Genomic DNA, 144,179 nt, shown 5'->3' with positions numbered 1-144,179 from the left:
AGCTGCATCAATATCTGGTATGGGAATTGCAAGGCACTAAACTGCAAACGATTGGATGGCAAGGACTGCAGAGAGGATGATCAGGGTCTTTCATCCACCCATCAGAGACATTTATCAGGAGCGCTGCATATGCATTGTCAATAATCCCTCCCATCCATCCAACAATCTCTTTAACCCCCTACCATGAGGCAGGTGGTACCGTAGCATTAGGACAAGGAGGGAAAGCAAATCCATCCCCCAGACCGTGAAGCTACTGAACTCCCTGCCACCAACCACGTCTTATCATATCTGAAGCACCATTAGCGTTATACTGTTCCCTATTTAACTTGTGTTGTATATGCACCTTATTATTTGTTCATTTTTTTGTGGTAATATAGTAATATGTGTTCTGTTTGTGAATCATATTTACTGTGCTGTGCACCTTGGTCCAGAGGAATGTTGTTTCGTTTGGCGCTATGTATGTGGGTGGTTGAATGACAATAACCTGAACTTGAACGTCAGCAATCAGGGCAGTGAGTACTGGAGTTGGGACATTATGTTGCAGCTGTACAAGTCGATGATGAGTCCACAATCAGAGTACTATGCACAATTTTGGTCACCCTGTTTTAGGGAAAATGTGGTTAAACTGGAAAGAGTGTAAAAAAGATTTACAAAGATCTTGCCAGGACCAGAGCGCCTGAGTTATACGGAGAGGTTGGCTAGGCTAGACCTTTATTCCTTGGAACATAGGGGAATGTGGGACAACCTAATAGAAATGTTTAAGATTAAGAGAGGCATAGATAAAGTGGATGGTAATAGTCTTTTCCACAAGGTAGAGGAGACCAAAACTATGGGGCATAGATTAAATATGAGACGGGAAAGATTCAAAGGAGACCTGAGGGACAACTTTTTCACAAAGGAATTGAGAGAAGGAAATTGGTTCAAAAAAAAATCTTCCGAACTTTATCCTTCTTTGTGCCATTTCAAAATACGTACCTGTAGTCTGACCTCTACAATGAGAAAAACAACACATTAAACAGTTCATTCTTTTCCCTCTTTATGACATCCAAATATGCAATTGTGTAAGTTTTTTTTAAGAACTTGTTCCTCTTTCCAAACAAATACTCTTCCTTTCCCTCTTTGGCTATGCACTCACTGTGCCTTCTAAAGATTGTAAAGATTAGCCTTATGTGTCTCATGTACATCAAAACATAGTGAAGTGCAGCATTTGCATCAATGACAAACACAGTCTCAACATACGTATGCTGGGGGCAGCCGGCAAGAGTAACCATGATTCCAGCACCAACAAACATGCCCACAATTTACTAACCCTTGTTAATCTATACATCTTCGGAACGTGGGAGGAAACCCATGCGGTCATAGGGAGAATGTGCAAACACCTTACAGACAGCAGCAGGAAATGAACGCCCATTACCGGTGATGTAAAACACTATGCTAACCCCTACTCTACAGTGCTAGCCTTAGAAGGATGGGAGGATGAATTCTGTGAGTGAATGAATGATTTTGCATCATTATTGATGACAATGCACTGAAACTAATCAATGAATGATGTAGAAATGAAGTTTGTTGTTAATTTCTGTGTTTAAAAAATGGTTGCATTCTATTTCATTCATTTACACTGCAATATGTCTGTTATCTTCATCACTGCAGCATAATCTATGAACATAAACATTTTTTTCCAGCAGCCCAATCAAATTGGGAGCAAAAGAGGCAACTTACAGGTCTGTAAAATTTTAAAAAAGAGCCTTTATGGGTTTTTGGCTTTTTCCAGCAGGCCAGTCAAATAGCAATTCATTAGCAAAGGTAAATAAAAATAAGGACAGCGGCCATTGTGTGAGTGGACCAGTGTTTGAATGGGGAGGCTTTGGCTCAACAGGCTTAAGCAAGATAAATATCTGGTAAGTTTCTTCTTCTTCAATCTTCATTTTTTGTCTGCTAGTACATAGTTAGAGCAGTGAGAATTGCTCCAGGGACAGTGCTGTGCTCTTTGTCTGAGATGTGGGAATTCTGGGACACCAGTCTCCCAGGTAACCACATCTGCATCAGGCACACTGAGCTGCAGCTCCACAGAGAACCTGTCAAGAAACTAGACCTGCGGATCAATTACCTTCAACTCATACGGGAAATTGAGTAGAAGCTACAGAGAAGTAGTCACCCCTAGGTTGCAGGAGGCAGGTACATGGGTGACTGTCAGGAGATTGAAAGGAAATGGGGAGCCAGTGCAGAGTACCCCCTGTAGCCATTCCCCTGCTTTAGATACCGTTGGGGACAACGACCTACCGAGGGAGCCATAGCGACTGGATCTCTGGTACTGAGTCTGGTGCTGTTGCTCAGAAGGGAAGGGGAGAAGAGGACAGCCGTGGTGATAGGAGATTCCATAGTTAGAGGAGTAGAAATTAGTGGATGCAATAGAGACACGCGGATGGTATGTTGCCTCCCAGATGCCAGGTTCAGGAACATCTTGGGTCAGGTCCATGGCATTCTAAAGGGGGAGGGTGAGCAGCCAGAAGTCTCAGTACATACTGGCACCAAAGCCACAGGGAGGAAAATGGAAGAGGTCCTGTAGAGAGAATTTAGGGAGTGAAGTAGAAAGCTGAAAAGCAAGACATCCAGTATAGTAATCTCTGGATTGCTGCCTGTGCCATGTGCCAGTGAGGGTTAGAATGGGGTGAATTGCCAGATTAATGTCTGGCCGAGGAACCGGGGCAGGGTTTCAGATTTCGGGATCATTGGGCTCTCTTCTGGGGAAGTTATGAACTGTACAAAAGGGAGGGGTTACATCTGAATGGAGGAGGACCAACATCCTTGAGGACGTGTTTCCTGGAACTGTTCAGGAGAGTTTAAACTAATTCGGCAGGGGGATGGAAAACTGAGCGATAGGACTGAGAATGGGGCAGCTACTGTACAAGCAGAGGCAGTGTGTAGTGACACTTTCAGGAAGGACAGGCAGATGGTCAGGCAAAATTGCAGTCAGTGGGATGGGTTGCATTGTAACGGGGGACAAGATCAAAAAGGGTGACAGATACAAAGCTTGTATGTGCCTGTCAGAATAAAAGGTAAAGATAACAAGTGTAGGGAACCTTGGTTTTCAAGCAAGTGCATAGTAGGTATAGGCAAGTAGGAACAAATGAGGTTCTTATGGAGTGTAAGAAATGCAAGAGGAATGTAAGAAAGAAATCAAGAAAGATAAAAGAAGGCATTAAGTTGCTCTTGCAGACAAGGTGAAGGAGAATCCTAAGGGATTGTACGGATATTTTAAGAGCAAAAGGATTGTAAGGGACAAAATAGGTCCTCTGGAAGATCAGAATGGTAATCTATGTGTGGAACCAAAACAGATGGGAGAGATCCTAAATTAATTCTTTTTATATGTATTTACTCAGAAGATGGACACAGAGTGAGGCAAAGTGGCATTAACTTCATGAACCCTGTACAGATTACAGAGGAGGAGGTGTTTACTACCTGGAAGCAAATTAGGGTGGATAAATCCCCAGGGCCTAACAAGTGTTCCCTCAGACCATACAGGAGGCAAGTGAAGAAATTGCCAAGGCCCTAGCAGAGATATTTAAATATTCCTTAATGACAAGGGAGGTACAGAGGACTGGAGGATAGCCAGTGTTGTTCCACTGTTTAAAAGAGAACAGGACAGAGCTAAACAGAAACCAGGAAATTATAGGCCAGTTAGTCTGACATCAGTTGTGGGAAACATATTGGAAGGTATTCTAAGAGACCGGATATATAAGCATTTAGATAGACAAAGATATTCAGTATGGCTTTGTTCGCGTTAGATCATGTCTAACCAATCTTAGACAGTTTTTTCAGGAAGTTACAAGGAAAGTGCATGAGGACAAGGCAAAGGATGTTGCCTACGTGGACATTAGCAAGGCATGTGACAAGGTCCTGCATGGGAGGTTGTTCAAGAGGTTTCAGTCACTCGGCTTTCAGGATGAGATAGTAAATTGGATTGGACATCAGCTTTGTGGGGGAAGCCAGACAGTGGTAGTAGATGGTTGCCTCTCTGACTGGAGGCCTGAGACCAGTGGAGTGCCGCAGGGATCGGTGCTGGGTCCATTGTTGTTTGTCATTTATATCAGTGATCTGGATGATAACGCGGTTAATTGGATCAGCAAATTTGTGGATGACAGCAAGATTGTGGGTGTAGTGGACAGCAAGGAAGGTTATCATGGCTTGCATCAGCTGGAAAATGGGCTGAAAAATGGCAGATGGAATTTAATGCAGAGAAGTGTGAGGTTTTGCATTTCAGTCGGACCAACCAGGTGCTACCTGGTTGTGGTAGAGTGTGGTAGAACAGAAGGATCTGAGAATACAGGTGCATCATTCATTAAAAGTTGCATCATAGGTAGATAGGGTCATAAAGAAAGTTTTTGGCACATGGACCTTCATAAATCAATGTATTGAGTACAGGAGATGGGATGTTATGCTGAAGTTGTAAAAGACGTTGGTGAAGCCTAATTTGGAGTACTGTGTGCAGTTCTAGTCACAGGAAAGATGTAATGAAGGTTGAAAGAGTACAGAGAAAATTTACAAGGATCTTGCCGCGTCTGGAGGACCGGAGTTATAAGGACTTTAGTCTTTAGAACGCAGACGATTGAGAGATTTGATAGAGGTATACAAAATTATGAGGGGTATAGATAGGGTAAATGTAAGCAGGCTTTTTCCACTGAGGTTGGATGGAAGTACAACCAGAGGTCATGGGTTAAGAGTGAAAGGTGAGAAATTTAAGGGGAACATGAGGAGAAACGTCTTTACTCAGAGGATCGTGAGAGTGTGGAATGAACTGCCAGCACAAGTTCATTGTGAGCTCAATTTCAATGTTTAAAAGAAGTTTGGATAGGTACATGGATAGCAGAGGAATGGAGGCTATGGGTCTGGTGCAGGTTGATGGGAATAGGCAGTTTAAATTTTTGTGGCATGGACTAGATGGGCTGAAGGGCCTGTTTCTTGGCTGTACCTCTATGAATGTACAGGAATGAAATTTTTATATTCGAAAGCACACAGTATACAGAATAAGATAGATGATCTTGTGCAGTTAGAAACAGGCAGGTATGAAATTGTGGACATCATAAAGTCAGGGCAAAAAGAGGATTGTGGTTGGGAGTTTAACATCCAGGAATACACTTGTATTGAAATGAAACGTATGTAGGCAGAGGGGGTGGTGAGGTTCTGTTGGTAAAAAAAAAATGAAATCAAATCCTTAGAAAGAGGTGGCATAGGATGGGAAGATATAGAATCGTTGGGGGTAGAGTTAAAGAACTGCAAGTGCAAAAAGATCCCAATGGGAGTAATATACAGGTCTTCAAAACAGTAATTAGGATGTGGACTACAAATTACCAGAAGAGATAGAAAATGCATGTTAAAAGGGAAAAGTTACAATAGTCATGGGGGGTTTCAATTTGCAGGTAGATTGGGAAAATCAGGTTGGTGTGGAATTGGATCCTGAGAGAGAGAATTTGCAGAGTGCCTATGGGATGGCTTTTTGGAGCAGCTTGTGCTTGGTCCCACTAGGGAATCAACAGTTATGGATTGGGTGTTGTGCAATGAACCAGACTTGATTAGGGAGCTTAAAGTAAAGGAACCCTTAGAAGGCAGTGATCATAATATGATAGAATTTTCCCTGCAACTTAAGAGGGAGAAGTAAAGTCCAATGTATCAGTACTACAGTGGCGTAAAGGGAATTATAGAAGGATGAGAGAAGAGCTGCTAGGGATGATAGCAGAGCAGCAATAGCTGGAATTTCTGGGAGCAATTCACAAGGTACAGGATAGATACATCCCAAAGAAGAAGTATTCTATAGGCAGAATGACACAACCATGGCTGACAAGAGAAGTCAAAGCCAACATAAAAGCCAACGATTAGTGGGAAGTTAAGAGCATTGGGAAGCTTTTAAAAACCAACAGAAGGCAACTAAAAAGTCATTAAGAAAGAAAAGATGGAATATGAAGGCAAGTGAGCTAATACGAATAATATTAAAGAGAATATCAGAAGTTTCTTCAGATACATGAAGTGTAAACGAGAGGCAAGAGGAGATATTAGCTCACTAAAAAATGACGCTGGAGAGATAGTAATGGGGGACAAGGAAATGGCAGATGAATTTACATCAGTATTCACTGTGGAAGACACTAGCGGTATGCTGGAAATTCAGAAGTGCCAGGGGGCAGAAGTGTGTGAAGTTGTCATTGCTAGGGAGAAGGTTCTTGGGAAGCTGGAAGGTCTGAAGGTCTAAGTCACCTGGACCAGATGGTGTACATCCCAAGGTTCTGAAAGAGGTGGCTGAAGAGATTGTGGTGGTATTAGAAATAGTCTTTTACGAATCAAAAGATTCTGGCACGGTTCCAGAGAAATGGAAAATTGCAAATGTCATTCTGCTCTTCAAGAAGAGCAAGAAGCAGAAGAAAGAAAATTATAAGCCAGTTAGTCTGACCTCAGTGGTTGGGAAGGTGCTGTAGTTGACTGTTAAGGGTGTGATTTTGGGGTACTTGAAGCACATGATAAAATAGGCTGTGGTCAGCATGGTTTCCTTAAGGGAAAATCTTGCCTGACAAAACTGTAGGAATTCTTTGAAGAAATAACAATCAGGATAGACCAAGTTTTGCAGATGATACAAAGACAGGTGGAGGGGCAGGTAGTATTGAGGAAGTAGGGAGTCTGCAGAAAGATGTGGACCGATTGGAAGAATGAGCAAAGAAGTGGCAAATGGAATATAGTGCAGAGAAGTGTATTGAGTGAACCCAATCAAATGTTGAAAGGCCTAGATAGAGTGGATGTGGAGAGGATGTTTCCTATAGCGGCTGAGTCTACGATCAGTCATCACAGCCCCAGGACGTCCACTTAAAATAGAGATTAGAAGGAATTTCTCTAGCCAGCTGGTGATGAATCTATGGAATTCATTGCTACAGGTGGCTGTGGAGGCTGGGTCTTTTGGGTGTATTTAAGGCAGAGGTTGATAGATTCTTGATAAGTCAGGGCATGAAAGGTTACAGGGAGAAGGCAGAGGAATGGGCTTGAGAGGGAAGTGGATCGGCCAGGATCAGATGGCGGAGTAGGCTCGATAGGCTGAATGGCCTTATTCTGCTTCTATGTCTTAGGGTCTTATGGTATTATAAACCATCATTGAAGTGCCATACTACTGCATCTCGTAATGAGTTTCAGCATAGTGATGCACTTCACTGGTATTTTTTGACACTTTAATAGTACTGTACTGTTATTTATTAATATTATAATGTGAGTATTGACTGGCAAGGCCAGTGTTTATTGTTCACCCCTCGTCAACATTAAGAAGTGAATCAGATCCTTGAACCATTGCAATTCTTACAGAACATAGAAACTCCTAAAACGTCGTTAGGTGGGGGTTCAGCAATAATTAAGGAAGATCAGTTATATTTCCATATCAAGATGGTGTGGAGCCAACAAACTCACCAAAGAATATAGCTAATCTGGAGCCTGTGCTACTAACCTTGCAGTGAACCCAATCTGACAGTGAGATGTGCGGAGGGACTCTGAATCGCTCTGTTTTCCAGCTGCACTGCAGACTTCACAATGTCTGGAGGTAAATTGTCTATTACATCTGTGAAGGAAAACAGTTGTGTAAATTATAAGAATTTGTTGGATTGGAGATCGTCAATGCACATGGATGTGAAACAACTCACCTTTAATTATATGTTGCTTGCTAACTTCTTCTGATACCTGTAGTAATTTTATTGAAGAAAATGGTGAGACTTGGTCAATGCAAGGTAGATTTAATGTAAAACTGTATATTATGTCCATATATATGTCAAAACTTCTCCCCACCCCATCCCCACTTAATACAACAACACAACAAACAATGTGCATCATTTTTCTAATAAACGATTGAATTGTTCACTGGGCAGTGTGATTTTTGTATCAGTAAGACAACCTCCAAATAATGAACCACCAGTGAACATACTAAGATCAAAATTTACATTTTCTGGTGGTCTGATGCTTTGCCATCAAACAGTACCCATGGCCAACGTGCAAACAGGTAATTGGATATGTAGAAGATCTGGCAAGTTTCAGGTGATTATTCGTCTATCCCCCCTGTTGTAATAGATTATCCCATTCTGAATTTGTTTCCTCTTCAAAATCTTTGAGTGTGTTTCTATTTCCAAAAACTCCACTTTCCTGTTCGAATCACTCCAGTTAGGTTTCCACAAGGCCACGATTCAGCCATATACCAGCATTAGGTTCCTGAATTTTGCACAGGTACTCTTAAATGCTTCAGTCCTGCAGATAAGGTCCTTAGTTCACTCTGCTGCTGAACTCTACATGGGAGTTTAACAGTGAAAGCCAGTCGTGCTGAGACTTTCCAATATTAACAATTAGGATATAGCCTACTGGATTCATGTTAGGAAGAAAGACGTTCAGTTAACACCATGCTGCTGGAGCCATGGGTGCTTACGGCCAGTAAGACTGGCCTACTACACTTCGATCAGATAAGTCCGGGTATGGGGTATCATAGGTGGTGATTTCAGGCACGAAAGATGTTGGGAAGAGATGGATAAGGACACGAAACACTAAATTTATCTAAAGAGATTCATCCCTCTGACGTTAGGGAAGGGCAGCCTATTGCATTCCAGTTTTGTACCTCCTTGAACTTTGAGGAAGTTAAGTCAACACAAAAATTGCAGCTGGAACATGACATCGCAGAAATCAGGGAGAAAAGAGATAATTTAATTACCTTGTTTGCAAGTAATCTAATTTTGTTAGCCAGTATCCAACAGGGATCTTTCCTGATCTGGTTGTCTATGTCTTCAGTCTCTTCAGTGATTAGCTGTTGAAGTTTCTCAGGATTATATAAACACCACAGCTCCCGGGAAGCTGTCTGATTTTTACTCTAAACACAAGAGGCAATGGCTTTGTAAGGCAAGATGTACAAAAGATGAGTAAGAATCTGTAACAATTTTAAGCACTTAGATGTAGAGTCACACAAACACCATTATATTATTGCCCCTCTGAAAATTTTCAAGATTCCTACAAAATTATTAATAAAATTCAGTAATTATCATGTATATCAAGTCCTCACAAATAACAATGGCCATGTCCCAGTAAAATCCTGGCCATTCTGACATTGATTTGGTGCTCTGCCACGAGCATTAATCGATCAGGTGTATAAATAGACAATGGAAATTCATTTACAAATGTTCTGAATCTATCAGAAATGTACCCCTTGACCCAGAGTAATTCTACTGACTGTAAAATGTTGGTTCAAAGTAAATTTATTATTAATACATACCTGTCACTATATACAACCCTCATTCTGTTTATACACTATATACAACCCTGATATTTAAACTAATGTGGCAGGGGGATGGGAACAAGTGCAGAGAGACAGAGGGGTGTAAAATGAGGGTAGAAGCAAAAAGTAGTAAGGTGAAAAGTAAAAGTGGCAGGCAGGCAAATCCATGGCAAAAATCAAAAAGGGCCACTTTTCAACATAAGGGCTTAAGAGTGTTGTAAAAACAAGCCTGAAGGCTTTGTGTGTCAATGCAATGAGCATTGGTAACAAGGTGGATGAATTGAATGTGCAGATAGTTATTAATGAATATGATATAGTTGGGATCACAGAGACATGGCTCCAGGGTGACCAAAGATGGGAGCTCAACATTCAGGGATATTCAATATTCAGGAGGGATAGACATGAAACAAAAGGAGTTGGTGTAGCATTGCTGGTTAGAGAGGAGATTAACGCAATAGAAAGGAAGGACATTAGCCTGGAGGATGTGGAATCGATATGGGTAGAGCTGCATAACACTGACGGGCAGGAAACGCTGGTGGGAGTTGTGTACCTAACAGTAGTAGTGAGGGTGGGGATGGCATTAAACAGGAAATTAGAAATGTGTGCAATAAAGGAACAGCAGTTATAATGGGAGACTTCAATCTACATATAGATTGGGTGAACCAAATTGGTAAAGGTGCTGAGGAAGAGGATTTCTTGGAATGTATGCTGGATGGTTTTTTGAACCAACATGTCGAGGAACCAACTAGAGAGCAGGCCATTCTAGACTGGGTATTGAGCAATGAGGAAGGGTCAATTAGCAATCTTGTTGTGCGAGGCCCCTTGGGTAAGAGTGACCATAATATGGTGGAATTCTTCATTAAAATGGACAGTGACATAGTTAATTCAGAAACAAAGGTTCTGAACTTAAAGAAGGGTAACTTTGAAGGTATGAGACGTGAATTAGCTAAGATAGACTGGCAAATGACACTTAAAGGGTTGACGGTGGATATGCAATGGCAAGCATTTAAAGGTCACATGGATGAACTACAACAATTGTTCATCCCAGTTTGGCAAAAGAATAAACCAGGGAAGGTAGTGCACCCGTGGCTGACAAGGGAAATTAGGGATAGTATCAATTCCAAAGAAGAAACATACAAATTAGCCAGAAAAAGCAGCACACCTGAGGACTGGGAGAAATTCAGAGTCCAGCAGAGGAGGACACAAGGCTTAATTAGGAAAGGGAAAAAAGATTATGAGAGAAAGCCAGCAAGGAACATAAAAACTGACCGTAAAAGCTTTTATAGACATGTGAAAAGAAAAAAATTGGTTAAGACAAATGTAGGTCCCTTACAGTCAGAAACAGGTGAATTGATCATGGGGAACAAGGACATGGCAGACCAATTGAATAACTACTTTGGTTCTGTCTTCAGTAAGGAGTATATAAATAATCTTCCGGAAATAGTAGGGGATCGAGGGTCTAGTGAGATGGAGGAACTGAGGGAAATACATGTTAGTAGGGAAGTGGTGTTAGGTAAATTGAAGGGATTAAAGACAGATAAATCCCCAGGGCCAGATGGTCTGCATCCCAGAGTGCTTAAGGAAGTAGCCCAAGAAATAGTGGATGCATTAGTGATAATTTTTCAAAACTATTTAGATTCTGGATTAGTTCCTGAGGATTGGAGGGTGGCTAATGTAACCCCGCTTTTTAAAAAAGGAGTGAGAGAGAAACCGGGGAATTATAGACCGGTTAGCCTAACATCGGTGGTGGGGAAAATGCTAGAGTCAGTTATCAAAGATGTGATAACAGCACATTTGGAAAGCGGTGAAATCATCGGACAAAGTCAGCATGGATTTGTGAAAGGAAAATCATGTCTGACAAATCTCATAGAATTTTTTGAGGATGTAACTAGTAGAGTGGATAGGGGAGAACCAGTGGATGTGGAATATTTGGATTTTCAAAAGGCTTTTGACAAGGTCCCACACAGGAGATTAGTGTGCAAACTTAAAGAACACAGTATTGGGGGTAAGGTATTGATGTGGATACAGAATTGGTTGGCAGACAGGAAGCAAAGAGTGGGAATAAACAGAGTCTTTTCAGAATGGCAGGCAGTGACTAGTGGAGTACCGCAAGGCTCAGTGCTGGGACCCCAGTTGTTTACAATATATATTAATGACTTAGATGAGGGAATTAAATGCAGCATCTCCAAGTTTGTGGATGACACGAAGCTGGGCGGCAGTGTTAGCTGTGAGGAGGATGCTAAGAGGATGCAGGGTGCCTTGGATAGGTTAGGTGAGTGGGCAAATTCATGGCAGATGCAATTTAATGTGGATAAATGTGAGGTTATTCACTTTGGTGGCAGGAACAGGAAAACAGATTATTATCTGCATGGTTGCCGATTAGGATAAGGGGAGGTGCAACGAGACCTAGGTGTCATTGTACACCAGTCATTGAAAGTGGGCATGCGGGTACAGCAGGCGGTGAAAAAGGCAAATGGTATGCTGGCATTCATAGCAAGAGGATTCAAGTACAGGAGCAGGGAGGTTCTACTGCAGTTGTACAAGGTCTTGGTGAGACCACACCTGGAGTATTGTGTGCAGTTTTGGTCCCCTAATCTGTGGAAAGACATTCTTGCAATAGAGGGAGTACAAAGAAGTTCACCAGATTGATTCCTGGGATGGCAGGACTTTCATATGATGAAAGACTGGATCGGCTAGGCTTATACTTGCTGGAATTTAGAAGATTGAGGTGGGATCTTTTGAAACGTATAATATTCTAAAGGGATTGGACAGGCTCGATGCAGGAAGATTGTGCCCCATGTTGGGGAAGTCCAGAACGAGGGGTCATAGTTTAAGGATAAAGGGGAAGCCTTTTAGGACCGAGATAAGGAAAAACTTCTTCACACAGAGAGTGGTGAATCTGTGGAATTCTCTGCCACAGGAAACAGTTGAGGCCAGTTCATTGGCTATATTTAAGAGGAAGCTAGACATGGCCCTTGTGGCTAAAGGGATCGGGGGTATGGAGAGAAGGCAGGTACAGGGTTCTGAGTTGGATGATCAGCCATGATCATACTGAATGTTAGTGCAGGCTCGAAGGGTCGAATGGCCTACTCCTGCACCTATTTTCTATGTTTTCTTGCAGGCATACAGAGTAAATCCAAGAAACACAATGGTATCAGTGAAAGACCACACCCAACAGGGCAGACGAACATGCAGTGTGCAAAAGACAAGAAGCTGTGCAAATACAAGAGCAAGAAAAAATGCAATAACTATCATGAACATGAGATGAAAAGTTCTTCAGAGTGCATCCATAGGTTGTGGGAATAGCTCAGTGATGGGATGGGTGAAATTATCCACTTTGGCACAAAATTCTGATGGTTGAAAGGTAATAACTGTTCCTGATCATGGTGGTATGGGTCCTGAGGCTCCTGTACTTTCCTCCTGATGGCAGCAGCATTAAGAGAGCATGGCCTGGGTGTTGAGGTTTCTTGATGTTCAATGCTGCAGAGGCTCAATGGTGGAAAGAGCTTTAGCCATAATGGACTGAGCCATATCTACTACTTTTTGTAAGATGTTCCATTCTAGGGCATCGGTGTTTCCATACCAGGCAGTAATGCAGCCATACATGCAGGCGCACATCTACAGAAGTTTGTCAAAGTTTTCAATATCATGCTAAGTCTTCACAAACTTCTGAGGAAGTAGAGGCACTGCCGTGCTTTCTTCATATTTGCACTTACACGCAGGGCCCAGGGAAGATCCCCTGAAATGATAACACTGAGAAATTTAAAGTTGCTGACTCTCTCAACCTCTGATTCCCCAGTGAGGACTGGGTCAAGGACCTTTAGTTTCCTCCTGCTGAAGTCAATAATCAGCTCGTTGGTTTTGCTGACATTGAGTGAGAGGTTGTTGTTGTGTGACCACTCAGCCAGATTTTCAATCTCCCTCCTATATGCTGATTTGTCACCACGTTTGATTCAACCAACAACAGCAGTGTAATCAGCAAACTTAAATATGGCTTTGGAGCTGAGACAAGATTCAGTATGACAGGAAAGGAAAATGAGATTAAATTGCAAGGATCACTGCAGATTATAACTGTGCCTCTCTGCAGATGGCTACAAGGCTGTAAACTCAGCTTCTACCCTATAAGCTGTGCAGTGTTTCTCCTATTTAAAAATCAATTTTGCATATTGAATTGTACACCAACTAGTAGTTACTGTTTCATATTAACATAAAACATTTGTTTCAAAGTGGATATTTAATGAAGATGGTGGAGCTAGTTATAACTATAGAAGATGAGGGTGGTTCGATATCCTTGCTTTGATCTGATGTCACCAGAGACCAAAGGTTGAGAAAAGAGAGGATAAAATGTCTCTCAGCTGGAGGTCACATCCACCCAGTTTTGTGTACTTTAGTACAGAATGATTACTGGCAATGACGACAGAATTGATAGAGTTAAAGTTGTTTGGGAAACAAAATGTGATGGATGCCACCACTGGCAAGCTCCAGTGATAGAACAATCTGGATCAGCGGAACAAATAGTTCAAAAGATGTATAGAATCATTGACTTTATAAATAAAGGTATACAATCCAGGCTCAAGAAATTATGCTTAGTTTTTACATCCAGAAACTTCATTAGGTCTCAGCTAAATTAGGATGCCCAACTTTGGCAAACCAATTTGTGGGAAGCTGTCAAAGTTTCAGAGGGTGCACGGAGGGTTAGGGCAGGCAGGGGGCCGAAGTGGTGGGTGGTGACGATTCCAACAATGGTGGCAAAAATAGTTATTTGCACATGGAGTGAAAGTTGTGGAAAAATACTAACACCACTCATGTTTCTCTCAAGTCCCCAAAACCACTTTAACAATCAAGCAAAGAGTTCTGAAGTGCAGACAAAAATGTAAAGTTGGAAACACAACAACTAAACTGCTCCCCAAACATTCATGTGATGATAAGCAGATGATCTTCTCTGGCCTGTTTAATAAGAGATAAATACCAGGCAGGTCACTGGACTAGCTCTCCAATGCTTCATTGAACAGTAGCATGAAACCCTTTGCATTTTCCTGCTAAGTGACTGGGCTCACAATAATATCTCATTTGAAAGACAGGTCCCCTGAGTACTCTGCAACAGGACATAAACACATATGCTTCCAGCTCAGGAAAAAAAAAAACAAACTTTTCTCCTTAGCAAAGAAATGATAAAGGGCAGATCTGAAGATGTTTAAGACCATTAATGTTTTTAACAGACTAAGTACAGTTTCCAGTGAAGAAAAGAGATTTAAAATTGTTAGCCAAAGAAGCAGGGTGCAGTGAAGAAGCATTTTCTAAACAGTATGTTAAGATATAGAAAGCTCTGCCTGAAAGAACATTGGAAGCAGGTGTAATAATATTAGTAAAGAGCACAGAGAGGGGATGCTTGGAGGTTTGGGGAAAGAATTTAACATGTTGAATAAAATGTAAAAATGCTGGCAGGGCTTGGTGGGTCAGACGGCAGATGTAGAGAAAAACAACAAAGTCAATGCAGTTTTGGGGTCATTTTTGTTCCTCACTATATAACTGCATCCTGTCTTGGTGAGTATTTACAGCATCAGCAGGCAGTCTGAATCATCTTGCCAAGGTCAGCTTTTTGCTTTCTAATTGGATATTGCTACCACAAACCCATCATCAAATGGCCTATTTCTGAAAAAAGCACTACAATAGTAGTGTAGATCTATACTAGGGTAACACCACAGTGTAAACATTCCACTAACATCTTGTAGTGACGGGAAAAATTGATGGAAAAAAGCCACGGTCCACAGCGCATGGCACTCATGAGTTACATCAAGGGATGGACAGGCAAAAGTACTGAAGAGCTTATTAGAACTTCTCAGAGTAAAGACCAGGATTGCCCACGGCATACAGCATGACACACAATGATGATGATGAATACCTAAATGCTAATTTCATCTGTTCAGCACAAATTTGGTTTTACAGCGGGTATTACCTACTTAATGAGAACCTCAGTTGATTGATGTGAAGATAGTTAATGCTTATTTTTTTTAAAGCCGATGTCCAAATCTACACAGAGATTTTATTTCAATAAAATGCTATATATTTATTAACAAAGCATGCTTCTGCTTTATCTTGATTTAATTATTGTTACTTGCGGCTGAGCAAGTGACCCTCCAACTTTGAAAAAGTAGTTTCCAGTTTCATGTCAGGGACAACTCACAATTTGGTGTTATGTGTGCATTAGCAGCAAAAACGTGTTGTGCTGCTCAAGTAAGGCATCTCCAATGGAAATATAATTTAAGTGGCAGTATTTTAAAGTGCATGGAACTTAATCCCACTATCCCTCTGTCAACGGTATTAAGTCAGATAATCTTATCGTTACATTCTCCTTCTGAAGCTGTGTGCAAACTAGTTGCAATGTTTTTTCCAAGGGGTGCACTTCAGGAGTACTTAACCGGTTGTAAGGCTTTTTGGAATGTTTGAATGGAATACTAATGGCACTTTATAAATGCAAGTCCAACATATTAAAAAAAAACAAAATGTGCTTTAAATCAGTTTGTAATTTATTGCTTACAAAATAAAGCCAGAAAGGACTGATCAAGAAATCCACCATAAACGATTGATGTAGCAATACAAATTAGAACTTTTCAGTTTGCTAGCTATTTTATGATGTGCTAACAAATATCATAGGTAACAGTATGGCCATTATAGATGAATGTTAAGGCCCTCCATTGGTCAAGGGCGACCATGGATGAGATGTCCTAGCTGTCTGCGTTGAGGTGGATATGCAAGCAGCTCTCCCTCCCCATGCAGCTGATGAATCCAAAGGAATGGCAGTGACCAATACACCGGTGGCATCGCAGGAATTTCCGATCAGCATTGAACTCAGTGTAGGACTGCCCTCGGGACTCCAGCTCCAGATTTTTCCTTGGGGTTTTCTCCTGAAGCCTCAAGGCAGCAGAGGGTTGAGATCAGATGGCTGTATTATTATCTTTAAGTAACAATCAACCCAATGCAATCCTATTCCCCTCTCAATGATTTCAGACACCTCTCTCTCCCCAACCAACATCCCAGTAAAAATCCCTGAATTGGAACCTGAGACAGTATCATTGATCTGTTCTTAATATGGAAATAGATTGATATTCTGCACAGGGAGCTGCCACGTGGTTGGTGCCAGTCCCTAGGAAATGCCAAAGTTTGAGGCAAATTAATAAATAAAATATTCTTTCAACCACTCTCTTTCCACACTGTTGTAACATGGCACCTTGATTATATTCCTGCATTAATGTAATCTGGGGTAGTACATTAACACTTGAACTTCAAGACATAATGTCAAATCATGAGCCATCAGGGGAAAGGAATATTATGATATCATTGATAATTAAATAACAAACTGCAACAAGTTATCTTTTTCTATTTTGTATCTCTTGATCCGTGGCCAGTGACATTCAGGGTATCTTCAAACAACCAATGTGTACTCAGTCCATACATGCAATTTTCAAGTGCTGCTGGGCCATTTTCATACCATATGGCCCGCACTTTATCCTAACAGTAATTATATTTCTCCACCATTTGCTTTCAGGAGTCACCAGATAACAATCAAAAGTCACATTTCTGTTGAATTTCCTTATTTCTGGGCTAACCATTCAATGCCATCAACAGAGCTGCTATTGCTTATTAACTCAGTACAGACAGTGCTTTGTTGAAGAATTTTTGGATGATACAAAGATAGGTGGAGGGGCTGGTAGTATGGAGGGAGTAGGGAGTCTGCAGAATGACAGACATTAGGAGAAAAGGCAAAGAAGTAGCAAGTGGAATATGGTATAGAGAAGTATATGGTCATGCACTTTGGTAGAAGGAATAAAGATGTAAACTATTTTCTAAATGGAGAGAAAATTCAAGAATCAGAGGTACAAAGGGCCTTGGGAGTCCTCGTGCAGGATTCCCTAAAGATTAACTTGCGGGTGAGTCAGTGGTAAGGAAGGCAAATGCATTGTTGACATTAATTTCCAAAGGACTAGAATATAAAAGCAAGGACGAGACTTGATAAGTCATTTGTCAGACCACACTTGGGAGCATTGTGAGCTCTTTTGGACCCCTTATCTAAGAAAGTATGTGCTGCATTGGAGAAGGTCCAGCGGAGATTCATGAGAAAGGGTTAACATATGAGGAGCATTTGATGGCTCTGGGCCTGTACTAGCTGGAGTTCAGCAGAATATGGGGGGGATCTCCTTGAAATCTATCGAACATTGAAAGGCCTAGATAGAGTGGACTTGGAGAGGTAGCTGCTATAGTTGGGGAGTCTCAGACCAGAGGGCAAAGAATAGATAGTCCCTTTAGAACACAGATGAGGAGGAATTTCTTTAGCCAGAGGGTGGTGAAAGTGCTGGAAAACATCAGCAGGTCAAACAACATTGATTACAGAAAGTGCTGGAAAACATCAGCAGGTCAAACAACATTGATGAAAAGAGAAACTATTGAACATTTTCATATCAAGGTCCCTTCATCGGAATTGAGATAAAGATAAATAAATTCATTTATAGACAATAGATGCAGGAGTAAGCCATTTGGCCCTTCGAGCCAGCACTGCCATTCACTGTGATCATGGCTGATAATCCACTATCAGTATCCAATTAATTAGTAACAAAGACAGGAACAAGCAATGGGTAAGGAAAGTGAATTTCTATGCAAGGGTGAAATAATGAAAAAGTTAAGATAGGATCAAGATTCTTTGTGCAATGTTTTATACCTGACTACATAAAAAAGCAAAATAAAGAATGACAGGCAAAATGGCCAGTTCTAATGCAAACAGAAAGAGCAAATTCACTAAAGATGGAGAATTCAGGAGGGAGTCCTACATGCCCAGACTCAAGACCAGGTGATGGTTCCTCATGATCCCTGAGGCATGCTGTAACAGTGCAGGAAGGCACAGGCAGGCCGGAGCAGGAGACAGCCAGCTAAGAGACAGCCTTGCAGACCTAGCGCTTGGCACTGCCCAACCATTCCCATTTTACCTCCCTCCACATTCACTATTACCCAGAATCACTCATCATTCTTTTACTCATTTATGACCAAGTATCTCAGTCCAGAAACCCTGTTTCTCCTTCTCCAGATGCTGCCTAAGCTGCTGGAGCTTTCCGGCAACTTGTTTTCATTTCTGATTTATTTTGATTTTCAGTGCATTTATCTACTCCGATCTAGTTTAAAGCAAGTGACAAAAATGCTTGTGCTCATTCATTTTACTGTCCCAACACTATCAGAGTTTCTCTGTGGGTGTATTTCTGCCAGGAATCATTATTTAAAAAAAATGACACACCTTTCTCGCGCGGGCTGTTTCTGCCCTCCGGCTTTCCAATAAATAGGGCAAATCCATGGCGAACAAACTAAGTCGAATGAAGTCCAAACGGAAGTCCTTTTGCTCGTATACTATGGGTGCGGCTTTAGTAATTTAAGCCATGCACCTCTCAAGAACAACATTTAAACTGTTTTGTTTACAAACACTGCTTAATGCATTCAATCAAATCACTGCACCTCTAAAGTGCCAATGGTGTCATTTTACTCCTCCTTTGCAGATTGAAATGTTGCAAAACGTTTTTTGTCTATTTCCCCCTGAGGATTTCTTGTAACCTTAAAAGGAAGCATTTCTTCATGCTTTAAAAAGTGAATGCATATGTTTGAAGTTCTGAGGGGGAAAAAAAGAACAAACCGGTGGTCCATGGCCTCCGCTACTGCCACAATGAAGCCTCTCTCAGGTTAGAGGAGCAACACCTCCTGTTCTATTCGGGTAGTCTCCAACCTGACGGCATAAACATCCATTTCTCCCCGCGTCCTCACTGTTGCTCCCGTCCGCATTCTTGGCCCTCCTGCCCCTTCTCCTCAGCTGCTTATTATCTACCTCTGGCGCCGCTCCTCCTCCCCTCTCTCCCAGAGTCCACTGTCCTCTGCTATCAGATTCCTTCCTCCTCAGCCCTTTATCTTTTCCACCTACTGCCTCCCAGCTTCAGTTCCCCCTCACTCACCTACCTTCCCCTTCAACTGGTATCACCTGCCAGTACCCGCCCCTCCCCCACTCTTCTTTCTCCTTCCTGTCCAGTCTCCATGAAGTGTCCTGGCTCGAAAATTTTGACTGTTTATTCCCTTCGATAGATGCTGCCCGACCTGCTCAGTTCCTCCAGCATTTTGTGCGTCTTAACTGGAATTTAAGTTCCTCTTAAAGCTGGTAAATGTATTCAAGCAAGTGCTCCCGCATATTACCAGCGGGATTTCGCCCTCTTTCCGCGCAATACTTCTGCAAACTTCGTACACTGTCGAGTGTTTCGTTTTCGGTTTCTCTGCAGATTTATGCTTCATCGTTTACTTGAATTCGCACTGGGACAAGAAGTTATAACTTCCTTTGCAAACAGTCGCTGATTATTTATATAAAAATAGCTTGTAACCTAGCCGGTAAACAAGCACCGCAGCAGTAATGCAATTTCCTACTATACATCTCGAAGGGAGAATATTTTCCTCAATCACTTCCCAAATCTCTTAAACCAGACTTTCAACAGAGTTAAATACTTAACATAAAACCGATTCGTTCTGCAGTTGATTTACCCAGGTAGCAGAGTTTACCTTCGAGATTTCCCTTGTGAAATATAGAGACAATCCCGCAATCGCAGCTGCTTGCAATAAAAACAAAAATAAGCCGCCGACCAGCGCTGCCAGAAACAGCTTGGAATTTACGGAGGTTTGAGGGCTCGGCGAAATCATTGCAGCCGCCGATTCCGAACTGCAAGATCGGGAGTATTGTCCAGCCATCGCATCCCATGGATTAATAAATTCTGGTTATCTGCTTTACTGGAAGGAAATAAGCTTAACAAAAATTCCGCGATCTGTTGTGGGTGTGTCTAAATAGGAGGAGACACCCGGCTGCTGAAAATCACTGACTGCAAAATTGAGCGGATACCAGTCGGCATGATGATTTTCATAAGGATCTCAACACCCGATCCGCCCTTTAATAGGTTTGCATTATCCTAATATCTTAAATTTAAGCATGGAAATTTACTTGGAATATAAACTGATCGGCGAACGACAAATAATTTACCCAAGACTGCAATCTTTCAGACAGTTGAAGAAGGATCTCAGTCTTATTTCAATTGCATTTCATTACGTCTTATATATTTGCAGCAAGTTATTACAATTGTATGGCTTTTCAGAAAATTTCAGAACGCCAAAGTTGATTAGAACTCCACCTTGAACGATTCCAAGCCCGGCTGCGAAAGGGAAGGGGGGGGGGGCTTGGGCATGGATCTAGTAAACCTGTCGCGTAAAAACGCAGAGCGATAGAAACGCTACCGGTAGCTCCAAAGACCTCGTCCCTGGGAGAGAGAGGATTTTCGAAGACGGCCACACCTGGGGACAACTTGAAAGACTGGCCAAGGAAAGAGAACTTTGGCGAGCTTCTGTCGACGGCCTACGCTATGATGGGCTGTAGAAGGACTCCATAAGACTTGTATCTGAAATACATCTTATGGAAATGTTTGTTTGATGATGAACTTCAATAAAAAATAAATAGCAAAAAAAAAGAAAAATACAACGCAGAAACAGGCTCTTTGGCCCATCTAGTCCATACTAAACCATTTAAACTACCTACTTCTATCGACACGCACCGGGATCAAAGTCCTCAATATCCCTACCATCCATGTACCTATCCAAATTTACTTAAGTCCAAACATCCTTAAAGGCACCAACACAGGCTAAAATGGTTAAAGCAGTAGATAGAAACCCTTTCTTTATCAGACGAGACACAGAATTAAAATACTCGATAGACGACTATGGCAAACAATATTGGTCGCCACGTTACAGGGAAGGTGCGATTGCTTGGAGATGGCACAGGGTGGATTTGGCACAGGGTGGTTACCTAAATTGGAATCTTATAGCCATTCCCCTTAGAAGAGGGATTGAAATCTAGAGGACATATATTTAAAGTAATCAGTAAATAAAATGGATTAGAAGGGACTTGAAAAATTGTTTTCCTTAACAGGGTGGTAAACATCTGAAACTTACTGTCTGATGGAGTGGTTGAGGCAGATTTCTCTTCACATTTAGATTGTTCTTGCCTGTATACTGGACCCATGTCCAACCCTCCTCCGGGGCTTGGGACCCTTTGCTGTCTCAAAGAGAGGTGGAGGTTCTTGCCTGTGTTCTGGAAGAGTTGTGACCAGTCCAGCGAGGATCTACTGTTGGAAGCTGATATTACACTGAGTCCCTCTGTCTTCACTGGCAGGGAAGTAATGGGCCAAATGTCCTCTTTCTGTGTCACTAATTTAAGAGATAAATTTAGAAAGTAAAAATAACCTTTTTTCCATTAAAGATATTTAGTTCACATGACAGTATCTACGTTATTTTTGTTTCCAGATCTCTTAAAATTGAATTTGATTTCTCAAATATAGCTGGAATTTTAACTTGTACTTCCTGGATTTGAATGCTAGTTCAGTTATATTACCTCTACACAGACCCAGGTATTGTTCACTTTTCCTCTGTAGATTTTGTAATTGTTTTTATTTATTCATTGATGAGACAAAGATGAGGAGGAAATTTTTTAGCCAGAGGGCTGTGGAGTCCAGGTCACTGGGTTATTTAAGGCAGAGGTTGCTGGGCTCTTGATTAGTCAGGGTGTGAAAGGTTATGGGGAGAAGGCAGGGGAATAGGGTTGAGTGGGAAAATGGATCAGCCACGATGAAATGGCGGAGCAGACCCAATGGGCTAAGTGACCTAACTCTGCTCCTATGTCTTATGCTGTTATGATAGTGAATCTGTGGAATTCATTGCCACAGACAGCTGTGGAGGCCAATTCATTGGACATATTTAAAGCAGATGTTAATAGGTTCTTGATTAATCAGAGCAGCAACAGTTACAGGAAGAAGGCAGGAGAATGGGATTGAGAGGGATAATAAATTAGCCAGGATGAAATGGCAGAGCATATTTGATGGGCCGAATGGCCTAATTCTGCTCCTGCGTCTTATGGTCTTATTGCTGTTAATACAGGCACTTACTACTAAACGTTAATTGACCTGACAAGAGAAAATCTGCAGATGCTGGAAATCCGAGCAACAGACACAAAATGCTGGAGGAACTCAGCAGGCCAGGCAGCATCTATGGAGAAAAGTACAGTCAACATTTTGGGCCAAAGCCCTTCGGCAGGACTGGAGGAAAAAAAAACCGAGGAGTAGATTTGAAGGGAAAGAGAGAAATGCTAGGTGATAGGTGAAACTTGGAGGGGAAGGAATGAAGCAAAGAGATGGGAAGTTGATTGGTGACAGAGACAGAAGGCCACAGAAGAAAGCAGAAAGGGGGATGAGGAGCATCAGAGGGAGGTGATAGGCAGGCAAGGAGATAACATGACAGGGGGACAAGGGGATGGGAAATGGTGAAGGTGGGGAGGAGATGGTGGCATTACTGGAAGCTTGAGAAATCAATGTTCATGCCATCAGGTTGGAGGCTACTCAAACAGAATATAAGGTATTGTTCCTCCAACTTAAGTGTGACCTTATCCCGACAGTGGAGGAGATCATGGATGGACATATCGGAATGGAAATGGAAAGTGGAATTCAAATGGGTGGCCACTGGGAGATCCCACTTGTTCTGACAGACAGAGCGTAGATGCTTGGTGAAGCGGTCTCCCAATCTGCGTCAGGTCTCACTGATATGCAAGAGGCCACACCGGGAGCACCGAACACAGTATATGACCCTAACAGCCTCACAGGTGAAGTGTTGCCTTACTTGGAAGGACTGTTTGGGGCCCTGAATGGTAGTGAGGGAGGAGGTGTAGGGCCAGGTGAAGCACTTGTTCTGATTGCAAGGATAAAATGCCAGGAGGGAGATCAGTGGGGAGGAATGTATGGATAAGGGAGTGCATAAAGCAGAAAGTGGGGGAAAGGGAAAGATGTGTTTGGTGTTTAATTGCCCTGATCTGAGGAGGCAATTCCATTGGGTCATTATGACTGGCAAATATGGATATTATTAACAATCTAGTCATTTCCATGGTACTGTTACTGAAACTATAAGTTTTTAAACAGCTGTTTTAATTACTGGAACTTCAAATTCCCTGACTGCCATTCTTGGAATTGAACTTGAACAAACAGCCTTTCACTCCACAATGTTGTGCCAGCCTTTTAATCTTCTCCGAGATCATTCTAACCCTTCCCTCCTACAGAGCCCTTAGTTTTTTCTATCATCCATACGCGTATTTAAGAGTTTCTTAAGTGTCCCTAATATGATTGCCTCTACCACCACCCCTGACAGGGCATTCCATGTAGCCACCACTCTGTATTAGAAAATACTTATCTCTGACATCCCCCTATATTTCCCTCCAGTCATCTTAAAATTATCCCTCTTCCTATTAGTTTGAGTTCCCTGATCAATGATCAGTCCAGCAAACCATTGTGTAATTGAACTATTGTCATCCACTTTTGACTAATAAACAATTTCTCAAATGATAGCCTTTTTTGTAGATCTCTTAATAATTACAATGATATTCTTATTTATATAAAATAGGCTGTTACATTGTATTAGCATAAAAGACTGCTTCACATTTGGTTGTAGATGGGATGGACCAAAGGGCCTATTTCTGTGCTCTGTGACTCATGACTCCGTAAACACCTTTGACTTGGTAAATACTCCTTCATCAACATCAGACAAAATTGACAGCAAGATCTTAGGATGATCAATAGCTGACTTGATCAAAGCCTTAAAGAATAAGAGGTAGACGGTGAAGAAGTAATGGTGATGGTTCCAGGTGTCAGCCCTTTATTGCTGATTTTTTTTTAAAATTGAGGGGTTTAGAGGGAGATATGTAATGTGAGAAAACCCATAACAGTATTTACACAACCTTTAAGTTAGTGTCGATAGGACCAATGAAAATCACCTCCCATCTGATTATTCCTTTCTGACAGATGAAGGTTTACCATGAACTTTAAATAACAAACATTGCTGCCTCATAGATAAGTTACTCTTTCTTTCAGATAGATGGGACCTTCCAAAAGAACAACCTTTTGTGCCATACTTCCAAAATGCAGAGTGGTGGATTAGGCTGAAGATGTACAGGGATATTTGAGATAAGATTAGAGGGGTGTCACAATGGCGGGGGCACTGGGAGCAAGGGTGGACCCAAATGCAAGACACAACTTGTGAGGTTAATTAAATTTAGCTTATTGTTCGATATCAGGAGAGCTAGGCAGGAGCAGGAGTAGCGAACTAGACAAGGACTGAGGACTACGACTAGGCTGGGACCAAGGGTCTGGGCTTGGACTTGGAATCGGCTCCCAGAAGTAGAGGAGACATGAAGAGGCTAGGGTATGGACTCTGAGCCCGAGACTGGGCAAGGATCCAGTACCTGGGTCTTTCCTCGGGCTCAGACCCCAGAGCCAGGCATGGACATGACATGGGCTAGGGAGAGGAGGAACATGGAAAACAGAGCCTCGGTCTCGGGAGAGCAGGTACATGGAACCATAGACACATACACAGAACACAGAGTCGGGACCCCGCCTTGGGTACAGGACATAAGGCCGGGACTAGCACACAGAACAGAGAGCCGGCACCCCTCCTTGGGTACAGGACATAGGGCCGGGACTCATGACCCTCCGCGGGGCAACAGCAAGACGGCCTGACTTACCCCACGGATGCGAGGACAAGACATGACAAGACGTGACCCCCCACAGGGCAACGGCAAGACGGCCAGACTTACCCCCACGGAGGCGAGGACAAGACAAGACAAAATATGACCCCCCCGTGGAGCAACGGCAAGACGGCCTGACTTACCCCACGAAGGCAAGGACAAGACAAGACAAGATCAACACAAATGAACACCAGACAGTACCTATCTAGCCCCGGTGATGGAACTAGACCGAAGTGCAGGCGGGGGCTGCAGACGAGGACTAGAGGTGAGAGGGGCAGAGAAGGGATTCAGACAAGGGGGTAGGACAGGAATCATAGACCACCAGGGCCAGGACTTGATTCAGAACTGGGAAGCCGCCAGGGACAGGACTTGACTTACTGCTTGAATGCCGCCAGGGTAAGGACTTGGTGCTTGAATGCCGCCAGGGCCAGGACTTGATTTGGTGCTTGAATGCCGCCAGGGACAGGATTTGACTTGGTGCTAGAATGCCGCCATGGCCAGGACTTGACTTGGTGCTGGAATGCTGCCATGACCAGGACTTGACTTGGTGCTAGAATGCTGCCAGGGCCAGGACTTGACTTGGTGCTAGAATGCCGCCAGGGCCAGGACTTGACTTGGTACTTGAATGCCCCCAGAGCCAGGACCTGACTTGGAGCTTCCGGGTAGTGGTAAGCTCTCGACTCGGCCCGGGAACAGTAGACAGCGGTTGTTGATTCCCTCCGGCGGGTTAACTGACGGACCCACCTTGGTGAGGAAACTTTGCAGGCTCGCTTTGGCAAGGTAACTTGACAAGGTTGCTCCGGTGAGGAAAGGCGAGTTACCGGCACATGCTTCGGCAGAGACTAGCTTGCTCCGGCCAGATGACATTGGCACACTGTGACTTTGCAGACGCTCCCGCCCCCAATGGCTGAAAGCTGGAGACTATAAACTACCAGTTCAGCCGAGCGTTAATTGCCTCTAATCACCAAAGTCGAGGGACATGGGAAAACAGGGAATCAACAGTCTGGATTGTAACATAAACAAGGTAAATTTAAAGGGATCCCAATCCGGACCATGACAAGGGGAAGGGGTATCTTTACCATACGTAAATGTAAGGGCAGATAGAGCAGACAGGATGTGGAACTACAGAGATTATGAATTTTGTATCTCATGGAAGAATCCATCTTCCTGTGCAAAGAGAAATTTAATGGTGCTGTTTATCAACCAGAGAGTGGAGAAGATTTCCCGCTTTGGCTGCAAAACTCAGTCCATTCCAAATTGTAATGAACAGCACAGTTCATTCCACTGGGGCTATCTCAACAGATGTTTTCAATTTACTTTATGAAAATTATTCAGCTGAAAAAATATTGAGTTTCTACCTCCAGCTGTGAATCATTTGGAATTTAATTGTTTCAATTCAGGAAGTTGGAAGAGAAAAGAAGACAGTGCAGTTACTTCAGATGGAGTACAGTAACATAGTTGCTGATTGAAAGAATATGACTCCAGGTAGCCAGAATGAGCAATGGATAAAAAGAGGAGGTGGGGGGGGGGGGTTATGGATGATTATTGTAAGTTTGAGAAATCAACGCCCATGCCATCAGGTTGGAGGCTACCCAGACAAAATACTAGGCAGTGTTTCCCTCTCTCTCTTTTTCTATTCCCAATTCTGGCTAGCCTCTCACTACTTCCCTTTTTCTCACCTCTACCCATCATCTCCTTCTGGTTCCCTTCTTCCTTCCCTTTCTCCCATTGTCCACTGTCCTCTCCAATCGGATACCTTCTGCTTCAGCCCTTTACCTCTTCCACCTAGCCCCTTCCGGCTTCTGACTTCATCTCCCCTCCCCCACCCACCTTCCCCCTCAACTGGTCTCACCTATTACCTCCCAGCTTGCACTCCTTCCCTCACACCCTCCCACACCTTTGTATTCTGGCTTCTGCCTTCTTCCTTTTCTCGTTGTGATGAAGGGTTTCAGCCCAAAATGCCAACTGTTTACTCCCCTCCATAGATGCTACCTGACTTGCTGAGTTCCTACAGCATTGTGTGTGTGTTATATAAAGGTGAAGATCTTTTAAGTCAAATAGTCAATAAGATCTCACATGGTTGCTAAATAAGATAGAGTTAGATATGTTACAAGGAGCCAATGAGCAAAGTTCAGAAATATACTTCTAAAGTTGAGGAAGTAGTTAGAAATTAATAATGTGCAACCTCATTATTGATTATTAAAAGAAGACATCCTCTTTCCTAAGGGTCTAATAACAGTCTTATGTTTTTGTTCATTCACCTGTCTATCTCCTGTTTCAAATATCCTCATTCTAACATGCCCACCTACCTATTTTAGTGTCATTGGCAAACTCTGATATATTAATCTCTGTTCCCTCTTCATGTATACAGATATTAAATGATTAAGGTTAAAAAAAATCCTAGGGACACCCAATCCTTCCACCTTGAAAAAGACTGAGAAGATCTAACTAGCAAAGTAGTTTCTTCCTTATCTAAAAGTGATTGCTCTGTTGCTGGAAGTGGTGGATTCACCAACCAAGGGCCCAAACTCTGAAGTTTCAACTTGAGATATCTACATCTCTCTTTACTCCTTGAAGATGCATCTTAAAATTAATCTTGTTTCATTGGGATCAGCTTATTTTTATTTGGTTCAGCATTAATTTTCACTTCTGTGACATGCTTGCGAGGCCTTGCTGCAGTAAATATATCATAAATAAAAATTATTGTTGTTATTTGAAAGTTGGACCACCTAATGTCCAAATCGGCTGAGCAGAGTGTTTGTCCTTTTATAGGGCTCTCTGAAAATGGCATCTGGTGGGCTTTGGGTGCTGCCGACATAGTGCTGCCGGCTGAATTGCATTCATTTTTCGGGCATCCAAAAGACAACTAACTAATGACAAACTATTTCCATATCTGTTCCTACACAGGCATGATTAAAGGACTCATACAGTGCATGGGTATGCTGTGGGTCCTCCTTCCGAGGATTCCTTATTGTGGATCAAAACAAATAGATTTAAATAATGAAGACTGAGACCATGACTCTCAATGTAGAGCCTCTTCCTCCACCTGTCAAGGCATATGGCATCAACTTACCCAGCAGCTGCAGATTCACCTACCTGGACAGCATCATTCCGCAGGATGGTTGGACCAAGAACGACATCCAGTGCCAACTCAGCAAAGCTAGAAACGGCTTCAGATCAATGAGCAATATGAAGATCAACTGTGTACAGCACCTAACCAAAGTGAAGCTGTACCACAGCTGTGTTCTGTCCACACTCTTGTACGGGTCGGGATACTGGCGTATGACAGAGAGCGACCTTGCTAGCTGTCGTCATTCCACACCATGAGCCTCCAGAAGATCGTCCATATTTTCTGGCCAAGAAAGACCTCCAACAATGCCCTACTCCTTCAGTGTCATGAAGAGGACATGGCCAGGGTCATCATGAGGAAACGTTGGAGATGGATTGGGCACGTGATGAGAAGAGAGGCCAACTCAAGACAACACTTCATCAGACCCCAGAAGGGTGGAGGAAATGCTGGAGACTAAATTCAACTTGATGGCATACCATAGAGACAGAAATGAGGACCCTGAACCATACCCGAGGCCAAGGACAGACAAAGATGGAGGACCTTCATTGCTGCCCTAAGCACCAGCTGTGTAACAGGCAGTAAGTAAAGTAATGAAGAATGAAAATGCAGAATATATTTTCTAACTTCACAGGTGTGAGGGGTGTAATATGCTGCATTGGTTCTCTAGCACAATGGCCTAAATTTTTCATGCTGGAAGCCTTCAGCAGATCAGTTAATAATTGTGGAAAGAGAAATTGAGCAATGTTTCAGGGCAGAGACCCTTCATTAGAATTGAAAAGAGAGAAATTATATTTACAGATGGATAGGACAAAGGGAATTTCTCTGATCAGATGAGACCAATTGGGTTTATGCAGCAGTTAGAGACAGAATATGCTTCTTTGTGTTATATGTTGGTAATTGCAGAACTGTGGAACATGCCTAGCAGATAAAGCCAAAGTGAATGAGAGAAAATCTGAGCCAAAAATCAGATGGATCACTGGCAGAGGTGGCACATTATGCTAAAACAGAAAAAAAAAAGAGCGCATTACCTGAAGTTGGCATTTCAAAAAAGTCTAGAGGACTGTGATGAGCCAAGGGAGCTATTCTTCAAGCTTTTTACAGTGCAGGATGCAGACAGAAAGATCGGAACAGAAGCAGGATCATCTCAACCTTCCAGACAAGATGGCACCAGGCTGCAGTCTCCATTCAGTACATGGCTCAGATTGAGTTGTTATTTTTTAAGCTTGTAGGAATGGGTTTGGGGAGAGAGAGCGGAGTTAGGACTCAGATTGGGGTTTAGGGACAGGGTGGTGGAGGAGTTAAAGGTCAGAATAGGACTTAGAGACAGGAATGTGGAGGAGTTAAAGGTTAGATCAGAGTCTGGTCCAGCTTGGACATTATTGCTCCGCTCTTGAGGGCCAGCAATGTGGGTATGAAGTAAAGGACATCCAGAATCCAGGCAACTGCTCCATGCTCAAAGGCCAATGATATGGATGGGTGACAAAGGACATCGGAATACAGGCCACTACTTCATGCTCGAAGGCCAGTAATGCAGATGGGTGATAGAGGACGGTCAGTCTAGACCTCTGCTCTGTGCTTGAGGGCCAGCACCATGGACATACGACAAAGGGCATCTGTGGATGTTGGGTTGTCCCAGGACCGAGCGTCCATACCAGCAGGAGACATGAGGGCTGGTTGGCTCACAGGTCTGGAATTCAGAGTTCTGTCATCAGTTAGTCTGGGGTTAGATACCAAACATTGAAGCTCAAGAATCAATGGGAAGTCCAGAAATCAAGGCTCAATGGCCAAAAGCTGGAGACTGGAGGCCTGGAGGCCCAGAGGCCAAGGGTTGGAGGACTCTCCATGTGTGGGGAGGAAGACAGGGGCTTGTTTGTGCAGTTGTTGTTTGGTTGCATGTTGTGTTCGGTGTTGATCTGCCGAGCATTTTGGGCATGCTATGCTGGCCCCAGAATGTGCTGCGACGTTTGTGGGCTGCCCCCAGCCCATCCTTGGATGTGTTGGTTGTTAACAAAAATGATGCATTTCACTGTATGTTTTAGGGTAATTGTGATATAAATAAATGAATCTGAATCTGAGGATGGTGATTTTTGGCGGAAGGCAATTGAAGCGCAATGTCATGGCTGAATACTGAACACAACTGTGCTCCACAAAGCAGCAAACCAATTGGGTTCCAGGATTTTCTGTTTATATTTCAGATTTCCTACATGTGCAGGTTTTTAAAATTTATTTTGTAATATGTGGGTAGAAGGCAAAAGTAAGGTGGGGGAGGGGAACAGTGGGCACATTGGTCTGAGTGTGCAGTTCACATAGAATATACACAAATACACTTTTTTTTTTGAAAAACTGCAGATGCTAGAAACCTGAACAATCTGACCTGAATTTTTCTAGTATTTTCGGTCCAATACACACAGATGGATGAAATGGTCAGTTTCTATACTTATGTAAATATAAATTAGGGTTCCATATACAAAGCAAATTGCAGAAAATTTACTTTATTTAAAAAAATGTAGGGCATAATTTCTAAACTTTTAGCACATTTTATTTTGCAAAATATTTTGTATCCGAAGATAAAAGTAGAAAAAATACTGCTCTGTTTTACAATCCTTGTGAAATCAGCTCCAACCTGGATCAAGATAGAGCACCATCTTTTTCTAAGACACAGTGCACATTCTCATACAGAAGGAAAATGACTGGATTATGTTCATTCACCTACTGTTTTTAATGTAACAGCTGAAATGCACATGCAATACTTAAACTAAAACAGATAATAATTAAGGAGTGGAAATATGCATAACAAACCTAGTAAATCCAAAATAAACAAACCCTTCTGAAAGTTGTAGAAGAACCAGCTCCCAACCACGTGTTAAAATCCAGTTGGAAAAATCCATGCAACACACACAAAATGCTGGAGAAACTCAGCAGGCTAGGCAGCATCTAGAAAAAAAAGTACAGTCGATATTTTGGGCTGAGAATCTGCAGATTCTCTGTTGTTTGGAAAAATCCATGCTTGTCTGACAGGATTCTAATTGTCTGGCCTGTGATGAAACAAGCAGTGGAGCAGATCTGTCCTGCCTTTACGCTGAAAGGCTTATGACTTTTAATGTTGGAAAGATTCGTCTGAAAAGGAGGAAGCTGCATGGAACAGATTTATATATAGTTAAAAGCATTCATTAAGACCTCTGGTCTAAATTTCCTCATCTTCTGCATACTTCAGTGCTTACAATGTTAAATGAATATTTCTCAAAAGTTTTCTTGTATGGTATTTGGCCACCACTGAAGAAGTCCTATCCTTCAGCAGAGGATTTTCATCATCATCCAAATTCATGTGGAAGCGTTTTATTCTTCTACTAATCTTTGCAGGTTTACAAAATATCCAGAGAATATTTCTTGTACAGTAATCTCAATTATAAAATGCCTCCATGAGATAAACTGATTTTCCTATTTATAAACATAATACTGATAAACATTGGCCTCTCTGCTGAAATTGACATTAAGCAAGGCACATTTCCAAGAGTATTAACAACATTTGTGGGTAAAAGCATGAAAAGGCACTTAAGATCTTTGTTGAGAAGTTCATCCTCAGGAACGCACAAGAGATGCATTTTTGTAGCTCTGACACATGATATTTTGTCTTTGAGGTTCATTAACAGCACAATACAAAGTTCAGCTCATTAGTGCTACAAACCAAGAGTAAACATTAGTCTTTACTCAGGGTTCATGAGACTACACTTTTCAGAGACCCATAGATAGTTAGGAACTCTGATTTTTGCATAATCTGAGAATAGTGGGGCTAATATAACGTCCTATTTCCACTAACAAGGCAAACTAATTCAGTACAGTTTGGGGTTTGAAGGGCTTAGTTTAACAGTCCATTAGGCATTCGAGGGAGCTTTGTTGACTAACATAATGATGCGTTTCCAAATCAAATGGTGTGAAGGCAAAAGGCTTATACATTCACCAGTCATTTGGACAAGATTACTTTGAGGTAAATCTCAAGGCACAACCATTATATTCAGCTTGTAGAAGATGGTATCTTGCACTTATATTGTGCCAGATCTGGGAATGACTCAAAATAAATCTACAGCTATCAGAAAATTTGTTTATTAATTGACAACTGGAACAAAATGACTAAGGGTTAAATGTAATAGACTACTAATTCATTGTGTTTAATGTGTTTCTCTAGGAGTCAGGACCAGGCTCTCTCTTTCCCTGAGACATTAGTGACATAAATTTACATGTGCAAAGTAAATATATCAAATTTAAAGCCAATTCTAATCTTAGAAGAGTGGTAAACAGTAAGGAGAGCTGTAATATCTGGAAGAAAAAAAGAGGAACAAGTAAATGGCCAAACATGAACCGGATGGAAATCATTTCAGAGAGGGATGAAATTACATAAATAAAAAAGAGAAACTATATAGATAAAAAAGGATAAAACTTAAAACTTTAAAATTCTAAAGTGTGTGCAGGAAGTGTGTATAAATATTCATAAATCCTTTATATAATACCGTAAGATATAGGAGCAGAAGTAGGCCATTTGGCCCATTGAGTCTGCTTCACCATTCGATCATGGGCTGATCCAATTCTTCTAGTCATCCCCACTTCCTTGCCTTCTCCCCATACCTTTTGATGCCCTGGCATCCATATAGATGCAGTGACTATTCAAGTACATTGGATCCTAGGCTTCATAATTAAAGGCACAAAGTGCATACGCAGAAAAGTAACTGAACCTGCATGTTAGTCTACAAATGGGGCAGTGTGTTCAATTCTGTTCCCACATTTTGGAAAGGATGTGGAAGTCCCAGAGTGGGTGCAGAACATACAAGAATAGATCCAAGGGTGAGGATTAAAGATTAGGAATGGAAAATGGTTACAATGGAGAAATTGTAGTTGTTTTTCTTTTGAGTACAGTAGGATGAGAGGAAATATGACACAGGCGCACAGTAACATGACTGGCTTAGACCTGGAAGTGAAGCTGTCATCCAAATTATAAGACAAACATTTAAAATTGAACAAAAAAAAATACCAGAAGGATATAAAGATTTTTTTTTCACCACTCAGAAAGGGGCTGGGATCCAGAACTCACTGTGTTCTAAATTTATCAGTGTCTTTAAAAGGGAACTGGATAAGCATATCGGAGATAATAGTTGCAGGGCTGGGGGAAAAGAGCAGAGGAATAGAACTAAGGGTTGTCCCTTTAGGAGATAGTGCGGACACGATTGACTGAATAGTCTCTTTCAGTGCTGTATTCAATATAACAGCAACACCAACGGTAGGAATAAAAAAACTATTTGGGAAATATGGTTATTCCCATTTCAGTTACCGTTGTCCTTTCAATATAATGAATGGAGTTGAGAGAAAATGTGTAGCTAACAGTTTGAAGGAGAGTTGGTCATGGTAGTGGTGGAAAGAGAAGATCATGGGATGGAATTAATCTTTTATTGTGGGAGGAAGTGAGGAGATGATGAGGTGGCAAGTTTCATGAAATGATTTGATTCAGAGACATAGTATGTAGGTGCAGGCAATGCTGCTGCATCTCCTCATTCCTCGCTACAGACTAGCATTTGGTAGAGTTGATCTGGAGCCGGATCTCATGCATAAAATTAAACTGATTCCACCATAGTAATTTAAACTTTTATAAAAACATTGTATTTTCCTTCAGTATAATGTGTTAATCACGATAGTCAGAGGACTGGAGGGGGTGGCAAGGAAATGAAAGGTACAGATTATTTCCTTTCCATGCCTTCCAAATGCGAATTCATCCTCAGGAACATTGAATTTACTAGAAACACCATGAAAGGTGATTGTGCATAATTTTCTCACTAAAACCAAGCCCTAGCTGGAGGTACTGTGTGGTTTACTGCAAGCCTCAATGCCATGCAATGGTTCAAGGAGGTAGTCGAAGAGTGTTGTATTGGCTGCTTTCTGGTTACTTTCACAGAAGGCTAGCACAGCACAGAGGAGGTCTCCCACAGTCCATTCTTCCTCTTCAGCTAATGTCAACAGAGTGGGGAACTGGAACAGACAAGAAAATTACTGACATTAGTAATGGATAAGTAGTTTTCCAATTAAGTGCCTAAAGACAACCTTGTTTCAATACTAGTGATTACTCTCATATCAAAGCAACATCTCCAAGCATAATTGATTAAAAGTGCAGATACTTTCTAAAAGCTTTATGGATGTAATGGGTAAACTAGATAATGGACAGAATCAGTGCAGTAGGTGAACAGTTTCCATAGCAACAATCTGCTGGAGGAATTTAGCAGGTTGAGCAGCATCAGGGAAGCAATTGTCAATGTTTTGGGTTGAAATCCTCATCAGGTCAGTTTCTATTTCTGGTCTGAGTACATATCTAGTGTCAAGCTTCTGTAGGAGAAACAGTTAAAACAATGCAAAAATATTGCAACAACTTCAGCAACTGTTCAGATAAATTCAGATACTCTGCCTGTGTCCACAATCGGATATGGTCTCAAAGATGAAATATTGGTGTTTTACTGGAGTGATAAACTGCAGATACTGTAAATCTGATCAAAAACAGAAAATGCTGGACCCACTCAGATGAGTAGGGAGAGAAACAAGTGTAAGCGTTTTCAGTCAAGGGTCCTTTGTCATTACTGGAAAAGTGATAAGACAGGCATGTTTAAGGGAGGGGGAGAAGACAACAGAACAATTGTCTGTTATATGTCACAGCTCAAAATTATCACGGTAATGACCAGCATTTGGAGACAGAAAAGGAAAGGGAGACAAATTGAAATGAGAAGATAGCTACATCTATTACAGAAAACAGTCATGCAGAATTATTAAAGGAAGTCCCAAGGGCTGTAACATACCTAGTTAGGAGAAGGATGAACAAAACTGGAGGAGAAAACATGAGAGAGAAAGTGTGCAAGTGCAAGAAATTAACTTCTAGTGGCTAATGGTAAAAGTACTGAGTAGACATTTCTGCTTCCTAACATAGGAACAGCTGCAGGGGATTAGAAGGGAAAGGAAAATATTAAATGTTAACATCACCCCAAAAATACACCCTGGATTGGAAAGCATGAAACAACCTTTAAATTCTAAATGACCTTGTGATATTTGTTCATCACCTGTTGGTAATAACATCTAATGTTTTTAGAGCACATATTCAGTTGGAAATAATCACATTTCATGTTGACTATTTTTTCCAGCATCTCTGATTGAAGTGATACCACTCCATTACTTCTGGTGTTCACAGTGTGGTTTCCAATAAAAGGGCAAAGCAAATTAATGCTTTAAAGCTATTCAGTTGTGTTCATATGTATTGCCTATGCCTTTTATTATACTGCGGTAGGATCTGTGTGATTGTGGAGTGTTCTTCATAGTTCATATATTCAGCATCTGCAGCATTTTGCCTCTAGATTTTTCTTGAATGCATTATTTTTAGCTTTGATCAATCATTGTGTTAGAATCAGATAATTAATCCACACTTACTCAAATTAGGTTACAGAATTTGCAGAGTCCAGGGAATGAATTTTAAGTCCCCAGTTTGCAGAGCTTACCTGTACAAAGTCCTCACTTGAATTCTTTATATGAATCTTGGAGACATTGAGCTGGGAAGCTGTTGCCCATTGCAGCATTGCTTGTACCTGAACATCAACAGTTGTAGATGCAGAGTTGAAGTTTATCAACAAAAGTTCAATTGGCTTTGTAGATAAGAAGCTACAATGTTCCATTTCTTCATAGCCTTCCTGGTCTTCACTACACTGTTTTAAAGCAGCCGTTGATTGATTTGAATTTTCCTGCAGCTGTTTTGTTGATGAATCACCGGTATATTCAATTACATTGAGTCCTTGAAATTTAGTGTTCAGAATTAAGGGAACGTGCTCTTCTTTGTCCTTGAAGAATTCTTCTGTCTGTGCTTTCTGCTGGTCCTCTAGACTCTCTTCTGAGCTTCGGGAAACAGAAAGAGCATTTCTGTACAAGTCATTTGTCCTTTGAGAATGTGTTGGTTCCTCTAGTCTAGAGCTACAATGCCTACAAACATCAGCCAAGGAAGAATTCAGTATAGTTTGCGCTAAGCTTTCAGCATAAGTTTTGTTTAACTGTTTGTGTTCTGGCCCCTTCATCATTGGCTCTGTTAATTCCAAGGTGGAGGATTTTTCTTCATAGTTACTAATGGGCTTGGAGTTGAAGTCAAGCAATGCATCCTGATCTTTATGTGGACATGATCTTTCCTTCATTTGTTCATATAAACTTATTTTCATTTTTACCTGACCGAAACCACTCAAATTCTCTTCAGCGAGTTCTTCACTCTCCATTTTCACAAGTGGTTGCTTATATGGGCACTGGCTGCTGGAAGATCTTACACTGCTGCCATTCTTATAACTTGTTACATCAAGCGGGCGTGCAGTGCCAATTCCACAAGCTGTCCCTTGACTTCCTGCCACTTGCTCCTCCCAGGTAAATACAGGATCACTGTCCAGAGCTGCAGCGTGACTGTTTGCCTCAGATGTGATTGTCTCTGGTGACGGTTTGATAAACTGCTGCTCTTCATCGTCAGTGAGAAAAGGATTCTCCTCAATGCCCCTGACTGTAGGATCAATGTTCTGAAATACTTCAGCAAAGGGCACAGGATCCACATCACCTTCAGATAAGCTGGCAGTGCTGGCATATTGGGCTGGCTGCAACTGATACTGAGCTTTAAACAAGTGGAGGGCAGACTTTACCACTCTTTGCACTAAGCCTTCAGACATGGAGCTTAGCTGCTTAATATAACGTGAATGCTTACAATCTTTGTGTCCATCCCCTTTCCTCTCCACCTTGTGCTCCCCACATTCAAGTAATTCAATTTGATTCAGGAAGTTGATGACAGAATTAACTATTTCCTGTGTTAGTCTGTCAGTATATTCCCACAATTTGTTTTCTGTTACAAGTGGAAAACTGGCTCGGTTTTTATCCCCATTGTTTTCACTTGCAATCCTTTGAGATTCCAGGACGGCTACATCCGAAGGACGCGGGTTCAGTTTTTCCACAGAGTGGCTCTTCAGCTGGCAATCATCGCCAAATGTAACACTGGAACGGTTCTGCTCATTAGGATTTTTAGGATCAAAGCTCTCTCCTACAAGACCACAAATAACTTGAGCAGATGAAAAGACAATGCCAGATACTAAATTACTGAAGTAGTCTTGCATCTTATTCTCACCAGTGCACAACCCCTCTGTTGGTTCACTTCCTGAAGCTGGACATCCCTGCAGCACATTTTGCAGCCTCTCGTCATCTGGCACCTCAGAAGTCCCTGTACTGTCTTTTCCACTAAACTCTTGAGACAGCGATCGTATCAGCTTTCTCATAAATTCAGCCTTTTCCTCTCTCCCATCTTTAGGCAGGCAAAAATTGACAATTTCCTTTGGAGTTGGTGGAGGGGGTGAGGGAAGGAATTCTTTAGCCAAACCTCCCTTGAGCTTCCTAGTAAAACTCTTCTGACTGCCTGTGAGCTGTGGCTTCAGTGGTGTTGGTGGTGGTGCATCAGGATAGTCCAATGATGCCTTCTTGGTGAGCCCAAGTTTGTCACACATGAGTTTCTCATAGTCTTGATTATCTGCTCTTTCTTTGTCAAATGCTGATAAATGTCTTTCCCCCTCCACAGGTGAATCAAAAGACTGTTGTGTTGAAGTTGCAGCCTGTTCACTAGCTATTAATGGGCTTACTCCAATACATAATGACTTTGGCATGGTTCTTCCAAGATGATTAAGTTCGTGTGCATCAATGTCAGATTGTGACAACTGCATCTCTGAAAGGTCCAAAGAATTTCCTTCATGTGATTCCAAGTGACCAAGATGTGAATTCTTACTTTCCTTTTCAAATGGCTCTTTGTTGTGACTTATCACCTTTCCCTCCAAGTTTGCTCTCCTGGTGCCTTCAGAAATTACTTCCTGGGTCAGCCTCAGTGCATAATTCTCCAAAATCGGAAGCACTATTGTACATGGTTTCCCTGAAGAACTGGCATGTATTGTCCTGGAAACATCGTCATTAAGAGGATTTTCCCTTTCAATCCCAATCTCTTGAAGAGATTTCTGAATAATATTGGAAGCCTCTCTGCTTGCCAGGAAGCCTATGCCACATGGGATGGTATCTCTACTCTCACATTCCAGAACGGTAGGGTTCCTCTCTGACTCTATTGACTTTAAATAATTGTGTGATGATTTAAGAGACACTTCAACATCTGGAAACGTTTGATTCAGATGAGAACTTGGCATAACATCACAAGAAGACATCTCTAAAGAAAATTCACTTCTAGTGGATGTCCAGACCTCAGACTGTTTCACCTCCATATAATCAGGCTTAGTTCCCTGAGGAACATTGTCCTTGTTCACTGAACTAAGTACCTCATTGGACATCCGCCCGGCGAAAGTGGATAGCTTTTCCAAAAATTGTGATCCAGAGGGAGGCAGAGGACTGGAAGGCGTTCCAAGATCCACATCAGTTGCCACACATGATGTCTGAACGCTCTCTGGTGGATAACATACCACAGGATGTACAGGACCAGATAAACTTTGAACTAAATTCTGCTGACGCAACTGCTCTGATGTTGGAAGGGGTGGAATATCAGCTGGAGGAACTGTAGCATCAGGAAAACAAGCTTCAACATCTGGAGCAGAAAGGTTTGTTTCCTGAGCAGTGATGGCATCAGAAGGAGAAAACTCAGCAGTGGGAATGCACTCTGGTTCCTCGGTACACCGAATGTCGATGTTAGCAAAATGCTGCGTGATGGCATGGATGGCATGCTGGAATCCCAAAGCATACTTCTTGAGGCTGGACATCACAGAGCCAGTGCTGTGGCTGGGAGAGGGTGAGAGGCACATCACTCCTTCCGATGAACTCTGTTTTCAAAACATACAACAGCAATCAATTTAACAAGGAAAAAGTGAATATACATTCTGATCAAATTTAAAACACCAGCAGGAGAGGCTCCAGCTCTGCTGCCATAACCTCTCTGCAATTCTGCAAAAACCTAATTGATATGCACAAATTGCCTGGGGCAGTAAAGCCTTTAGGTGAATAATCAATGGCCCAGATGTTGGGTTAAAAATAATGAGTGCCGTTATTAGGCATAAACTTCCAGAGTCTGATCCTGTGGAGGTAAGATGTGGAAATCCCAAAGCTCTTTTTAGGTGCCCCAAACTATTTGCTACTTGCAAATTCATCATAAAAACCCATGAAAAGTGGCTGTATTAACTTACTTGCTGACCATCAAAAATGCCAGAAAAGTGTAAAGGTAGTTGTAATGTGAGTAAGTTCATACCACTATGAAAAGTGCAATATCTACCAAACATTCTTGTCCTAAAACAATGCCTTTGCAAACAAGAGATCTTATTCTTTGAGAATTATTATTAGAGCTTCTATTGTTTTATTGCTTTCTCTTTCCCCTAAAAGCCCACCTTCATTTCCCTCATTTTGCATGGGAAACTGCAGAGGTGATCGATAGGAGTTACAGGGAGGTAGTCACCCCTAGGTTGCAGGAGGCAGGTGAATGGGTGACTGTCAGGAGAGGGAAGGGAAATAGGCAGCCATTGCAGAGTAACCCTATGGCTCTTTCCCTCAATAACAAGTTTACTGTTTTGGATACTATTATGGGGAGGAGGGGGGGGAAATGACCTACCGGGGGAGCCTCAACAACCAAGTCTCTGGCACCGAGTCTGGCACTGAGGCTCAGAAGGGAAAGGGGAAGAGGAGGAATGCAGTGGTGATAGGAGATTCCATAGTCAGAACAGTGGATAGAAGAGTCTGAGGATGCAATAGAGAAACACAGGTGCTATGTTGTCTTCCAGGTGCTAGAGTCAGGGATGTCTCAGACTGTGCCCACGAGATTCTAAAGGGGGAGGGTGAGCATCAGTTGTCCTGGTGCATATTGGTACCAATGACATAGGAAGGAAAAGAGTGGAGGTCCTAAAGAGAGAATTTAGAGAGCTAGGTAGAAACTGAAAAGCAAGACCTCCAGGGTAATGAACTGTATTTCTTCCTGTTCCATGCCCCAATAAGGGCAAAATAGGATGATTTGACAGATGAATGCTTGGCTGAGGATCTGATCCAGGGTTTCATATTCATGGATCATTGGGATCTCGTGGGAAGGTATGACCTGTACAAAAGGGACGGGCTACACCTGAACCTGAGTGGGACAAATATCCTTGTGGACAGGTTTGCCAGAGCTTTTGAGGAGGGTTTAAACTAATTTGGCAGAGGGATGGGAACTGGAGTGATAGGGCTGAGGATAGGGATGTTGGTTTACAAGCAGAGGTAGTCTGTAGTGAAACTGTGAGGAAGGACAGCCAGATGATAGGGCAAAATTGCAGTCAGTGGGATGGATTGCAGTGTAAAAGGGGGACAAAATTGAAAAGGGTGACAAATACAGGACTGAAGGTGTTATATTTGAATGTATGCACTTTACAAAATAAGGTAGATGATCTGGTAGCACAGCAGGAGATTAGCAGGTATGGCGTTGTGAGTATCACAGAGTCATGGCTGAAAGACAATTTTAGTTAGGAGCTTAATATTCAAGGATACACAATCTATTGAAAGGATATGCAGGTAGGCAAAGGAGGAGGAGTGGATCCACTGGTAAAAAAAATGAAATCACATAGTTAGAAAGAAGTGACATAGGATCAGAAGATGTAGAATCCTTGTGGGTAGAGTTAAGAAACCGATGGGAGATATTTACAAGCCTCTGAACAATAGCCAGGATGTGGTCTACAAATTATAGCGGGAGATAGAAAAAGCACGTCAAAAAGGCAATGTAATGTTAGTCATAGGGCATTCCAAAATGCAGACAGATTGTGAAAAGTCAGGTTGATGCTGGATCCCAAGTGACAGAATATGTGGAATGCCTTTGAGATGGCATTTTGGAGCATCTTGTGGTTGTGCCCAATAGCGGATCAGCATTTATGGATTGGGTGTTGTGTAATGAACTGGATATGATTAAGGCGCTTAATGTAAAGGAAATAGTGATCATAATATGATAGACTACAGCCTGCAATTTGAGAGGGAGAAGCTATAGTCAGATGTGTTAGTATTATAGTGGAGTAAATGGAATTACGGAGACATGAGAGAGGAGCTAGCCAAAGTTGATTGGAAGGGGACACTAACAGGGATTGAGTCTGTGATGGGGAAGGTAAGTGTGATGTTAGCATTCATTTCATGGGGACTAGAATATAAAAGCAAAGATGTAATGTTCAGGTTTTATAAACCACTGGTGAGGCTTCACTTACAGTGTTGTGAGCAGTTTTGGGCCCCTTATCTAAGAAAGGACATGCTGAAACTGGAGAGGGTTCAAAGGAGGTTCACAAAAATTACTCCAGGATTGAGTGGCTTGACACAGGAAGAGCATTTGATGGCTCTGAGCCTGAATTCACTGGAATTCAGACGAATGAGGGGTGACCTCATTGAAACCTATCAAATAGTGAATGACCTTGATAAACTGGATGTGAAGAGGACATTTCCTATGGTGGGAGAGTGTAAGACCAGAAGATACAGCCTCAAGATAGAGGGGTGTCCTTTTGGAACGGAGATGAGGGGTTTCTTTAGCTAGTGAGTAGTGAATCTGTGGAATTCTTTGCCACAGGCAGCTGTGGAGGCAAAGTTTTTATGTATATTTAAGGCAGAGGTTGATAGATTCTTAATTGGTCAGGGCATGAAGGGATACAGGGAGAGGCTATGAGATTAGGGCTGAGGAAAACTGCATCAGCCATAATGAAATGGCAGAGCAGACTCGGTGGGCCAAATGGCCTAATTCTGCTCCTATAACTTATGGATGATGGCAGAGCAGCAATGGCTGGAGTTTCTGGGAGCAATTCGGAAAGCGCAGGATAGATACATCCCAAAGAAGAGGGAGTATCCTAAAGGCAGGATGATGCAATCGTTTCTTACAAATAAAGTCAATGACAACATAAAATCAAAAGAGAAGGCATATAATAGAGCAAAAATTAGTGAGAAGTTAGAGGATTAGGAATTTTTTAAAACCAGGAGAAAGCAACTAATAAAAACATTACATATGAAGGTAAGCTAATCAATAATATCAAAAATGATACTATAAGTTTTTTCAGATAGCTAAAGAGTAAAAGAGAGGCAAAAGCAGATATTGGACCACTGGAAAATGATGCTGGAGAGATAGTAATGGGGGACAAGGAAACAGTGGATGAACTGAATAAGTATTTTGCATCAGTGTTCACTGTGGAAGACACTAGTGAGTGCAGTTGCTATGACAAGGGAGAAAGTGCTTGGGGAAACTGTAGGGTCTGACAGTAGGTAAGTCACCAGTATCTGGTGGACTACACTCCAGGTTTCTAAAAGAGGTAGCTATAAGAGATTGTGGAGGCATTATTAATGATCTTTCAAGAATCAATAGACTCTGGCATGGTTAGATGAATGGAAAATTGCAAATATCACTCCACTTTTCAAGAAGGGAGAGAGGCAGAAGGAAGGAAATTGAAGGCCAGGTAGCCTGATTTCAGTGGTTGGGAAGATGTTGCAGTCTATTGTTAAGGATATGATTTTGGGGTACTTGGAGGCACATGTCAAAATAGGCCATTGTCAGTATGGTTTCCTTAAGGGAAAATCTTACCTAGAATTTTTTGGAAGAAATAACAAGCAGGATAGACAAAGGAGAATTGGTGAATGTTGTGTACTTGGATTTTCAGAAGGCCTTTGAGGGACCTTAACAACATAGGAGCTCAGGATATTACAGGAAAGATACTAGCATGGATGGAGCACTGGCTGATTGGCAGGAGGTAAAATGCGGGAATAAAGGAATCCTTTTCGGATTGGCTGTTTGTGACTAGTGGTGTACCACGAAGATCTGCTTCTTTTTACGTTGTATGTCCATGATCTGGATGATGAAATCAATGTCTTTGTGGCCAAGTTTGTGGACGATAGGAAGAGAGATGGAGGGGAAGGTAGTGTTGAGGAAGCAGGGAGGCTGCAAAAGGACTTATTCAGATGAGGAGAATGGGCAAAGTGGTGGCTGATGAAATACAGTGTCAGGAAGTGTACGGTCATACACTTTGGGAGAAAGAATAAAATCATAGACTAGTTTCTAAATGGGGGAAAAAATTCAGAAGTCTGAGGTGCAAAGGGATTTGGGAGTCCTTCTGCATCATTCCTTAAAGGTTAATTTGCAGGATGAATTTGCAGTGAAGGTGGTGAGTACAATATTAGCATTCATTTCAAGAGTAACAGAATATAAAAGCAAGGATGTAATACTGAAGCTGTATAATGCACTGGTGAGTTCTGTGAGCAGTTTTGGCTCCCTTATTTAAGGAAGGATGTGAGGGTTCAGAGGAGGTTCAAGAGAATGATTCTGGGAATGAAAGGTTATCCTATGAGCAGCGATTGAAGGCTCGGGGGTGTACTAAATGGAACGCAGAATTGGAGGGGGTGTGGAATCTCAGTAAAGCTTATTGAATGTTGAAAGGCCTAGAGACAGTGGATGCGAGGAGGATGTTTCCCTTGGTGGGGGAGTCTAGGACCAGAGGCGCAGCCTCAAAATAGAGGGATGCCCATTTAGACCAGAGATGAGGAGGAATTTCTTTAGCCAGAGGGTGATGGATCAGTGGAATTCGTTGCCTCAGGTGGCTGTGGAGGCCAGCTCACTGGGTACACTTAAAGCGGAGGTTGATAGATTTTTGATTAGTCAAGGCATGAAAGGTTATGGGGAGAAGGCAGGAGAATGCGGTTGAGAGGGAAATGGCTCAGTCATGATGAAATGGCAGAGCATACTCAATGGGCCGAATGGCCCGATTCTGCTCCTATGTCTTACAAATTACTATTTCCCTTTCATTTATGTAAATTTCTATTGATAAATAATAAACTAAATATTTTAACATTTACTTCCTAGTTTAGACCACTAGTGTCAGTGAGCTTTCAGAATAGGATTATTTAGAAAGATACATTGCTGCCTGCCCTGTTTACACATATCACACTTTCCCTGAAGAGGGTGCCATACTAGAAATGATCAAAGAAACAGAGGCTCAACGTTACTAGGCAGCTGAAGAATTAATAAACAGTGCATGTACACCTTTCTCCAGTCAAATGCAAATTGCTGACCATTATATACTGTTTATTTTGAAACAGTCAATTGTTAAATAGACAGAGTTACTACTGAAATTAGAAACCATCAAAAAAATTCTCAACCGTGTTGCATTCCTTTCATTTAAAGCAACAGTAATTTCATCAACTAATCCACACATATACAAAATGCTGGAGGAACTCAACCAGCCAGGCAGCATCTGCAGAAAAGAGTAAACAGTTGACGTTTTGGGCCGAGACCCTTCGTCAGGCCCAAAATTTCAACGGTTTACTCGTTTCCATAGATGCTGCATGGGCCGCTGAGTTCCTCCAGCATTTTGTATATGCTGCTTGGATTTCCAGCATCTGCAGATTTTTTTCATCTTCGTGCTACCACACAGAGTTCAGATGACCTTGCATTATTTAAATACCTTTATTAGATTTCAACCTTCCAAACTATCTCAACCCTATCTAGTTCTGCGCTACAATCTAAAATTTTTCATTGTGAAGGGCTAAGGGTGAAACAAAGCTTTTCCAGTCACTGCTTAAGCTTTCCGAAACATTATGGAAGCGTTTAGACTTAACTATCGTCCTGTTTTTGAATACAGATTGAATTGAAGAGCATGTGAAGCAGTCAGTGGCACTCATTTGGGAATAACACACACAAAATGTTGGAGGAACTCAAATCTGTGGAGGGGAGCAAACAATTGAAGTTCAGGCCAAGACCTTTCATCAGGACTGGAAAGGAAGGGGCAGTAGCCAGAATAAGGTAGGGATACAAGCTGGCTGGTGATAGATGAGACCAGGTGAGGGAGAAGGTCAATGAAGTAATAAGCGTGAAGGATGGGTGAAGAGGTAAAGGGCTGAAGAAGGAGGCATCTAAAAGGAGGACAATGGAATGAAGGGAAGGAAGAAAACCAGAGATAGACGATGGACTGGTGAGCAGAAGAGAAGGAGTGAGAGGGTAACAGAATAGGTAACGGAAAAGGAGAAAATGGGGAGGTGGGAAGTAATTACCAGAAGTTAGAGAATTTAATGTTCATGCCATCATGTTGGAGGCTACCCAGATGAAATATGTTTCTCTTCCAAACTGAGCTTGGCTTCCTTTTGGCGGTAGATGATGCTATGACAGACATGTCAGAATGGGAATGGGAAGTAGAAATGAAATGGGAAGACACTGGGAGTTCCTGCCTTTTGCGGTAAACACAATGAAGGCGCTTGACAAAGCAGTCTCCCAATCTACCCCGGGTGTCACTGATGTAGAGAAGACTGTACCAGGAGCACTAGATAAGATAGATGACTCTAACAGACTTGCAGGTGAAGTGTTGCCTCACCTAGAAGAACTGTTTGAGGTTCTGAACAGTGGAGAGGAATAGGTATGACAGCTGGTGTAGCACTTGTTACTTTTGCAGTGATAAGTCACAGTGGGGAGATCAGTGGACAAGAGAGTCACATAGAATCACCCACCCACCTTCGCATTTACCTGGTCTCACCTATCAATTGCCAGATTATTCCTTCCCTTCCCCCCACCTTCTTATTCTGCCTTTTACCCCCCTTCTTTTTGAGTCCTGATGAAAGGCCTCAGCCCAAAAGTTGACTGTTTATTCCCCTCTATTGATGTTATCTCACTTGCTCAGTTCCTCCACCATTTTGTGTGTGTTCCTTAAGATTTACAACATCTGCAGAATCCCTTGTGTTTATGAGTTGCATTCATTCAACCACTGGTAACCCTCGGTCAGTTTAAAGAGGCTAATTCAGCTGAACCATTCTAGCTGCTTTCTTTTTAACATTTCCAAAAGCAATCAGGTACCGGATCTAATTGGAGTTGCATCTCCAATGGCCCTACAAAGACTTAAAACAAAACAAAAATTTGTAATAGAATTTAAATAACCAGTGAAATCATTTGACTTGACTACAATGGTAATAATTATTTTTCACATTTAAGTGCTGCAACAATAAAGACTGATTAAAATACTCCAAATTTATGATTGTAATTTTCTTTTTTTTTTAAACATCCATTGGATGTGGACCTTACTAGTAATACTAGTATTTACTGCTTATCCCCAAGTGCCTTCAAGAACAATATGGTTGGTCATTTTCTTGAACTGCTGCAATCCTCGTGGTGAATACTTTTTCTTTTTTTTTAATTTAGTCTCCCATGCATTAGATCCATCAACAGTAAGTGGAAGGTAGTGTATTTCCAATTGCAGAGTAAAGGGTGGTGCAGCTCTCAAAGGCAATTAGGGATGGGTAATTAATCCTGGGTTGTCAGCAATGGCCACATCCCATAAATGAAAATGCTCTGGTCAAGGTTGGTGGTTTGAGAAGGGGTTTTCTGAAGATATCTATAATTTAGAATAGTGGATTAGGTGTCAAATAAGTAAAATCTTGTGTCCTGGATTCTGTTGAATTTTTGAAGTGTTGCTGGTGTAACATTCCCCTAAGCAAATGGAGAGTTTTCTATCACAGACTTGATACGGTTTAGACTGCACCGAGTCTGCACCTTTCTCTCTAGATTCTCCCTGTTTGTGGCTTGCTGGAGAATACAGACCTTGAACTTCAGCAATTATGTCTTTCAGAGCACGAGTGAAAAAAAAGGCAGTATTATATATTGTCCTGCATCTCCACGCTTATTCCTTCCTTCAAGAAGTTGAAGGTTGATCTTTTATTTTAGTGTCTTTTATCCTCTGAATCCCTTAAGATCTAATCATCTCAGACTGGAATATACTCAATAACTGAGACCTTTAGGGAGAGAATACCAAGTATTCAAGGAGGGAGGCTTTACATTGGCTCCGGGCTTTACCTGCAACTCATCTGCTGCTGTCTCAGAATGCTGCCGTTGTAGGCCTTTGATTAAAATGACATCATCTTCCTTTAGGTGCTGCATTTCAATAGATTCCATCAGATCATTGAGTTCAGGATAACTGGCAGCCACTTCCTATTATGAGAAAGTACAAAGCAAGGTAACCAGTCTGTGCGTCAAGAAAGTGACAGTAACAGTTATCAAATTATAGTCGTAGGTCAGGATTCAATAGAAAGGCAGGGATAGAAATTTAGTGTTCAATTTCATTGTGACATACATTTCCTGCTTTATACTCAAAATGTTGAATCAATATACTGTAGGAACAGTCAGTCCCATGAACAGCTGTCCAGCTGCCCAGTACACTAGCAAATAAAACCTGCTTGCAGAGATGATTGTTTCATGATAAACCAAAGACCACAAGACATAGCATCAGAATTAGGCCATTTGGCCCATCGAGTCCACCCTGCCATTCAATCATAGCTGGTACCTTTTTTTCCCTCCTCAGCCCCACTCCCCGGAACCTTTGATGCCGTGCCCAGTCAAGAACCTCTCAATCTCTGTCCTAAATACACTGAACAACCTGGCCTTCACAGCTGGCTGTGGTAATAAATTCCACAAATTCACCACCCTCTGGCTAAACATCTCTGTTTTAAATAGACAGACCTCTATCCTGAGGTTGTGCCCTCTCGTACTAGACTCCCCCACCATGGGAAACATCCTTCCCACATCTACTCTGTCTAGGCCTTTCAATGATATCCCCCCTCATCCTTCTGAATTCCGGCAAGTACAGGCCCAGAGCCATCCAACATTCCTCATATGATAACCCTTTCATCCCCAGAATCATCCTCTGAACCATTTCCAATGCCAGCACATCTTTTCTTAGATAAGGAGACAAAAACTGTTCATAATACTCAAGGTGAGTCCTCAGTAGTGCCTTTTAAAGCCTCAGCATCACATTCCTGCTCTTACATTCTAGATGCTCCTGAAATAAAGGCTAACAGTGCACTTGCCTTCCTCACCACCGATTCAACCTGCAAGTTAACCTTTAGGGTGTTCTGCACAAGGTCTCCCAAGTCCATTCGCATCTCAGATTGTTGGATTTTCTCCCCATTTAGAAAATAGTCTGCACATTTATTCCTTCTACCAAAGTGCGTGACCATGCATTTTCCAACATCGTATTTCATTTGCCACTTTCTTGCTCATTCTCCTAATCTGTGTAAGTCCTTCTGCAGCTTTCCTGTTTCCTCACACAACCTGCCCCCTCCATCAATCTTCGTATCATCTGCAAACTTGGCAACAAAGCCATCTATTTCATCATCTAAATCATTTATATACAGCATAAAAAGAAACGGTCCCAACACCGACCCCTGTGGAACACCACTAGTCACTGGCAGCCAACCAGAAAAGGATCCTTTTATTCCCACTCGCTGCCTCCTACCAATCAGCCAATGCTCTAACCATGCTAGTAACTTTCCTGCAATACCATGGCTCTTAACTTGGTAAGCAGCCTCATATGTGGCGCCTCGTCAAAGGTCTTCTGGAAGTCCAAATATACTACGTCCACTGCATCCCCTTTGTCTATCCTACGTGTAATCTCCACAAAGAATTCCAACAGACCTATCAGGCAAAATTTTCCCTTAAGGAAACCATGCTGACTTTGGCCTATCTTGTCCTGTGTCACCAAGTACTCCATAACTCAGCCTTTACAATTGACTCCAACAACTTCCCAACCACTGAGGTCAGACTAACTGGTCTATAATTTCCTTTCCGTTGCTTCCCTCCTTTCTTAAAGTGTGGACTGACATTTGCAATTTTCCAGTTCTCAGAGTACAATGATTCTTGAAAGATCATTACTATTACCTCCGCAATCTCTACTGCTACCTCCTTCAGAATCCTAGGATGCAGTTCACCTGGTCCAGATGACTTATGTACCTTTAGGTCTTTCAGCTTTTTGAGCACCTTCTCCCTTGTAATAGTAACTGCACCCACTTCTCTTCCCTCACACCCTTCAACGTCTGTTAGTGTCTTCCATAGTGAAGACTGATGCAAAATACTCATTTAGTTCATCTGCCATCTCCTTGTCCCCCATTATAATTTCTCCAGCCTCATTTTCTAGGGGTCCTATATCCACTTTCATCTCTTTTTTTAAAAAAATTTATATACTTGAAAAAGCTTTTTCTATCTACCTTGATATTGTTTGCTAGCTTGCTTTCATATTTCAACTTTTCCCTCCTAATAATTCTTTTCATAGCTTTCCGATGGTTTTTAAAAGCTTCCCAATCCTCTGTCTTCCCACTAATTTTTGATTTGTTGTATGCTCTCTCTTTTGCTTTTACCTTAGCTTTCACTTCCCTTGTCAGCCACGGTGTACTATTTCGCCATTTGAGTATTTCTTTCCTTTTGAATACAGCTATCCTACCCCTTCCTTATTTTTCCCAGAAACTCAAGTCATTGCTGCTCTGCTATCATCCCTGCCAACATCTCCTTCCAAATTACTTTGGCCAGCTCCTTTCTCATACCACAGTAATTTCCTTTACTCCTCTGAAATACTGTTCTGTCAGACTTTACTTTCTCCCTATCAAATTTCAGATTGAACTCAATCATATTGTGATCACTGCCTCCTAAGGGTTCCTTTATCTTACATTCCCTAACCTCCTCCGGTTCATTACATAACACCCAATCCAGTATAGCTGATCCCCCAGTAGGCTCAGCGACAAACTGCTCTAAAAAGCCATCTTGTAGTCATTCAACAAATTCACTCTCTTGAGATCCATTACCAAACTGATTTTTCCCAATCTATCTCAGTGTTAAAATCTCCCATGACTATCATAACATTGCCCTTTTGACACACCTTTTCTATTTCCCATTGTAATCTGTAGCCCACATCCCAGCTATTGTTTGGAGGCCTGTATATAACTACCATCATGGTCCTTTTACCTTTGCAGTTTTTCAACTCAGCCCACAATGATACAACATCTTGCGATCCCATGTCACATCTTTCCAATGATTTGATGCCATTCTTTAGCAGCAGAGCCACACCACCCACTCTGCCAACCTTCCTATCCCTCCGATACAACGTGTAACTTTGGACATTCAGCTCCCAACTACAACCATCCTTCAACCACGATTCAATGATGGCCACAATACCATACCTGACAATCTGTAAAAGTACAATATCATCCACCTTATTTCTTATTATATTGAGTAGAACAGTTGTTTACCTCACGCTAACCTCTTCAGATAATGCCACAGTTTAATATCTGAGAAGCTATCTTTCACAGTACTGCACTCTTCCCAATAATCTATTGAACGTTGCACTTTAAAACACAGTTTTTAAGACTTAGGGGTGTATCAAATCTAGGTTTATCTTGGCATATAAAATGCTCAAAATGCATTTCTCTGTATACGTTTTACTTTTGTTATTTAATCAAAGGAATAACTGGATTTAATACATAATTATATTCTTCAGACAGTCCCTCTTAATCAAGAATGGTTTGTTTTCTTTTCAGTTTTGTAAGTTTTGAGTGGCTAATGAGGTCACGGTGGGCAGGAGACGGACAGCGGTGGATAATTTCTGAGGTGGTGCACTCCATCTGCCTCTTAAGCAGAGCATCTGCATGTTCCTAATGCTTAAACCTAATTTTCTCAGTAGCTTCCTGACTGTTTCTTCCTCACTTTGAATAGTTATGGGCAGGGATTCCCAGGAGTCAGAGGGGCTGCCATTATTTTTCCCCAAGGAAGATTTGAGCACATCTCAATCTTTTTCGCTGTCAGCTGGTATTCTTTTCACAAGATGGAGCTCATCAGCTGCACCAAGGTCACCTGTGCAGAGTGAAACTCAGATTCTTGAACTGAAATGCAAGTATGACACAGAAGCAGACTGCTCACAAACAGCAAGTGAAGTGTGAGTACTCTCGTGAAGTTTTAAAGATGTACTGGTGTCAGGGGAATAGAGTGTTGGGTGGGGGTGGGTGATTGTGTGCAGGCTTGAGAAGTGTATTCATGTTTAGAAATGACTGGTTCTGTTTGCATTACAGAGCAGTGTCTTTCCCACAGTACTTCTCATTTCCTCATAACAATCAGAGGCCATTTGGCCCATCAAAACAATGTAACCCCTCACAGCAAACAGATCAATTCCTTTCCTCACTTATTCCCCTGTGACCTATACCATTAACTACACCCAATTCCCTCACAAGTCATCTACACTAATCTAGAAAAGTCAATTAACCCATGAACCCACATGGCTTTGAGATATTAGAGATGTGAGATATCTGCACTCCCTGCATCACTGCAGGAGGAGTCACCCCTGGCCTGGCAGTGATTATGCAGCACGTTTCCACAGGCTTTCTTCAGCCTGCTGGATGTAGTAATGAAGAGTCTAAGTCACTTACTTCCTTGACTGGCACTGGAACTTGTTGCTCGTGGTTATCAATCACAACCTGGCATAGTTTCTTGGTGCTTTGCAGCCAGTTAATTGGATCTGACATCTGGGGGGCAAGGGTACATGTAAAGATTATCAGTTATGCAGAAAAAGAACCTCGAAGTTAAATGTTATTTCTTTCGGAGACATGGCAATGCCAGCATTTTATTGCCCATCCCCAATTGCCCTGAAGTGCAAAAGCAGTTGAGAGTCATTCACATCATACATCAAGTCGAGCAAGGACTGAAAACTTCTTTCACAAAAGGTATTAGTGAACCAATTGAATTTTTACAGTGGTTTGGTTGTCATCTTTGCTGACACTAGCTTTCACTTAAAAAAAATTCTAGACTTTACTTAAATTAGTGTAATTTAAGCTCCGCAGCTGCCATAGTAAAAATATGAACTCTGAACCTTTTGTTCAGAGTTTTGGTTGCTGGTAACTTAACCACCATTACAAAGTGGTGTATGGTATCACAGTGTAAGGGGAAGGGCTGGAAGACAGTGGTGAATAATTATCAAGACAGATTGTACACTTGACCATGGGGCATTAGTTACTGGCATCTCACTAAACTGGCTAATTATTGGAGTTAAATCAACTGAAAAAAAAGCGAAGCTTTTCAACATCAGCTTAATTTGCTGCATGTACCAGTCAATTAGGTTGTTAGTCAATGGTAGAAGATCCATGTCATTCAGGAAATGATCATTGGTCCAGGCACCTCCAGCATTTTAACGGTCATTCACATTAGATTCTTTATTCAAACCCTTGTAGTGTTGATTTTCGGCAACTAACAACAACCATTTCACCAAGCACTCAGGACTTCCTTTTTATTTCAACATATTATGCAACATCCTTTGCTGAAAGATAGTGGAAATAATGACTTTTATCTTCAGGTTATGTGTGACATTATTATACATTTCTCTTTTCGTTGGTTTTGTTTTTTAATCTAACCAAAACAAAAATATTGAAGGCTTGTATTTTACAATGATTTTTTATTATTATTTATAATGCCCAGTAAGGGCTGGGGTGTGTGTGTGTGTGTGTGTGTGTGTGTGTGTGTGTGTGTGTGTGTGTGTGTGTGTGTGTGTGTGTGTGTGTGTGTGTGTGGTGTACACAAACACATAATTCCACCTGGCAATTTCTAACAATTCTCTTGGGTAAGCAGAGCTGTACACAGCAGGAAGATCAAAGCTTCCATCTCTAGACTTCTGTCATTTAGTATTGTACAATCACCATTGCTCACTTCCCCAGCCCCACACAAGAAAGGAAAATTTTGGCAGATTTCCCATTTCTGATTATTGCGTATGTAATATTTCAGTAATATTGTAAATATATGTTTGTTTAGATATACATACAACACAGAACAGGCCCTTCCAGCCCAATGAGCCCCACCACCCAACAACCCACCCATTTAACTCCAGCCTAATCACAGGGCAATTTACATTGACAAATTAACCTACGAACCGGTTTGTCTTTGGACTGTGGGAGGAACCTGAAGAAACCCCACAAACTCACAGGGAGAACGTGCAGACTCCATTACAGATGGCGGCAGAATTGAACTCTGAACTCCAAAAAGCCCCACTGTGCCAACTGCTATGCTACCGTGGCACCCAACCTGTTTGCATTTGAAAAGGCAAGGAGTGATCAGCAATAGTCAGCAAGGCTTTGTGTGTGGAAATAAAAGTCCCGCATATTTGATTGTTTTTTTCCCCTGGAGCAACCAAGAGGAGTAACAAGGGCAGGGCTATAGTCATTGAATACATGGATTTTAGCAAGACTTTTGACAAGTTCCTTCACATGAAGCTGTCAAGGCAAGGTCACATGGTTCCAGGATGATCCAGCCAATTGGAAACAAAATTTGCCTAGTGGAAGGTATAAGAGAGACATAGAGGAGGGTTGCTTCTTATTTCGGAGGCCTGTGAGCAATGGTGTACTGCAAGGATTGCTGCTTGGTCCACTATTTGTCACTTTGATGAGAATGTAGGAGACAAGTTTGCAAATCACCACAAAATTGACGGTGTACTGGACTGTGAAGATTGTCTAAATGTGCAACAAAATATAGATCAACTGGGAAGTGAATCCAAGAATAAAGGAGGGACGAAATTTAATCAAGACAAGTGCAGCGGTGCATTTGTTAAAGCAAAGTCAGGGCATAACATGAATAGTAGGGTCTGGTGTGGTATTGTAGTACAGAGACACCTAGAGGTACAAGAACAAAATTCCTTGGAAGAGACTACACAGGTAGATAAGGTAGTTGTGTATGGAATACCTGCATTGGGGCAGCATGTTATAACTGTTCAAGAGATTGGTGAGACTACATATAGAATGCAATGCACAGTTTTGTTACCAGACCATAGGATGACTGTGCAGATAAGTTGCACAAGGATATTGCTGGGACAGGAGGGCTTGAATTACAAGAAAATGGATAAAGTTGGAAACCTTTTATCTGGAATAAAGGAAGCTAAGGGGAAGCCTTATAGAATCATGAGGGGCACAACAGAGTCATAGAACATTACAGTACAGAAACAGGCCCTTTGGCCCATCTGATCTGTGCAAAACTATTCATCTGCCTAGTCCCATCGACCTGCAACCAGATGTAGACCATTGTTTTGATTAAGCATTCTTGTTCATTTCAATAATTTATTACAGTTTATGTATAAAGATACGGGGGTTGCATACTTCATCATGCCACCATGTCATACCCTTGTGCTTCGCCTAAAGAAAATGGATTAATTCACAGGTTTATAAACAATGAATACCAGGTGGTACTAATTATAAATTTTAAAAAGAACAGAAATGGCTGACTACATCGGAAAGATAGACACATTTGATTGCACAAAAGATAATTGGTTGATATATACTGAACGAATTGAGCAGTATTTTGAAGCAAATGAAATAGCCAGTGAAAAGTGAGTGCCAATTTTGCAGAGTGCATTGGATTTCAGTTTGCTTATAAGTACAACTGCTCTAATCAAACCAGCAGAAATAAGCTTTGCTGATTTTGTAAAAGTAATGCAGAAACATTTTGAACTGAAATCATTGTTGATTGCAGAACACTTTAGATTTCATAAGTGGAATCCAAAGGGGATTCCATTTCAGCGTACATGGCTGAATTGATTGTCTGAGCATTGTTAGTTCAGTTATAGGCTTAGTAATGAAAGACTGTTTCATTTGTGCAATCTTACAAGAGACCATTCAAAAATGGCTCCTAACTGAACCACAGCTAACATTTAAAAGAGTAGTTGAAATAGTTGTATCAATAGGAACAGCAGTCAGAGACATAATTGAGCTAGAGTCAGGAATGAAAGTGAGCACGAATAAAATTGGAACATCTATACAAAGACTGATCTATCAAACAAATTGTGTTACCATTGTGGCAGGGGCTAACACACACCAGACCAAAGCAGATGTAAAGGTGAAACTTGTAGAAAATGCAACAAAGTAGGACACATACAAAGAGCATGTTGAGCAGACAAAAATATATGGAATGCAAAGAAGGTAAAAAGATAAAGAGTCAAATTGCAGTTTCAGAAAGAGCACTAATCTGCATGCTTTTGAAGAAAAAAGATTGATAATGATGAGAGTGACACAGGACCGTGTAGCCTGCGGATTTACAATGTGAAAACTAACCGGAGACAAGCAACATGGGTTACACCAGAAGTGAACAGTAAATTAATTAAAATGGAATTGGACACTGGCTCAGCTGTTTCAGTCATTCCACAAAATGTGTTTGAACGGCATTTCAAAGATACTGAACTGAAGCCTACAGATGTCCAACTAAGAATTTAGACTGGAGAAATATAATTCCTGTGGGAATGACATTCGTAACAGTGAAACATATAAACCAACAAGCCACATTGAGATTATATGTGGTAAAAGGGCCAGCATTGCGAGGTTGTGATTAGCTGAGATAACCACAACTTGATTGGACATCCAGCTACAATTTGCATGCCACATCCCTTCCGAAAGAGTCAACTGAAAGCACATTAAGAACGGTACTGGATGATGCCATAGTAGTGTTCGAGGATGGCACTGGAAAACTCAAACATATCAGGGGTAAAATAGTGTTCAATGAAAAGGCCCCACCCAAGTTTTACAAAGCCTATCCAGTTCCTTATACTATCCATGATAAAGTAGTCAGTGACAACAAGAGAAGATGGCGACGCGACGCAGTACACAGCGGCCACTCTGGAATGAATATCGGTTATCTGTCATGTAGGATGCCATGCACAATCCTGATTTGATGGAGGCAGACATGAGAATCACAGAGGAACATCTGGTGAAACTTCTGAAATGCCTGTTTTGCTGCCACTGTGCGATCCAGAATCTCCGGAGGGGAAGGCCCCGAATCCTTGGCTTTGCCTGTTGTTTGGTGGCCGGGTCTGGGGTCGATGCGCTCGGCAGAGATGGTGCTCGGTGCTCGGTGTTCGGTGTCGGAGGCTCAAAGTTTTCGGACGGACTCAAGAGTCGGCTGTGGTCGGGTGCTTCCAGGGTGCTGCATCGGCAAGTTTGTAGCGCTGGAGGTTCATGGCAGGGAGGGTTTTTCTTCCTTCTATCGTCTGCGTGAGATGATGGAGCTATCGGGACTTTGAGACTTTTTTTACTGTGCCCATGGTCTGCTCTTTATCAAATTACAGTATTGCTTTGCACTGTTATAACTATATGTTATAATATGTGGTTTTTGTCAGTTTTAGTCTTGGTCTGTCTTGTGTTTCTGTGATATCATACTGGAGGAACATTGTATCATTTCTTAATGCGTGCAATACTAAATGACAATAAACGAGTGTCCTCATAATCTAAAAAAAATCTGTGGTGATTTTAAGGTCACCATCAACCTTGGACTGAAAGGATAGGGGATATCTTTGCAAACCTTTCTGGAGGAAAACACTTCAGCAAAGTGGACTCAGCTGAGGCCTACATACTACAGATGGAGATAGAAGAAGAATCCAAAATGTTCCTCACCATAAACTCATACAGAGGGCTTTATCGCTAAAATAGACTTATTTTTGGAGTATCATCTGCACCTGCACTTTGGGAGAAAGGTATGGATGAGGTGCTGAAAGGCTGTCCAAGCTCTCAGAGTTACCTGGATGACATCGTTGTTACCGGTAAGGGTGACAAGAAACATCTCCAAAATCTCAAGACAGTGTTAAAAAGATTAGGCGATTATGGGCTCAGAGCAAGTGTGAATTACTTAAACCAAGCATCACTTACTGTGGTCACACCATTGACGTGCAGGATTGCACAAGTGTGCTGAAAAAATTCAAGCAGTGGTGAATGCCCCAAACAAGATTTTCACAGACAAGAGAAAATCTGCTGATGCTGGAAATCTGAGCAACACACACAAAATCCTGGAGGAACTCAGCAGGCCAGGCAGCATTGATAGAAAAAAGCACAGTCGATGTTTTGGCAGGACTGGAAAAAGAAAAGCTGAGGAGTAGATTTTAAAGGTGGCGGGGGGGGTGGAGGGAGAGAGAAGCACCAGGTGATAGGTGAAACTTGGAGGGGGAGGGTGAAACAAAGAGCTGGGAAGTTGATTGGTAAAAGAGACATAAAGCCATGGAAGAAAGAAAAAGGGGGGAAGGAGCACCAGAGGGAGGTAATGGGTGAGGCAATGGGAGATGAGGTGAAAGTGGGAAAAGAGGATGGGAAATGGAGAAGAGGGAGGGGGTGGCTGGGAGGTATTACTGGAAGTTTGAGAAATCGATGTTCATACCAAATCGGAGTATAAGGTGTTGCTCCTCCAACCTAAGTGTGGCCTTATCACAACAGTGGAGGAGGCCATGGATGGATATACTGGAATGGGAATGGGAAGTGAATTAAAATGGGTGACCACTGGGAGATCCCTCTTGTTCTGGTGGATGGGGCATAATTGCTCGGCGAAGTGGTCTCCCAATCTCTGTCAGGTCTCACCGATGTACAGAAGGCCACACCAGGAGCAACAAACACAGTAAATGACCCCAACAGACTCACAGCTAAAGTGTCGCCATACCTGGAAGGACTGTTTAGGGCCCTGACTGTTAGAGAGGGAGGAGGTGTAGGTGGGGCCCCTCAAATAGGACCCCACTAAAGATCACCAGGCCGTTGTCTCCCACACCATCACCAACTGTACTGACTCTGGGGACCTCCCATCCATTGCCACCAACCTCATAATTCCCGTACCCCATACCTCCCATTTCTACCTCATACCCAAAATCCACAAACCTGCTTGCCCAGGTAGACCCATGGTTTCAGCTTGTTCTTGCCCCACAGAACTCATATCTGCATGCCTTGACTCTGTTTTATCCCCCCTAGTTCAGTCCCTTCCTACTTACATCCATGACACCTCACACGCACTTCATTTTTCCAAGGATTTCAAGTTCCCTGGCCCCCATCATCTTACTTTTACTATGGATGTTCAGTCCTTATCACCTCCATCCCCCACCAGGAAGGGATCAAAGTTCTCTGTTTTTTTTCTGGACAGCAGACCAAACCAGTTCCCCTCCACCACCACTCTCCTCCACCTAGAGGAATTTGTCCTCACTCTCAATTTCTACCATTCAGGGCCCCAAACAGTCCTTCTAGGTGAGGTGACACTTCACCTGTGAGTCCGTTGGGGTCATATACAGTGTTTGCTGGTTCTGGTGTGGCCTCCTGTATATCAGTGAGACCCGATGTAGATTGGGAGACCGCTTCGCCGAGCATCTATGCTCTATCCTCCAGAACAAGCGGGATCTCCCAGTGGCCACCCATTTTAATTCCACTTCCCATTCCGATTCCAATATGTCCATCCATGGCCTCCTCCACTGTCATGATGAGGCCATACTTAGGTTGGAGGAACAACACCTTATATTCTGTTTGGGTAACCTCCAACCTGATGGCATGAACATCGATTTCTCAAACTTGCTCCTCTTCCTCCTTCACCATTTCCCATCCCCTCCGCCCCCCCCCATGTTAACTCCTTGCCCACTCGTCACCTCCCTCTGGTGCTCCTCCCCCGACTTTTTTTCCTTTCTTCCATGGTCTTCTGTCTCTTTCACCAATCAACTTCCCAGCTCTTTGCTTCATCCCTCCCCGTCCAAGTTTCACCTATTGCCTGGTGTTTCTCTCTCCCCTCCTCTCCACCTTTCAAATCTACTCCTCAGTATTTTTTCTCCAGTCCTGCTGAAGGGTTTCGGCCCAAAACGTCGACTGAGTTGTTTTCCCATAGATGCTGCCTGGTCTGCTGAGTTCCTCAAGCATTTTGTGTGTGTTGCTCGGACATATCAATGAGTTATGATCCTTTTTAGAATTTGTCAGTTACTATAACAGGTTCCTGTCAAACCTGGCTACTGTGCTCTACCCCTTGAACTCATTACTACAGATCAGGAAGAAATGGCAACAAACAAAACAGTGTGAGGTGGCTTTCCAAAGGGTAAAGGAAGTGATGTCAGACACTGTACTCACACATTATGATCCATATCATCCAGTGAAGTTTGCCTGCACCTTTTGGGATGCAACATGCCCAGAAGAAAGGTATCCAGAGAGCTCAGAACCACTTCCTGCAGTCTCAGAGTCCACACCTACAGCCACCATGGAGGATGCCCCAGAACCTGCATTCTTTCACAGCCACACGTCTCTTCCACCAAGCAGAGTGAACCCTCTTGTCAGGAGAGATGTTATCGCACAAGATCCTCCACAGCTATTAAATCTTTAGGCCTGAATGAGACAATTTAAAATTCACCATGCTGTGGATGTCTATACAGAAGTTGTATTCAATAGGTTGCTGCACTGTGTAATACACACATGGTCCAGTGAGGGCAGCACCTCTGGTGAAGGGGCTTGTTGTCTCCATTCCAGCACAGCTCACTCACACTTGATCCCCAACACTCAGCTCTCACCTGTGGTCCCAAGTTGCTGTTTGTATGTGACAGCAGCCACACCCAAGTATAGCACTTCAACAGGAGGACCAAACCAGATGAGGTTAGCTGACGGCTTCGCACCCTGGTGAGACAGGAACATGCCTGCCCTGACGGCCTCGCACCCTGGTGAGACAGGAACATGCCTGCCCTAGCACGCGAAGTCAGCTCAAGCGGACTGGGCAGGTGAGATTTACAGTGAGATCCAATGGCCAGGAAGGCGGTACTGCAGTGCTCCATGGAGAGCGAAGGGCGTGACAAGGCGCAGAAAACACCAGGGTCATCCATTACAACCAAGGAAGACCCCAGTGTGTGACACTTGTTTATACCGCTGGAGCCAGACTTCTGAGGCCGGGAGAGTGAAACTGCTCCATTGCGACAGCTTCTCCACTCTTCCACTTCAAAAACTCTCCTGCACAGGTTTCCTGTCATCATTGAACAACTATATACAGGGGTGTATGGGGTGTCAGGGAGGGGTAGCACCTCTGGTGGGGGAACATGTTGTGTCCTTTTCAGGGCACTTTGTCCACCTTTGGTCCCCGCCTGGAACTCAGCTCTCACCTGTGGCACCTCATAGCTGTTAGCATGCGACAGCGGCCACACCCCGGGCAATGGCTTCGACAAGCCGGCTAAACCAGGTGAGGGTAGCCGACGGGTCTCAAACCCTCGGTGAGATAGGGAGTTGTCTATCCCAGCATGTGAAGACAGACTCCGGCGGATTGAGCGGACGAGACCAATGGAAGGTCCAACGGTCAAGAAGGCGGTCTCTGCAAGCGTCATGGAAGGTGTAGAGCAGGACAAGACACAGAAGATGTCCTGGTCATCCACTGCACCTAGTCCCATCTCCAGCCATCTCGACTCTTGTCTTGCCACTGGATCCAGATGGGAATCGGGAAAAGAGAGTGAGGCTGACGCTGCGCAACTCTCCCTCACTTAAATCCAAATCAAGTGCTAGTCTCGACACCATCATGAAGCCGGCTGGTAGCGCAGTGACATCAGCGCCGGACTCCGGAGCGAAGGTTCCCGAGTCTGAATCCAGTCAGGCCACTGCCAGGCACGCTTTCCATCCGTGCTGGGTTAAGTGTCGAGCTTGCAACTCGACCTCGTAAAAAGTACTAATGGTGTCGAGGTCTTCATTGATGACGATGGCCGAACTCATATATATATATATATATATATATATATATATATATAACACCACTATGTCATACATGTATGCCTCACTTAAAGTAAAAAGAAGACTAAGACATGCAATCCCAGCTTTGTGTTTTTGCTTTCAATTAATTTGATGTTTTGGAGTTACAAACATAAGGCTGATCACCGTGGATAGAATTCTGCTTGAATCAAGTGTAGTAAGCAAAGGTAAATTTGGGCTGAGCTGTGAACCCTCTCTCATCCCAGATGAATCCACTGCACAACAAGGTTGGGCCAGTGGATCCGATGCAAGACTGGTGAAGAATCCACACTGTACTATCAGCTGACACAAAAGTGAAAAAAGGAGAAACTAGGAACAAAACAATGACTAGGTTTTCTACATGCGGCTTCATTACTTCAGGAAATCCACTCCCGTCACCAGTTGAACAAAAATAAGGCTGATGAGCACAAGTATATAGAGCCCAGTCTTTCAGTGAACAGAAATAATTAACATCTAATTCACTTAAAAGGGGTGAGGGTAAGAAATCGAGATCCGTCTACCCCATCTTAAAAGCTTATTTGAAAAGTGGAACTGTTTCTCTGTAGTGTGCGACTATCATGACAAACATCAGCAGTAACATTTGCTGACGGTCTTGTGGTCTGAAAGTTAGATTTCAATCTGTGAGGTGCATGGTGGCCTATAACAGGAAAAGAGACATTTTTATACTGCTGCTGCATCATAAACCTTCTTGCAGACAGGAAATACTACAGTAAATCAAGGGAATTTCTGATAAACCTGCTTATTAAAAACAGGTTTACCTAGTTTTTAGTCATTCAGATAGGAAAAGTATGGTAAAATCTTTACCCACTTATTTCCCTTTTCACTTTGAAAGAGATAGATTTTTGATATTTCACTCCCTGACCATGTTTCATGAACAAACAGCAAAAAATATAAAATGCAGAAGATCACAAAACAGAATTTCAGTTATTCTCTTTTTGGGAGACTAAAGTCACAGAAAAAGGATTTTCTCTGCTATTAAAAACAACTGTTTGATCTGAATTGGACCTAACCTCATTAACTATTTGCATATATGACAATAAATTATTCTCTTTTTCTGGATCACTTTCCCAAACTTCAACATTACTAATGAAGCTGCAAATAACTACAGGTCACGGATAATAACCCATTTTGATCACAACAAGAATTATTATTAAAATAGAGTTCAATTCCACCTGAAAAAAATGCAGTCTCGGCCTGAAACATTGACTACACTTTTTTCCATAGATGCTGCCTGGTCTATTGAGTTCCTCCAGCATTTTGTGAGTGTTGCTTGGATTTCCAGCATCTGCAGATTTTCTCTTTCTTCCTTGTTAGTTTCTCTCACGTTATTTCAGAAGCATCAAATCTTTTGGTAGCAGTTATTTGAAAGCCTCTATCTGCGGCTTCTTCTACAAAGCTGCAAACTCACCAGGCAGCCTTTAAAAGCAGCCCTGCATAACACCAACCTTCTGCCACACACTGGGCTGTTGCTTGTATTCAAGAGCGTGAAGCATGATCCCTGGTTCACTGACCAGGAACCAGAGGCAGTAGACCATGTTACCTACAGGAGAAACAAACGCTGTGCAAGGCGGTCACAGAAACACTCCAGGGCTCTATATCAGTCTCACTCGCAGCTATACAGAGGAGGTACCAGATGGGGCATCCTGTACGAGCAGCTTTCCTCAGACCACTGAATGATATCACAAGAAATATCTCAAATAAAAGAACGATCAAGACAAATCCTCATCTTCTTTTCTTGTCTTCACTTCCATTCACATAGCACATCTTCCTTCCAATACTCACAGAAACACCCGTTCCTGCCACCATTCAGTTTTCTTCCAACACTCCTCCTTGCCACATCTCTGCATCTCTCTTTATGAATCCATCACCGCCCCAGCTCTCATATTGTAACATGAAGGGTTAGCTTACTAGCTGGTCGAAAGCCACTTCCACCGTGCCAGTCATTGTTTGGCCCGTTTGAAGGATGTAGCAGTTCTTTCCCAATGGCTGGCTTCCCGGCCACGGCACTGGCTTCCGGTTCAGGATGCTTTAGGGTTAAAGAATAACCCCGACTACTTGTAAATCAATGTCTTCTGTCCCACTTACTGAACCTGCAAACCTGCTTCCCCATAACATTCAACATCGGAAGCAGGGTTCAATGATTGAACAGGAGATGAAGATCTTTAGAAGGTTATACAAGAGCGAGAACCCAATGTATGAGTAGTGCTGAGTTCCGGGGTGGGCTGACTACAGTGTGGGATTTGGGAGTCTCACAAATCCTGCACAAAGGATTTGTATGATCCATACACGGGTCAGACAAATTGGAGCCCTGCGAAGTTAAAATCAGATACAACATCATGTCCATACTTAATAAGGCAGGGTTCCTTACAAGGAATGGGAGCTAGACGATGCTTCCTGGCTGAATTCTACAGGGAAGCAGGTTTGCAGGTTTAGTAAGTGGGACAGAAGACACTGTTTATAAGAAAGTACGTTAACCATACAGGTAAACATCAAAACACTTGACCAAACATCTAAGACAAACTAATACTCATCTAAGCCACCCTAAATTACAAAATCTACAACACTAAGCATTAAGAAACACTTCAAACTCAAATTAGAATGTCTCCTCAAGTTACACAACTAAACATTCAACAAACAAGTACTTGGCTCAGTGTGTGCGTGGGCCCTCCTATATCTGCTGTGCAACTTCCCAAAGGTTCTTCAGCACTGGTCATAACCTCAGTCTGGAGATAAGCCCCTAACAAAGGGACAGAGTCTTTCGCACATGCTATTCCTGGAAGCCAACCAACGGGAAAGAATGTTACATCCATTGAACGGGCCAATCAATGACCAGCAGAGTGGAAGCACCTTTCAAACAACAAGCAAGCTAATCCTTCACATTAAACATGTACTGACTCACCTCTTCATCCCTCTCTCTATTAATTACCCCATACATTCCACATCATTAAGATCCATGGTAATTCCACAAAATCATCTGAGATGGGCACATCCCGTTTACAAACCACTTTTTACATTTATAGGCAAAATAACCTGTAACCAGAATTCAGCCCGACAAACTGTACGGGATCATTATAATACTGTGCTTCTCTCCTCTGAAGGAGAGAGTGTTTGAACCCATGGCTGGTGCATTGTGTGACCACCAGGCACCAGGAGAATTTCAGCTTTTTTTTGCACTGTACTCATTCAACTTTTGTACAGACATGCTCATTCATACAGGTACCTTTTACACCAGGAATGGCATTACAAAAAAAAACAGGAAGGATGGTTTATGAGATTTAATAATAGTATTTCATCTGGTTGCAGGACCAATCAGCAAGCATTCATTTTTCTCCAAGGAAGAGCGTTGCTGCTAGTCAGGCCAATGCCACACAGCTCCAGACTTGGTTCAATCCCAACATCTGATGCTGCCTAGGTGGAATTTGCAGATCCCTTAAGGGTTCCACTTTCCCTCAACATCACATCCCAAAGATGTGCGAGTTGGTACATTAATTGGCCACAGTAAGTTGCCCAGGGGTGGCTGGTGTTGGGTTGATGGTAACATGGGGAGAGTAGGTTACAACGAAAGTTAGTGGAGGAATGACATTGTGTCTAAATGAAATATGGGAAATAGCCCTGACTACAATTCCTACCTGAAAAGTGCTGCTTAAAATCAGCCGAGGAAGAAAAAGATCACTTCAGGAATAGATTAGATGGGAGGGGCACTTTGCTTGAGGGAGACACTTTGTATTAATGGCCTGCAGTCTTGGTTTATGAAGGTTAAGCCCAGTCAGTAATGTTGATTTGAAGGAAGTCGGATGAACTTTATGATATGGAAGCATTCAAGAGAGAAAAAAATACTCTAGATCCTTCGATTTTTGAAGCAGAACCAAAAGTAAATGCTAGGAAGAAAATCAGCAAGCCATAGGGCATCTGTGGTACCTCCTCTGCAACATCTATGAGGAAGAATTTGAGAGCGAAGTGCCTGCTTGTCATATGGACCACTGAGGAATTTATGTCCATTTTCTCTCAGAGCCAGTGGCAGACCAAAAGAACTTCACTCTCACTCTGAAAATGACTCATTCTAGGCAATGGTACCCAGATGAAACAGAGGTAATCAAGGAAAATGTATGGTTCTGCTTTTTGAGGCTCAGTTCCCAACTTCCAAAGCTCTGCCAACTGTAGAAGAGAACGATGTTTGGAAGTGTCTATGTCAGGTCTGGCATTGGTCAGGAGAACACAGCCATAGTTTTGCAACTTAAAAACTATGCACACCATTGTGTGTCTCAAGACAACAATCCTGTTCTCTCCCAGATTTTTTTTTCTGTCGCCATTAGCTTTTATTCGTGTCAGTGCACCCAGCTCTACTTCCTCCAAATGCAGATAAACGAATTAGTATTTCACAGTTTAGGGCCTGCCATTAGGTTTATGGGTTCATTTTAGCCATCCCGACCAGATGTCTGAATCTTAGAGCCAAAAGAGAAGGCCTTCCAGTGGTTAGCCTAAGGGAAAGCACCCGAGTACAGTGGTTGCATTTCTAAACCTATGCTCTGAAATTAGGGCATAACAGTAGTTCGCTAGATTAAAATTGATTCATACTGCAAGCAAACTTTCCTTTACGTGTGATTTTTATTTTCTGTTAAGGTTATCCTTAGTCAATTTCTGCACCTCATAAGAAATTGGAGTAGCAATTCACCCTTGGGTACTTCAAGTCTGCTCCACTATTGGCCAAGGTATTTTACCTCTGTGCCTTTCCCTACATGATCTCCATAGTTTTCTTAATATCCAGAAATCTGTCTATATCGAGTTTAAGTGAATTCAGTGACTGAGCCTCCATGGTGGTGAATTCCAAAGCTTCACCACCTTCTCATCTGAGTTCTTGTTTGGAGACTGGCACTCCAGATTCTGTACTCCTCAGCCAGGGAAATATTTCCCTTGCATCCAGCCTATCAAACTCCAGGAATTTTGTAAGTTTCAATGATATCTCTTTTAAACACAATAGAATATAGCTGTGTCCATAGCTCCTCATGTTGCAAATACCTTATCCTTGGCACTTGTTTGGTGACTGTTTGCTGCACTCCCTCTATGAGAAGCAAGAAGACCAGCACTGTACATAATATGCCAGGTGGGTCTCAACATTGTGCTTGACTTCCTAAATTGCTTGCTGCAGCTGCTGTTGGCTTTCTGCAGAATGTGAACAAAGCCATCTTCAAACATCAATGCTACTCAGTCTCTCACCATTTAAAAATACTCTGCTTTTCTGTATACAGATGAGTCTACATCAGTTCACAATATATTCCATCTGCCTTGACCTTGTTCTTTCACTCAGCCTCTCTATAACACTGTGAAGCCTCTTTATATTCTTCCCTGCATATACAATACCGCCTAGTATCTTTAAGTCAGACGCAGAAGTGTAACGTTTAGTTCCCTTACCCAAATTATCAATATAGGTTATGAACAATTCAGGCCCAAGCACCAATCCTTGCTGCATTTTAGAGTCATAGCCAACTACAGCATCAAAACAGGTCATTTGGCCCATCTAGTCCATGCCAAACTGTAATTCCGCCTAGACCCATCAACCTGCACATGGTACATAGCCCTCCACACCACTCCCATCCATGTAGTTATCCAAATTTCTCTTAAATATTGAAATCAGATCTGCATCCACCACTTCTACTGGCAGCTTGCTCCACACTCTCAGCACCCTCTGAATGTGGTTCCCCCTTAGGTTCTCCTTAAATATTTCACCTTCCGCTCTTAACCAATGACCTTTAGTTACAGTCTCCCCCAACCTCAGTGGAAAAAGCCTGCCTGCAATTACCTAATGTATACCCCTCAATTTTGTATACATCTATCAACTCTCCCCTCATTCTTCTATGTAACGTTTCCTTTACCTTTTTAAAAACCTTTATTTACACAGCTACACGGCCCAACCATTGCTCTAAGCAGGATTTTTTAAAAACTTGGTCTGAAAACTGCACAGCCACTTTGTGTTTTTTTAAATAATATGCATACTGTAACTATTTAGAATGAAAACTGAAAAACACATTTTTGGATTTTATTTATCATTTGAAGGGTATAATGAAATACAGGACAAAGGAAATCTTTCACGCTTAGTAAACTTTTTCTAGCTGTACGCCAAAAAAGACTATGTGCCTGGATGCATTTCAGTTATTGTACAGTCTCACACCCAAGTGGCTGGGAGGCAACAGTGCTTCTACACTCTGGGAAATAAAGCCTTAAAGTATTTAACCTTTCCCTAAAACTCAGGTTCTCAACTCCCATCAACATCCTTGTAATTTTTCTCTGTACTCTTTCCATCTTATTAATTGTCCACTGGTCACAGTTACCCAGTCTGAGGAGGATCTGATAATTACCACTTTTTGCTTTCTATTTCATAACTGTACATTATTCCAACTCTGCAAGTCTAAGGCATTTCGTTCCTCTGGCTCTCCCTTTTCAGCTTTAGTAATCTCATCCTCAACTATCTCCTTTCATAAATCTGTGACTCTGCTAAAAGTAAATTTATTACTAAAGTACATACATGTCACCATCTACAACCTGAGATTTGTTTTCTTGCGAGCATACTCAGTAAATCCAGGAATCATAATAGACTTAATGAATGACCGCGCTCAACAGAACAGACAAATAGCCAATGTGCAACAAACAACAAACTGTGCAAATTCTCCAACAGCATTCCATGTAGATGGGGAGATGCTCAACGGTGAGGAAGACTTTGCCCATGCTGAAGCTGCTCAATCTTTTTCTTCCTTTTCATTGTGTTTTGTTATTATATCTTCATTACCAATTCCACCATCTCACGTGCAGCTCTGTAGTTCCCCGTTGTTAACTTCTGATCCAGAGAAACAATTCCAGAATGTATAGAATTTTGAAAGATGATAATCTGATTGTCTTTCAAACTCTAGGATGTAGATCATTGGGTCCTTGGAATATATTGGCATTTATTCTTATTAATTTCTCATACTTATTTGTACTAGTGCTTCTTTGCTTCAGTCCCTTATTCTCAGATACCTATGGAAGCGCTTATAGTAATTTGTTTTATTTGTGCCGGTTTATTCTCACGTTCAGTAGTACTCCTCTCTAACAATTTACTGGCTATCCTATGCTCTAGAATGCTCCTATTCCTCAGCCATTTTGTTATTTCTGGCAGCTTTACATCTTTCTATCATATCCTATTTCAGCTACTTTTCCTGTTGGAGTTTTTACACTATAAAATAAATATTTTTCTACAAATTTGCCACAATTTCTTTGAATAAAAATCTTTGCCTATCTACCAGAATAACTTCCAATATATTTTCTTAAACAGCCACAGCCAACTTTCTCTCATAACTAATGGTCACCTCTTTAGACTTAAGAGCCTGGTTACCGATTAAATGACAATACTTCCAAATTTAATGTAAAATTCTGTCATGCTATTGTTATTTTTCCTGCAAGGCCCTTTTAAGATTTAATTATCTCGATTAATTCTCACATATCTCTTAAAATGACATCTAAGAAATCTATTTCCTTGATTGTTCCTTCAACACATCTGGAAAAATCAATTCGTAAACGTACCTCAGAAATTTATCCTCTACCTTACTTTTACTTATTTGCCTTGTCCAATATAGATTCATATCACCCCCCATGATAACTGTATAACCACTATTATATGCTTCTCTAATTTCCTAATATTACTGTCACTATTTGGTAGCTTATAATGAACTCCTACCGAAGTTTTTACTTGTCCTTTGTCATTTCTTCATTTGACCCTATTAACTCTAAAACATGAAACTAGTTGTAAGAAAAACGTGGACAGGCCAGGAAAATGTGTACATTTCATTTTTACTTCTCGTGAGGCACGCACTTATGACAAAGTGGTGTAGAGACGTATAATTGATTATTTAAATGAACAAAGAATGCGTGAACAATATATTTACAATATTGCTCAAATATTACTGATATATTAAATACACAAGACTCCTCCCTGCTTAGCTAAAAACTCCAACTCAATATAGAATGCATCTCAACTACATACACAGTATACTATATAATACAACTACTATACAGACATCCTCAGGATAGTAAATTTTAAATTGACCCATTCAGGCTGAAAGATTTAATCATTGTGGAGGATTTCTTACTTTTGTGGGATAACATTTTTCCTGGCAAGCGGTGGGGAAGGGGATCACTCGGCTTGGTAGATGAGACTTGTGGCTGTGAGACAATCTCAGGTTCTGGGGCCTCCTCTGTGTTGGTTGTAGGAGTTGACTCTGGGACTGCAGGAAGTGGTTCTGACAGCTCTGGACACCTTTCTCCTGGGCATGCTGGCATTCCAAACAGACTGTGGCAAATGGCTCGATCTGATCTATCTCAGGCCGTCAGGGCATTTTGACTATGCTATATGACCAGCATGTAGCTCCTCCAACACTTTAGCTCTGAGCTTGGATGGTTCAACAACTCTCAATCCCCACATAAGGCAACCTCCATCAAGGACAAAGATACCTGTGAAAGATATCCTTTAACTTGGGCAGACGGTGTTGATCTACTTTCAGTACTGGGTTGATAGTGACCTTAAAATAACCACAGATCCTGACAGACCCATCCTTCTTGGCTACTGGAACCACTGGCATTACCCATGGGCTCCACTAAATCTTGGAAAGAATTCCTTCAGCCGCCATGTGATCTAGTTCACTGGCTACTTTATCACAGATGGCACAAGGAACCAGATGAACTTTGCAAAACTTGGCAACTGCATTTTCATTTAACACTCTTTTACCCATGATATGTTTGAGTTTCCCAATGCCATCCTGAACCCTCCTGTGGCACCATCCAGTACCTTCCTTAATTCGCTTTCAGTTGACTCTATTGCAGGGGATGTGGCAGGCAAATGCTGGATGGATCTCCAATCAAGTTGAAGCTGTCTCAGCCAATCACATTCCCACAATGCTGGCCCTCCTGTTCTTACCACATACAAGCCCAAAGTGGCTTGTTGGTTGTTGCATTTCACTATGATAAATGTCATTCCCACAGAAGTTATCTTTTATCCAGTGTAAGTTCTTAACTGGATATCTGTAGGCTTCAGTTCTGTATCTTTGAAATACCGTTCAAACTCATCTTGTGTAATAACTGAAACAGCCAAGCTAGTGTCCTATTCCATTTTAATTAATTTGCTGTTACTTCTGGTGTAAGCCATTTTGTTTGCCTCCTGTTAGTTCTCACATTTTAAATCTCAAGGCTACCCAGTCCTTTGTCACTCATCATTATCAGATTTTTCATCAATCGCATGCAGATTAGTGCTCTTTTTGAAACTGTGACTTGACATTTTAATCTGTTCCTCTTCCTTGTGTAGTCCATTTATTTTTGTTTGCACAACATGCTCTGTGCATGTGTCCTACTTTGTTGTATATTCTGCAACTTTTAAATCTGCATTGTTCTGGTGTATGTGAGCCCCTGCCACAATGGTAACACAATTTCTTCAGCCAGGCCCGTTTCTCTGTTTGGATGTTGCAATTTTATTCATGGCCAATTTCATTCCTGACTGCAACTCAATTGCCATCTCTATAATTTCTATTGATACAGCAATTTCAACTGTACTTTTAAATGTGAATTGTGCTTCAGTTAGCTGTTTTTGAATGCATTCTTGTAGGATTCCACACTTAAATGATTTCTCAGTGCATCAATAAGCCAATCATTGAACTGACAATGCTCAGACAATCTCGTCAATTCAGCCATGCAAGCTGAAATGGACTCCCCTTCCTTTGAAATACAAAACATTCTACAATCAACAATTTCAATTTTAAATGTTCCTGCATTAATGTCACGATATCAGGAAAGCTTATTTTGGCTGATTTGATTGGAGCAGTTAATCTTCCAAGCAAACTGTATGCCATTAAACCCAATGCACTCACTAAACTTGCACTTGCTTTTCATAGGCTATTTCATTTGCTTGAAAATACTGCTCAATTTGCTCAGAATACAATATCCAGTTACCAAATGTATCTATCTTTCTGATGTAGCCAGCCATTTCTGCTTTTATTTTAATTTTTGATTATTATCAAGCAGTACTCACTGTAAGTGAACCATGAATTTGTCAGCATTTTGCCTTTTAAAAAAAACTTGGCCACCTTTCTAAAGAAGCATGGGCTGTGCTGTTCTTTTACATGACCATTGCTCGCTGTGCTTTTTTTAAAAACTCAAACATCTCACTGTGCTACAACAGGTAGTTAGTCATCTCAGGTTTGTTTTAAAATTCACTGTTAGACTTCTTTAACTCCAAATCATAAAACTAATTGAAAGAAAAACACAGAGAGACCGGGAGCATGTTTTTGTTTCATTTTTACTTTTGCGAGGCACGCACTTATAACATGGTGGGGTAATAGCGTATGCCATCACGTACTTCTACGTACAACCTGTACTTAATTATTTAAATGAATAAAGAATGATTAATCAAACAATATATTTACAATATTACTGAAACAGTAAATACACAGACAGACTAAAAACAATAGGATGATCAGCTGAACCTAGTCCATCTCTCACCACGACACTGGTCTCCAGCTTTATTACCCCACCTTTCTTTTTGTTTCATCCTTTCCAAATGTTGAATTTCTTTGACCAATATGCTTCCAGCCTCAGTTACCCTGCAGCCATGTTTAGATAATTATAATGACTAAGTTAGTTTTAGTTATGCCATTGAGCCTTCTACCTTGTTACACTTAAATATAGAACCTTGACATTTTATCTTGCCTGTGATTTGATCCCATTTTCTATTTGACCTTGTCTTGGTTGTCTATTTAGTTTGATTACTACTTTTCTAACTTTCACTTCCTGTTTGTTCCTCTCCTTCCCAAATTTCCCTTGTGGTTTCTATTCACCTGCCAAGCTAGTTTAAACTCTCCAGGGAATGAATGAAGCAATTTCAATTCACTAATTAAGTTACTACTCATGATTTAACACTTAGTTACTTCCCTGTACCCTGTACAGCTCTCATTTCCAAAGATAAGTTGAATGTCTATCCATCAGTGCAACTTGCTCCAAATGTTTGGTTTTTCCCTGGGTAAATCTGGGCAGACAATTGCTGAGCTTAGTTTATGGCCAAATTACATGGAATACAGATGACCATTTCAATGAGGCAAATCTCTGGTGAATCCTTCAGTTGAGTTACACCAGGAACAAGGTCTCATTTTGAGAAGTGCTGTGTTCTGGTCTCCATAAGCTCCTCGTCGATCATAAGAAAATGAAGGCAAGGTGACCTAGTCCTGTGGCCTTGAGTCTACCTTGCCATTTAATTAAATCATGGCTTATCTGCTTCAAGTCTCAACTCCATTTCTGCATGGCCCCCAGTCTTTCTAAAATTTGTCTGCCTCCATCATTACTTTGACAATGAGATCGTATAAGAATGGAGAGTTTACAATCCTGGTTTCAAAAATTCACAGATATCACTGATCAGTCCATTTGTGGCAGTTCAGCCTGTAAAGACGTTGCTCCTCCGGAAAATCTAGATGAGGACATGGTTCCTGTAAGCCATGAATGTACAAGGTCATCAGTGATGCCTCCTATCATATGGCCTAGGACCGGTTTACTGCTGATCCAGGCCTTCCTGCAAGTGAGCAGGAAATCCGAAAATTCCCATCAAAAAAGCCAGATTGAAACACAAGGAAGGGGCGATTCTTGGTGTTCACAGTATCCACACCAAGTAGTCTGCAGTCTAGCGGCATAAAATTTGCCATTTACTGAGAATATTTCTTTCTGAGCAAACTAATGTATTAGTAAAGGTTGTTTTTTTTCTCCCCACTCTATCCTGTAGGTGAGCAGCCAATCATTCTTTCAGATAAATATATCAAAAAAATCTTACTCATGGTGAACTGTTAGCATTGAATTACTGTTGGCATTGTTAATGTGAGCTAGACATTTGAAATTTGTACTGGGGTACAAGGAAGCCATGCACCAGAGGATGTGACACTGACAACTGATGTTGCCTCTTCCAGGAAGATGCATAAAATAAGCTGATGTCTCATGAATGTGACTTTCATGTGGGCAATATTGTTTTTGGTCTGTATGGTGTGGGGAAAATGTGTAGTACTACTTGAGCTAATTTTAGTTTAAAAATTACTTCTCAAAACATTTTTTATAGTATTCAGAAGGATTTAAAACCACTGACATTTTCATCAGTTGTGGCATACAGTGGCAGTTGTCAGTGTTTTCAGAGGAAATTGAGGAGGGGGGTGCACTCCTCTGCAGTATGTCTGCCTGTTGCCAACTCATCAGCACTGATGTGGTGGTGATCCTTTCACCCTGTAAGAATAATGCTCTGTATTGGAAGTTGTGCCAAGAGTGACCATGGTGTGTCCACAGATGTTGGCTTTGTGCCAGCAACATTCTGTCCTGAAAGGTTTGCAGTGAGCAGCCTATGGTGTATCCCTTCAGGACAATAATGCAAAAGAAACTTTTTTCTTCCCCATGCCCATTTACTTGTTCTACCCTTCTACTTCTCATGTCATTCTGTGGGCTCTAACTCAGTAATGGCTGTTTTTGTTATAGTGTATGCTTAACTATCCTGTTATTTTGCCGTATCATATGACACCATCTTCTGCCAATTCGCACAAATAGCTATTTCCCCATTCCTCAGAAAACTACACATTTCAAAGATTCCTAAAGAAATAAAAAAAATCTGTTGCTACTACTTCAAATTTAAAGTACAGTTTTACTAGCATTATAGAGTTAAATGGCTCCTCATTATATCAGAAATAGCATGTTGCAATTAGAAAGAAGTTCCATGACTGATCAGTATCAGAGAACTTCGTGGAGTCTTGGGGCTGTGTGATAACTCACAAGTGTAATCTTCCCTATCCTGTACTATAAAATGGGATTAAGACGGTGCCTCAGAAGTTCCACATTTCCTGATATTACAGCGATAACCACAGGAAGATCATGCAGGAAATTCAAAAACAGCCTTGCTCACACAGAGCTCAACATGTTGTTTCCGAAGATCAAAGTGAATTTATTATCAAAGTATGTATATGACAGTATAGACACAAGAGGTATTGCAGGTGCCCGAGATGTCGACTGTTTATTCCCATCCATAGATGCTGCCTGACCTGCTGAGCTCTTCCTACACATTTTGTGTATACGTAAATACAGCCCTGAGATTCATTTTCTTGTGGGCATTCACAGTAAGTACAAGAAACACAATGGGACCAAATAAAGACCCCACCCAACAGAATGGACAAACAACCAATGTGCAAAAGACAACAAACTGCAATTACAAAAAGAAAAAAAAGAAATAATAATAAAAAAAGAAATAAACAAGAGATACCGAGAACCTGAGATAAAGAGGCCTTCAAAGTGAGTCCATAGGTTGTGGGAAAAATGTAGTGATGGTTGAGTGAAGTTATTCCCTCTGGTTCAAGGGATTGAGGGTTGAGGGGTTAATAACTGTTCCTGAACTTGGTGGTGTGAGTCCTGAGGTTCCTGTACCTTCTTCCTGATGGCGGCAGTGAGAAGAGAGCATGCCTTGGGTGGTGGGGGTCATTGATGATGGATGCTGCTTTCCTGTGACAGCATTCCACGTAAATATGGTCAATGGTGGCGAGGGCTTTACCCATGATGGACTATACCGTGAACATTACTTTTCCGTTCAAGGGTATTAATATTGGCATACCCACCCGTGATGCAACCAGTCAATATGCTCTCTGCCTATATCTATAGAAGTTCGTCAAAGTTTTAAATAACATGCTAAACCTTCGCAAACTTCTAAGAAAGTAGAGGCACTGCCATGTCTTCTTCATAATGGCACTTACATGTTAGACCCAGGACAGATCCAGTGAATGATTTTGTGTTCTGTTGACTTAATTTGTCATAGATACTCTGAGTAGGTGGGGAGAGAATGGAAACAGGAACAATGGAAATAGATTTACCTCATGCATGCACAAATCTGCATTTAGCCAAGATCATTATGTTATCTGAAAGAATGGGATTGGATTTGTCTTTCCCATTGGACCCGCTCCAAATTCAATTGCACTTTGAACTGGATCCAATTGAAGAAAAGTCACATAACTTTAGCTGAGACTTGATTCTTTACAAAGATGGATTTCAGAAGCTATAGAGTTAGACCCATCAACTATTTACTTCAGGGTTTGGCTGAATCTCAAAATAGTTTTTTGGACTTCTCCAAAAGAATCCATAGAAGGACAAATATTTTACCATCCTACAATTCCAGTTCTAATTAGGAGAATAATAAAACAAAAGGTTTAACTTACTGCCACTACCTTAAATAAAATACTCTACTAGCCCAACTTCTAAGTTAAGAATGCGTCAGGCAGGCAACTTCATAGGCCCAAGTATTTTCAGGCGAGGACACATAGAAAAGTGAAGAAAGATGGAGACCAGGAATCTCTAGCTGGGCTAGGATCAAGTGTGCAACCTCCAGGCCATCTATAACAAGGAGAAAAAAAATGACTACACTGATTACTCAACTATTCTGACATCAACCTTCCATATTATATCAGCTCACTTCTTCTTACTGAAGACGACAGACAATTAATAGAATACCAGGATCCCAAACAAGAGACAATCTGCAGATGCAGGAAATTAAAGTAATATACGCATAATACTGGAGGAACTCAGCAAGCCAAGCAGTATCTATGGAAAAGAGTAAACATTTTGGGGCAAACCCCTTCATCTGGACTGGAAAAAGAAGATGAGAATTCAGAGTAAGAAGTGGGGGGGTGGGAGAGAAAGAAGTACAAGATATTAGGTGATAGGTGAAACCAGGAGAGGGGGAGATGTGAGGTAAAGAGCTGAGAAGTTGATTGGTGAAAGAGATAAAGGGCTGGAGAAGGGGGAATCTGATAGGAGAGGACAAAAGGCCATGGAAGAAAGGGAAGGGGGAGGAGCACCAGAGGGAGGTGATGGGCTGGTAAGGAGGTAAGGTGAGAGAGGGAAATAGGAATGGGGAATGGTGAAGTGGGGGGGGTGGTCCATTAGCTGAAGTTTGAGAAATCAATGTTCATACAGTCAGGTGGGAGGTTACCCAGGTGGAATACAAGATGTTGCTCCTCCAGCTCAAGTGCGGCCTCATCGCAGCAGCAGAGGAGACCATAGACTGACATGTCAGAATGGGAATGGGAAGAAGAATTGAAATGGGTGGCTACCAGGAGATCCTGCTTCTTCTGGAGGATGGGGCATAGGTGCTCGGTGAGGTGGTCTCCCAATCCACGTTGGATCTCACTGATATACAGGAGTCAACACTGGGAGCACCTGAAACAGTAGATGACCCCAACAGACTCATGGGTGAAATGCTACCTCACCTAGAAGGACAGTTGGGAGCCATGAATGGTGCATTACCAGGATGTTTAGGTTTTCTGAACTTGCAAATTTTTGTAATTTTGAATGGTCTCATCCTGGATGTTATGATCATAAGACCATAAGACAAAGGAGCAGAAGTCAGCCATTCGGCCCATCGAGTCTGCTCCACCATTTTATCATAAGCTGATCCATTCTCCCATTTAGTCCCACTCCCCTGCCTTCTCACTATAACCTTTGATGCCCTGGCTACTCAGATACTTATCAATCTCTGCCTTACATACAACCAATGACTTGGCCTCCACTGCCGACCGTGGCAACAAATTCCATAGATTCACCACCCTCTGGCTAAAAAAATTTCTTCGTATCTCTGCTCTGAATGGGCGCCCTTCAATCCTTAAGTCGTGCCCTCTCGTACTAGACTCCCCCATCACGGGAAACAACTTTGCCACATCCACTCTGTCCATGCCTTTCAACATTTGAAATGTTTCTATGAGGACCCCCCCATTCTTCTAAACTCCAAGGAACACAGTCCAAGAGCGGACAAACGTTCCTCATATGTTAAACCCTCTCATTCCCGGAATCATTCCAGTGAATCTTCTCTGTACCCTCTCCAATGTCAGCACATCCTTTCTTAAATAAGGAGACCAAAACTGCCCACAGTACTCCAAGTGAGGTCTTACCAGTGCCCTATAGAGCCTCAACATCACATCCCTGCTCCTATACTCTATTCCTCTAGAAATGAATGCCAACATTGCATTCGCCTTCTTCACCACCGACTCAACCTGGAGGTTAACCTTAAGGGTATCCCGCACAAGGACTCCCAAGTCCCGTTGCGTCTCAGAACTTTGAATTCTCTCCCCATTTAAATAATAGTCTGCCCGTTTATTTCTTCTGCCGAAGTGCATAACCATACACTTTCCAACATTGTATTTCATTTGCCATTTCTTTGCCCATTCTTCCAGTCTGTCCAAGTCTCTCTGCAGACTCTCTGTTTCCTCAGCACAACCGGCCTCTCCACCTATCTTTGTATCATCAGCAAACTTAGCCACAAAGCCATCTATTCCATAATCCAAATCGTTGATGTACAACGTAAAAAGAAGCGGCCCCAACACAGACCCCTGTGGAACACCACTGGTAACCAGCAGCCAACCAGAATAGGATCTCTTTATTCCCACTCTCTGTTTCCTGCCAATCAGCCAACGCTCTATCCACGTATGTAACTCTCCCATAATTCCATGTGCTCTTATCTTGTTTAGCAGCCTCATGTGTGGCACCTTGTCAAAGGCCTTCTGAAAATCCAAATATACAACATCCACTGCATCTCCCTTGTCTAGCCTAGTTGTAATTTCCTCAAAAAATTGTAATAGGGTTGTCAGGCAGGATTTTCCTTTAAGGAAACCATGCTGAGTTCTGCCTATCTTGTCATATGCCTCCAGGTACTCCATAACCTCATCCTTGACAATCGACTCCAACAACTTTCCAACCACCGATGTCAAGCTAACAGGTCTATAATTTCCCTTTTGCTTCCTTGCCCCCTTCTTAAATAGCAGAGTAACATTTACAATCTTCCAGTCCTCCGGAACCATGCCAGAATCTATCGACTTTTGAAAGATCATCACTAATGCCTCCGCAATCTACACAGCTACTTCCTTCAGCAACACGCGGGTACATTCCATCTGGGCCGGGAGATTTATCTACCCTTAGACTATTCAGCTTCCTGAGTACTTTCTCTGTCGTAATTGTGACTGCACACACTTCTCTTCCCTGACACCCTTGAGTGTCCGGTATACTGCTGATGTCTTCCTCAGTGAAGACTGATGCAAAATACTCGTTTAGTTCCTCCGCCATCTCTTTATCTCCCAATACAATTTCTCCAGCATCATTTTCTATCAGTCCTATATCTACTCTCACCTGTCTTTTACTCTTTATATACTTGAAAAAGCTTTTAATATCCTCTTTGCTATTAATATATATTTAAGATCCTACCTAAACTGTGAGAGGAACTTTAAAATATCCTTGCTAAATCATGGACAAGAAAAAGAACAAACTGTAGAAGAGTAATACTTTAAATAATGGTAATTTGCAGAAGGTCATTGAGCATGTTCAGTTCTGGAAGGGAATGCAGTTTAAACTACATACATACATGTCACAATAAGAATAGATAAGCAGCAAGAGACCATGAGACCCCTTGAGCCCCTTGAGTTTGCTCCAACTTTTCATCATGGTTGATCCCATATGCCTCTCAATCCTATTCTCCTGCCTTCTCCCTGTAACCTTTCACATCCTGATTAATCAAGAATCTTATCAACCACTGCCTTAAATACACCCAACAACCTGGCCTCTGCGGATGCCTGGGGCAATGAATTCCATAGATTCACCACCCTCCTCATCTCCTTTCTGAAAGGATGCCCCTCTATTCTGAGGCTGTGTCACCATAGGAAACATCTTCTCCACATCCACTATGTCGAAGCCTTACAATATTTGATGGGTTTCAGTGAGACCCCTCCCCTCATTTTTCTGAATTCCCATGAGTACAGGACCAGATCCATCAAACACTCCTCATATGATAAGCATTTCAATCCCGAAATCATTTTCATGAAGCTTCCTTGAAACTTCTCCAATGTCAGCACATCCTTTCTTAGGAAAGAGGCCCAAAACTGCTCACTATACTTATACTATATTCTATCTGCCACTTCTTTGCCCATTCTTCTAATCTATCTAAGTCCCTCTGCTTCCTCAGAACCATCTGCCCCTCCACCCATCTTTGTATCATCTGCAAACTTGGCCACAAAGCCATGAATTCCATCATCCAAATCATTGACATATAACAAAAGAAAGTGGCTGAAACGTAGACTCTTGTGGAACACCACTAGTCACTGACAGCCTACCAGAAAAGGGTCCATTTATTCCCACCCTTTGCCTCCTGCCAATCAGCCAATGCTCTATCCATGCTAGTATCTTCCCTGTAAAACCGTTGGATCTTATCTTGTTAATCAGTCTCATGTATGGCACCTTGTCAAAGGAATTTCTGAAAATCCAAGTACACAACATCCATTGATTCTCCTTTGTCTATCCTGTTTGTTATTTCCTCACTGAATTCTAACAGATTGTCTGGCAAGATTTTCCTTTAAGGAAACCACTCTCACTTTGGCCTACTTTATCACATGCTTCCAAGTAACCCTAAACCACATCCTTAACAATCAAGTCCATCATCTTCCCAACCACCGAGGTCGGGCTAACTGGCATATAAATGTCCTTTCTTCTGCTTCTCTCCCTCCTCGAAGAGCGGAGTGATATTTGCAATTTTCCAGTCATCTGGAACAACTGCAGTATTGAGTGTTTTTTTTTTTCCTTTTCAAGGCTCTTTTGAAGACCCACTGGAGTTACACACTGACATTGGTTCTTTGCGGAAATGGGACACACTCTCAGGGCCTCACGACCAGCCACTTTTTGATATGCCAAGGATGCGACCTGAAAGACGAGTGCACCTTCAGGGTGCCAAATTTTCATGGCTCTGGAGGCAGGTGGATTCAAGGCCAGTGCCACCTCCGCCAGATTGTAAGCAGCGAGCTGGCTGCTGGCTGTGTGCCCAGAGAGCCGAGTTCTTTGGGCACAGAGCTTGGATGAAGTGACGCAACAGACTTTTAACATAAAAAAGTGAGTTGCTTTGTTATATCTCCCCTCTCGCTGTGAAAGGGGGACACCCTTTTTTCCCTTATTAGGGAGAGAGAGCCTGTGGTGTGTTGAATACCGGGTGAATGAGTAGTCTTTGGGGTACTGCAAGTCTGCGTATTTATTGATGCTTTGCTGCACACTTGAGTGCTCGGTGGGGGGTGCCGATGCTTTTTTTCTGGTGGGGGAGGGAGGCTCATTGTAATGCTGCTGCTTATGCATGGGAGGGAGGAGTTGGTGGAGGAGCTTTGGGGTTCTAACATTCACTCTTTGGGGCACTCTGTTCTCATGTGTGTTGGCAAAGAAGAAGAATTTCAGGATGTATATTGTATACATTTCTCTGACATTAAATGTACCTATGGAAGATCATTATTAATGCCTCCACAATCTCTTCAGCTATGTCTTTCAGAACACTGGGATGCCATCCATCTGGTCCAGGTGACTTATCTACTTTCACACCTATTACTAGTGAGGAGGTGCTTGAGAAGCTGAAAGGTTTTATTAAAGTTGCACTTACCTCTGGCCCCAGGCACTCTCAAACGTCCGGCATACTGTTAATGTTTTCTACATGAAGACTGATGCAAAATACTTATTCAGTTCACCTGCCATTTCCTTATCTCCCATTACTACCTCTCCACTGTCATTTTCCAGCAATCCAATATCTACTCTCACCTCTGTTTGTCATGGTCCCTTCTGGCAATCCCCCACCTTTCCACTTGCTTCAAGAATTGGGCCTCAATCACCTCATTCAGATTCCATTCATTCCCAGGTTCCACTAACTACACGCACCTGCTTCCCATCAGAAACGGCAGGATAAAAACCCTGTGACCACAGCAAGAAGCCGCCAGTTTGTTGGTCAACTCTTGTGAGAGTAAACATTATTTGCTATTCCTGAGGACTGTTAGTTCTAAGCTTTGCATCGTCTCCTGGATATCGGCTCCCCATTCACGGTGGTGCTGCGCCTAACGACTCTGCCTCAGCATCTGTGTCCAGCACTTGGGTTCATCCCCAGCCACATCCTTGCAACACTCTTTTACTCTTTATATATCTGAAAAACTTCTTGGTATCCTGTTGAGACCCATGTGGTTAGTAGATTTTAAGATCATTTAAAGTTTGTGAAGGACAGAGGCAGACAAGAGTGCAAGAAGACTACAAGCATTTGATACTCAAGATAGCAAAGACATACATAAGGGCTTCAGTAATGGGGGTTGAGTCAGGAGGGCACCAAATAATAGATGAGAAGTAACGTTCATTGTGATCACAACTGGATACACAGCTCTGTTTATGAGGCAATGCAATATTGACCCATCCCTCGCAATCTCCTGGGAAGATTCATGTTCTCGTCAGCTGATCATTCACTAGGATGCTTTTAAATAGTATAGCTAATTAACACTCATGAACAGCTCACATAAGCTGCTGAAAGTACACCAACAGCCTAGAGTCAAAGGGGACATACAAGAGAATGATGATTGGCGGTCAAGATCACTTTGTGTTTAGTTTCCAAGCGCAAAGCCCTTTGTTAACCTCAACCAATGTTGGGACAGGAACATGGGTAACAACAATTAGGATTTTAATTTACACCATGTTTTCCAGTCTGATTAAAAGGTCAGCATTTCCATAACACATTGCAGAATTTGTTTTTCCAAGCTAGAGGGAAGCAAAACCAAATACAACTGAGTAAATGGATACACAGAGGCATGCATGAAATATATATAAATCATTCACACAATGCATACAGGAGATTCAAAGCATATGTGTACAAACAAGCATACGTGTACAAACATAGAAGACACACAACCATAGGAACATAAGACTTAGCCCTTTGGGCCTGGTCTGTCATGCCCGATTTTCTCCCCCGATGCCATTTTCCAGCACCATTGCTATATCCACTGATTTCTTTCACATCAAGAAATCTATTAATTTGTTTAGAATGAATTCAGTGACCAAACCTTCACTGCTCTCTGGGGAGAGAATTCTAACTTTCTGCACTGAAGTCAAGTCTCTTCATTGCTATCCTGAACTGCACATCCCTTATCCTGAAACTGGGACCTCTGGCATCCATTGGATCTCTCTGGTAGTTAAACAGCCTTGCCTAACATGCAGTGCAAACTAACCAGTTACAGAGAGATGAGATTCTACAAAAGTAAATAGAACCATAGAACATTACAGCACAGAAACAGGCCTTTTGGCCCTTCTTGGCTGTGCCGAACCATTTTTCTGCCTCGTCCCACTGACCTGCACCTGGACCATATCCTTCCATACACCTCTCATCCATGTACCTGTCCAAGTTTTTAAATGTTAAAAGTGAGCCCGCATTTACCACTTCATCTGGCAGCTCATTCCACACTCCCACCACTCTCTGTGTGAAGAAGCCCCCCCCATGTTCCCTTGAAACTTTTCCCCCTTCACCCTTAACCCATGTCCTCTGGTTTTTTTCTCCCCCAGCCTCAGCAGAAAAAGCCTGCTTGCATTCACTCTATCTATACCCATCATAATTTTATATACCTCTATCAAATCTCCCCTCATTCTTCTATGCTACAGGGAATAAAGTCCTAACCTATTCAACCTTTCTCTGTAACTCAGTTTCTGAAGTCCCAGCAACATCCTTGTAAACCTTCTCTGCACTCTTTCAACCTTATTAATATATCTCCTGTAATTTGGTGACCAAAACTGCACACAATACTCCAAATACAAGAATATCAATATTAATACAAGAATTTGAGGTTAAAGACCCTAGCCTTGCTAGTTCTTCAGGATAAAAGGTTATACTAGCACCTCCATCATCCCACAAGCAGAGGAACCATTCGGTCAGTGATTCCCCAGACTTCATTTAAAACGGGCAGCCATCTCAGATAGCTCCTTATCATTATACTTCTTGTACTCGAGAGTCTGTACTCCCGGCTGCCCATGGACATTTTTCTGAGAAGTCACCACACCAGGCCGAGCCTGCAATGGTTCTGGGGCAAAAGCAGTTTCCCCCTCACCAAAGGACCCATTATCATTATCATCATACCATATATCCCCATCCCAGGTGTCTGGGTCTCCCCTGGATAGCAATATCGATCTTATCTTCATGGGATCGGGGGGTATAATTCTGGCAGTGGGCCGCCTCCTGATGTTTAATTTGCACTAGCCTACATGCCATCTTAATTCCCTTCTCCTCAGCTTCCTGTGCCCTATTCTGACTGGTCCTCACCACCTCAGTCATTACTGAGCACCTCTCCTTCATAGCATTCATTCATACCGTGCACAATCCTGATTTGATGGAGACAGTATAGTTCTGGTTTACTCCCCATCTCCTCATCCAATAAATTTCCCATTCTTGGAGCCTGTCTGGTGAATCTCTGCTGCACTTCCATTAGAAAAAGTATATTTATTTTAGGCAAGGAGACAAAAAAAAGTAAATCCATGCCTGCTTTTCTCAATCCCACCATTTTTCAGTTTGTTTGGTTGCTAAATCCTTCATGAAAAAAGGCATGCACAGAATCTCAATGGCTGAGTGTAGTATCCTGTTTTCAAATGGAAATTCTGGCTGCCTCATTATAGAAAAATTGCAAGAGGCTTTATTTACTTTTCATTGAAGTGTCAAGTTATTTTGAATTACTATCTCCATGTGCTATGCATACAAGAGACCATCAAAAAGGAAATCAGACTTCCACATTTCATGTCTATTAACCTTGCCAATGAAAGCCAGATTATAGCTTGGAAAGGATAGAGATCAGGTAAGAAGTAATATCATGTTTCAACCTAGGAATATCATACTGCTACAAAAGTCTGCTGAAAAACTTCAGTAATCTCAACAAACAATACATTGTCTTTTGTTTCCTTATTTATTCATCTGTCTTGGTTATTAGTAAACTATCTTATTGTTACTGGCGATGAAAATAGCCATGAAGGAATGAAGTGAACAGGTATTGCCCTATAAAGTGGCTGGCTGCACAATGCTTCAGCTCACTTGCCTATTGATGAACATTGTAGCAGTTTGTTTGGTTTTCTTATGTTCCTCTCTGCACTTTGTGGCACGACGACAACAAGACAGAGTTGCTAGCTCGACACTCAACCTAGAAGGGATGAAAAGCGTGCAAGGAGCCAGCCAGATTTGAACCTGGGACCGCTGATCTCGAAGTCCAGTGCGGATGCCACTGCACCTCTGGCCAGATGATGTAGTAAAGTTATGCCGAAAAGCCCTAAGATGATAGCCCAATATAAACACGGGGCTTTTCCATTCCAGCGTGAATTGTGATGGAACATCAGCTATGAGGAGAACAACAGAGGGTTTGGGGAATGAAACAGAAACAAATAAGGTAGGTGAACATGGAGGGGGATAGCAAGTGGAATTCAGTATGGAAAATGCAAGGTCATCCACTTTGGTAGGAAGACTATAAGTATGGACTTTATATAAATGGTGAGAGATTGCAAAATGTTCATGTCCTGAATTGCTGAAAATTAACATACAATTTCAACAAGCAGTCAGGACAGCTTTACATAAAATATTTAAGTACTAGAGTAAAAACATTGTGCTTCAATTATATAGAGTCCTTGTGAGACCACATCTGCAATATTGTACTCTGGTCTCCTATCTGAGAAAAGATATACTTGCACTAAATGATGGAGGAACTCTGCAGGCCAGGCAGCATCTATGGAAAAGAGTAAACAATTGACATTTCCGGCCGAGAGCCTTCATCAGGATAGTCCGAAGGGTTTCAGCCCGAAACATCAACTGTTTACTCTTTTCCATAAATGCTGCCTGGCCTGCTGAGTTCCTCCAGCATGTTGTCTGTGATTTCCAGTTTCTGCAGATTTTCCCTTGTAGGATATATTTGCAGCAAAGGGAATACAACAAAAGGTTCATCAGGTTATTTTACATGATAGCAGACTTGCCTTGCGAGGAGAAATTAAGTAGACTGGGTATATACATCATGGATTACAAAAGATTGAGGTTATCCTGTGGAAAATTACGAGAATTGATAGAGTAGATGAGGAGATGGATTTTCACTTGGGTGAGGTGTCTATAACCAGCAGTCACACATTCTCAAAATAATGGTTGGCCATTCAAGGTAGGGGTGAGGAGAAATTTCTTCAGCCAGAGACTCTTGCAGGCTCAGTAAATAGTATGTTCAAATTAGAGTTTAACAGATGTGGGATTGGTGTAAGAAAGTGGCACTGTAGTGAAAGGTTAGTTGTGAATAATGAAGCAGGCACTGGGAACTAAACAGCCTATATTAATTTCTACTACCAATGTTCTTTTGGCTTATTCAATGTGGCAACAGTGACATAACTTCTAGAATATCAGTGTGCTAACATGTCTTTACACTTCAGTATTATGCAATAAGATTTCTTTACCAACCTATATTGACCCATTTTAAATTGAGCAAGAAAGTTTAGTTATAGCATTAATAGATATGATAATTACAATATTCACGTCATGATTGCTGTCTATAAGAGGAGAGATATTTCGATATATTTTGTAACATTGTAAAAATATTCATAAATATTGTTCTTCAACATTTCCATAGATATTGCAAAACCATGTTGGTACTTTCATTGCAGTATCAGATTGGGAGAATATTTGTAACCTTAAGCATAAAAAAATTCTTACACCTACTTTGTTTTAGTAACTGCTTTACATCTTGTAACCTAACAGAATGGAATTACAAAGTTCATATTACCAATCAAAAATATAGCACCAAGATCAGTGCTGGAATTTACTTTAAGAAAGTAAAGTTTAAAAAAGGTGATGTTGAAAAATGATCAAAATTCTAATTATGCCACAAATGCCAAACAGCACATTTTCAATTAGCTATCAGTTCAATGAAGAAGAACCCCAACACTCAATTATCTAAATGCCTATTGTATTCTATGGAGTTGGTTTGTAACCATATCCGTCTTCACGACTTTGGGTGCAGCACGATATTTCAAAATCTTCCATGTTCCTGGTTGATGTGGTAAGTTGAGCAATTACTTTGAACGTTATGGACAGCTATCATGTTGTTAACTGTTTATTATAAGACAATAAATATTATATGACATTAGCCTATCAAATCTTAACCTTATTTAAAATATTTGTTCTTGCTTTAGATGAAATAACAGGCAAACATCATACAAGTTGCATTCAAGAAAAATTTACAGTTTCTCATTTTTAAAATGATTTCCTTCCTGTGCATGAGTAATTTTTTCAATCATATTTATAATTAAAAACTTGTTTCGATGTTATCATTTTAAACTAATATACATTTTAAATGGTTTCCCCTCGGTTTTTTTTAAATGATAAAGAATAATTTTGGTTAACATTATGAATGTTATAATGTTGCTTAACATAAGTACTTTCAAAGTAGATTTTACTTATTATTGCGCATAATTAAAGTAATTCTCCTTTCTTCAATTTTTGTTCCGATCTATATATTGGAAGAGATTGTTACCTACACCCTTCATACAGTTATCCAATTACTGGATTAACTGTTTGCACATGGCATACACTTATCCCTCTGAACTACGAGTTTTATTGATAACATGATTTTCCCAAGTTTTTAAATTAAATTAAATAGATTGTTCAATCGTTAGAATGAGCGTGGAAAAAATTACTAATATTAACTTTGGAAGAGAAAAAAATTGTTAAAAAGCTTTAATGCAAACAGTTAAGGGAGATACAAGAGCGTGATTCGTGCCTCAAGGCAATTATTTAATTATATAACACATCCGCCGTCTCACAGCAGAAATTTCTTTTAACACCTGCTTACTCGGCTAGGTTGGAGGTTGGCAGCACACTCTTCATGCTTGTGGTAAATGCAAGTCTGTCCCAGTAGAAAGACAAGGCGACAATTATACACGAAATTAATTCCAGAATAGGAATGTTAATAATATAGTTTACAAATTATGATTTTACATTAGTTAAAACGGCATTTATATTATCGTAGGATAAGAACCACAGAAATCATCAATTCATCTTTGAAACCCCATCAATACTCAGCGAGTGTTCTTATAAACGGCGGGCGCCTCTTACCTTTGTAGCTCTGGTACCTTTAAGTAAGATTTCAACTGTTGACTAAACTTTTGGTTAAATTGTATAACGGTGCTGTACAGTGCTGCTGAATTTTCGGCGTTTCGTCAATGCTGATTGACAACCAGTTCCTGGGTTTATTTCGCGATTGACAACTGGCCAATTGGCGATTGGTGCTGTGACAGTCACGATCACCAATGGGAGTAGTGCTGAGATGGGATCAACAGCATTGGAACCGCCTTCCTTCAAGTTGACATCTGTGGTGTATCAAAACGGAACTGGTCGGTTTAATTTGAGCACAAAATGTTGGACATGTTTTGCTTCAAAATACTCCAGAGATCGGTATGGCTTTTAAATGGATAACATATTTCCTGTCTGTTCTTAGTGATTCGTTAGTGCAGAGCCATATCAACACAAAGACTCAAATAAGGAACTACTGATATTAGCAATATATTGGTAAATGGAGAAAGAACAGAAACTCCTTTTTAAGCCTACTTTGAATAACAAGAGTATGAGAGATTGTCCATCAAGCTTGAATCACAAATGCTGAACTTGTGCCTCAGTATCTTGAGCGCCTCAAATCTATTGACCTAAATCGGTAACTCACTTGAGTATATAATATGTTTTGCAATGCTCTGAATGAAGATATTTTGTTTTGACACCTGCCTGCCCAGCCTCCTTATTCTGAAAAAGAAAAAATAGTAAGGTCTCTTGAGTGTGTTCTGTCTTTCAAAAACAAAGCTGGTGAGTCACTTTATCCATTTTCCTGACCCATTTCTTTCTCTGGTGTATCAAAGACTCCAATAGCACTGCTACCAGAATTTGTAAATGTTATCACCTTTGCTACTATATTCCATCCTATTCTCAAATATATGTAATTGGACCATTTCTGACATTTCTCTCCCATTTCTGAATTCGCCCATGTCAACCTCAGGAGACAAACTATTCATTGACATTTATTATAAACCCACTGACTCTCACAACTACCTAGAATACACATCTTGGCTTTTTGGCTTGCAAAAGGATGTCTTCTGTTTCTCTGATACCCCATCCATTCAGGGACAGCTGAAAAATGTCCCTTTTTCAGGAAATGTGACTTCTCTTCTGCTATAGTCGATGGAGCTATCTCTTGCATTTCCTATTTTCCACATACAAGATAAAATAAGAACTAGGAGCATGAGTAGGTCGTCTGGTCCATTCAGCCTGCTCCGCCATTCAATAAAATCATGGCTGATCTGGCCATGGACTCATCTCCACCTACCTACCTTTTCCCCATAACCCTCAATTCCCCTACTAGGCAAAAATCTATCCAACCTTGCCTTAAATACATTTACTGAGGTAGCCTCCACTGCTTCATTGTGCAGAGAATTCCACAGATTCACCACCCTCTGGGAAAAGCAGTTCCTCCTCATCACCATCCTAACTGGAGCGTAGAAAAACAGGAGGGCTATGGGTAACCCTAGCTATTTTCTAAAGCAAGTACATGTTCAGTACAGCATTGTGGGCTGAAGGGCCTGTATTGTGCTGTAAGTTTTCTATGTTTCTAAATCTACTCCCCCAAATCTTGAGGCTATATCCCCTAGTTCTACTCTCACCTATCAGTGGAAACAACTTTCCTGTCACTATCTTATCTAATCCTTTCATAACTTTATGTTCCTACAAGATCTCCTCTTATTCTTCCAAATTCCAGCAAGTACAGTTCCAGGCGACTCAATCTCTCCTCATAGTCTAACCTGGTGAAACTCCTCTGCACCGCCTCCAAAGCCAGTATATCCTTCAAGTAAGGAGACCAGGACGGCACGTGGTACTCCAGATGTGGCCTCACGAGTACCCTGTACAATTGCAGCATAACCTCCCTGCTCTTAAATTCAATTCCTCTAGCAATAAAGGCCAACATCCCATTTGCCTTCTTGATAATCTGCTGCACCTGCAAACCAACCTTTTGTGATTCATGCACAAATACTTCTAAGTCCCTCTTCACAGCTTTTCCATTTTTCCTTCCAAGGTGGATGACCTCACATTTATCAACATTGTATTCCATCTGCCAGACACTTGCCCACTCACTTAACCTATCTATATCTCTCTGCAGACTCAGTGTATCATCTGCACAGTTTGCTTTTCCACTCAATTTAGTATCATCAGCAAACTTAGATAGACTACACTTGGTCCCCTCTTCCAGATCGTTAATGTATATTGTGAACAGTTGTGGGCTGAGCACCAACCCCTGTGGCGCATTGCTCACCGCTGATTGCCAACCACAGTAATATCCATGTATCCCAACTTTCTGCTTTCTATTAGTTAACCAATCCTCTATCTATGCTAATACATCACCCCCAACTCTATCCATCCTTTTCTTATGGATAAGTCTTTAATGCAGCACCATATCAAATGTCTTCTGGAAGCCAAATAAATAACATCCATCTGTTCCCCTCTATCCATTGCACTCATTATATCCTCAAAGTTTGTCAAACAGGACCTGCTTTTCCTGAATCCATGCCGCCTCTGCCTGATGGATCCATTTCTTTCTGGATGCCTCACTATTTCTTCTTTAATGATATCTTCAAGCATTTTCCCAACTACAGATGTTAAACTAACAGCCAAAAGTTACCTGCCTTTTGCCTACATCCTTTTTTGAACAGTGGTGTGACACTTGCCATCTTCCAATCCACCAGGACCTGCCCAGGGTCCAGAGAATTTTGTTAAATTATCACCAAAGTCTCATCTATAACTTCTGCCATTTCTTTCATTCCATCAGGACCAGTGGACTTAACTATCTTCAGGCCCACAAGTATGCTCAGCATTACCTCTTTAATGATTGCAACCTTCCACACCCCTAGTCCTCCCCTTTCATCCTACTAATCTCTGCATCCAGCACATTATCCTTCATCATTTCCACCAGATGCAATGAGATCTCACCACTAGCCCTACTCCTTTCCACCTTCAACAGGGTCTCTCCTTCCATGGCACTCCACCCTGACCTCTGGTATGTTCCCCTGCAACCGCAGGAGGTGTTACACTACCTCCTCCTTCACCACCATCCAAGAACCTAAGCAGAATTTCCAGATGAAGCAAAGATTCACATAGTCCCTCCAGCCTCATATACTGCATTTGGTTCTCCCAATGTCACTTCTTCTGCATTGTTGAGGCAAATGCACAAACTAGGTGACTGATTTGTACATCCCCTAAACTCTGTCCATAATGGTCATCCTAAGTTTACAAACCCGCATTACTTCCACACTTCATTTCACAATCCATCCCCACATCAAACTGCCTGTCCTTGACCATCTCCACTGCCCAGATGAGGCAAAAAGGTAACCTAGAGGAGCAAAATTTCATGTTCTGCCTGGGTAGTCTACAACCCAATGGTATGAACAGTATATTTTCCAATTTCAGGTAACTTTTACATTTTGTGTCTCTTTCCTTCCCCCTTTTCATAATGCTCCAGCACTCCCATTTTCCATGCCAACCTCACCCATCTTTCCTTTTATCCCAACTTCCCACACAAAATCTCCTCCACCAATTGGTTCCACCTGCTCTCCACTTTTCACTTAATAGTTCCCATTATCGCATGTTTTATTTATCAGATTCCAGCACAGGAAGCCTTTGTGTTGCTGCTTATCACCCAGCAGCAGCTGTCTCCACACTCCCCCTCCCCTCCCATCACTTGGCAACATTTTCCCATTTTCTTTCCTTGTTTGCTTCTATCTATCACCCATCTGCCTCTGGCTCCATTCTCCAACCATCCCCCACCAGGGACATCTACCCATCATCCGTAATTCATCCCCTGTCCACCTACTGGCAGCTGTCCCACCCCTCCCCAGTCCTCATTATACTGGCTTTTTTCATTCATCACTCTCAGTCCTTTTTGGGGTCTTGACCCAAAACACTGACAATTCTATTCCCCAGGTTAAACTGCTGCTTGACATTCAGGATTAGTGGGAGAAGTCAGAGAGTGGTGGTAAATTGATGTCTGTCTGACTGAAGCCCTGCAACTAGTGATGTATTGCAGAGATCAGTGCTGTAACAACAACAAATACAGCATCGATCTCTGTATTACACCACTAGTCACAGGCCTTCATCCATATTAATAATTTAAAGTGTTAAACTGGATCAGTGAATTTGCAGTTGGACATATAATGGTCATCGAGGAAGGCTACTTAAAACATAGAAAACCTACAGCACATTACAGGCCCTTCAGCCCACAATGTTGTGCCGACCATGTAATCTGCTCCAGAAGCTGCCTAGAATTTCCCTGCCGCATAGCCCTCTATTTTTCTAAGCTCCATGTACCTATCTAAGAGTCTCTTAAAAGACCCTGTTGTATCTGCCTCTACCACCTTCACTGGCAGTGCATTCCACACACCCACCACTCTCTGGGATGAAAAACTTACCTCTGACATCCCCCTTGTACCTACTTCCAAGCACCCTAAAACTGTGCCCCCTCGTGTTAGCCATGTCATCCCCGGGAAAAAGCCTCTGGCTATCCACATGATCAATGCCTCTCGTCATCTTATACACCTCTATCAGGTCACCTCTCGTCCTCCGTTGCTCCAATGAGAAAAGGCCAAGTTCACTTAATCTATTCTCATAAGGCATGCTCTCCAATCCAGGCAACATCCTTGTACACCTCTGCACTCTCTCTATAGTATCCATATCCCTCCTGTAACGAGGTGACCAGAACTGAACACAGTACTCCAAGAGAGCTATTAAAGCTTGCAGAATGATCCTGATCAGCTGGAAAGTGGTGAGTGGAATTTAATGCACACAAATGTGAGGTGTTGCACTTTGTGAGGACGAGTCAGGCTAAGACTTACACAGTGAATGACAGGGCTCTGAGATGTGCAGTAGAACAAAGGGACTTGGGAAAAGAGACTCCTAATTCCTTGAAAGTAACATCACAGGTAGATAGGGTTGTAAAGAGAGCTTTTAGCACATTGGCCTTCATAAATCGTCATTAAATACAGGAGTTAGGAAATTATGTTGGAGTTGTATAAGACATTGGTGAGACCAAATTTAGAACATTGTGTACAGTACTGGTCACCTACCATCAAGAAAATGTCACTAAGCTTAAAAAAGCATAGAAAAAATTTACAAGGACATTGCTGGGACTAGAGAATCTGAATTATAGGGAAAGGTTGAAATAGGTTTGGATGTGAAGTGCAGGAGAATGAGAGGAGATTTATCAAGGTATGCAACATTATGAGGGGGATAGATAGGGTGAATGCATGTAGGCTTCTCCCTCTCGGGTTGGGTGAGACTAGAAGTCGTAGGTTTAGATTGAAAGGTGAAGTCTGAGGGGAAACTTCTTCACTCAGAGGGTGGTACGAATATGGAATGAGTTGCCGGTGGAAGTGGTAAATGCAGGTTCATTTGTAACATTGAAGAGAAGTTTGGATTGCCACACGGAAGGGAGGAGTTTGGAGGGTTATGGTCCAGGTGCAGTTAGATGAGACTAGGCAGAATTTCAGGCTGACGTGGGCTGAATGGCCAGTTACTGTACTACAATATGACTGTGACACAGATGCTGCTGCGCCCATGGAGTTCCTCCAGTAGATTATTTGTTGCTCCGTATCTCTGGATCTCTTGTGTCCAAAAATCTATCAATTGATCAGTCTTGTATATCTTACTCTATACTGATGACAACACAGGATGTGTCCATTCAGTCAACTGGGTCTATGTCAGTTCCTGAGGAGAAGATCCATCTGTCCCAATCTCCACTGCTTATTTCCTTCTTCCTCTGCAATTTAATGTTTCTGTAACACATACCATTCTTTTAACTATGACCTTATGCTAAGGGACAATTTACAGTAGCCAATTAACCTGCCATAATGTCCTTGGGATGTAAGAAGAAGCCTATGCCATCATGAAGAGTCCAAGCCTAATATGGTAAATATGCCCCCTACTTTGAGACCATGTTCTGTTGTTTCAGAACCAATCCACTTCTATTCAAAGGAAACAGCTTCCCAATATCTATCACTCATTCTTCTAAAACTCAAGTAGGTATGGACCCTTATATTAAGTCTTGGTCAAGGGAATCCAGCCCTTTTCACTTCCAAGGCAAGTTTGACCTTTCAATCCAATACAGCATTCTGATCTTACTAAAGTTTGGCTTGACAATGTAAAGGCAAGGTACACTGGCGGGAAGGACAGCAGAGCAGCAGTGGCTGGAGTTTATGCGAGAGGTGAGGAAGGTGCAAGACAGGTATATTCCAAAAAAGAAGAAATTTTCGAATGGAAAAAGGATACAACCGTGGCTGACAAGAGAAGTCAAAGCCAAAGTTAAAGCAAAGGAGAGGGCATACAAGGAAGCAAAAATTAGTGGGAAGACAGAGGATTGGGAAGTTTTTAAAAGCTTACAAAAGGAAACTAAGAAGGTCATTAAGAGGGAAAATATTAACTATGAAAGGAAGCTAGAAAATAATATCAAAGAGGATACTAAAAGCTTTTTCAAGTATATAAAGAGTAAAAGACAGGTGAGAGTAGATATAGGACTGATAGAAAATGATGCTGGAGAAGTTGTAATGTGAGATAAGGAGATGGCGGAGGAATTGAACGAGTATTTTGCATCAGTCTTCACTGAGGAAGACAGCAGGATACCAGACACTCAAGGGTGGCAGGGAAGAGAAGTGTGTGCGGTCACAATTACGACAGAGCAAGTACTCAGGAAGCTGAATAGTCTAAAGGTAGATAAATCTCCTGGACCAGATGGAATGCACCCTTGTGTTCTGAAGGAAGTAGCTGTGGAGATTGCGGAGGCATTGGTGATGATATTTCAAAAGTCAATAGATTCTGGCATGGTTCCGGAGAACTGGAAGATTGCAAATGTCATTCCGCTATTTAAGAAGGGGGCAGGGAAGCAAAAAGGAAATTATAGACCTGTTAGCTTGACGTCGGTGGTTGGGAAGTTGTTGGAGTCGATTGTCGAGGATGAGGTTACGGAGTACCTGGAGGCATATGACAAGATAGGCAGAACTCAGCATGGATTGCTTAAAGGAAAATCCTGCTTGACAAATCTATTATAATTTTTGAGGAAATTACAAGTAGGCTAGACAAGGGAGATGCAGTGGATATTGTATATTTGGATTTTCAGGAGGCCTTTGACAAGGTGCCACACATGAGGCTACTTAACAAGATAAGAGCCCATGGAATTACGGGAAAGTTACACACGTGGATAGAGCGTTGGCTGATTCGCAGGAAACAGAGAGTGGGAATGAGGAGATCCTATTCTGGTTGGCTGCCGGTCACCAGTGGTGTTCCACATGGGTCCGTGTTGGGGCCACTTCTTTTTACATTGTACATCAACAATTTGAATTATGGAATAGATGACTTTGTGGCTAAGTTTGCTGATGATACAAAGGTAGTTGGAGAGGCCGGTAGTGCTGAGGAAACAGAGAGTCTGCAGAGAGACTTGGATAGATTGGAAGAATGGGCAAAGAAGTGGCAAATGAAATACAATGTTGGAAAGTGTGTGGTTATGCACTTTGGCAGAAGAAATAAACGGGCAGACTATTATTTAAATAGGGAGAGAATTCAAAGTTCTGAGACGCAATGGGACTTGGGAGTCCTCATACAGGATACCCTTAAGGTTAACCTCCAGGTTGAGTCGGTGGTGAAGAAGGCGAATGCAATGTTGGCATTCATTTCTAGAGGAATAGAGTATAGGAGCAGGGATGTGATGTTGGGGCTCTATAAAGCACTGGTGAGACCTCACTTGGAGTACTGTGGGCAGTTTTGGTCTCCTTATTTAAGAAAGGATGTGCTGACATTGGAGAGGGTACAGAGAAGATTCACTAGAATGATTCCGGGAATGAGAGGGTTAACATATGAGGAACATTTGTCCACTCTTGGACTGTATTCCTTGGAGTTTAGAAGAATGAGGGGAGACCTCATAGAAACATTTCGAATGTTGAAAGGCATGGACAGAGTGGATGTGGCAAAGTTGTTTCCCATGATGGGGGAGTCTAGTACGAGAGGTCATGACTTAAGGATTGAAGGGCACCCATTCAGAACAGAAATGCGAAGAAATTTTTTTAGCCAGAGGGTGGTGAATCTATGGAAATTGTTGCCACAGGCAGCAGTGGAGGCCAAATCATTGGGTGTACTTAAGGCAGAGATTGATAGGTATCTGAGTAGCCAGGGCATCAAAGGTTATGGTGAGAAGGCAGGGGAGTGGGACTAAATAGGAGAATGGATCAGCTCATGATAAAATGGCAGCACAGACTCGATGGGCCAAATGGCTGACTTCTGCTCCTTTGTCTTATGGCTTCATTACTCCACTCCTTTGTAATGAAGGCTAGAATACCGTGCCATTTCCAAACCATTAACTTAACAACTTGTTAAATTTCAGGTTTCTTTTTAATATTCAAGGATGCCTTGCATCCTCTCAAGTGTTATTGTTTTCCCTATTTAAATATATTGCTTTCAGCTCTGAACAACAACAATGCTGGAAACACTCAGTAAATCAGGCAAAACAGAATTAACATTTCAGGCAAGAAACTCTTTGTATTCAAATATTAAGTTTATTTCCCTTTCCACAAATATTTCCTGACTGCTGTGTGTTTCAGGCATATTTTGGCTTTTTTTTTTAAATTTCTGGGCATTTATTTGTTGCTGCTTTCTATTCTACCTGGCAACATGAATTCTGCCACACTATTCTCCACATCTTAGGTTCTTGGTTTCCTTGGTACCTTTTATCTGCCTCCAATTGCTGCCTATAGTTTGCTATAGGATAATATACAAGATCAGAATCAGAATCAGGTTTAACATCACCGGCGTATGTTATGAAATGTGTTATTTTTGTGGCAGCAGTACAATGCAATACACTATAATAAAAACTGAATTACAGTATGCATATATAAATAGTTAAATTAAATAAGTAGTGAGGTAGTGTTCGTGGGTTCAAAGTCCATTCAGAAATCTGATGGTAGAGGGGAAAATAATGTTCCTGACTCACTGAGTGTGTGCCTTCAGGCTCCTGTATCTCCTTCCTGATGGTAGCAACGAGAAGAGGGCACGTCCTGGGTGATGAGGGTGTTTAATGTTGGATGCTGCCTTTTTGAGGCATCGCTCCTTAAAGATGTCCTAGATTCTACAGAGGCTTGTGCTCATGATGAACTGAGTTCACAACATTTTGCAGCCTCTTTCAGTCCTGTGCAGTAGCTCCCCCAATCAGGCAGTGATGCCGCCAGTTGGAATGCTCTCCATGGTACACCTGTAGAACTGCTCAAGTTTCTTTGGTGACAAACCAAATCTCCTCAAACTCTTAATGAAATATAGCCACAGTCGTGCCTTCTTTGTAACTGCATCAATATGTTGAGCCCAGGACAGATTCTCAGAGATGTTGACATGCAGGAACTTGAAATTTGCTCAGTCTTTCCACTTCAGATCCCTCTATGAGGACGATGTGCGTTCCCTCATTTTACCCTTTCTGAAGTCCACAATCAGTTCTTTGGTCTGACTGATGTTGAGTGGAAGGTTATTGCTGCGACACCACTCAACCAGCTGATATATCTCACTCCTGTATGCCTTCTCATGATAGTCTAAAACTCTGCCAACAATAGTTGTGTCATCAGTAAAATTATAGATGGCGTTTGAGCTTTACCTAGCCACACAGTCTTTGGTGTAGAGGGAGTTAAGCAGGGGGCTAAGCTCTCATCCTTGATGTGCACCAGTGTTGATTGTCAGCGAGGTGGAGATGTTACTTCCACTCCACACAGACTGGTCTTTTGGTAGGGAATTCAAAGATCCGAGATCTTGGGATCCAAGTCCATAGGAAACTCAAAGCTGCTGCGCAGGTTGACTCTATGGTTAAGAAAGCATACGGTGCATTGGCCATCATCAATCGTGGGATTGAGTTCAGGAGCTGAGAGGTAATATTGCAGCTATATAGGACCCTGGTCAGACCCCACTTGGAGTACTGTGCTCAGTTCTGGTCGCCTCACTACAGGAAGGACGTGGAAACCATGGAAAGGGTGCAGAGGAGACTTACAAGGATGTTGCCTGGATTGCGGGGCATGCCTTATGAGAATAGATTGAGTGAACTTGGCCTTTTTTCCTTGGAGCAACGGAGGATGAGAGGTGACCTGATAAAGGTGTATAAAATGATGAGAGGCATTGATCGTGTGGGTAGTCAGAGGCTTTTTCCCAGGGCTGAAATTGCTAGCATGAGAGGGCACAGTTTTAAGGTGCTTGGAAATAGGTACAGAGGAGACGTCAGGGGTAAGTGTTTTATGCAGAGAGTGGTGAGTGCACGGAATGGGCTGCCAGCGATGGTGGTGGAAGCAGATATAATAGGGTCTTTTAAGAGACTCCTGGACAGGTACATGGAGTTCAGAAAAATAGAGGGCTATTGGTAACCCTAGGTAATTTCTAAGGTAAGGACATGTTCGGCACTGCTTTGTGAGCCGAAGGGCCTGTATTGTGCTGTAGGTTTTCTATCTTTTTATGTTTCTATCCAGTTGCAGAGGGAGGTACAAAGGCCCAGGTTTTGGACTTTTTCTATCAGAGCTGTAGGAATGATTGAGCTGTAGTCAATAAACAGCATCCTGACCTAAGTATTAGTATTGTCCAGGTGATCCAAAGCAGTGCCAATACGATCACACCCACTATTGTCACGATAGGCAAATTGCAGTGGGTTCAGTTCCTTGCTGAGACAGGAGTTGATTCCAATCATAACCAACCTCTCAAAGCAGTTTATCACCGTATGTGTTAGTGCTACTGGACGATAGTCGGTCAGGTAGCTCATCCTGCCCTTAAATTTACCAGGTCCATTTCTGACACCTCTCTCCCCTTTCTCAATCTCTCTGTCTCTATCTCGGGAGACAGCTTATCGACTGATAATCTTTTATAAACCCACTGATTCTCACAGCTACCTAGAGTATACCTCTTCCCACCCTGTTGTAAAAAAAAATGTCATCCCCTTCTCTCCATTCCTCCATCTCCACTACATTTGCTCTCAGGATGAAAACTAAAATGTCCTCCTTCTTCTAAGAAAGGGGTTTCCCTTCCTCCATCATCAACGCTGCCCTCACCCGCATCTCTTCCATTTTGCACATGTCTGCCCTCACTCCATCCTCCCAATACCCAATCAGGGATAGGGTTCCTCTTGTCCTCACTTACCACCCCCCCCCCCCCAGAAACCAGGTCCAGCACACAATTCTCTGTAACTTCCACTTTCTCCAATGGGATCCCACCACCAAACACATCTTTCCCTTCCCCTACTCCCTTCCCCCACCACTTTCTGCTTTCCACAGTCCCTATGTAACTCCCTTGTCCATTCATCCCTCCACTGATCTCCTTCCTGGTACTGAACTTATCCTTGCAAGTGCTACACCTGCCCTACACCTCCTCCCTCACTACCATTCAGAGCCCCAAACTGTCCTTCCAGGTGAGGTGACACTTCACCTGTGAGTACCTGACGCACCCAGTGTGGCCTCCTGTATGTTGGTGAGACCCGGCATAGATTGGGAGACCGCTTCGCCAAGCACCAGAAAAAGTGGGGATCTCCCAGTGGCCACCCATTCCAACATGTCAGTCCATGGCCCACTCTACTGCCACGATGAGGCCACACTCAGGTTGGAAGAGCAACACCTTATGCGCTGTTTGGGTAGCCTCCAACCTGATGGCATGAACATCAATTTCTCAAACTTCTGATGATAGCCCCTCACTCTCCTTCACCATTCCCCACTCCCATTTCCCGCTCTCACTTTGCTTCCTTACCAGGACTGATGAAGGGTCTCGGCCTGAAATGTCAACTTTCCAGAGATGCTGCCTGGCCTGCTGAGTTCCTCCAGCATTTTATGTGCATTCCATACTTTGTTAATCACTCTTTTTCTGGCAAATGATCATCAGAAGCAATAGGCTGTAACTTTCCCTTTGAACTTGGAGGCAATTCAAAATGGCAGAACTGAGGCGAAGCAGTGCACTTGTCGCTGAGTGCGAGGAAGAGCTGAGGATCAATCAATTTAAGCAGCAGGCCAAATCAGAGAGGTCGGGTACGGGGCCGAATCGAGGCAGTGTGGTCCATGCCCCGAATGAACCTAATATTTGGATGATGATTTGAGCACCAGGCCAGATTGAAAAGGTCAGTGTATTGGGGCCCAGAGTGAGGGTCAGACCGGTTCAGCTCACTGCTCTGGTCAGTGCTGAACTAAGGGTCCATGGACAACTATCTTTGGGGACTTTAGTTCAGAACACTATTTGCTTGCATTCATTGTTTGCATGATTTCTTTTTTTTTTGCACATTGGGTGTTTGACAGTTTTTTTTTAATGGGTTCTTTTGGGTTTCTTTGTTTTATGGCTGCCTGTTAGGAGATGAATCTCAAGGTTGTATAATGTATACATACTTTGATGATAAATATACTTTGAACTTCTGTCTGTATCAATGAGAGATTGAAAATGTCCATAGCACAACTGCCAGTTGGTTGGCACAGGTTTTCAGAGCCTTACCAGGTACTCCATTGGTGTCTGTTCACCCTGTTGAAAGACAATCTGATGATGGCCTCTGAGACAGTGACCTTACAGCCACCATGTGCTGCTCATGTACTCATGGACTGATCCTCATTTACTACTGTGGGTCATGCCCTGATGCATGCAAAACCAATGACAGTTTCCATTACTACATCCATGGCTCAGCTTACCTTGTGTCTGAAGAACTATCTGGTGATGCCCAGGCAGCGAAGAACAGGATAGCCTTTCACCACCAGGATCCATACCTCTGCTCAATACTAGCTGCTGAAGTATCTAGCTTATACTACTTCAATGCACTGTGTCATGATTTGATCTGTATAAATAGTATGCAAGACAGGCCTATCACTGTATATGACAACAATAAACCAATTTTATTTCCAATCTGAGCCAAACACCGGCAAATGGGATTAACTCTGAGATAACTCGGTCGGCTGAAGGGTGTGTTTCCTTTCTGTATAATAAAATACAAAGAAATTGTGGAGACATTTCTTTAGCCAGGCAGTGGTGAATTTGTGGAACTTATTACCACAGGTAGCTATGGAGGCCAGGTTATTTGGTGTATTTAAGTTGACCTTGATAGATTCTTGACTGGACACGGCTTTGAAGGTTACGGGGAGCGGGGCTGAGGAGGGGAGAAAAGGATCAGCCATGATTGAATGGAGGAGCGGACTCGATGCGCTAAATGGGCTAATTCTACTCCTATATCTTACGGTTTTATAAAATGCAAGCAATTCTGCAGATGCTGAACATTATGAGGGACACACACAAAATGCTGGAGGAACTCAGCGGTTCATGCAGCATTTATGTGGGGAAATTGAACTGGGAAGGAAGAGGGTTAAAGCCAGAATAACAAGATAGGGGGAGAGGGAGGGGTACAAGCCGACAGGTAATAGGTGAATGCAGGTGAAAAGAGACGAGAGAGGGTGATGTGATAGGCTGGGAGTAATAGACAGAAGAGGGCAAACGGCTGAAGAAGGAATGTGATGGAAAGGACACTAGATCATGGAATAAAGGGAAGAAGGTGGGGAAACTATGATTCTATAACTTAATTTACCTGATTTCCTATCTTATTTTGGATGGACAGGAGACTGTGCAACATTCTAAATAATAAAACCGAATTGTCTCTATAGTGTTAGACTCCAACAATAAAAGTAACATGAATTTCATACCTGTATACCCCTTAAACACAGTTGATGATAACCAAACTGACGCTCATTGTATTGGAATGAGATTAGAATGTTGTAATAACTGAATTAAATAACTGACCAGTCACCTAAAGCTACAGCAAAACCAAGCAAGCCATTTAGATGGAGGGAGAAATGCACAAATGAGAATTACATTATATCCCAGGAGATCTACCTTTTCACAGAATGTGTTTAACAATTCTTAAGATGGTTAGTACCACAAACATTCAGGCCTCTGCAACCACTCTCACAGCTGCTACCTGCATTCCTCCCACAATACATTCCTTTTACATTATAATAAAAACTTTTAACAACAGAAAAATTGATCTTCAGACTATTTACATATCATAATATTAATAAAACTAAATATAATGCAACACACATAAAAGTTGCCGGTGAATGCAACAGACCAGGCAGCATCTCTAGGAAGAGGTACAGTCGACGTTTCGGACCGAGACCCTTCGTCAGGACCCTCAAATATAATGCATCATGTACAATTCTATGCAATTGCTGAATTTCGTTTTGCTACCAGAAAAAAAAATACAGCAGACTGACAAATCTGCAAACTAAATGCTGAGGCTCCCTTATACACGTTAAGAATGAAGAATTCAATGCAGCAAAACTGAATATTTAATTTTTTTCAATATCTAAACAGAAAGTTTCACTTTCAATAATTCTAAAACAAATCACATTTTCGTGTCATCTGGTACACGTGAAATTTTCTTAATTTCAAATGTAAATATGGCTTGGAGTATGCAATTCATTTACTTTTAGTTAATATCATTTGGAACTTTATCTCTAGTAGACCTATTCACTCATTCCCTAATCTAGCTTCTCTATTGTTGTCTTGATTTCCCTTTAAATAAACAAGTTTGCCTTCTCAGTCACCCATTTCTTCCTCATTGGTCCTCCGGGTTCTACTTTGAAAAAGGCTCCTCCCTTAGCAACTGAGAATTAGCAACGCATCTTGGCGGCGTGCTGATTGGTCGGTGCTTTGTTGCCTGGAGCCAATGGTGGAGGGACGGCGTGCATGCCGCAATTTTCAAAAAAAAATTTTTTGCCGAGATGCATCTCGCCGAGCTGTGAATGTGTGCGCACCAGTTGAGAGCAGGTAAACCAGTTTGGACATTTGGGCCGAAGAACGTAAACCTTCTCTGGCTGCGGTCGCTTTCACCCCGAGCACGGTCCACTGGGAAGTGGTGCTCTCCCACAGTCCGAACATTGATTCTGGAGCCTCTACTTTAAGTATCCCGTTGCTCCTCGAAGTTCGCCAGGTTTGTAGACTGCTATACTGCATTACTAGTGATTTGTTTATTGCAGGATGTGAGGTGAACTCAACTACGGTCAGTGGGCTATATTACATATCTCCTGAACTATCCCCAGGAGTGCTAGGAATGCATTGTTAGAGCTACAAAGATGTTTTGTTTCAACTTCTGCTTGCACAAATAACGTTTTAACAAAGATGGTTACCTTGCGTGCTTCCGAGATCAAGATTGCGTACAGTGATCACTGCAAGGCACTGGAAAAATACCGCTAATGCTACCTCCGCAAAATCGTCCACATTCATTAAATGGCACTGTCTGAGGCCCACCAACATCTTCTGAATTAAGGTCTTAATAATACTCGATTAGCAAGTCATTTCCGTGCTTGACGCTAAACTCAAAACGGACGCACTCTTATCTGAGCTATTACTATGGAAAGAGATTGTCCGGTGGATAGAGGCCGATGTTCAAGAAGGGTACTCAAAAAAAAAAAAAAAAAAAAAAAAAAAAAAAAAAAAAAAAAAAAATCCGTGAAGTTCTGCAACATTGGACTAGCCACATGACTAATACCTGGGAATCTGACGCATGACTGGAGTGTACAAGGCATATTTGGAAATGCGGAGAGCATTGAGACTGCATCTGCTGTATACGGTCACTGTCACAACAGTTAACGGAGCCCATCTTACAATGTTCCTGCTTTGGTCCAACTGAAAGAATCTGCTATTCTCGCCTTAGATCCTACAAAGCTGGAACGGAAGTATTCTTCTGGGTTCTGATGGACCGCCTAAGGAGAGCGAATGGTTGTCAATTGTTAGGATTCTATAGATTCGGGGATTTGATTGGAAAACACTAAGAATATGGGCAGCTACTGACCGGCTAGACAATTGTCAATAATAGAGAAACGTTGGAATAAAGACTGCTGAGGAACAGGTTTGCATTTGCAGAATAAAATGGGCAGCCAACATTTTGGATCGAGACTTTCATCTGATTGAAAGAATAGGAGAGATGACCAATATAAAGTGGGGTGGGGGAGGAGTGGGACAAGAGCTAGCAAGCAATAGGTGGATGCTGGTGAGGAAGGGTGACTGACAGATGGAGTCGGGTAGGGGGGTGAGGGCTGGACAGATGGGAATGCTGGAATCTATAATGAATGTAATGAAGGATCACCTTGGAAAGAAAATAAAACAGACTTGAGCAGAATCAACAAGGACTTTTTAAACAAAATTCACTGTTGACCAATTACAGTTCTTATGTATAATGCTGCTCTTGAGCTCTAGTGTAATAGCCCAGGCAATTTCTTACCCCAAATTATCACTATTTGCCTTTTCTACTTTCAGATTAATTTATCTGCTTTACTTTCTGTCTCCATCCTTGCTTTTTGTAGAGCAAATAAGGTTGTGCAAGCAATGCCTCCAGTCTCAAAAGCAAAGGGCCTTCAGTCTGAACCATTTGGAATGGAGTCAACTATAATAGAAAAGGTAAGAAGAATAATATGAAGTGTATTTAAAGGGAGGCTGGAGAAACCCATGAGGGAATAGGTTTAAATGAGCAAAGATAGGAGGTTTAATGGCAGTGTAAATGCTAATGTGGATTGTTTGGGCTGATTATCCTGTTCTGCTAGTTCTCCGGTGTGATATAATTCTCCTGAGGGGAAGCACTGAAACCATGGTGTTCCATTCACACAAATGGGTGGCTATATTAATAGTTGCAGGCAAGTTTTGAAACTTTCAATGTATTTCCCATTTGATGTCATTACAGTGTTCTTGTAGCTCATCGTAACAAAGTAACATTGTCACAATCTATAATACAATATGAAATATATATCTTTGGAGATTTTTGTTTGCAGGAAGTGTGGGATTAAAGGGAAAGAGTACAGAGAGTGAAAGGGTAGGCTACTGTGAATCTTGAGGAAAGTTGGGAATACTGACCAAGAAAGAAGAGGCATGGTTCAGGTACAATCAGCTAGGATCCAGCAAATCTCTGGAAGAGTGGAGGATATTCAAGAAGCAAATCAGGAGAGCAAAAAGGGGGCATGAAATAACTTTGACAGATTATAAAATCTCTGGATTGTCCTTAATAATGGGAAATGAATAACAAGAGATAGAGTAGGGTTGCTCAAAGACCCAAGGGAACACCTGTGTATGGAGATGGGCAAGTTCCTTAATTAATATTTCTCCTCAGTTTTTATTGTGAAGAGACATGAAGACATTAGAACTAGGAAAAGTCAACAGGGAGGTGTTGGGGGTAAATTTGCATTACAACAAAGGAAGTGCTGTATATTTTGGAAGCTGAGGGTAGACTTGCAGCTCCAGAGCGTGACCAGCTTTATCCAAGAACAATATGGGAGGCTGGAGAAGAAATTGTAGGAGCCCTGGTGAGATATTTGTACGGGTGAAGTACCAGTAGAGTGGAGAGCAGTAAATGTTGTTGTGCTTTTATTTATTTAAGTAAGGTGAACAACCTGTGAGCTATAGTGGTTTAAGTTACTGGAGAGGATTCTGAGGGATAAGGCATATAGCTGGAAAAATTTGTTGATTAGGGGAAGCCAGCATAACTTTGTATGAGCGATCGTGTCATAGGAACTTGATTGAGTTTATGATGAAGTGACCAAGAAAGCTAATGAGGGTAGGGTGGTAGACTTTGTTCGTATGGACTTCAGTAAGGCTTTTGATAGTTTCGCTTTGGAGGCTGATCTAGAAGACTAGATCGTATGGATTCTAGGGAGAACTGGTTAATTGGATACTCAGTTAACTTAATGTTAGAAAGTAGAGGGTGATGGTAGAAGGTTGCTTCTCGGACTGGAGGCCATTGAGTAGTAGTGTGTATTGGGTCAGTGGAGGGCTTATTGTTCTGTATCAATGATTTGGTATAGTTGTGCATGATACTGGTGAGGTTGCTCTTAGAGTATTGTGTTCGTGTCTTGGTTGCCCTACTAAAGGACGCAGAACACTACAGACACTTTGGCCCATGATGTTGTGACTACTTTTTAACCTACCCCAAGATCAAACTAACCTTTCTCTCTCACATAGCTTTCCATTTTTCTTTCATCCACGTGCCTCTCTGAGTCTCTTAAATGTTCCTGAAGTATCTCTACTATCGCCTCTGCAGTGCTTCCCACGCATTTGCCACTCTCTATATTTAGAAGAAAACCTACCTCTGACTCCCCCCCCCCCCCCGCCCACTTCCCTCCAATCACCTCATGATTTTGCCCTCTTGTATTAGCCATTGACGAATGTACTGGCTGTCCACTCTATATATGCCTCTTATCTTGTACACTTCTATTAAATCACTTCTCAATCTCCTTCAGTCTACAGAGAAAATTTCTAGCTCACTCAGGTAAATCTCCTGCACCCTTCAAATCCTTTCTGTAATAAGACAGCCAGAACTGAACATAATACTCAAAGTGTGGTCTAACCAGTTTTATAGAGCTGCAACATTACCTCATGGCTCGTGAATTCAATATCCCAACAAATGAAGACAAACGCATCATACGTCTTCTGAATCACCCTATCAACTTGTGCAGCAACTTTGAGAGATCTATGTTTATGGACCCCAAAATTCCTCCACATTGCTGAGAATCCTGCCATCCAACTTGTACTCTGCCTTCAAGTTCAGTCTTCAAACTGCATCACTTTACACTTCTGTGGATTGAGCTCCATCTGCCACTTATCAGCCCAGCTCTATATCTTATCAATGTCCTGTTGTAACTTGCGACAATCTGTCAACCTTCCAGATTATTCACAAAACCACCAGCATCATCTGCAAACTTACTGCCCCACCTTCCACTTCCTCACCCAAGTCATTTATAACTAGAAAGAGTGCAGAAATGGTTTACAAGGATGTTTCCAGGGCTTGAATGGAGTTATAGGGTGAGGCTGGAAAAGTTTGGACATTAATCATTAGTGGGGTGATTTTTGTATAGGTGCATAAAATCATAAGGGACATTGATAGTGTACTCATTGTTTTTCCCAGAGCTGGGGTATCAAGTAAGATGGGAATTTGAGGGGCAATTTTCTTTTAAACATGAAGGGTGGTCTCTAATTAGTATCCGTTCTCAGAGGAAGTGGTTGAGGCAGGTATAACAATTTTGATAAGATAATCGGAAGGTACATGGATTGGAAAGGTTTAGGTTATGAGTCAAGTACTGACAAATAGGACTAGTTTGGATGGGGCATCTTTGTAGGCCTGAAGTGCTTGTCTCTGTGCTTATTGACTAACTATGTTCAAAGTAAAGTTATTAAAGCGCAAGGTTGCCAAGTACATAATAGATATTGTATAAAATTAAATGACAAGAAGTGTTAACCTGCCTAAATCTGCAGACAGAATTAACACATGCATCATATTATTTAAAGTGGTATATTTTAAATACAGAATTCCAGGAGTATAGTTTTGTATAGGTGGGATTTCGGAATAATGCAGCAGTTTTAAAACTGAGAACACGTTAAGGTGTATTTCAAGAATAATAAGATACATGAGGCAACAGCTACATCACTGTGCCCTGCATTTGTGCAGAACCCCACATTAAATGCATTCACCTTTTGGGGAAATCCCAACTTTTCAAATCCACTTCTTGGCTACATGAGGAGTGAGTTGTCCCAAGTATTTCCTGGTGCTGCATGGCCTGACAACTTCAGTTTTTGCACAGATTTATTGACTGCATAGCACTAAAGAGGTGAGCATTTATCTGAAAGTAGTTTGCATTTCAATTGAGGGAAAATGTATTATTTTTCGCACTTGTCCTATTATTGTGAAACCCACAATTTGTGAATTAATATTTGTTAATATGCAAGATAATCTTGCCAATTAATTACATGTGCTATTGTTGGCTTTTAAACAGGCCAGCTTGATTTAGTATATTCACGTCTGCACATACCTGCTCAAAGCTGCAGCTTGGCACTCCGAGCATTAGTGGATGTCTGAGTGCATGAATGTTACTTGTCTGCTGCGCTGAAGTTGTGTTTATTGGGCAGAAATAGAATAATTTGACCATAATAAACATACCTTCACGATACTTTAATTTTCCATCATGCCTGTTGGAATGCTTCAATGATCTAAAATGTGAAATTTTGTTTTTATTCTCCTTCAGGATGGTGATCTTCATATCAAAAGGTCTCCTTCATCACCCCAAGGTGGGCCCAAGAAAAGATCAGCTTTTGAAGACCTCACAAATGTTAGTGCTGTGGTGCTGTTCTTCCCTGACTGGGGGGGGAAATCTGCAAATCTTGAATATTGAAAATTCTCTTTAAATCTGACTTTCTACTTTCCAACTCTTTTTAGGCAAAGCAAAGTCAAGCACAAGTCCTCGTTTCAAAGAGAAAAGGTGGCAAGGTGGTGAGTAAGAAAACTCAGAAAAATTCTGCTGGGCAAGAAGCATCAAAAAAAGATGAGAATATAAAAAGGTAAATATCCTGCTTATTAATTTTGTGTGTGTGTGTGTGTTGCAATGTCAGGAATTGGAAATTGTTTCCTGCTAGTTGTGATTTGGTTGATGGAATTCAGCCCCCTTGATGCACGTGTTTTTAATGTCCGCATTACCCACCAGAGGTTCAAATCAACAAGCTTCTGCATTTTCAATAAAGTCAAGCTATCATTTTTTTAAGTAACTTGTTGTCTTTTGCTGCCTATACACGGTTTTCTCTTGGTATAAGTAAATTGCATTTCTTGAAGACTGAAGTAAAATTAATTGACTGACATGTCGGAACTGTCAGTCAACTGTTGGAAATGTACATTCTTCAGCACATAATCTGCCAAACATGGGGAATATCCATTATGGTAGTCCATTTTGCCTCAAATTTCCTCCATCATTATCTGTATATTTGCTGTCACACATTATGAGCAAATGTCAGCAATCAATATTGTTTTCTGGACAAGAGCCTCCAGATATGGATTCCTACATAAATGGAGAAGGTCACAACTCGCTGTCTGATGGATTTTCTCAGTTGCAGTGCTAAATGTGCCTGAGCCCCAGGCCCTGTGCTGGCAGAAGTGCCCACATATTACTGATTTTTTTTTTTTATTATTATTAGTCTGATTTCAAAGGTTTAAAGGTCCAGTTTAATGTTGGAGAAATGTATACAATACACATCCTGAAATGCTTTTTCTTCACAAACGTCCACAAAAATAGAGAAGTGCCCCAAAGAATGAACGACAGTTAAACGTGAGAACCCCAAAGTCCCCCCCCCAATTCCCCCTCCTATGTGTAAGAGGCAGCAAGGCAACAATCCCCCCACTCCCCCCACCAGCAGAAAAAAGTACACCCACTACTGAGCACAAGTGTGAGCTAGGCAATAGCAAAGACACAGACTAGCAGTTACTGCAAAGACAAGCACATTTCTTCCGGCATACGACAAACCTCCTAATAAGGGAGAGGGAGGTGTCCCCCATTTTCACAGCAAGCGGGAGACATAACAACAACTCGTGGGTTTGTGATGTTAAAAAGTCTGTTTCATTGCTTTTTACAAGCTCTTTGCCTGAAGATCGGAAAGACCTTGGGTCTTCGGGCCCACAGAGAAAGATTTTTCCAGCCTCCCGGACGACTCCCGGGTCTCTTGCCATGACACCAACCCTCGATCCACCTGTCTTCAGAGCCCCGAGATCTTAGGCTTCCGAATTCGAGCCGGACTCTCAGGCCGAACCCTTGGCATGCCAAACAACAACTTCCAGTCCTGAAACCCCGAGAACGGCTCCCATTCCCGCAAAGAACCGAAGCCTGCGTGTAACTCCAGGTCAGGGTCTTCAAAAGAACCCTGAAAGGGAAAAATAAAGATATTAAAGATGGAAATAGGGCTGTTTCCAAAGATGCAAGCAAAGGACTTGCTGTTTAGTGCCATCTTAACTCCGCCTCCAACTTCCTTAATTAAATTGCTTAATGTTTATGATATTAGACACAATTTAGTTTTTGACAGATAAGGAGTGGGAAAGTCTGGGGACCTGCCTGATCCCAAGTGATGAAGTCTCGGCTGTCACATAGGGCCTTATTACTAAGGACCGGGCTAGCTTGAGGGCAAGTTGACAAGGTTCTTCAAAGTCAAGTTCACACTTGCCTACAACATTTGTGAGCGATGAGTCTGGTTTGCTGGTGGCTCCAGGCTAACGTCAGTGAGATTCAGTTGTCTCAAAACTAACTGAGATATAGCAATTACAAAGTAACCTTGTTAGATACATTTCCCCTCTAAATGTTCACGTGAAATAAATGCTTAACACGATCCAGCTCATCTGTATCCATTACTATACATATTTGTACTGTGAATGCAAGCTAATAAAATGTACTTGGCATCGATAATTGATTTACTATGCTGTAGAGTTTCACTCTTTCTGTTGACTTTCATATAAAAGTACATCTACTCAGGAGCAAAGTATACTACTGTTTTTTTTTTTTTTTTACAAGTTCTGAGTTTACAAATTCTGATACAAGGGCGCCGTAGCATCATTGCAGTTGGTGTGATGCTGTTACAGCTTGGGGCATTTCAGAGTTCAATTCCAGTACCACCTGTAAGAAGTTTGTACATTCTGCCCGTGTAACCCTGTGGGTTTCCTCCCACAGTCCGACGATGTACCTGTTAGAAGGTTAATTGGTCATTCGAAATTGCCCTGTGATTAGGCTAGTGTTAAAACATGGGTTGCTAAACACTTTATATCCAAAAATGGCTTACAAAATGGTATTTATTTAGTTGATCAACTCTTAAACTTTTTGTGCAGAGTATATTTGATTATTTTCATAAGATCCTTTATCAAGGGAGTTTGATGTTGGGACTCCACTTTGAAGTGAAACTCTTCTTAGGTGCCATCTTTGTGGTGTTAACATTGTTTTAAGGGATCTTCCATGACATGTTTTTAATCTATTAACAAAGCCACAATGATATTAAATGTGTCTCCTTTTCCCCTTTCTTCCTTCAGTGCAGGACCCAAAGCCCCTCAGGAGCATCTTGACAATGCAAAGGAGATGAAACCCATGACACCAGAAGCACCCGAGGAAAAATCAGATGTTGTGGATGAGTCAGCAGATGTGCAGGTAAACATGATGCAGTTTTTCTCTGCCACAAAGCCCAGCAGATTTAAGTGAGGTGATGGCCCATGTGAAACCAATTTGGTGTCCATACTGCACAAACAACTACTCAAACAGGCATGTCTAATCAAGAAAAAAGGCAATGTTTGTAATGGGTAGAACCACTTGCACATTGGAATTTTATTCAGATTTGTATTGTATAGTTCTTGATCAGCATTAGGTTTCTTTTTATTATGCTACTTCAGACATCCCATCCTGCAAAAACTCATTTCAGGGAGGTAGCACCATCAATTTGCAGGAGACTCCCGGGAGAGGTGGGATGTCTGCAATAGAGTAGCTCCTTAGCAGCTAGCCAGCTAGTTTAAATAATGTTAGCTATGCTAATGAACGAATGACACCTGTTAAACTCACCTCAACATGTCTTTTATGGTCATCTGGGCAATAGAAAAGTCACTGTTGCAAACAGTGCAGCGAGCAACACTGTCATTATTTTTGACCTCTATTAGGCAGGGGTACACTTTAGGGTAGTCTGGGGTGATGTACGATTTATATTTTCTTTCTTTGGAACACTCTCCCGTGGTGCGCGCGCGCTCTCTTTCTCTCACTTGCGTGCTCTCGCTCGCTTTCTCGCTCGTGCTCTCCCTCTTTCGCTCTCGCGCTCTCTTTCTCTCTCGTGCTCGCTCCCGCACGCGCTCTCTCTCTCCCCCCCCCCCGCTTGCTTGCTCTCTCTTGTGGTCACTCTCGTGCTTTCTCTTTTGCTTTCTCTCTCGTGCTCTCTCGCTCGCTCTGAAAAAAAATTGATTTCCGTGACATTGTATATAATTTGTGGGCATCAGGGAGCCATTATTAATATGTGGGAGACTCCCAGAATTTCCAGGAGAGGTGGGATGTCTGCTACTTCAGGCACAGGTCAGAATTAAGTTCATTGCCAATAGTTTAAAGTTCTGCTTGACTGTTGATTCTTTTAACCTCTTTTTTTTTCTAATAAGGGCTTTAATCATCATCAAGAAGTGGCCTTTGTGCTTCTTGCATATTCTCATTTGCAAGTAAAGTGAATTTAATTTTCTAATTTCTATGAAATCTAGATTTCATTGAAGCATGGTTCTAGTTTCATGCCTTGGGAATGAATATGCTTATACTGGTAATCTAAATGGAGAACATGCTGCTTCCTTAATTCCAAAGATCAGCATTTCAAAACTGTTTCTCGGTGGCCCGTGCATCCTGCAATAATGAATGGCCACTAGCTCACTGGGCTTCCAGCCTGCTAACAATTCGTCATGATCTCTATACAGAAATGCTTTTATTTCTGGTATATTTTGTATATCTTTTTAACAGAACAATTCAGAAAGATTTAAATGAGAGTTATTAAAGCCATAACTTTTCATAAATGCAAGTGTTTACAGATATTGCCTTGGTAAATACACAAATTGGTTGTGAAGATGAGGCTGAAAATGGATATGGGTCATCAAGTGAATTTTAAAAACAAAACTATTTGTAACAATGCAGCAGCACAATATCCAAGTATGTGGAGTTTGAATGTCACATGCATTTATTGCCTATTCAATTTAGCAGATATTAGACTCAATTTATAACATAAGCAATAACTATGTTAATCAACTTCTATTTATTTTGTAGTGGGAGGGGGAATCCATTACAACACAAGATGTTCTGCAGATGCTGGAAATCCAGAGCAACACAAAATAAATCAATTGATGTAGTGTGCTCATGCCTATTTAATGAGTAATGGCCTCTATTCTAGAAAAGAAAAATAATTAAGTTGATTTACTTTGTAGCCTCCTCTCTTTGATGACGTTGATGAGGAGAATCTGAGGGATCCATTCCTGAATGCAATCTACGCAAAGGATATTTTTGACTATATGAAGGACCGGGAGGTAAGTTATCTTGTCAGACCTAGAAAGTTCCTCCCTGTTCCAAAAGCTACTGATCTTTCAGATTTTGCATCAAGATTGTTACAGCTTCCTGATTTATAATAGCAGTTTATTTTTCCTTGTGCTTTCTATTTCTTCTCGCCTTCTTTTAATGTTCATTGCTCTTATTTTGCCATTGAAGACTGTTTTGAATATGGAAATGTGAGGTAAAAGCATTCTACTGAGCACTTTAAGGCCCATCTGTTCTAGCAGTTGTGCCACAAAAGTTCCAGCAGCAGGTGTTTTTTTAGCAGATTTTTTTTTTAAATACAAACTGATAAAATATCTGGATTATAATAGGGTTATTAATACTGTAAATTATGGTTAAAATCCAGCTTTTGTGGAATGTAGCTTTCCTGTGAACATGGAAAAGTTGTCATACTGCATAGAAATTTGAGAATTGGTATTTGTTACCTTTTGTGTTGCACCTATTTAAGTAATTGAGTGAATAAAGGAATAAAATAGATTTGGTCATGATATGATCTGTGGTCTGATTGCAATTGCTGAAGAGGTCAAATGCTCCTTTGCGTGGTCTTTCTGTTATCTAAGTTAGTACTGCTTATTAGCGGCAGGCATTAAAGTTTGCTAGAGGGAAAGAAATCATTCATTCTGTTATGATATCATTTGGCAACAGGAAATGGGCAAAAAGGAAGCTGAGATTTTTTGTTCTTTGGATGAATACTAGACTGATGTCCTGATATAGTTGGCTCAGCCTGCAACAGGAACCAGGATTGGAATTTCAGCCAAGAAACATAAAAGTTTATGGTTTGCCCTAACAGTTTTTGACACTTTCCTTTCAAACTCTATCTGATTGAGAGTGTTTTCCTATGTGCATAGGGAACAAATGGGATGTCTGGGGCAGTGGGGGGAGGGTGTTCTGATCTCAAGTGGAGATTTTTGTGGACTTGCAGGAAACACGCTTGGTTACCAACAGTGCTTTAAAAACTGTCCTGGCTTTTCCTCAAAGACTATTGATATGTTTTGTCTCCTAAGACTTGCAGAACAACACTTGCTAGAGTTACACCTGTTTTACCAAAAAGAAAATTGGGCTTCTGGCCACGTTATAAGTAAATATATGAACTCATGTTAGGAGCAAAATTTTTTTTTAACATTTTGCAAGAATCCAGTTGCATGTGAGCATGTGTTCAAATTAACCACTGTGATGCAGTCCATAATAATGTTTCTTGTGTGCCTGGCAGGAGAAATTTGTTCTGAAAGGCTACATGGAAAAGCAACCTGACCTGAATATTGAAATGAGGGCAATCTTGGTGGACTGGATGGTCGAAGTACAGGTTGGTACACTATTCATCTTCAATCTATATGAATTTTTTTTCATGGTGAGTTTCTGAGGCAGGTTGGCCGTATTTTATCCCCTATACCAGCTGTGTTAGTTGAGTTATCAAAGGTGTATGACATATTGAGCATAGCTTGATAAATGAAGCCTGGTTCTTTTTGTTTTTTTTCTTGCTGCCTTAAGGGTGGGAACTGCACACTTAAGACCCCTGTCTTTGCAGGATAGAAGTGTATACCACAAAGCCATTTTCTTTATAACATACGACAGAAAATCTGCAGATTCAGGAAATCCGAGCAATACACACAAAATGCTGGAGGAACTCAGCAGGCCAGACAGCATCTATGGGGGGGCGGGAAGTACAGTTGATGTTTTGGGCTGACGCCTTTCAGCAGGACGGAGGGTTCTTTATAACATCCTACCTCCGATTGCTTTAACTTTTACATTTCCTAAGAAATATATTCAGAAGATTATAAGGGTAGTAGATTTGATATTTTCAGAGAAATTAATTGCAATTAAAAGATTTTTCACCTACTTACTTTAAAGGTTCATCTTCAGGCTCCAACTATGGCATTAGCTGTAGTACACTCTTCATCCATGCCCCTAAATGAACTGATCAACACCCCTTGCCTTCACCAGCAAATCTCGCATTTTGCTGCTTGGTAACACTCAAATCCACAGCTTTCGATGCTGAAGATGAAAATTTCATTCTTGAGGCTAGAACATACACATATGGGTTAACTCCCCTTAACAGAGGTTAACTGGGTTAACTGAGGACCTGCCACAATCTTTTGAATGGGGCCTCTGCTTCATCTGTTCTCTTGGGTTAACTTAATGCTACCTGCAAGAAGATGTTGTTTCAAATGTCCTGTCTAATATGTACTCTTCAACTAATGTTGCCTGTCAAAAGAAACACAAGGATTTTTGTTGTTAGTCAATTAATGCACAAGTTTACACTATAACAATTTCTATATTTGAAATGACGTTGCGTTACAGATAAATGTAGCCTTAGAGTTTGGGACTTCCTGAGATCATAAAGAGTGATAAATCAAAGCAAATCTTTATCTATTCACAAATATATATGTGGTAATTGAAATTGGTGTAACCAAGCATGTTTCATATCAGCTTCAAAAGGAAGAGCCGTGAGCTGTTTGTATGGGTAGACATGCAAGAGGTGTAGACCTTGAATCCCCCTCAATACTGATGTTCCACTGCCATTTGTGTAATTTGATGCTTCAACATAAATCCATGGCTTCACCAACAATTGCCTCTCTCTGATTTCTGTTTATAAATTGATTAATCCCATAAAATGTAAATGAAATTTCTCTTTAAGAACTTTGTTAGATGTCTTCTAGAAGTCCATATAAGCAATACCTATTAACATTCTTTGTTGATTTGGATTACAAAACATGCCTGCTTTGCTTCTTTTTTTCCCAAAAAAAAGCATTGGCTTGCTTTAATCACTATCTATACTTGTGGATTTCATGAAGTTTTGAACAGTTAATCCAACAGGTGTTTTTTTTTGCTACTTTCTCTCTTTTATGGTTGCACTTTTACTTGGATCTAAATAGGCAATTCAGCTCCTGTAGTGACTGCTGTCAACTACTCGCATCTTAAACAGTATACCTGAAGGTTATTGCTGTTGTATACCAGGCAATGCTGAGGTTAACTGCATAGGTTTGCATAATGTTGATGACTTCATAATAATTTACTGATGTGAGCTCCTTTCTGTCAGGAGAACTTTGAGTTGAATCATGAGACTCTGTACCTGGCGGTGAAGCTGGTGGACCATTTCTTGGCAAAGGCTGTGTGCATGAGGGAAACGCTGCAGCTGCTCGGTTCCACTGCAATCCTTATTGCTGCAAAGTTTGATGTAAGCACATCTCGTCTTTTTTGTTTTTGCATTGTTTTTGAATGAATTTGGATCTTATCTTTTTTTTTCTATTCTGTATAAATACTAGAGAAAAAAATTTCAGGATGTATATTGTATACATTTCTCTGACATTAAATGTACCTATTGAAAATGTTAGAATCTATCATTAAGGAAATGGTAGCAGGGCAATTTTAGCCATTGTATTGAAATGTCCAGACCCTAATCTTTACCTTTATCTCCGCTAATATTCCTCTTTCTTTCTCTCCTGTTTCAGATGTTGCTTGAAACTTCCTACCCTGATTCAGATCTTGCTCTTTGTAGCATAGGTGATAGCAGTCTGATGTATAACATCATGTTATACCAAAGTTTCTATTCAAGTTATACTTTTAGGTAAAGTCATACGGAGACCATAGAGGAACTGTCCATATGGCCCACCGAGTTTGCACTGACTAGTAAGCACCTTTTTTGACACTAATCCTGCTCTTAATCAGTATTTTCTCCCCACATTCCCATCAATTCCATCCTCCTCCTCAACCAGGCTCTACCACTCATCTACACACCAGAGACAGTTTACAATAATCAATTAACCAACCAGCTTGTACTTTTTTGTGGGGGGGGGGGCAGTAGGAGGGAACCCCAGTTGTCACAAGAAGAACATGCAAACTCCACACAGAGGGCATGAGAGGTCATGACTGAACTCAAGTTGCTGCTGCTATGAAGCACAGGCTTTGAGCTGTTCCACTAGACTGTCCTTGGGAATGAAGGAAGAGGTTGTTATTGATGGTCATGTAGCTTGGTACAATGAGAAAGGTATTTTCTAGCACCTGGAATTTCTCTAAACAAGCTAGTTATCTGTTATCTAGTTAGAGATCTGCTTAATTGTGTTAAAAGATTCCACTTTTCCAAACCATACCAAATGGATTGCTTATGGTATCAGGTGTCGTGTAAAGGGGAGGAAGTAAATAGATATCTGATCATTTCATATTGTTACAATCAGTAAGGAAATCATCAAAAAAGGTAATAAATCTGATTAAATCTCAATGTTGTTCAACATCTCCTGCACAATAGATTTGCACGCTATACTGCTGGTGCACAGAATTGGAAAGTGGCATATTTGGCGTAGTTGTCAGGAAATTGTAAATCGATAGACTAGCCAACTTAAAATTAGTAGTGAGCAAAATGGCATGGATTTCAAGAGGCTATACTTGATTAAAACTATCTGAAGTAATGAAAGATATGGTAATACAGTAAATATAATTTAGTTTTTTTTTAAAGGGCCTTTTATTGAGGTACAGAACAATAAAGTAAACTTTTAAATATAATCAGAGAATAAAGAGCTAGGTGAGGGGTGAAGAGGAACGTAACAATGTGCTGATAGCTGGCTTCAGGAGAAGAGGCAGAAAAAGAGAGTTAAAAATAATTGAAGAAAATTGGTAGCGATGTTTCACAGGAATCAGTACTGTGACCCTGTTCACAATTTATATTTTTGTTTTGGACTTTGGAATCAAGAGTATATTTGAGCATGAGGAAAGAATGGAGCACTATTCAGTTGTGGTTGCCCAATTATAAAAAGAATACAAAGATCTTCAAGAGATGACAGTGAATGCAAGTGAAAACATACTCTCTGCATCCGCCCTAACACAAGTGATAAGTTTTTGATAGTCAATGTATACAGTGTTTCCACTTATGGAGAAAGTAGAAGATGGTTATCAAAAATTTCATAGGGTATTTAGGAGAAACCAGTTTACCCACTGAATGGTAAGTGCTCGACACCATGGTAAAGTGAATAATATGGATGTGTTTAACGGGAGCCTGGACAAGTTCAAGTAAGGAAAGCATAAGGGATTATGCTATTAGATTAGGATTAAAGGAGCATTGGTTGAGCGTTGTCTAGAGTGGATGAGTTCAAATGAAAGGCCTGCTCCTGTGTTAATTCTGCATCATTTTCTAGGAGCGGTGCCCTCCCTGTGTCGATGATTTCCTGTACATTTGTGATGACGCATACCAAAGAGAAGAACTGCTCTCAATGGAAGTGAACATTCTCCGAACGCTAAAGTTTGACATCAATGTTCCAGTGTCCTATCGGTTCTTGAGGAGATATGCAAAGGTTGATCACTTTATATTAATGGAAAATTTCTTCTATTGTATCTGACCTTAAACACAAAACATTAGTTTTCTCCTTGTCAAAGCACTTAACTATTTCTGAGATGTAGTTGTGTGACCACCTTGTCAAAATTACTCTTTCTATTTCCACGGTTAGGGAGGTAAAGAATAATTCTGAGAAAAATGTTGATGTGTAGAGAGAAGTCAAAGTTAGTTCAATAGGTAGATTTCCAAATGATATACGATCATCTTTCCTGACGGAGCTACTCCTTTACAGAAGGAACATTAGTTATGGAAACTAAATAGATTGAAACACTATATAGAATCAAAACAGTCAACTGACTTTCTTCATACCTCTATTTTCAAAGAATCAGCAGAGTGACTTGTATCTGCTCATTTGTAGTGGCTGAAAAGTGCAATTTAGGCTTTCATGGTACTCTGCCAAACTATTCTGTATATTGTTCCTCACAATCTGAATATTAATATTTTCAGTGTGCCAGAGCCAACCTCGAGACACTGACTCTTGCCCGCTATATCTGTGAGCTAACTCTGCAGGAATACGAGTTTATCTGGGAAAGTGCCTCGAAATTGGCTGCATCTTGCCTGTTATTGGCCCTCAAAATGAAAGATCTTGGAGGATGGGTAAGTGCTAGTTATTGTTTATTACTAATTACAGATGGTGTTTCTCTCCTCCTCTTTCCTGTCATCTTTGACCAAGTGGATCTCCTCTGTACCTCCAAATCCCTCCTGATGCACTGAGCTAAGTTCTGGCATAGGAGATGGGTGTTCCTAGTTTAATTTTTCTCCTTCAACTAACAGTTCGTCTCTACCTTGCACTTCTCCATAGTTAGTACTGTTGGAAGATAGCAGGCTTGATTTCCCACAACAATGTGCTAAGCCTTTGAACTCCCAACATGGTATGTCACCACGTATCGAACTTGCATTTTAAAATTTACAATGCACATTTGAGGATGGGATGAGTAAATAAATTCACTATATCCAGAGTGCATTTAAATAGCAGTGCATTCAGAAAATGTGGCTTTTGTGTTTCAGACTCCGACCCTGCAATATTACACTGGATACCAGGTCACTGATCTGCACTCGCTGATGAGGAGACTGAACCTTTTGCTTTACAGCAAGCCAGACGAAAGGCTGAAAGCCGTGCGGTACAAGTATGCTCACAAGTAAGAATCTAATTGTATGCTGTTACCCTAAAATATAATTGTGATGGAAATAGAACATAGAAGAGTACAGCACAGGAACAGGCTCTTGGGCTCACAATGTTGTATCAAACTAATTAAAGTAGAATCAAATGGCTAACTGAACTAATCTCTTTTCCCTACGCAATCTCCATATCCTTTTTCCTTTCATGTGCCTATCTAAACATCTCAACAGTCCCTAATGTACTTGCCTCTACCACCACCCCAGGCATCCAGCACTCCGTTTGCATTCGAAAAAAAAAAAGAAAAACTTATGCCTCACATCTCCTTTGAAGTGACCCCCTCTCACATTAAATTCATGCTCTCGGGTATCAGACATTTCAACCCTGGGGGAAAAAGATACTGTCTGTCTACTCTATCTATGCCTCTCATTATCTTAAATCCCTATCAGATCTCCCCTCAGCCACGCCAGAGAAAACAACCCAAGCTTATCCAACCTCTTGTATCACATGCCCTCTCATCCAGGCAACATCCTGGTAAACCACTTCTGCATCCTCTCCAAAGCCTTGACATCCTGAGGCAACAGAAATGTATGCAATAATCCAGATACAGTCTAGCTAGAGTTTTATAAAGCTGCAACCTAACTTTGTGACCTTTCAACTCATTGCCGCGACTATTAAAGGCAAGCATGCCAAATGCTGCCTTAACCACCCTATCAACCTGCATAGCCACTTTCACAGCTATAAACTTTAACCCCAAGATCCCTTTGCTCATCAACACTGTTGAAGGTCTAGTCCTCAACATTTGACCTACCAAGCTGCAATACTTCTCATTTAGCCGAGTTCAACTCCATCTGCCATTTCTCCACTGATAGCTATAACTGATCTATATTCTGCTCTATGCCTTGCCAGTCTTCTATGCTATCCACAACACCACCAATCTTCTTATTATCTGCAAACTTACTTAACCCATCCATCTACATTTTCATCCAGGTCCAAGCCACACAGCTTCCAGTACAGATCCCTGCAGAGCACCACTAATCACAGACCTCCAGCTAGAATAAGTCCATACAGCTACTACCCTCTGTCTTCTAAGGATTACCAGTTCTGAATCCATACAGCCAATTCGCCATGGGTCCCATGCATCTTAATCTCCTGGATGAGTTTCCTGTGAAGGAGCTTGTCAAATGCCTTTCTAAAATCCATATACACAACATTCAAAGCTCTACCTTTATCAATCACCCTTGTCACAAAACTCAGTCAATTTAGTAAGAGACGACTTCACACACAAAGCCATGCTGGCGGTCGCTAATTAGACCATGGTTTTCTACATTCTCGTAAATCCTATCCCCAAGAATTCTCTCCAGTAACTTCCTGACCGCTGATGTGAGACTCGCTGCTCTATAGTTTCCAGGATTATTCCTGATTCCCTTGAATAGTGGAACAATGTTAGCCACTCTGCAGTCCTCCGGGGCTTCTGTGGCCAAAGAGAACATTGCTGGGGTCTAGAGCAATATCTCCATCTCTTCCCTTGCCTCTGTCAATATCCCATCAGGCCCTGGGGACTTATCCACTTTATGATGCATCTCACCTGGCAATGTTTTCAGATTGAGGCATGATAACATTTTAATTTAAAATAAAGCTATGTAATTCTGATTTGTAGTTTTATTGCTACAGAAGGAAGCCACTAAGGTCAAGTCAAATGGATTGTGGTTAATGGGTATCTCTAACACATTTGCCAAAATCAGACTATTGACATAGCATGCACACAGTTGTCATGCATAATAACTTCACATTTGTACTACCCTTTGCAAGACAAATGCTTCTCAAGCTCTTGTTTGTATGGCCTAAAGGCTGTAACCCTTTGTGTGGCTTGCACAATAGTTTCTTCTAGATTTTAATTTTAAAGAACTTTGTCTACTCTCTACTTAATCCATTACGCACCCTCCCCCCGCCCCCCCCCCCTCACTATCCTGTACTGTGCCTTCTTCAAGGCCAATATGTATTTTGAGCTGAGGTGCCCAACCTAGTACACCAGATGGGGCCTGATTATTGCTGTGAAATGAAACAAAATGTTGATCTTGTAATACAATGTGTTACTGGCCTTTTATGTTTTATGTATCAATCCACTGACTTTTAGTGAATATTGTACCCAGGTACCGCGGCTATTGCAATGCTATTACAGCTCGGGGCATTCCAGAGCTCAGTTCCGGCACTACTTTGTAAGGAGTTTCTCTACGTCCTCCCCGTGAACTGGGTGGGTTTCACTCGGGTGCTCTGGTTTTCTCCCACACTCCAAAGATTATACCAGTTAGCTTAATTAGTCATTGTAAATTGTCCTATGATTAAGTTTGAGTTGATTCACAAGCCCTGTCTGACATATAGCTCTGACTTGGGAACCATATTGTGAGGAAAAAGTGGGGGCACGGAATTCAAATTCCAGCTTCAGTTTCAATAGGTACATTTAATGTCAGAGAAATGTATACAATATACATCCTGAAAGGCTTTTTCTTCACAACCATCCACGAAAGCAGAGGAGTGCCCCAAAGAATTAATAACTGTTAAATGTTAGAACCATAAAGCCCCCCAGCTCCCGTCTTCCACACGTAAGTGGCAGCAAGCGACGATCCCCCCTCCCCCACCAGCAAAAAAAAATCTGTGCCCCCCCACCAAGCACTCAAGCGTGCAGCAAAGCATCAGTAAAGACACAGACTTGCAGTACCCCAGATACTACTCATTCACTTGGTAATCTGACATACCACAGTCCCCCCCCCTCCCCCCCTCCCCCCCCCAACAAGGGAAAAAGAGGTCTCTGTTTCACAGTGAGAGGGGAGACATAACAAACAACTTGCTGATTTACGGTGTTAAAAGTCCGCTGCATCACTTTTTCTGAGCTTTGTGCCCAAAGAACTCAGGGCACAGAGCCAGCAGCCAGCTCGCTGCTTTTGATCTTCTGTCTCCCACGACACACCGATTTCCTGCAGAGGCACTGACCATGAGTCTGCCCGCCTTCAGAGCCATGAAATCCTGGAACTCCAAAGGCGAGCTAATCTTCTGAGCCGCGTCCTTGGTATCTTGATTAATGGCCATTCGTGAGATCCCAGGATCGGGTCCCATTCCCATAAAGAACTGAAGTCAGCATGTAACTCCAGGTCAGGGTCTTCAAAAGAACCTTGAAAGGGGAAACTAGAGATATTAAAGATAGAAATAGAGCTGTTTCCGAAGATGCAAACAAAGGAGTCGCCGTTAGGCGCCATTAGCTTCTTAGCTCCACCTTCTCTTGCAAAAACTTATTCTTTTCCTATATATACATCATTCTTGAGGATTTTTAATTTCATTTTGATTTATTTTTTAGAGTGTTCTTTGAAGTAGCAAAAATTCCACCCTTGGATGTTCTGAAGCTTGAAGAACAACTGAAATCAAACACCATCTGAACCAGATTCTGGCTATCGGAGGAAATAGTATTTCACTATTTCGCACTTGTGTGGGTGGGTTGCTGTGTATGTTGGTGTAAATACTTGTGTTTGCCTAATATTTCTTCACCATAATTATTTCTGCCTAGCAGAGATGTGTAATTATTCAAAGATGCTCTTTCAAATGCAGCAAACATTGAAATGCAATATCTCAATTCTAAAGTAAGAGTAAAGTGGGCCACAGTAAATTGTTGTGGGAGGAGGAGGAGGTTGTAAATATTTTGAAATCTTGTATGGCGAATACACCATAAACAGCAGCTATACATAGTATTTTTAAATAAAAGATCAGAACCAGGAATAAGTAACCATAAATGCACCATAAGACTCTTGATTTCCTTAAAACTTTTGTTTCAAATTTTTATCAAAAAAGTAATTTATTTGTAAATTTGTAAATTAAAAAGGACCAAAATGTAATTGGAAAAAAAAGATTGTCTTGTTAAAATAAGCCAATGGGGAACCAGTGCTTTTTAATAGGAATCCCCAGTAATGTTCTTAAAAGTTTGTTATGTAATTTTTCTAATATTGTAGTGAAAGCCAAAATCCAATTCCCTATGTAGCCCCAATCTCCCAATTCTTTACTTTGGGGAAAAAAAAACTAAAGTTGAGTTTGATTTGAGAGAAAGTGCTGGAGATTGACACAAGCTAATCTGATCCCATTTTAATTTCAGATTTTCTGTTTCCTCCTCTCTGCAGTTGTATAAGTAGCTTTATTGCTGCTAGATACAAACCAGTAGTTCCACCATCCTATGGAATAGACCCAAGAGTAATTTGTTGGCCATGCTTTCCTTTTTTATTTAAAATGTGCATGATATTTGCTGAAATGTCATTATTTTGGTAAGAAAAAAATATTTCACTACTACTTGGTTGGTGTGGGAGGAGGGAGAAAGAATCGATAACTCTGATTATTGGTTATTTTTTAAGCTCACAGTTATAAACAAAGGATTGTTTTAGAAGCCACTGCTATTGTTGTAGGAAATCGATTTTGAGTATAGCTTTTCAATGTCGCTGCTAATTGTACCAATTGCAATAATCTTTCACTTATTATATGATGTGTATTTTGAAACTATTTAATTGTACTATGGAAGCTATTTGTGAAGTATTTAAATGTTTTAAGCATTCTGTTAGAGCAAAAAAAGTGTATATTGTATATGGTTCAGTGTCTGTTGGATTCCCACCTTCAAACAACCCTGTCTATTTTCATGTCTAGGTATGTCTAATTTCCCTTGTAAAATATATTAAATGTAATATCTTGTGTATATTTTACTTTGAATAAACTTCAGTTTCTGTCAATGGTGTAAAACAATGGTCATGTTCATCAAAACTGATCTATTAACCCAGAAAAATTATTTAAGCAGAATATTTAAAGATGCATTTATAACTAAAGTATATATACAATAACCAGAGATAAAAGCAAATGTAGCCTGAATGAATTGTCCATGCATAAAGACCTATTTGCTAAGTAATCTCAAGGTTGTATATAATATAATGTTAGATATTTTGACTGGCAAGGTTTTTTTTAGTACATGTGGATTATGAAATTTATACACATCACATTGAAGTAAGTATTCTAGATTGAACAATCTTAATTTTGATGCCAGGTATTGCCATCCAGAAGCTCTGTTCTGACAATGCAAATCCAGAATAAAAATCTTAGTTTCTCTTAAATGTATTCAGTGAAATAATTGCTACCTTGAAGCAGATGCACAATGTACCCCAAACTGAATGCTGACTTTCAGATGGACTCAAACTAAATTTAGAACATGGAAATCTACAGCACATTACAGGCCCTTTGGCCCACAATATTGTGCCGACCATGTAACCTACTCTAGAAATTGTCTAGAAATTCCCCTAGTACATAGCCTTCTATTTTTCTAAGCTCCATATACCTATTTGAGAGTTTTTTAAAAGACCCTATTGTATCTGTCCACGCCACCATCGTCAGCAGTGCATTCCCCGAAGTCATCACTCTGTGAAAGATTTACCTCTGACATCCCCCTTGTACCTACTTCCAAGCACCTTAAAATTATGCCCTCTCCTGTTTGCCATTTCAGCCCTGGGAAAAATCCTCTGGCTATCCACACGATCAATGCCTCTTGTCATCTTATACACCCCTATCAGGTCACCTCTCATCCTCCGTTGCTCCAAAGAGAAAAGGCCAAGTTCACTTAATCTATTCTCATAAGGCATGCTCTCCAATCCAGGCAACATCCTTGTACACCTCTGCACTCTCTCTATAGTATCCATATCCTTCCTGTAACAAGGTGACCAGAACTGAACACAGTACTCCAAGTGAGCTATTAAAGCTTGCAGAATGATCCTGATCAGCTGGAAAATGGTGAGTGGAATTTAATGCACACAAATGTGAGGACGAGTCAGGCTAAGACTTACACAGTGAATGACAGGGCTCTGAGATGTGCAGTAGAACAAAGGGACTTGGGGAAAACAGACTCCTAATTCCTTGAAAGTAGCATCACAGGTAAATAGGGTTGTAAAGAGAGCTTTTAGCACATTGGCCTTCATAAATAAAGTCATTAAATATAGGAGTTGGTATATTATGTTGGGTTGTATAAGACATTGGTGAGGCCAAATTTAGAGTATTGTGTACAGTATTGGTCACCTACCTTCAAGAAAATATCACTAAGCTTAAAGTATAGAGAAAATTTACAAGGATATTGCTGGGACTAGAGGACCTGAATTATAGGGAAAGGTTGAAATAGGTTTGGATGTGAAGTGCAGGAGAATGAGAGGAGATTTATCGAGGTATACAACATTGAGGGGTATAGATAGGGTGAATGCATGTAGGCTTCTCCTTCTCAGGTTGGGTGACACCAGAACTAGAAGTCGTAGGTTTAGATTGAAAGGTGAAGTCTGAGGGGAAACTTCACTCAGAGGGTGGTACGAATATGGAATGAGTTGCCGGTGGAAGTGGTAAATGCAGGTTCATTTGTAACATTGAAGAGAAGTTTGGATTGCTACACGGAAGGGAGGAGTTTGGAGGGTTATGGTCCAGGTGCAGTTAGATGAGACTAGGTAGAATTTCAGGCTGACATGGGCTGAATGGCCAGTTTCTGTACTACAATATGACTGTGTCACAGATGCTGCTGCGCCCATGGAGTTCCTCCAGTAGATTGTTTGTTGCTCCATATCTCTGGATTTCTTGTGCCCAAAAATCTAATCTTTTAAAAGACCCTGTTGTATCCGTCCACGCCACCATTGTCGGCAGTGCATTCCACACACTCATCACTCTGTGAAAGACTTATCTCTGACATCCCCCTTGTACCTACTTCCAAGCACCTTAAAACTATGCCCCCTCCTGTTAGCCATTTCAGCCCTGAGAAAAAGCTTCTGGCTACCCACACAATCAATGCCTCTCATCATCTTGTACACCTCTATCACGTCACCTCTCATCCTCTGTCATTCCAAGGAGAAAAGGCTAAGTTGACTCAATTTATACTCCTAAGGCATGCTCTCTAATCCAGGCAACATCCTTGTAAATCTTCTTTGAACTCTCTCTTGTAGTATCCACATCCTTCCTGAACTGAACACAGTACTCCAAGTGGGGTCTAACTAAGGTCTTGTATTCCTGTAACATTATCTCACTGCTCTGGAATTCAATCCCACATTTGATGAAGACCAACACACCATACCTTGTTAACAACACCGTCAACCTGCACAGCAGGTTTGAGTGTCCTGTGGACATGGACCCCAAGATCTCTCTGATCCTCTATAGTGCCAAAAGTCTTGCCATTTAATATTATATTCTGTCTTCAGATTTGACCTACCAAAATGAACCACTTCACACTCCATCTGCCACTTCTCAGCTGAGTTCTGCATTCTATCAGTGTTCTGCTATGACCTCTGACAACCCTCCAGACTATTCACAACACCCCCAACTTTTGTGTCATCAGCAAATTTACTAACCCACCCTTCTACTTCCTCATCCAGGTCATTTATAAAAATCATACTGCTACCTCCTCTGACTGCACGCACATGTTTCCGCTACCGGACCCGATTGGTCCTATTCTCACACGGCTCATCCTCATGTTCTTCACATACTTGTAGAATGCCTTGGGAGTTTCCTTAATCCTGCTCGCTAAGGCCTTCTCATGGCTCCTAGCTCTCCTAATGTCATTATAGAGCTCTAATAATACCTAGTTTCCAGAACCTTTGGTAAGCTTTTCTTCTTAATTGGATTTTTTACACCTTTGTACACCATGGTTCTTTTACACGACCATCCTTTTCCTGCCTCAATGGAACATACCTATGCGAAATACCATGCAAATGTTCCCTGAACATTTGCCACATTTCAGATATTTACAGAGACAGGTGTGTAAAAAGGGTCCGAAGGATCACTGGGGACCTGAGTCACCCCAACCACAAACTGTTCCAACTGCTGCTCACTGGGAAATGGTACCGCAGCATAAAAGCCAGAACCAACAAGTTCTGGGACAGCTTCTTCCACCAGGCGAATGTCCAAGGTTACATATAGTATTGGAGGGATAGGAAGGTAGATGGGGGGCAGAGTGCGGTGTGGCTCTGCTGATAAACAATGGCATCAAATCATTAGTAGATATGATATAGGACTGGAAGATATTGAATCCTAGTTGGTTGATTTAGGAAACCTTAGAAGGCAGTGATCACAACATGATTGAGTTCAACACAAAATTTCATAGGGAGAAAGGCTGACATAGCAGTGTTTCGGTGGAATAAAGGCAATTACAGTGGTATGACAGAGGAACTGACCAAAGTAAATTGGAAGGAAATGCTGGCAGGGATGACAGCAGAGCAGCAGTGGCTTGAGTTTCTTGGAAAAATTAGGAAAGTAAAGAGAGATGTATTCCAAAAACAACAAAATACTCAAATGGCAAAATAGTACAACTGTGGCTGACAAGGGAACTCAAAGCCAACGTAGTGGATAGCCAGCACCTCTTCCCCAGGGCACCACTGCTCAATACAGGCGGACATGGCTTTAAGGTAAGGGGTGGGAAGTTCGAGGAAGGTTTTTTACTCAGAGAGTGGTTGGTGCGTGGAATACACTGCCTGAGTCAGTGGTGGAGGCAGATACACTAGTGAAGTTTAAGAGACTACTAGACAGGTATATGGAGGAATTTAAGGTGGGGGGGTTATATGGGAGGCAGGGTTCGAGGGTTGGCACAACATTGTGGGCCAAAAGGCCTGTACTGCGCTGCACTATTCTATGTTCTATGTTTAAAACCAAAAGAGAGGGCATACAACAAAGCAAAAATTAGCAGGAAGATAGAGGATTGAGAAACTTTTAAAAACCTCCAGCAAGCAACTAAAAGAATCATGAGGAGTGAAAAGATGAAATATGAAAGCGAGCTAGCAAACAATATCAAGGTAAATAGAAAAAGCATTTAAAATGTAAAAGAGATGAGAGTGGATATTGGACCACTAGAAAATGAGGCCAGAGAAATAATGGGGGACAAGGAGATGGCAGATGAACTAAATGAGTATTTTGCATCAGCCTTCACTGTGGAAAACATTAGCAGTGTGCCAGGTGTTGAAGGGTGTGAGGGAAGAGGATTGAGTGAATTTCTATTACAAGGGAGAAGGTGCTCAAAAAGCTGAAAGACCTAAAGGTACATAAGTCACCCGGACCAGGTGAACTGCACCATGGGGTTCTGTAAGAAGTAGCGGTAGAGATAATGGAGGCATTAGTAATGATCTTTCAAAAATCGTTGGACTCTGGCAGGATTCTAGAGGAGTGGAAAATTTCATATGTCACTCCACTCTCTAAGAAGGGTGGGAGGTGGCAGAAAGTAAATTATAGACCAGTTAGCCTGACGTCAGTGGTTGAGAATATATTGAAGTCAATTATTAAGGATGAGGTTATGGAGTACTTGGTGACATAGGTCAAGATAGGACAAAGTCAGCATGGTTTCCTTTAGGGAAAATCTTGCCTGACCATCTTGTTGGAATTCTTTGAGGAGATTACAAGTAGGATAGATAAAGGGGATGCAGTGGATGTTGTATACTTGGACTTTCAGAAGGCTTTTGACAAGATGCTACGCATGAGGCTGCTTACCAATTAAGAGCCCATGGTATTACAGGAAAGGTACTAGCATGGTTAGAGCATTAGCTGATTGGTAGGAGGCAGTGAGTGGGAATAAAAGAATCCTTTTCTGGTTGGCTGCCAGTGACTAGTCGTGTTCTACAGGGGTCGGTGGTGGGACCGTTTCTTTTTAAGCTGCATTTCAACGACTTAGATGATGGAATAGATGGCTTTGTTGCCAAATTTGCAGTGGATACAAAGACTGGTGGAGGGGCGTGTAGTGTTGTGGAAACAGGAAGGCTGCAGATGGATGTAGACAGATTAGGAGGATGGGCAAGGAAGTAGCAAATGAAATACAATGTTGGAAAATGCATGGTCATGTTCTTTGGCAGAAGAGATAAATGTACAGACTATTTTCTAAAGGGGAGAAAACGTGATGCTGAGGCTTTAAAGGCACTGGTGCGGCCTCACCTTGAGTATTGTGAGCAGTTTTGGGCTCCTCATTTAAGAAAAGATGTGCTGGCATTCGAGAGGGTTCAGAGGGGGTTCACAAGGATGATTCCGGGAATGAAAGGGTTGTCATATGAGGAATGTTTGATGGCTCTGGGCCTGTACCAGACATCCCATCCTGCAAAAACTCACTTCAGGGAGGTAGCACCATCAATTTGCGGGAGACTTCCGGGAGAGGTGGGATGTCTGCAATAGGGTAGCTCCTTAGCAGCTGGCCAGCTAGTTTAAATAACATTAGCTATGCTAATGAACGAATGACACCTGTTAAACTCACCTCAACATGTCTTTTACAGTCTTAACCACCATGGGCAATAGAAAAGTCACCGTTGCAAACAGCGCAGCGAGCAACACTGTCATTATTTTGACCCCTATTAGGCAGGGATAACTTTAGTGTGGTCTGGGGTGACGTACGTTTTATTTTTTTTGGAAACTGCCATGGCGCGCTCGCTCTCTCTCTCGTGATCGCTCGCGCGCTCTCGCTTGCATTCTCTCTCGCGCGCTCTCACTCGCATTCTCTCTCTCGCTGTCACTCGCGCGCTCTCGCTTGCTTGCTTTCGCTCGCATTCTCTCTCTCTCGCTGTCACTCGCGCGCTCTCGCTTGCATTCTCTCTCGCGCGCTCTCTCTTGCTGTCACTCGCGCGCTCTCGCTTGCTTGCTCTCGCTCGCATTCTCTCTCTCTCTCACTGTCACTCGCGCGCTCTCGATTGCTTGCTCTCGCTCTCTCGCGCGTGTGCTCCCTCTCGCTCGCTCTCAAAAAATTGATTTCCGTGATATTGTATATAATTTGCGGGCATCAGGGAGCCACTATTAAATGCGGGAGACTCCCGGAACTTCCGGGAGAGGTGGGATGTCTGCTGTACCCGCTGGAATTTAGAAGAATGAGGGGGGAATCTCAGTGAAACCTGTTGAATGTTGAAAGGCCTGGACAGAGTAGATGTGGAAAGGAGGTTTCCCATGATGGGGGTGTCTAAGACCAGAGGGCACAGCTTCAGGACAGAGGGGCGTCCATTTAAAACAGAGATGCAGAGAAATTTCTTCAGCCAGAGGGTGGTGAAATTGTGGAATTTATTACCACAGGCAACTGTGGAGGCCAGGCCGTTTGGTGTATTTAAGGCAGGGATTGATAAGCTCTTGATTGGCTACAGCATTAAAGGTTACGTGGCGTGGGGCTGAGGAAGGAAGAAAGGATCAGCTAGGATTGAATGGCAGAGCAGACCGTATGGGCCAAATGGCCTAATTCTGCTCCTATATCATAGACTTAATACAGGAATTTTGTGTTGCCGTTGGACAAAACTCTTGTCAGGTTCTGAAAGTATCAACTTACTTAGTGAAGAAAAGTTAATCAGAATAGCAAGAGATGCCTTTTCTTGTGTCAGTGCTCTAAGTTTATTTTATTGCTTGCCAGTAGCTTATCTCTTCCTGGGCTGAATGTTGATATTTTGAATGAAAAATCAATTGATACCTGATGTTTTGGGATATTTATGTGCATTAGGAATTTTGAGGGAATATAAACCAATTCTGTTCTATGACTGGCTGGAAAATTTAAGATAATACATTTTTAATTTAAAACTGTCAAAGTGGAGAAGCAGTTTTAAATAGGAGAAAGTCTGTGGATGCTGGAAATCCAAAGCCATGCACACAAAACTGAAGAACTCAGCAGGTCAGGCAGCATCTATGGAACTAAGTAAACAGTCGATGTTATTCGACAGGACCCTTCTTCAGGACTGAGCAGTTTTAATTTCCTTGTCTGATTTTATTTTGATCATTGAATTCCCCCAAGATATTAACTGACTAGCTTTTGCCACTGGGACTAGTAAATTTTTGTGTGATGGTAATGTGGTTTTAAATAGTTCCACATTTGTATAAGTTAAGGTGGTTCTGGGACTACTATGTGTATGCTGCACAAGTATGGTTGTTTTAACTTCAGGAATAGGATAAACTTACAAACTCTTACTCTAGTGAGGTGGATGATTATGTCCTCATCTAATTGTATTGTTTAAAAACAAAGGGAAACTTGCATGTGGACTTATTTCATTTTGCTACTTTCATTCTTCATTTTTTACTGGGGAAGACACAAAACAGTATTAAGTTGCAATGAGATGGATAAGGGATAGATATAACAGCTGACTATCTCTAATCACCTGATGCCAGTGTTAATATGGTGATAAGATGCTTGATAGATTAATGAGGACAATCAGAGAAAGAAAGGAGAAAATAGAATAAAATTAGGAGCAGCGACACAAGGGCAGTTGGAGAATACTGTAGAGTATGCTTAGCAGGTCAGTTAAGGTAATAGGGGGTGGGGGAAATGGATCCTATCTACAGGTCAATAACCTGACCGTACAGAAATTACCAGTTCTGAAATAAAGTTTCCATAAATTGTTGATTTCATTAAGTCTGGGAAAACCACTACATTGTTAGACAGAAGATTAAGTGTTATACCTCAAGATAAAGCTGACTGAGTATTAAAAGATTGCAGAAGGCCAGGAAGATTGGGATAGAGCTCTAAACTGAGAGCCCCTGGTCAGCCTTGTAGGGTGCAACGCAGTCACACAATCAACATTTGTGTCATCCATAAGGATCCTTTATGAACAGCAAACACTTGTAGATTAAGTTGGAAGTGCAAGTGAATCGTTGCATCCTAGACCAGTTTAGTTCCTTGAATGGTGGGCAAAAAGCACCAGTTTCAGAGAAATACCCTGAGGATAAGTGAAAGGAGCAATGTGGATGACACAAATGTTGCTGCTGCCAACCAACAGGCTGGTGAAGATAACTATAAGCAACACACATAAAAGTTGCTGGTGAATGCCACCAGCAACTTTTATGTGTGTTGCTTGAAATTCCAGCATCTGCAGATTTCCTCGTGTTTGTGAAGATAACTATAGTTGGGCTGTGGGCAGGAGGTGCAAATTGAGGAAGATTTACATTAGACCTGCCTCGTCACGCCAAAGAGGAAGTCAGTTTTCTGTGTGAAACATCAACACGATCATCCACCTCCTTCAACAATTTCCAGGACCACATTAACCTCCTTTTCCATCATTCCAATTACAATTCCCTCTTACAACTTCCTTGCTGAGTCGTTCTCTTTAGTACGAGCCAGCACAGTGATTATACTTCAATCAACATCACTAAAGTTCATGTTCTATTTGAGTCTCCCCTACATTAGAAACAATTGAGTTGCAAAACGCCAGATGACGGAAGGACAGGGTATAGAGATATTTGCAGTCTGCTTCACACCCAAATCGGCGCACACTGATCGCGACCCGGGCACTGGTCTTTTTGCGCATGCGCACACAGAGTGAGTCAATGGACGGCGATCCTCGTGCTGATTGGTTGTTGCTGCTAGTCATGCGCTTTCAAACCCAAAGTTAAATAAGGCGCAGGCGCCAAGTAACATGGCGTCTTAAGTGGTAACTGTGAGATTGATCGGTTTTTTGAATGTGGGGTTTCGTGTCGTTGTGTTTCTCCCGTCAGTTGACGTCTCAGGGGACCAGTCGGCTCCAGCCGGTGGTCAGGAATGGAGAGGTCATTAGATGCCGCCTGGTTCCGGGCTCGGCTTGCCAAGGCCGAGCCTGTTCTGGGCCGGCGGCAGAACCCAGTCCTCTCCTCATCACTACCCCCATTTTCTATGTGAATGCAAAACCTCATATCGGGCATCTGTACTCGGCGGTGCTGGCGGACGCTTTGTATCGTTTCAAGGTCCTATTGGGGGCAGAAGCAAAGTTTACAACAGGTATTGTATTAACATCAGAAAGTGCAGGAAATCCTCAGTGGGCCAGGCAGTAGTTGCAAAGAGAGAAGCAGTCAATTTATCAGCTCCAGATCCTTTCACTGGGAAGGCTGGGTATGTAAAAATCAGGAAAATCTAGGTCATTTGAAGTTGAATTTAATGTAGAAGCTTGGTATTTGTAGCGTATTTTACTGAAAAGACGAGTCCTAAAGTAGACTTCCAACGAGAAACGTTAACAGCTTCTTTCCTCCCACGGATGCTGCTCGACCCTCTGAGTTCGACCAGACAATTGTTTGTTTCAACAATTTTCAGCGTCTCAGCTGACTCTTGTCTCTCTTTGGAAAGATGAGCTACTGTGCCTTAAACTTAAGATTGGGCTTTGGAATAGTGTAAAAGGTAACATAGTGGTTGACGTAAGGTTTACAGCATGAGCGACGAGGGTTTAGTTCCCGTTACTATCTCGAAGGAGTCAGTACCTTTACCCCATGTTACTAAAGAAGGGTCTCAGCCTGAAATGTCGACAGTTTACTCTTGTCTGGTTCTGTGATTCTTCATCAAAACTGAGGAAGAGGGGAAACAAGTGAGTTTAGTTAGCAACAAAAGTTCCAAGTAAATTTATTATCAAAGTACATGTATGTCACTATCTACAACCCTGAGATTCGGTTTCTTCCAGGCATACTCAGAAAATCCTAAAAACATAATCAATGAATGACTGCACACAACAGGATGGAGAAAGAACCAATGTGCAAAAGACAAACTGCAAATACAAAAAAATAATAATAAACAATAAATATTGAGAACATGAGATGAAGAGTTCTTGAAAGTGAGTCCATAAGTTGTGGGAACAGTACGGTGATGGGACAAGTGGAGTTATCCCCACTGGTTCAAGAGACTCATGGTTGAGGGGTAATAACTGTTCCTGAACCTGGTGGTGTGGGTCCTGAGGCTCCTGTATCTCCTTCCTGATGGCAGCAGTGAGAAAAGAGCACGGCCAGGGTGGTGGGGGCTGCTTTCCTGTGACAGTACTCCATGTAGATGTGCTCATTGGTGAGGAGGGCTTTACCTGTGATGGACTAGGCTTTTTTTTTTTGTAGGATTTTCCATTTAAGGGCTTTTGTATTTCCATACCAGGCCATGCTGCAACCAGTCAATGTACTCTCCACCACAAATCTATAGAAGTTTGTCAAAGTTTTAGATGTCATACTGAATCTTCGCAAACTTCTAAGAAAGCAGAGGTGCTGCTGTGCTTTCTTTGTAATGGCACTTAAGTGCTGGGCCCAGGACAGATCCTCTGAAATGTTAACACTGAGGAATTTAAAATTACTGAGCCTCTCTAGTTTCACTCTCCTGAAATCAATAATCAGCTCCTTGGTCTTGCTGACATTGAGAGGTAGTTGTGACACCACTTGGCCAGGTGTTCTATATACAGACTTGGCCAATGACAGGTTAAATATGGCATTGGAGCTGTGCTTGGCCTCTCAGTCATAAAAATAGAGTGTGTAAAGTAGGGGACTAAGCACACAGCCATGTGGTTCTCTTGTGCTTGATGGAGATTGTGGAGCAGATGTTGCCAATCTGAACTGATGGGGTCTACAGTGTGGAAATTGAGGATCCAAGGCCAAAGTCTTCAAACTTGTGGATTAGTTTTGAGGGGATGATGGTATTGAATGCTGAGCTGCAGTTAATAAAGAACATCCTGATGTTTACATCTCAGATTGATTGAGACCAAATGGGTTAAGAGAAGTATACAAAGTTGCAGTTAGAAGAGTATCACAGACAAGAGATAGAAGAGTATCACAGACAAGAGAAAATCTGCAAGTGCTGGAAATCCAAGCAGCACAGGCAAAATGCAGGAGGAACTCAAAGTCAAGCAGCATCTGAAGGGTCTCGGCTTGAAATGTCGACTGTACTCTTTTCCATAGCTGCTGCCTGGCCTGCTGAGTTCCTCCAGCATTTTGTGTGTTAGAAGAGTATTGTGCATTTATTGTCTGTTGTTAAAGTGAGGCCATGGTGATGAGAAAAATGGCTATTTCTAACACAGACAGAAAGAATTTGCTCTTTCTGACTCAGCTTCTGTTTTTATTTGATTTCCGGCATCAGCAGTATTTTGATTTTCTTTAAACAGGTAGAATTTTACTCAGTAGCTTGTCATGGATACCACCTCACCTGAATATTAATGGCATTTTCTGCTTTTTAACTCTATAATTATCACCTACAGGGTGCAATATTAAATAGAGATATAAAGCATAACCAAAATGAGACTGACTTTGGGTTGCTTGACTTGTAATATATTCAAATATGTTCCTGTTTTAAAAGACTTTGCCAAGGTGATGTGAGTGTCAGAAATTGAGAATTGATTTTAAAAAATACAGTTCCTGCCATTGGAAGGTGCTGTGGGAGTGGAATTGATTTTTGAGTTGTCACATTAGCTGAGATATATTACAAAGCTTGTCTTTCATATTGTTCATACAGATCAAATCATTGCACAGTGCATTGAGGAACAAGATAAAACAGTAACAATACAGAATAAAGTATAGCAGCTACAGTGAAAGTGCAGTGCAGGTATACAATAAGGAATTATTTAATAGTCCCAAACAGTGGTTTCAAAGCTATCCTTGAGTCGGTAGTGTATGCTTTCAGGCTTTTGTATCTTTTGCCGGATGGGAGGGCAGAAGAGAGATGTCTGGGATGGGTGGGGACTTTGATTATGCTGGCTACTTAACTGATGCATCAAGAAAGGGCAGGCTTGTTGCCATGACGTGCTGAGCTGTCCTCCAGTTTCTTGCAGTCATGCATAACGGTTATCTTGGGAGGAGAGAGAAGCAGCGCGTGTGCAGCCCTCCAGTGAAAAATGATATCGTATCCGTTAAGTAGGGGCCGTGGACAATTCTGATCTGATGGAGATGGATGTGAAAGCACAGAGGAACATCTGGAAAAATTTCTGAAACGCTCGCTCGCTGCTGTTGTTACTGCGTGGTTGGGAATCTTTCAGAGGGAAGGCCTCAAAATCCCCAGCTTTGCCTGCTGTTGGCGACCGAGAAGGAGGTTGAATTGTTCGGACAGAGATCGCGCTCAGTACTTGGTGTCGGAGAGCTGATCAGAGCTCGAAGTTTTTGGATGACTCAGAGTTGGACTGTGGTCGGGTATAGCAGGGAGAGTTTTTCTTCCTTCTCCCTGTCTGCGTGAGATGTGGGACATTTGAGAGACTTTGAACTTTTACTGTGCTCATGGACTTCTTTATCAAGTTATGGTATTGTTGCACTGTTGTAACTATATGTTATAATTATGTGTTTTGTTAGTTTTTTTTCAGTCTTGGTCTGTCCTGTGTTTTGTGATATCACACCGGAGGAATATTGTATCATTTCTTAATGCATGCATTACTAAATGACAATAAAAGAGGACTGCATGTCTTCATAATCTAAAATACCAAGCTGTCATTCATTCAGATAGGGCGTTTTCTATGGTGCTCCGTTAAAAATTAAGGATCGATGAGAATAAACCAAATTTCTGTAGTTTTCTGCGAAAGAAGATGTTTTGATGTACATTCTTCTCTGTGGCATTTATGTGATTGGACCAGGGCAGGATATTGGTGATGTTGCACTCCTAGGAACTTGTAAGTTCTCAAATCTATCAACTTCAACGCTGTTGATGTAAACAGGAGCATGTGCATCACCTTCCTTTTCAAAGTCAATTACAAGCTTTTTTGTTTTGCTGAACATGGAGGAAAGTATTGTTGTCATGGTACCATGTTACCAAGCTCTTACTTTATTCCTGAACTCTAACTCATCATTGTTTGAGATACAGCCCACAACGCTGATATTATCTGCAAACTTGTAGATGGAGTTCAAGCAGAATATAGCTATGCTGTTATGAGTGTACAGGAGGTAACGTAGGGAGCTGTGGACGCAACCTCGTGGAGCACTGGTGTGTAGAATAATTGTCCGAGGTGAGTAATAGCTGTGCCTTTTCAATGCTGAAACAATGAGGTGTTAGAGAGTGTGTCACGTACAACCCAGCTGGTTTCCAATGTTCTTGCAAGCACGATATTTTTGTTATGTAGCTGATTTAGATGTGTTTGTGGTTAGCACTTTAGTGATAGGTTTAGTTCTGGTGATTCCATTGAATGTGATGAATACGATGTTACACTGCCTCATTTTCCAGATGGTCAGTTTGTAACATTGTTCAATGTAACTTTATATGAAACTGCTGCTGTAAGTGAAACGGGTTCAATGCAACGAGCAGAGTTGTAGAAGAGAATGGTAGTAGATTTTCTGAGGAGAGTCGCTCAGGAAAATCTCAACTCAAAATGCCTTGTTTTTATGTTTTAGGCACACGCAGTGCTAATTCAATACAATTTCAGTAGTTAAAAATTATGTAGTGTACTTAAATAATAGACATCGTTCTATAGAATTACATTTGCAATGGGAATGCATTTCTACAGATTAAGACCATCAAACACCTTTGCTATGGCAAAGTAGTTTGCATCAGTAATCTAAAAGCTTTTAAGGATAGAAACCCCAAGCACTAGAAATTAAAAGTTAAAGACTGATCCTCTGGTAAATAAAACACTCCAAATACTGATTGAAAACAAATATGCCTTTGTGTTTGCTTTGATAAGTAGCGTAATAGCCAGGCTAGTGTCTTCCTTGATTTCTGTCAGTGACGGAAAATATTTTGGCTGAAGATGGCTGATGCTGGTTGGATACAACTCATTAAAGTAGATCTATGGTCTGTAGGGACTGATTACTGCTTGTAACAGGCAGGGATTGGTGAGTAAATGCTGCTTTTTGATATGGTGACACTTTGTCATCATTGCTGATTGATTTGCCATTTGTCATGTTTCATAGTACTGAAACTTAAACGAAAAGCAGTGGATGTTGGAAACCTGGAAGAAATCAGAAAATGCTTGATGTACTTGGTAGGCCAAGCTGTACTTGTGGAAAGAATTGATATTAGTTTATTATTTATATGTACCAGGATACAGTGGAAAAACTTGTCTTGCATGCTGTTCATACATAAGAAGCAGGAGTAGGCCATCCAGCCCACCGAGCCTGCCCTGCCATTCAATAAGATCATGGCTGATCTGTCCGTAAACTCAGCTCCCATCTACCTGCCTTTTCCTCATAACCCTTACTATGTAAAAACCTATCTAACTGTTTCGTAAATATATTTAGTGAGGAAGCCTCAACTGCTTCCCTGGGCAGAGAATTCCACAGATTCACCATTCTCTGGGAAAAACAGTTTCTCCTCATCTCCATCCTAAATCTTCTCCCCCGAATCTTGAGGCAATGTCCCCTAGTTCTAGTCTCACCTACCAATGGAAACAACTTTCCTACTTCTATCTTATCTGTCCATTTCAAAATTTTGTATAAGATCCCCTGTCATTCTTCTGAACTCCAGAGAGTATAGTCCCAGATGACTCAATCTCTCCTCATAGGTTAACCCCTTCATCCCTGGTTCCATACATGTCACAGCTCAATGCAATGTGTAATGATCTTACAAGGTAAGCCAATAACAATGCAGAATAATTTATAACAGTGACAGAGAAGTGCAGTGCAGGTAAACAAGGTGCAAGATCATAATGAGGTAGATTGAGCCCAATTTATTGTACTTGGGAACTATTTAATAGTCTTATAACAGCAGGGTAGAATCTGTCCTTGAGCCTGTGTTGTGTGCTTTCAGGCTTTTGTGTCTTCTGCCGGATGGAAGAAGTGAGAAGAGAGAATGTCTGAGGTACATGGTGACTTTGATTATGCTGGCTGCTTTTCTAATACAGTGAGAAGTATAGACAGAGTCTATAGAGGGGTTTCTGAGATGTGCCGAGCTGTGTCCACTATTCTCTGCAGTTTCTGGCCATGTGCAGAGCAATTGTCATGCTACTTTCTTGGTTCATCAATTAAAAGTTGATAAGGATCAGTGCGGTCAGGCCAAATTTCTTTAGCTTCCTGAGAAGTAGAGGTGTTTCTGTGCATTCTTGGCCACCATGTTAACGTGGTTGGACCAGGGCAAAGTATTGGTAATGTTCACTCCTTGGAGCTTGAAACACTTAACTCTTATCAACCTCAACACCATTATTGATGCAGATGCACTAACCCAAGGAAGGAGGGCAATCTGTAGTTCTTTTGTTGATGGTGGAAAGGTTGTTGTCGTGACATCATTTTATCCACCTCTTTTTCTGTACTCCATTGTTGTATGAGAATCTGGCCATGCAATCATCAGTATACAGGGAGCGGAGTAGGGGACTGAGAATGCAACCTTTTGGGGCACTGGTGTTTAGACTAATTGTGGCAGAGGTGTTGCTGCCTATCCTTATTGTGGTCTAATGCTCAGGAAGTCAAAGATCCATTTGCAGAGGGGGGTGTTGACTCCCAGGGCATGGAGTTTACTGATGAGTTTGCTTAGAATTATATTATTAATGGTGAATCTGTGGTCAATAAACAATAGGCTAACAAGTAATTTTACTGCCCAAATGCTCCAGAGATGAGGTACGGCCAAGAAGATGCTAGTCAGAGACCTGTTTCAGCAGTGGGTTGATAAGGTCTAGGATGCTGGAGTTAATACATGCCATGACCAAACTCTCCAAGCACTTCATGATGCTAAATGTCAGCCATTGAGCGGTAGTCATTTGGGCATATTATCTTGTTTTCGTAGATAGGAACCACAGATGGAAACAGGGAAGTTAGAACGGTCTGCAAGTACTTCCATCAGCTGATCTGCACAAGATCTAAAGGCACGTTTAGGGACATTATAAGGATCAGATACTTTCTGTGGGTTTACTATCCAGAAGACTGATCTTGCATTTGCAAAAGTATCTGTGGGTTCAGGTGCACTGGAGGCTGTTCAGATGGGTAGTGGCATACCCATTTCCTTCTGTTCAAAATGTGTACAGAATTCATTAACCTTATTATGAAGGGAGGTGCTGTTGTTGGCAATGCTGCACAACTTTGTTTTGTAGCCTGTTATAGTATGTAAGCCCTGCCACAAATGATGGCTGGTCTGGAACTCTATTTTGATTTTGGACTGGTACTGTCTTAGCATCCTTGATAGCTTTATAGAGTTCGTATCTCTATTTCATGTAAAGATCAGGGTCACCTGATTTGAATGCTGCAGATCTGGATGACTTTAAGGAGTGGATTTCCTGGTCCATTCATTGCTTTTGGTTTGGGAAACACACATCACCTCTTTGGTACATAGTCCTCAACACAATTAGATTATGAGGACACGCAGTCCTCTTTTATTGTCATTTAGTAATGCATGCAGTAAGAAATGATACAATGTTCCTTCAGAATGATATCACAGAAACACAAGACAAACCAAGACTGAAAAACCGACAAAAACTACATAATTATAACATATAGTTACAACAGTGCAAAGCAATACCGTAATTTGACGAAGAACAGACCATGGGCACAATAAAAAAAAAAAAAAGGTCTCAAAGCCTCTTGAAAGTCCCATCATCTCACGCAGACGGTAGAAGGAAGAAAAAAAAAACTCTGCCATGAACCTCCAGTGCCGCAAACTTGCCGATGCAGCACCCTGGAAGCACCCGACCACAGCCGGCTTGAGTCCGTCCGAAAACTTCGAGCCTCTGACACGGAACACTGAGCATTATCTCTGCCGAGTGCTTCGACCCCGGCCCCAGCAATAGGCAAAGCCGAGGATTTGGGACCTTCCCTTCCAGCGATTCTTGATCACACAGTAGTAGGGGCAGCGAAGCGGGCATTTCAGAATTGTTGATAAAGTCAGTGACGGTAGTGATGCTGAAATGATCATTGCTTCAGATCAGGCGTACTGAGTGTTTTCAATATTTTTATTTTTTGTGTAGAACACCTTGGCTAAAATTAAATGTTCTGCAATTGTGTCTTTTAAAAATCCATCATCATTTACCCTAGAGCATCTGTGTTACTGCAGTCAACTAAGCCATGAGTGCTTTCTCATTTAATCAAAGTATTTGTATATTTCTTGTCAGATTCTGTTGCATGACTCAGCTGTTTCATTTGTTTCAGGAACAGATGAGCATGGCCTGAAGATTCAACAAGCTGCAGACGCTGCAGCTAAGAGCCCATTGGATTTCTGTACAAGTATATCCGAGGAGTTCAAGAAATTGTTCAATAAGTCCCTAGTTTCATATACAGATTATATTCGAACTACAGAGGAGCGTCACAAAACCGCTGTCCAACATTTTTGGCGTGCTTTGCATGAAAACGGTTACCTTTACCAAGCAACTTATGAGGGATGGTACTCCACTCCAGATGAGACTTTCTTTTCTGATTCACAAGTTTTGGAAAGAAAAGATGCACATGGAAATATTATTAAGGTATCTTTGGAAAGTGGTCACAAGGTAATTCTGTGCTTCACATTGGGGAGTTTAAATCTACCATTAACAATATTGATCAGAAACATTAGATGGGATTAGTGCATTGAATTAATTTTGAAAATGAAAAGGAGCAATACACTCGTTCATTATGCTGCTTTATATAGTATCCTGATTTTCCTTAGTGGAGAGATTCATTTGCTTTGCCATGAAAATAGAAAATTCTAGTAATACTTTGGTTAAACAGCACATATGGAGAACTGTAATGTTTCAGATGATTGCTGTTTTATCAGCTTGCTGGTAATATTGCATTGACCTGTAACATTAACTGTTTCTCTTTCCATATATTCTGCCTGACCGGCAATGTAATTTCACCATTTTGCATTTTTATTTTGAATTCCCCCCAGCCACAGTATTTTGTTCACTTTAGTGTTAATTAAAGATTGAAAGAAAATTGTGTTTCTTTATCTCTTAACTTTTAGCTTCACAATGTGATGTGACTTGTACAGCAAGACTGCTGAAAGTGACCTTCTGTCTCTAACTTCTCAACAACCTATGGTATCTTGATTCAACTTCAAAAGATCAACTGCTGTATCAAGATATTGTCAGTATCCCATTTGACACTGAGTCATACTTGATAATAGCTTAACTTTTTTTAGTAATTCTCACTTTGGTAAGTGTACTGTACTTCACAATAAGTACCTACTAATTGCATTCTGGCTTTCACGTAGAGAAAAGTGATGCTTTGACTGTACATTGGATTATTCTAAATTTTATTTTTAACCTACAGGTAGAATGGACTAAAGAAGAAAATTACATGTTCAAGCTATCTGAATTTAAACCAAAGTTATTAACATGGTTAAAGAAGAATCCACAAGTAATTCTGCCTGAAAAATTCTATCGTTTTGTTCTTCATTGGCTAGAGGAAGACATTCCAGATATATCAGTATCACGCCAAAGAAGCCGTTTGAAGTGGGGCATTCCAGTTCCTGGAGATCCAACACAAACAATTTATGTATGGTTAGATGCTTTAGTTAATTACTTGACTGTAGCAGGTTATCCAGAGGTTCAAGATCTGCCTGCCATGCATCATTTTATTGGAAAAGATATTCTCAAATTCCATGCTGTTTATTGGCCTGCTTTCCTAATGGCAGCTGGCTTGCCGTTACCAAAACAAATCTATGTTCATTCTCATTGGACAGTCAATGGTCAGAAGATGTCCAAGAGCCTTGGAAATGTTGTTGATCCCACAGAAAGATCTTCGGTATACACTGTTGACGGCTTCAGATATTTTTTGCTGCGGCAAGGTGTGCCAGATGCAGACTGTGACTATTATGATAATAAGGTGGTGAAAGTTCTAAATGCAGAGCTTGCAGATGCTTTAGGAGGCCTCCTTAACCGTTGTACAAGTAAAAGCATGAATCCTGATCAAATCTACTCAACATTTTCAAACCACTGTTTTCCTGAGGGGCATACAGAGGACTACAGTCCTCTGATGAGCAGAGCAACAGCTGAAGATTACAAAATGATTAAGTTGGTTGAACAACTGCCTTTGAATGTTAAGGTCTGCTTCGAAAATCTACAAATTTATAAGGCCTTGGAAGCCATTAATTTATGTGTCCGATTAACCAATGGCTTTTTCCATAGACACATACCCTGGAAGCTTGACCGTAAAATTGCTGAGGAGCGTTGCTGGCTGGAAACAGTACTTCACGTCACTTTCGAGTGTCTCCGTGTCTATGGGATTTTATTGCAGCCGGTGATCCCAACAATTGCAGATCAGCTGCTTTCACGGCTGGCTATTGGCCCGCATGAGCGAGACTGGGGTCATTTGAACTTTTTGGCCAGATACCATAATGATGTATGCATTTTTGAAGGAAGAAAATTGGGGCCTGATACAGGACCTCTGTTTAGTAGATTAGAGAGAATGGATAAAACACCAAGCAAAGTACAAGGCAGTCGGAAGAAGATAAACAACAATCTGAAGTGAACTTGAAACACTAAATCTCCCAGACTCTTAGTGAATGATGAATCCTGAAAATGCTGTATATATAGATATTGAGCAGTAATTAAATAGTGTAAATATTGTAATATAATTTCTAGTATGAGATGTTTTATACATTTGCCAACTATAGTATATTTTTTCCTCCTATTTTTAGGTAAGGCATCAGATCTGACCCAAAATATTTGTGAACATGGGTTTGTGACTATTCACCACAAGCTGCATGAAACTGGCCTGTAATGATTCATCTTTAAAATGTTGGGTGTTTTTGTCAGTCTAATATAATTCTGTATATATTGAAAACACCTTTTATGTCTCTGCTATTCTTACTTTTTAACCATCCACAGCAATGGTATGTTTTTGTAGAGTTCAGTATATTTTATGAGCCTGATTTGTACTCCTTGGTTAGCATGCAGGTTATTTTGTGTATGGTCTTGTGTCAGAACAGTGCATGAATTGTATAATTTAAAAAAAAAAAAAATTACCTTTTTCCCTTTCTTGATTTCCTTGTTATTGTCTAGCACTTGCAGGTTGTTGTTCAAATAGAGGTGGTTGACCCTGTCTTTTACCCTGCCAGCTTAGTATGGTTCACACAAAAACTGATCTGCTTCAGAGATGCATTCTCACCCTTAGCAATGATACAGCATTTTGATAGAATTGAATTGACTTTATTACCTACATCCTTCATATACATGAGGAATAAAAATCTTTACATTACATCTGTCTAAATGTGCAATTTATAGTAATTTATAAATAGTATGTACAACAGGATGGTCACTGAACAGAAATACAGTTGTGTCAGTATGAATAATCAGCATCATTGTGTCATGTTGTATGATGTGGGCAGCCATGGTCTTGCATCAGTCTTTAATCTGCTTATTCTTTTTCTATCAATGCTCTGATTGTTTTTGACAATTTTTTTTTCTACAGCAGTGATTTGCCATTGCCGCCTTCTGGGGATGGGGGGCAGTGTCTTTATAGGACAGGTGACCCAGCCATTATCAATACTCTTCTGAGATTGCCTGCCTGGTGTCAATACTCGCATAACCAGGACTTATGATACGCTTCAGCTGTTCATACAACCATTCACCACCTGCTCCCATGGCATCAGGTGACCTGGTTGTGGGGCTGGGTAGGTGTTACGCCTTGCCAAAGGGTGACCTGCAGGCTAGCAGAGGGAAGGAGCATCTTACCCCTCCTTTGTTAGAGACGCATCTCCACCTTGCCACCCATTATCGCTATAATCCTGTTCTCATTTTGCCAGTTTTAACAAACTTGCTATGATACATAAAACAAAGTGGAACAAAATAAAGCTGGGCATTCTTTCAAGGAATACACAATATTAAATTTTGAATGCCCCAGTGCAGGGTTTCAACCCAAAATATAGGCAATTACTTTCCTCCAACAGATATGGATGCTGAATTCCTCCAACAGATTATTTGTTGCTCCAGATTTCAGCATATGCACTCTTATTTAGGATGGTCATTCTATAGTCAAATTGTAAATTGGAGATAATTGAAGTTCATTAACAAGAAGCACAGTTACAGATAGTGTCTGCTAGTCATTCTTGTAGTTAATATAACATGGAAGAAGATCCATAACTGGAGCTGATGAGAGGTGAAAACATAGGCCCCTTTTTTTTGTGATATGCTGAATCAATGTTTAATAGTTTAAGCATTTATTATTTATATTTTTGAACCTATTGAATTGTAATAAGATATTTGAAAACTGCAAATTGGCTTTTGAAAGACTGCTGCTAATACTTTACCTTTTAAGTGCTCTTAATCTGCCCATCATTGATATTTTGGATTAATGACCTTTTCAACAAACATTGAGCTAGGATCTGGATTGGATGTGAACACATTAGTACCATTGTACTGCCATTGTAAACCATTGTCCATATAACAATTTTATTTTGTACTTGACAAAGCCTTTTTTTTCTTTGATTCTTATATCTATGAATATTGTGCTACTGAAGTAGTCTCATTCAGCCCAAGTAGCAGAACTAGTTTGTGATCTCCAAGAATATGAATTGTTGATTCGGGTTTTTTTTTTACTTTAAATGTGGAATTCTTATTTTTCTTTTTTTGTAATTTTTTATTGAAGTTCATCACAAACAAACATTTCCATAAGATGTATTTCAGATACTGTATATGATACATATCATATTTGTCACAAATCTCCACATAATATTTATCTGGGGTATACTTGTAGAAGGGAGAGGAAAGAAAGAACAATTGAAAGAAGAAAACTATGTATAAAGTAGGGAGTGATTTATTTATTTATTATTTTACAACATTCATTGACTTGTGAGAATAAAATCAGGCCTATGAGATGTTATGTAGTTAAACCATTTTTCCCAGTATGAATCAAATCGTTCCAACTTAATAACAGATGCTGTTATGTTCTCGATTTTGTAAATGTCCATTGTAGTTTCCATCCATACATATTAAGTTGGGCTCTCCTGTGATAACCATTTCCTGGTAAGGGTCTTTACCAGCCACCAGCAGTATATTCATTAAATATTTATCTCTTTTCAACCATTCTTGATGTGTATATACCCAAAATATATGGTCTTACTCTCTAAGGGTATTTTACATTTAAAGATATCTTGTAGGGCATTATGTATCCCATTCCAATAGTCTT

General features: G+C 41.5%; 4 protein-coding genes across 6 annotated transcripts in view; 2 read left to right on the top strand and 2 right to left on the bottom strand.

Moving 5' to 3' along the window:
• The window catches only part of tnfsf10l (TNF superfamily member 10, like), a 26,127-nt gene extending 6,063 nt beyond the window's left edge, over positions 1-20,064 (bottom strand). The window contains exons 1-4 of one of the 2 annotated variants that reach the window (XM_072270691.1): positions 19,847-20,064; positions 8,714-8,869; positions 7,665-7,701; positions 7,472-7,582 (exon numbers count right to left, since the gene is read on the bottom strand). In XM_072270691.1, the coding sequence (XP_072126792.1) occupies positions 7,472-7,582; positions 7,665-7,701; positions 8,714-8,869; positions 19,847-20,032 (490 nt within the window). In that variant the 5' untranslated portion in view covers positions 20,033-20,064. Of the gene's footprint in view, positions 1-7,471; positions 7,583-7,664; positions 7,702-8,713; positions 8,870-18,551; positions 18,628-19,846 lie in introns of those variants that run through there. The other variant, XM_072270692.1, reaches the window with a different exon arrangement.
• Positions 20,065-30,446: 10,382 nt separating this feature from the next.
• Positions 30,447-86,319, bottom strand: LOC140204196 (uncharacterized). Its single transcript, XM_072270673.1, has 5 exons — positions 86,222-86,319; positions 51,169-51,264; positions 46,778-46,912; positions 35,478-38,798; positions 30,447-33,972 (listed from the first exon to the last, which is right to left on the bottom strand). The coding sequence occupies exons 2-5, from the start codon at positions 51,262-51,264 to the stop codon at positions 33,793-33,795; spliced, it is 3,732 nt and encodes a 1,243-aa protein (XP_072126774.1). The 5' UTR covers positions 86,222-86,319; the 3' UTR covers positions 30,447-33,792.
• A 14,623-nt stretch (positions 86,320-100,942) lies between these two features.
• Positions 100,943-122,595, top strand: ccnb3 (cyclin B3). The gene is made up of 12 exons (XM_072271280.1): positions 100,943-101,144; positions 102,517-102,610; positions 106,219-106,302; positions 106,410-106,531; positions 109,029-109,143; positions 110,931-111,029; positions 112,265-112,357; positions 114,092-114,229; positions 116,181-116,336; positions 116,825-116,974; positions 117,386-117,516; positions 120,847-122,595. Exons 2-12 carry the CDS (start codon positions 102,539-102,541, stop codon positions 120,923-120,925), a joined length of 1,239 nt encoding a protein of 412 aa, XP_072127381.1. The 5' UTR covers positions 100,943-101,144; positions 102,517-102,538; the 3' UTR covers positions 120,926-122,595.
• An 8,270-nt stretch (positions 122,596-130,865) lies between these two features.
• The window catches only part of mars2 (methionyl-tRNA synthetase 2, mitochondrial), a 13,721-nt gene continuing 407 nt past the window's right edge, over positions 130,866-144,179 (top strand). The window contains exons 1-3 of one of the 2 annotated variants that reach the window (XM_072270672.1): positions 130,866-131,220; positions 139,224-139,534; positions 140,322-144,179. The exon at positions 140,322-144,179 is cut by the window's right edge and continues 407 nt beyond it. In XM_072270672.1, coding sequence (XP_072126773.1) covers positions 130,926-131,220; positions 139,224-139,534; positions 140,322-141,521 — 1,806 coding nt within the window. In that variant the 5' untranslated portion in view covers positions 130,866-130,925 and the 3' untranslated portion in view covers positions 141,522-144,179. Of the gene's footprint in view, positions 131,221-139,223; positions 139,559-140,321 lie in introns of both variants that reach the window. The other variant, XM_072270671.1, reaches the window with a different exon arrangement.

This window comes from Mobula birostris, chromosome 10 (assembly GCF_030028105.1).
Source record: "Mobula birostris isolate sMobBir1 chromosome 10, sMobBir1.hap1, whole genome shotgun sequence".
Lineage (NCBI taxonomy): Eukaryota > Metazoa > Chordata > Chondrichthyes > Myliobatiformes > Myliobatidae > Mobula > Mobula birostris.
This window is presented reverse-complemented; position numbering and strand designations above follow the sequence as displayed.

Bases quoted from the DNA above. Each gene is read 5' to 3' on its own strand.
- LOC140204196 (XM_072270673.1), bottom strand. From the start codon at position 51,264: ATGTCAGATCCAATTAACTGGCTGCAAAGCACCAAGAAACTATGCCAG. The intron at 38,799-46,777 runs GTAAAGCCCGGA...TTTTGAAAACAG, and splicing joins CAGCAGCAGATGAGTTGCAG to AGTTCATCGGAAGGAGTGAT. The intron at 33,973-35,477 runs GTAAGCTCTGCA...TGTCTGTTCCAG, and splicing joins CAAGTGAGGACTTTGTACAG to TTCCCCACTCTGTTGACATT.
- ccnb3 (XM_072271280.1), top strand. From the start codon at position 102,539: ATGCCTCCAGTCTCAAAAGCAAAGGGCCTTCAGTCTGAACCATTTGGA. The intron at 102,611-106,218 runs GTAAGAAGAATA...ATTCTCCTTCAG, and splicing joins AGTCAACTATAATAGAAAAG to GATGGTGATCTTCATATCAA. The intron at 106,532-109,028 runs GTAAATATCCTG...TTCTTCCTTCAG, and splicing joins AAAGATGAGAATATAAAAAG to TGCAGGACCCAAAGCCCCTC.